Source organism: Apodemus sylvaticus, chromosome X (assembly GCF_947179515.1).
Source record: "Apodemus sylvaticus chromosome X, mApoSyl1.1, whole genome shotgun sequence".
In the NCBI taxonomy this organism is placed as follows: Eukaryota; Metazoa; Chordata; class Mammalia; order Rodentia; family Muridae; genus Apodemus; species Apodemus sylvaticus.
In genome coordinates, this window is record NC_067495.1 from 60,551,880 (window position 1) to 60,696,058 (window position 144,179).

General features: G+C 41.9%; 1 protein-coding gene and 1 pseudogene across 1 annotated transcript; both read left to right on the forward strand.

The window, feature by feature from the left end:
- The first annotated feature begins 56,338 nt into the window (after window positions 1-56,338).
- Window positions 56,339-73,285, forward strand: LOC127674502 (proliferating cell nuclear antigen-like; annotated as a pseudogene).
- Window positions 73,286-95,056: 21,771 nt separating this feature from the next.
- On the forward strand, window positions 95,057-120,148 carry Nalf2 (NALCN channel auxiliary factor 2). The gene is made up of 3 exons (XM_052171028.1): window positions 95,057-96,416; window positions 119,135-119,306; window positions 119,715-120,148. The coding sequence occupies exons 1-3, from the start codon at window positions 95,559-95,561 to the stop codon at window positions 120,098-120,100; spliced, it is 1,416 nt and encodes a 471-aa protein (XP_052026988.1). The 5' UTR covers window positions 95,057-95,558; the 3' UTR covers window positions 120,101-120,148.
- The last annotated feature ends 24,031 nt before the right edge of the window (window positions 120,149-144,179 follow it).

Here is a 144,179-nt window from a genome sequence, read left to right on the forward strand (position 1 = left end):
GAAAATACAACTCATTAATTTGTATTTTCAGTTGATTTAGAGCTTTCTGTAATATGTGGAAAATTACATGAGATAAATTCCAAAGTCTTTAATCAAGGGGAACTTATGAGTGGTGTGAGGGAGTGTGACTGTGGTATTGGTAGACTGTAGCACTGAAAAAATGATGAGGCTGATTAGCCATGGGCATACAAGCCTCACAAGCAAGAGTTTAAAAATGACACCTGCTTTACATTCCTAATGTATATTATGATAGGAAAAAACAATGGTATGCTGGTAAGGGACCACCTGGATTGTAGCTTTAGCAAGAGGTTGTTCACAGTGTGGATTCTAGACTGTTAGTCCAGATCCAAAGAAGAAGAGGAGGAGAAAGAGGAGGAGGAAAAAAAGGAAAGAAGAGGAGGAGGTAGGAGGAGGAAGAGGAGGAGGAAGAGGAAGAGGAGGAGAAGGAGGAGGAAGAGGAGGAGGAGGAGAAGGAGGAGGAGGAGGAGGAGGAGGAGGAGGAGGAAGCAGCTATTGACCTGGTCAACAAAGAGAAAAGTTCAGTTATTGAGCATAAAGATTCTAATATGAGTGGATGCTCTATGGACATTGCCTCTATACCCTGGCTTCATTCCATGCTCTTTCCCTGTTAATTATATGACTCACGCGCCCTTAACAACTGGCTTTGGCTACTAGGAAATAGTAGTTGGAGATGGAGTAGAAAAAGAAGTCAGAACGAGGTATTTCTCCTCTGCCCCCACTTCTCCTTCCAGGAGAATTTCTGGCATCTTCTTCCACAATTTCAGCTTCCAAGTGATGATCATCATAATCCCAGATTGCATCAGCTAGCCTTGGCTTACCTCTTTCCATGAGTTCTCCTAGTGTCAGGAATCATACAGGCTTGCTGCTGACCTAATCTCTGTACTGCTCGGCCATTCCTTGGCTTAGTTTCTCAGCTCTTCTATAATCTATATTAACAAATATTAATACTTTATCTAAAGTGGTTTATTTTTCTTACATTGACACCAGTGCTTGAGACTATGATGTTGTACCTTTCCATGTTAAACTTTAAATACTGAACTTTGGCCAGGGATTCCTCTTATATGGCTTAGTCCTGGCCCCAGTTTCTATTTTGTATGGAATATGTAATTCCAGAACAAGTTAGTATATGTGCCAGCCTTTCAGGTATTACCTTAGAAATTTATTTAGGTCCCAAGATGGTCTCCCAAGCAGGATTTATGGAAAAAAGATCCTGTTCTGAAAGTTTAATAAGGGTGCCATTATGATATTAAAATATGGAAATGTTTTGTTATAAGAAGAACAATTACCTATTTTGAGATTCAGATGATTTTAGAAATATTATATCACCCAATAAATCTAAGTTGTAATATCTGCTTCCATGTTCTACAATAGACACCATACAAAAGAAGACCTTATATTTAGTTTCGAACCAGTTTAAGACAATCTTTTAAAAAAACTTTTTATTGATTCGTTTTGAATTTCACACCATGCAGTCCAATCCCACTCATCTCTCCATACCTCAATACCTGCTTTCTGGCCTTGGAACACCTCCCCAAACAAAACAAAAAAATTCTCAAACAGCAAAAACAAGAAGCATCTCCCATGGATGCTGCAGTACGTCACACAGTATATACTCTTTTATTCACAATCTTTACTTGCAAATGTTCATTGCAATGACTTGTTGGTCTGGCTTCTGCTACACTATCAATCCTGAATCCTCAACAGGATTCCTCTTGGATATCCTGTTGTTACTCTGTGCCGTGAAGATCCTGCAGCTTTGGTTCTGCTAAACCAGCCCCTTCACATGCTCCAGCAGTTCAGAGATGGGTAGGTATTGACTAGGCCAGCTCAAAGCCCTGGTTCTGGGCCTGGGTGGTAGCTGATTTGGTCAGTTTATCTTCTTACCTGCCCTTGAAGCACCAGGGCCAGCTTTCCAGCTTTGCCCAGGAGATAAGTGGGGCCTGCTCTCCTGCCTTTGGAAGTCAGTAAGTGACAGGACTGACTCTCCTGTGTTCACACCCTTAGTGCCAGCTTCCTACACCCACCACACCAGGGCTATCTCTCCAGCACTGCCCAGGTGAGGTACTGGAGCCCTCCTCCCAAGTGTTGCAGTTGGCAAGCAGCAGGAAAGACAATCATTGTAACCAAGGCTGTCCTAGAACTTGTGAGCCTCCTATTTTGGATTCCAATTCATCTAATTTTAAATCATATTCCTCATTGTGTTATGTTATTGTCTTTCAGAATGAAACTGAGCCTCAATCTCTTGCTCAGACCCATGTAGTCTTGGGTAACTTTGAACTCTCAATCATCCTCCAGTCTCAACCTCCTGAGTGGTGTAATTACAGGAGTTAGTCCACCATTCCTGCCTCTATCTTTCCTGATATTTTTTCTATCCCCTTGAGTTTACACCTCACCCTCTACCTCCTTTCAACCTTTATTTTGATTTATCTGGCCTTAATGTTTTCATGTCCTCAGTAATCACCATCTGGCTGTGGTGTCTTGGGATGCTTTGGGTAACTCCTAAGCTTACCATTTTAGTTTTTCCTGTTTTCTCTGCTACTTGGTCACATTATTTCAGTGTCCTATGGGTGGTGCTCTACTTGGTTTTTATCCAAGTTCTAAGTGTGAGATCATTTCTTGTAGGAGGAGGTATCTAAGACATCTGTAGAGAGGAGGAATTCAGCCCCAAAATGGTCATATGCTTTTTATTTCTGACACAGCATCTCTTTAGGGAATAATTCCTCCTAATTTAGTTCATGAGATCCAGATGGGGAAATCATCCCACCTGCCATCTTCACAGCCTTGTAAATGATCTAGCTCTAACTAATCAGACTGCTTAGGTAATTTCTTCAAAGTATCAATGAAGACTTTCATTTGCTAGACTATTGTTAGTTGAACTGGATGAATAACTAATAACTTTGCTGACATTACTGGGAAAGACATAAGTGCAGTTGTCGCTTGTACTCCTGTGTTTTCTTGCTTGTCACACACCACTGTCAGCTCAACTCCTGTCACTGTCAGTCAAAGAGTCTTGGATATAGCACTCACACCCTTACATTTCAGATCTTACCTTAAGGAGATATTGGTGCTAACAGGCCATGGTATTTTACATTTGGTCGTATTAGGTAAAGTCATGGGATCAATAGAGATGAGATTATGGCAAACTATATTTTTTTCGTCCTTCTCTGGCTTCTTTACCTCAATACATACATTTGTAGAAGACCACAAAAAATCACAGAAATTAAATCTGTTTGAGTTATATGGAAGGGATATGGAATACACTACTTTTCTCTGTCTCCTGGGATCCTCTTGAAGTCTGGGCTCCTTAAAAATAGGAGAGAGCTTGGGATCAGAAGTCACATAGGATACTTCACTCAAGAAGTGAGATCATATGGTATATATATCAACTGAGTGGGTAGACAGTGTCTGTACTACTGGGTCAAAGGTAATCTTACCTAGTCTTTTTGACTCTCATTCTTTGGACCTGAGGGGACAGGTGGGATATAAAGATTGTGTGTATATGTGTGCATGCATGTGTGTGACAGAGAGGGGGAAGGAGAGAGAGAGGGAGAGAGAGAGGGAGAGGGAGAGGGAGAGGGAGAGGGAGAGGGAGAGGGAGAGGGAGAGGGAGAGGGAGAGGGAGAGGGAGAGGGAGAGGGAGAGGGAGGGAGAGGGAGAGGGAGAGGGAGAGGGAGGGAGAGGGAGAGGGAGAGGGAGAGGGAGAGGGAGGGAGAGGGAGAGGGAGAGGGAGAGGGAGAGGGAGAGGGGGAGGAAGAGGGGGAGAGGGAGAGGGAGAGGGAGAGGGGGAGGGGGAGGAAGAGGAGGGAGAGAGAGAGTTATTTTCTAACCCTATTTCTGCCACTTCCTAGTTGGGTGATGCTAAAAGAACTACCCTACTGATGTGCATTTATTTCTCCAACTCTAAGATGAAGACAATACCTAGTAAAGCTGCCAGTAACAAGTAAATAAAATATTAATGACTATTGTGAAAGTAACTACAATAGCTATCTGATAAACATCTCTGCTACTCTTGCCCCCTACCACCCACTCACTGTGTAACAATAGGAAAGTACAATGTTAGCTTTATTGAAGTACAATTTATGTGCAGAAAACAAATCTATTCAATAGTAGCACTTGATGTCTGGTGGTATATTTGACAGTACATCTTGATGAGTTTTGACAGACATAGATATTTTAGAAAACATCACTGCCATCATGACAGAACATTTTCATCATCAGCCCACCCCCATTCCTAGTGCTTAGTTACCATCTTAGTTACCTCCTCCCAGTCCACAGCTGCAGTCATTTTTTGTACATACAACTTAGATCTCTTGCATTTCAAGCCCTGTGATGACTTTCCCTCCCCCAGGAAATTAAATCTAAATTCATTACCATGCTCTTTCAATTGCCCTTTGTATTCTTAATCTTCACACCTCACATCACATGGTCCCTTATCACTTACTTCCTTCTAGCCAAGCTGGCCTCCTTTGTGTTCACAACACTTGTCATTTCTCACCTTGAGAACATTGTTGTTTCCTCTGTTTGGAATCTCTGTCCCTCAAATATAATCATCTCGCTTGCCTTATTTTAAGTTTCAACTTAAAAAAAAAAAAAAACTTTCACAGAGAAGTCTTTCTAACACTAATAAGAAAAAAGGGACCCTACTGATTTACCCTTCTTTCTTAAGAGAGTCATCAGAAAAATAGCCTGTTTATTATTATCATCATTATCATCATCATTATTAATTCAAATATATATATATATGTCTGTTTCACTCAGTGGACTGTAGTTGCCAAGGCAGAAAGGTCAAAAATGTTTTCTCCATTGTATCACAGTACCTACCACATAGCAAGCACTCAACCAGTATTTTTGAATGACTTGACAATGCATTAACAACACATATAGAATATCATCTGGGATATAAAAGGTGTACAATAAGGATCACTATCTTCTATCAACTTCTACTTTCCCTTCTTCAAAATGATAGAAGTTATGTATGAAAAACTCACAGCTAACATCATAGTTGAGTGAAGGACTGATTTTTCTTCTAAAATCAGGGACAAGACAATGATGATTGTTTTCACCATTTCTAATTAACATAATATTGCACATTCTAGCCAGATCGTTTGGCAAGAAATACGAATAAAAGACATCCAAATGGCAAGGAAGGAGTAAAAATATCTCTGTTCACAGATGACATGATCTGATATGTAGAAAATACTAGAAATTTCAGAAACAACTGATAATGCTAATAAATATATTCAGCAAAGCTGCAGAATAGAAAATCAACATGTAGAAATGATTTATATTTTATAGTATGGACAATCACAGTAATAAACAACCCAGAAAAGAAATTAAGAAATAGTTCTATTTACAGTAGCATCAAAAGGAATAAATATAACCATGGAAGAAAAAACTTGTATGCTGAAGATTATGAAACACTGCTGAAAGAAATGAAAGAGAACATCAATAAATTGAAGGGCAACTTATGATCAAAAGACTCAATATTAAGATGACAATGATATGCAAAGCTTTTTATAGATCCAATGCATTCCCTGTCAAAAAATGCCTCTTTGCCTTGTTGTTTGTTTTATAGAAAGAGAAAACTCATTCTATGATTCACATGAAATCTTAATGGACCCCAACTATACAAAACATGTCTAAGACAAAAAAAAAATAGATAAATAAAAAGAAGGGTTGAAAGACTAACACTTCTTCATCTGGAAACTCCAAACCTATAGTAATCTAAATAGTTTTTTATTAGTATACCAATAGACATATTGTATGACATAGGTCAATGGAATAGAATAAAGAGCCCAGAAATAAACTCTTGCATATGGGATCAACATTTAATTTTTAAGTAAGATGAAACTCAGACTTTCAGCACTGAATACATTACCTGTCTTATGTGACTGTTATCATGTTAAGCAAATTAAAGCAGGGCTTTGGAGAGGATGCTAGAGCATTTATCTCATGTGTGTTATGTACCAGGCACTTCTAGATATACTAATGTATTATTAAGCAATTCAACAATCATTTCTTGGCTGCTACTGTGTCCTCTAGACACTGAAATATATAAGCAAGCAAAGTATATATTCAATGTGGATAAAACTAGATAGACATAGTCAGAAGGATCTGTATCCAATTTGATTCTAAAAAAATTAAAATGGATCAGAGAACTAACATAAAATCTAAAACTATAAAATTGATACAAAACACAAGAGAAACTCTTCATGGAATGGGATTTGGCAATGACCTACACATGACACCAAATGCCTAGCAACAAAAGAACAAATAGAAAAACTTTCTCAAATTTAAAGCCACTACTTTGAGACTCTTGTTGTATATTCCAGCTTAGCCTGAAACTTGCAATTATCTAGCTCCAGCCTTCTCAGTACTGGTATTGCTGTAGTATGTAACCATTCCCATTGTAAATTAAAAGTAATTAAAAGAATGACAACAACAAAATGAATGAAATATTCCCAAATCATATGAATGAGAGGAGTCAATAGGCATACTATAAAAAGAATTTTTTAAAGAAATTTTAAGACTTAACAAAAGTAATATCCAATTTGAAAATGAACAATGAACTTCAGTACACATTTCTCTGAAGAAAATATACAGATCCCACGGCCTCCACCATCTTTGTTCCCGGACGGACCAGACAGGCAACACCAGGTACACAGAGATATCCCGAGTTTAACATCGCTTGGGACACAGCCCGCCAGGCCAAAGGCCTGGGCAGCTCTGTGGGTCATCTGTGTGCCATCCCTGTCATGGGACGTTTGCCTAGCAGGGTGACCAGCACTTGGAGGGGGTCCCCGCAGCCTCTGCCATCTGGATGGACCAGGAGGGCAGCACCAGGTACACAAAGACAACCCAAGTATAACATTGCTTGGGGCAAGGTGCACCAGGGCTCCAACAGCAGCCAAGAGTAGGGCAGCACATCAACAATGCTTGCCAGGGGGAAACCCAGTCATCCAGTGGTGTTGAACAGGAGGTTCAAGCACCAACCAGTGACAACAGGACCAACTAATGCCAAAGATAACCAGATAGCAAAAGGCAAACGTAGGAACATTACTAACAGAAATCAAGGCAACATGGCAGCATCTGAACCCAATTCTCTGACAACAGCAAGTCCTGGATACCCCAACACACCAGAAAAACATGATTTGGATTTAAAATCACATATCATGATGCTATTAGAGGATAGGATATAAATAAATCTCTTAAAGAAATACAGGAGAGAGGGAGCTGCGGAAGGGGAGAAGCCCCGCGACCATATTTGCTGCCTGCTGGGACAGAAAGGATCACTAGGTACTGTATCACCCTGAGCGTTAGATCTCTGGTGGTGCAAACCACCAGGGGTCTGCCTGCACTCAGGAACTGAGCACATAGGCCGGTTTGTCTGCCAGCCCGCCGGGCTCAGGGCCTGTGTCCTGCCCAGGGAGCTGTGGAAGGAGAGAAGCCTGCGGCCATATTTGCTGCCTGCCGGGACAGAAAAAGATCACTAGGTACTGTATCACCCTGAGCTTTAGATTTCTGGTGGTGCAAACCGCCAGGGGTCTGCCTGCACTCAGGAACTGAGCACATAGGAGGTTCATCTGCAAGCCAGTCCATTGCAGGACCTGAGTCCTATGTGAGAATCAACAGAGGGAGTGACCCCCACCACAACATCTTCGCTCCATAATAGAGCAGAAAGAGAACACCTGGTTGACCTTGACAACCCAAGTATAACATTGCTTAAGGCAAGACTGAGCAGGGCTCCAAAGGCACAAAAGAGGAAGGCAGCATATCAGTAATCTGTGCCAGAAGAAACCCAGCCATCCAGTGTTGCAGAGATAACCTTAAAGATCCACAGTAGGTTGAAGCACCAGCCAGTGACAATAAGACCATCTAACACCTGGGAGAACCAGATGGCTAAAGGCAAACATAGGAACCTTACTAACAGAAACCAAGGCATTATGGCAGAATCTGAACCCAATTCTCCAACATTAGCAAGTCCTGGATACCCCAACACACCAGAAAAACAAGATTTGGATTTAAAATCACTGGTCATGATGCTGGTACAGGAACACATGAAGGAAATACTTAAAGAAATTCAGGAGAAAATGGATCAAAAATTAGAAGCCCTTACAAGGGAAACACAAAAATCATTGAAAGAAATTCAGGAGAATACAAAAGCCAATAAGGAGGAAATGCAAAAATCACTTAAAGAAATACAGGAGAACCTTGATCAACAGGCAGAAGTCATGAAAGAGGAAACACAAAAATCTCTTAAAGAATTAGAGGAAAACACAAACAAGCAAATGACAGAACTGAGCAAAAATTTCCAGGATCTAAAAACAGAAGTAGAAACAACTAAGAAAGCACAAAGGGAGACAACTTTGGAGATAGAAAACCTTGGGAAGAAGTCAGGGACCATAGTCGCAAATATCAACAACAGAATACAAGAGATAGAAGAAAGAATCTCAGATGCCGAAGATACCATAGAAACCACGGACTCAACAGTTAAAGAAAATGCAAAATGCAAAAAGCTTGTAACCCAAAATATCCAGGAAATCCAGGACACAATGAGAAAGCCAAATCTAAGGATTATAGGCATTGATGAGAGTGAAGATTTACAAATTAAAGGGCCAGCAAATATCTTCAACAAAATTATGGAAGAAAACTTCCCTAACCTAAAGAGAGAGATGCCCATGAATATACAAGAAGCCTACAGAACTCCAAACAGACTGGACCACAACAGAAATACCTCCTGTCACATAATAATCAAAACCCCAAATGTACTAAACAAAGAAAGAATACTTAGGGCAGTAAGAGTAACAGGGCAAGTAACATATAAAGGAAGACCTATCAGAATTACACCAGACGTCTCACCAGAGACCATGAAAGCTAGAAGATCCTGGGCGGAGCTCATGCAGACTCTAAGAGAACACAAATGCCAGCCGAGACTACTATACCCAGCGAACCTCTCAATTACTATAGATGGAGAAACCAAGATATTCCATGACAAAACCAAATTTACACAATATCTTTCTACCAGCCCTACAAAGGATAATAGGGGGAAAACACCATTACAACGAGGGAAACTATATACCCTGGAAAGAGCAGGATATTAAGCTTCTTTCATCAAACCCAAAGAAGATAACTACACACGTATAAAATTAAAATAAAAAATGATAGGAAGCAATAACCACTACTCCTTGATATCTCTTAACATCAATGGACTCAATTCCCCAATAAAAAGACATAGACTGACAGACTGGTTACGTAAACAGGACCCTACATTTTGCTGCATACAGGAAACACACCTCAGTGTCAAAGACAAAAACTACCTTAAAGTAAAAGGCTGGAAGACAATTCTACAATCAAATGGTCCCAGGAAACAAGCCGGCGTTGCCATTCTAATTTCAGATAAAATTGACTTTCAACCTAATGTCATCAAAAGAGACATGGAAGGTCACTACTTGCTGGTCAAAGGAAAAATCCAACAAGAAGAACTCTCAATCCTGAACATCTATGCCCCAAATACAAGGGCACCCTCATTCATAAAAGAAACTTTACTAAAGCTCAAAGTACACATTGCACCTAACACAATAATTGTGGGTGACTTCAACACTTCACTCTCACCAATGGACCGATCAGGAAAACAGAAACTAAATAGGGAGACAATGAAACTAATTGAAGCTTTGGACCAATTGGAGTTAACAGATATATACATAGAACTTTTCATCCCAAAGCAAAGGAATATACCTTTTTCTCAGCACCTCATGGTACCTTCTCCAAAGTAGATCACATAGTTGGTCACAAGACAGACCTCAACAAATATAAGAAGATTGAAATAATCCCATGCCTCCTATCAGATCACTATGGAGTAAAAGTGGACTTTAATAACAGTAAAAACAACAGAAATCCCACATACACATGGAAACTGAACAATACTCAATGATACCTTGGTCAAGGAAGAAATAAAGAAAGAAATCAAAGATTTCTTAGAATTTAATGAAAATGAAGGCACGACATACACAAATCTATGGGACACAATGAAAGCAGTGCTAAGAGGAAAACTCATAGCTTTGAGTGCCTCCAAAAAGAAATTCGAGAGAGCATACATTAGAAGATTAACGGAACAACTGAAAGCCCTGGAATAAGAAGAAGCTAATTCACCCAGGAGGAGAAGACAGGAAATCATCAAACTCGGGGCTGAAATCAATCAAGTAGAAACCAAGAGAACCATACAAAGAATCAACAAGACCAAAAGCTGGTTCTTTGAAAAAATCAACAAGATAGATAAACCCTTAGCCAGAATAACCAAAGGGCACAGAGAAAGTGTAGCCGCCCACAGCCACATGCGAAACGGATTACCTGGAAGAGAATTCTGGTGGTAATGGGAAGGGGGCGAAAGAGAAATGAGTCAAGAGGACAGTTACCCATAGAGACTGACTTTACTATTATTTAGCCAATATTTATAGTCTTTGGAAAACCACCCTGCCCCCCCCCCAAATGGCCGCGAATTCGTTGGATCTTCTTCTCGGCGGGTTGCCTGCTTCCAGTCACGCAGTTTTCTGCTGGTCTCCAGGTGAAACTGCCTTGAGGCGGCCTTGGTAGTTAAGGAGAAAGTGGCTGTATTGTTCCCAACTGAACAAGGGCTGGAGATAACACCAGGGGGAGGGTGGAGGCTGTAGGCCAGGAATGTCGCAGCTTGAATAGGCTGGAGATAATGCCAGGGGAAGAGTGGGGGTTGCCAGCCAGGAGGGTCACAGCTAAATGCTGTGAGGGGAAGGGACAAGAAAGTATCCAAATTAACAAAATTAGAAAAGAAAGCGGAGATATTACAACAGAAACCGAGGAAATTCAAAAAATCATCAGATCCTACTACAAAAACCTGTACTCAACACAACTGGAGAATCTGGAGGAAATAGACATTTTCTTTGACAGATACCAATTACCAAAATTAAACCAGGATCAAATAGACCATCTAAACAGACCCATAACCCCTAAAGAAATAGAAGGGGTCATAGATAGGCTTCCGACCAAAAAATGCACAGGACCAGATGGTTTCAGTGCAGAATTCTATCAGACCTTCAAAGAAGACTTAACACCAATACTCTTCAAACTTTTCCACCAAATAGAAACAGAAGGAACACTACCCAACTCCTTCTTCGAAGCCACTATTATGCTGATACCAAAACCACACAAAGATCCAACTAAGAAAGAATTTCAGGCCAATTTCCCTTATGCATATTGATGCAAAAATGCTAAATAAAATTCTTGCCCACCGAATCCAAGAACACATAAAAATGATCATCCACCATGATCAAGTAGGCTTCATCCCAGGGATGCAGGGATGGTTCAATATAAGGAAATCCGTAAATGCTATCCACTACATAAACAAACTCAAACAAACAAACAAAAAAAAAACCACACATGATCATTTCATTGGATGCTGAAAAAGCATTTGACAAAATTCAGCATCCTTTCATACTAAAAGTTTTGGAAAGGACAGGAATTCAAGGCCCATATCTAAACATAGTAAAAGCAATATACAGCAAACCGGTAGCCAACATCAAACTAAATGGAGAGAAACTTGAAGCAATCCCACTAAAATCAGGGACTAGACAAGGCTGCCCCCTCTCTCCATATCTTTTCAATATAGTTCTTGAAGTCCTAGCTAGAGCAATTAGACAACATAAGGAAGTCAAAGGGATACAAATTGGAAAGGAAGAAGTCAAACTATCACTATTTGTAGATGATATGATCGTATACATAAGTGACCCTAAAACCTCTACTAGAGAACTCCTACAGCTGATAAACAACTTCAGCAAAGTAGCTGGCTACAAAATCAACACTAGCAAATCAGTAGCCTTTATATATTCAAAGAATAAGCAGACTGAGAAAGAAATTAGGGAAATGACCCCCTTCACAATAGCTACAAACAGCATAAAGTATCATGGGGTGACTCTAACCAAACAAGTGAAAGACCTATATGACAAGAACTTCAGATCTCTGAAGAAGGAAATCGAAGAAGATCTCAGAAAATGGAAAAATCTTCCATGCTCGTGGATTGGCAGGATTAATATAGTTAAAATGGCCATCTTGCCAAAGGCAATCTACAGATTCAATGCTATCCCCATCAAAATCCCAACCCAGTTCTTCATAGAGCTAGAAAGAGCAATTCTCAAATTTATCTGGAATAACAAAAAACCCAGGATAGCTAAAACTATTCTCAACAGTAAAAGAACTTCAGGGGGATTCAGTATCCCAGACTTTAAACTCTACTACAGAGCAATAGTGATAAAAACTGCATGGTAATGGTACAATATCAGGCAAGCGTATCAATGGAATAGGATTGAAGACCCAGAAATGAACCAACACACCTATGGTCACTTGGTCTTCGACAAAGGGGCTGAAAGCATCCAGTGGAAAAAACATAGTCTTTTCAACAAATGGTGCTGGTTCAATTGGAGGTCAGCATGCAGAAGAATGTGCATCGATCCATTCTTATCTCCTTGTACTAAGATCAACTCCAAATGGATCAAGGACCTCCACATAAAACCTGACACACTGAAACTAATTGAAAAGAAACTGGGGAAGACCCTGGAGGACATGGGCACAGGGGAAAATTTCCTGAATAGAATACCAATAGCTTATGCTCTAAGATCAAGAATTGACAAATGGGACCTCATAAAACTACAAAGTTTCTGTAAGGCTAAGGACACTGTCAAAAGGACAAAACGTCAACCAACAGACTGGGAAAGGATCTTCACCAACCCTAAATCCGACAGAGGGCCAATATCTATTATATACAAAGAACTCAAGAAAGTAGAACCCAGAGAAACAAATAACCCCATTAAAAAGTTGGGTACGGAGCTAAACAAAGAATTTTCACATGAAGAACTTCGGAGAGCTGAGAAACACCTTAAGAAATGTTCAACATCATTAATCATTAGGGAAATGCAAATCAAAACAACCCTGAGATTTCACCTCACACCAGTCAGAATGGCTAAGGTCAAAAACTCAGGAGACAGCAGGTGTTGGATGTGGAGAAATAGGAACACTCCTCCACTGCTGGTGGGATTGCAAGATGGTGCAACCCCTTTGGAAATCAGTCTGGTGGTTCCTCAGAAAACTGGGCATGTCACTTCCTGAGGACACTGTTATACCACTCTTGGGCATATATCCAGAGGATTCTTCAGCATGCAATAAGGACACATGCTCCACTATGTTCATAGCAGCCCTATTTGTAGTAGCCAGAAGCTGGAAATAACCTAGGTGTCCTTCAACGGAGGAATGGATACAAAAAAATGTGGTATATTTACACAATGGAGTACTATTCTGCCATTAGAAACAATGAATTCATGAAATTCTTAGACAAATGGATGGAGCTGGAGAACATCATACTAAGTGAGGTAACCCAGTCTCAAAAGATCAATCATGGCATGCACTCACTGATAAGTGGATATTAGCCTAGAAACTTTGAATACCCAGGACATAACCCACAAATTAAATGATGTACAAAAAGAATGGAGGAGTGGCCCCTGGTTCTGGAAAGACTCAGTGCAAGAGTATAGGGGAATTCCAGAACAGGGAAGTAGGAAGGGGTGGATGGAAGAACAGGGGGACTGAAGAGGGCTTATAGGACTTGCGGGGAGTGGGGACCCAGAAAAGGGGAAATCATTTGAAATGTAAATAAAAATATATCAATAAAAAAAAGAAATACAGGAGAACATGAATAATGTAGAAGCCCTTACAAAGGAAACACGAAAATAGCTTAAAGAAATTCAGGAGAATATGGGTCAACAGGCAGATGTCATGAAAGAGGAAACAAAAAAATCTCTTAGAGAATTATAGGGCCAGGCAGTGGTGGCACACACCTTTAATCCCAACACTTGGGAGGCAAGGCAGATTTCTGAGTTCAAGGCCAGCCTGGTCTACAGAGTGAGTTCCAGGACAGCCAGGGCTACACAGAGAAACCCTGTCTCAGAAAAAACAACAACAGCAACAACAAAAAAGAATTATAGGAAAACACAAACAAGTGAAGGAACTGAGCAAAACCATCCAGGATCTAAAAACAGAAGTAGAAACAAATAAGAAATCACAAAGGGAGACAACTTTGGAGATAGAAAACCTTGGGAAGAAATCAGGGGTCATAGATGCAAATATCAACAACAGAATATAAGAGACAGAAGAAATAATCTTAGATGCCAAAGATACCATAGAAAGCATTGACTCAACAGTCAAAGAAAATGCAAACTGAAAAAAGCTTGTAACTCAAAACATCCAGGAAAATCCAGGACACAATGAGAAGACCAAACCTAAGGATTATAGGCATAGATGAGAGTGAAGATTTACAACTTAAAGGGACAGCAAATATCTTCAACAAAATTATGGAAGAAAACTTCCCTAACCTAACAAGAGAGATGCCCATGAATATACAAGAAGCCTACAGAACTCCAAACAGACTGGACCACAACAGAAATACCTCCTGTCACATAATAATCACAACCTCAAATGTACTAAACAGAGAAAGAATATTAAAAGCAGTAAGAGAAAAGGGACAAGTAACATATAAAGGAAGACCTATCAGAATTACACCAGACTTCTCACCAGAGACCATGAAAGCTAGAAGATCCTGGGAAGATCTCACACAGACTCTAAGAGAACACAAATGCCAGCCAAGACTACTATACCAAGCAAAACACTCAATCACCATAGATGGAGAAACTAAGATATTCCATGATAAAAACTAAATTTACACAGTATCTTTCCACAAACCCAGCCCTACAAAGGATAATAGGTGGAAAACACCAAGACAAGGAGGGAAACTACACCCTGGAAAAAGCAAGATAGTAACCTTCTTTCATCAAACCCAAAAGAAGATAACCACTCAAACATAAAAATAACATTAAAAATAACAGAAAGTAATAATCATTATTCCTTAATATCTCTTAACATCAATGGAATCAATTCCCCAATAAAAAGGCATACACTAAGCCGGGTGGTGGTGGCGCATGCTTGTAATTCCAGCACTTGGGAGGCAGAGGCAGGTGGATTTCTGAGTTCGAGGCCAGCCTGGTCTACAGAGTGAGTTCCAGGACAGCCAGGGCTATACAGAGAAACCCTGTCTCCAAAAAAAAACCAAAAAAAGAAAAAAAAAGGCATACACTAACAGACTGGATACATAAACAGGACCCTACATTTTCCTGCATACAGGAAACACACCTCAGTGTTAAAGACAAACACTACCTCAGAGTAAAAGGCTAGAAGACAATTTTACAAGCCAATGGTCTCAGGAAACAAGCTGGAGTATACATTCTAATATCAGATAAAACTGACTTTTAACCTAAAGTCATCAAAAGAGACACAGAAGGACACTTCTTGCTAGTCAAAGGAAAAATCCACCAAGAAGAACTCTCAATTGTAAACATCTTTGCTCCAAATACAGGGGCACCCACATTCATAAAAGAAACTTTACTAAAGCTCAAAGCACACATTGCACCTAACACAATAATTGTAGGTGACTTCAACACTGCACTCACCTCAATGGATAAGCAGGCTGAGAAAGAAATTAGGAAAATGACACCTTTCACAATAGCCACAAACAGTATAAAGTACCTTGGGGTGACTCTAACCAAACAAGTGAAAGATCTGTATGACAAGAACTTCAAGTCTCTGAAGAAGGAAATTGAAGACGAACTAGAAAATGGAAAGATCTCCCATGCTCATGGATTGGCAGGATTAATATAGTAAAAAAAATGGCCATCTTACCAAAAGCAATCTACAGATTCATTGCAATCCCCATCAGAATCCCAACTCAATTCTTCACAGAGTTAGAAAAAGCAATTCTCAAATTCATCTGGAATAACAAAAAACCCAGGATAGCTAAAACTATTCTCAAGAGTAACAGAACTTCTGGGGGAATCAGTATCCTGGACCTCAAGCAGTACTACAGAGCAATAGTGTTAAAAAAACTGCATGGTATTGGTACAAGGATAGGCAGGAAGATCAATGGAACAGGATTGAAGATCCAGAAATGAACCCACACACCTATGGCCACGTGATCCTCGACAAAGGGGCTGAAAACATCCAGTGGAAAAAAGATAGTCTTTTCAATAAATGGTGCTGGTTCAACTGAAGGTCAGCATACAGAAGAATGCAAATTGATACATTCTTTTCTCCTTGTACTAAGCTCAACTCCAAGTGGATCAAGGACCTCCACATAAAACCAGACACACTGAAACTAATAGAAAAGAAACTGGGGAAGACCCTTGAGGACATCGGTACAGGGGAAAAGTTCCTGAACAGATCACCAATAGCATATGCTCTAAGATGAAGGATTGACAAATGGGACCTCATAAAATTACAAAGTTTCTGTAAGGCAAAGGACACCATCAAGAGGACAAATCGGCAACCAACAAATTGGGAAATGATCTTCACCAATCCTACATCTGACAGAGGGCTAATATCCAATATATACAAAGAACTCATGAAGTTAGACTCCAGAGAGCCAAATAACCCTATTAAGAATCGGGTACAGAGCTAAACAAAGAATTCTCACCTGAAGAACTTCAGATGGCTGAGACGCATCTTAAGAAATGTTCAACATCATTAGTCATTAGGGAAATGCAAATCAAAACAACCCTGAGATTTTACCTCACACCAGTCAGAATGGCTAAGATTAAAAACTCAGGAGACAGCAGGTGTTGGTGAGTATGTGGAGAAAGAGGAACACTCCTCCACTGCTGGTGGGATTGCAAGATGGTACAAGCACTCTGGAAATCAGTCTGGCAGTTCCTCAGAAAACTGAGCACCTCACTTCCAGAGGACCCTGCTATACCACTCCTTGGCATATACCCAGAGGATTCTCCAGCATGCAGTAATGACACATGCTCCACTATGTTCATAGCAGCCTTATTTATAATAGCCAGAAGCTGAAAAGAACCCAGATGTCCCTCAATGGAGGAATGGATACAGAAAATGTATATATTTACACAATGGAATAATACTCAGCAATTAAAAACAACGAATTCATGAAATTTGTAGGCAAATTGTTGGAACTGGAAAATATCATCCTAAGTGAGGTAACCCATTCACAAAAGAACACACATGGAATGCACTCACTGATAAGTGGCTATTAGCCCAGAAGCTCTGAATACCCAAGGCACAATTCACATATCAAATTATTCCCAAGAAGAAGGAAAGACAGGGCCCTGGTCCTGGAAAGGCTTGATGCAGCAATGTAGGGGATTACCAGGAAAGAGAGATGGGAGGGGGTTGATTGGGGAACAGGCAGAGGGAAGAGGGCTTATGGGACTTTTGCGGGGTGTGGGCGTGGGGGACCGGGAAAGGAGAAATCATTTGGAATGTAAACAGAGAATATAGAAAATAAAAGAAAGGAAAAGAAAATATACAAATGTCCGTAAAAACACATGTAACCACTCAAAGAAACAAAATTAACAATCACAATAAGATACTCCTTCATATCCATTTGTTTAACTATTTAAAAGAAAAACTTTCCTCCTGTGTCTACCCTCACCTATTTTTCCTCCCTACTTTGTGACAAAAAATTTCAAAATAACCCATTGAGTCTACTCTGGGATATTTATACATCCCTGAGTGTGGAGCACTGGACAAATTCTACTGGAATTTGTTCAATCAACCAGGGGCCTCTTCCCTTAGAGAAAACTTGAGTCTCCCTCGCTAGGAAACCAGAAGCTAGCTGTCTATAAACCTTCTGCTAGGGGTATGGATTAGTGAGCTCCTCCACTTATGGTGCTAGAATGTTGCCTGGCTTGATTTTATGTAGGCAAGCACAGTTGCTGTGATTTCATAGGGGACACAGTCCTGTCATGGCCAGGAGACATTGTGTCATACTAGCCTTCCCAGATCATTGGCTTTTAAAACCTCTCCATCCCTTTTCCATGATTCTCCCTGAGATTTGAGGGGAGATACAGATGTTCCTTTATGCATTATTCCCCATAGATTTTCCCCCATACATTTCAACTGGTTGTGAATTTTTATGTTAACCACCATCCACTGTTCAAAGAAAGTTTTCTGGTGAGGTCTGAGTGTTGGGTCAATCTATGTGCATAGAGATATGAATTTAGAACACTGATTTATACTGTGTTCATTTAGCAGAATAATAAACCATGGGGTTTTACCCATATTCACAGTATCAGGCATGAATTTCTTCCTGTACAGCAGGTCTTAAAATTAATGAGAAAGTGGTTGGTTATTACCATTACATTCTTGCTACCACTGAATCTATCTCTAGATCTTGCCACACTGGTCATTGTTATAATTTACAACATACACAGCTGGGTAAGGCGATTAATATTCTCCCCAGAATCCTATGGAATACTTTCTATTACTACGAAAACTAGCCAGCAGGAAGGAAGCTTCGTAGTCACTACCAACTTAATTTCTTTCATGGCCTGTGACCAAGGTATGTAGTGTCTTTACCCAAATGGTATTAAATCAAGTTCTAGTATGCAACCAAGAGTAAAAACAAAGTTCTATATTGTCTTTGGGGTCTCCAGAACAACTCTTACCAACAAGACAAAGGCTGGTACTACATGCATATTACTGAGCTTTAGATATGCCAACCTAGGAGAAGCATAGTCTCCTGTGTAAGCATTAAACTCTTGTATATGAACACACACATGTTTATATTTTTAAAAATACATGTATACATTTAAGGAAATGTATATAATAATGGAGTTCCATATGTCTCGTTGAAACATTCTTAGTGTTGGTTATCCATCCTCTCTACCCCTATGCTCTGCCCTACCCTCCCATTCAGATGGACATGAAGTCATAACCCTATTGCCTCCTGAGTAGCTAGAATTATGAACACATACCAGTATGTATATCACGATATAGACAGGTGTCATTTGGCATGCTATTCCTGTCAATTTTAGTGTATTTTTATACTATTTCTAAGCATTTAATTTAAAATGTTTAAGAATTATAATTTTTAAAAATAGATTTATTTTTATCTTGTGTGTATGATGTGTATTTTGCCTGCATGTATGCCTATGTACTACATGTCTGTAGCATCCACTGAGGCTACAGAAGGTTCAGACTCCCTGGAACTGGAGTCAAAGTTATTCACCATCATGTGCTACCAGGAACTGAACCTGGAACCTATGGAAAAACAGCTAGTACTGTTAAATAATGAGCCATCACTCTAGTCTGCCTAGGAATAACTCATTGTTGTTTGCTAATGAGGAAACATTTCCCCAAGAATTTTGACCTTTTCTGTTCATTTAGTTGTTGCTCTTATTTATTCATCATTGAATAACTTTTGGAAATGGACTTTAAGCCAGTGAAAAAGTTGCACATTCTAGTACAAATGTGGAGTACACTTTTACTCTCCAAACCAAATTGCTGACATGTGCCACCACCCCTAATCACTTTAGTGTGTATTGTCTACAAGTCAGAACTTTCTGTGCAGCAGCACAGCATTTCTAATTAGAAAGCAGATGGCAACATTCTTCTATCATTTAACCTTTAGACTCTTTCCAAAGTTTTGTTCCTTGTCTATAATGCCCTTTATAAGAAAACAATTCCATCCACATGCACGGATTGCTTAGGCTCTATTAGTAGTATGTTCTTTAGACTCCATTAGTCTGCAATGTTCTTCAGTCTTTTGTTGATTTCCTGACCTGCAATCTTCGAAGGTAGAATGTCTTAGAGTCAGAATATTCTGATTTATCATTATTATTAGACTCAAAACATTGCTTTTGGCAAGTGTTTCACAGACATAATTATTTTGTTTTTCTCATTGTACCCTATTATATGACTATAATTTTGATACTCTCATTAGTGATGATTTTCAGATTGATCACTAGAAGTGGAATTGCTTAGGCTTTTCTTGCATAATGTTGTTCTTTCACTTTGTATTTAGTGCTTTGTGAAGTAGCTGAGATTGTACTACTTACTAACAATACCTCATTAAATTAAATTTTTCATTTTTTATTTAGAAAAAGAAAAACAACAGGACATAACAAGCATTGGCAAGGATGTGGAAAAAATGGAACCCTTGTGCATTACTAGTGGGAATATAAAATAATATAAATACTGCAGAACACAATTTTATGATTTCTAAACATAGAATTACTACATTAGCTTACTTTTCATTACCAAGTATACTCAAAAGAATTAAAAGAAGAGGCTCAAGATATTTGTATATAAATGTTTATAATAATACTATTTTATGATATTTTTATTGATTATCTGGGAATTTCACATCATGATCTCTAAATGCCCTCAAACTGATTCCTCCCCTCTCAGCACCCCTGCAAGAAGCCATTAATTGTGGCGAGCTACATTTTAGCATTCTTATCACAGTTTTAAAGAGTTCTCTTCTATGGCTTTCTATCTAGGCTGTTACTTTCGGGAGGCAGTGAGGGGTTGCCAAATAGACCTTCTCTATGTCCCTCTTTCTCAACTGTGAGTTTGCAGTCATCAATACCACAGCAAAATTATCTTCCTTGTCCTTTACAGTCATCAGGAGCATGTATCATGGACCTCCGCATGAGTTCCGGCATTACTACGAGCAATCCCTGGACTTCAGCAATCTCTGGTGGCAGTACATGCCACAGATATCACCATGGGCCCTTGTCACAGCATGGGGCATGGACACTATCCTAGCCCTTGGTGGCAGAATAGGCCAAGGACATCAACATGGCCTCAAATGGCAGAACAGACCACTGATATCTGCACGATCTTCAGTGTTAAGATGGCCCACAGATATCCACAGAGACACTTGCTGCAGTAGGACCACAGAGCAGACATGGCTCTCAGCAGCAGCATGGACCATGGGCATCAACATGACCTTGGGTGTTTGAAAAGGCTATTCACTAGCAACACAAGTTTTAAAAGTCCAAATTAGCAAACAACCCAAATGCTTATCAGTATGTGAATGGATAGGTACATTATAATAAATATACATGATCAACATTTTCAGCTGTATAGATTAAGTTTTAATATATGCCAAACATGAATGAACATGGCAGATAGAAAAGCACCAATTGTGTCTCTATGAGACATGTATTATCAGTAAATCCAGAGACACAATGGAGAGTAATAGAAATTGGGAGAGTCGGGAATATTGATCTATTGTCCAGTGGGTACAGAGTCACAAAAAGAGTTTGAAAGTAAATGGTGGTGGTGTGTTCTTAATATTATGAACAAATTTAACACTAATGAACAGTCCATTTTAAAATGGTTTCAAAAGTAAATTTTATATAGCAGACTACATCGAGATTGTCAATAATGTTAATATCAGAGTTTCCAACTTTAAAAAATTGTAAAAATTGAAAGAAAAATATAGCACGCTAACACTAACCAATGAAACTTGGAGTTAATAAATAAATTTGATGAAAAGAACCCTAGAACAAGAAACATATGTGGGATGATAAAGTGCATATGTGTTTATAGAGTGTCACAATAAATTAGGCAAAATTAACTACTGAACTGCAACAAACAAATGCACTATTATAGCTACAGACTTCCACTATTGATAATTGATACATTAAACAGGCAAAACATCAGTAAGGGTATAGTAGAACTGAAGCACATCATCAATCAACTGGGTATAGTTGACATTTACAGAGTACTTCATGTAGTAAGAAAAGAATAATATTCTTTTAAAGCTCATAAGAATCATTCACCAATACAGTACACATTAAGGATCATAACAATTTTAACAGTTTGTAAAACTAGAAATCCTACAAAATATGTTCTCAGTACACAGTGAAATTAGGCCAGAACTATGCAAATGGAAAGATCCTGGACAATCTCAAAACAGATGAGGGCATACATTTCTAAATAACATAGCCAATGAAGTCTCAAGAGAAATTTTAAGAATGCTTTCATGTAAATAAAAATGAAAATTTGAATTGTCACAGTTTTTCTGATGCAGAGAATCTCAAAGGCAAATTTATAGCATAAATTGAATATATTAGAAAAGAAATCTAAAATCAGTAATCAGAACTTGCACTTAGAAAACAAGATAAAATAGAGTAACTTAAGCTTAAATCAAGAAGAAAAACGAAGCATCAACTTAGTACAGAAAATCAGTGACATTGTGAACAGAAAAATAATACGTAAAATTTGTGACACACAAGGATCATTTTTAAAAAAGAAGTATGAGCAATAAAATTGTAGGTAGGCACACCAAGAAGATGTGGATTCCAATATGAGACATGATCTTACTGATCCCTTGGACTATAAAAGGATAATAAAAATAATACAAAGATTGAATCAATAATAACATTCTAAGCTTAGTTTCAGTAGTGAATTCTTCCAAATGCTTAAAGAAGAAAGTAAAATAAAAAGAACATCTAGCTTATATAAGGCTAGCAGAGGCCCATGGGTAATTACAAGAAAAGAGAACAACACAGACCATTATATCTCATGAACATTAATGAGAATCCTCTGTAAAATACTAGAAAATGAGTTCCAAGATGTATGAAAGTAATCATGTCAATAGATACTTTACAAAGCCCTTTTATAAATTCAGCATCACTTTTTGACAAAAAATTCTCTCAACAAATTAAGAACTTAGAAACACTTCTATAATTGGGCAGATCTCCATAAAACCTATAAAGAGTTTGTATCAAACTTAATGGTAAGAAACATGATGCTTTCTTCATGTGATAAGCAATAAAAGTAGGACACATCCTCTAACAACTCCTGTTCATCATCGTATTGAGTCCTGGATAGTATAATAAGAAAAGGAAAGGAAATAAAATATACATATCTAGAAAGGAAAATTATCTTTGTTTATAGATGGCATAACGTACATAGAATATTCTAACATATATTAACATTTTATATGTGAAACATATAAATATATCTTCACATATTTTGCATATATGAAAAATATAAAGGAGAAATTAGAGCCTAAAACTTATAACACAATATAATTACAATAGCACATAAAATGAAAATTTAACACAACATGAACAGGACCAATATACAAAAGTCTATAAAAATCAGATGAAAGAAAGCAAATCTTTGAACAAACAGGAAAATGTTCATTGTTCATGTACAGGAAAACTTGTTAATATATAAATTCTTTCCAACTTGATTTATAGATGCAATCTTGATCAAAATCTGGGTAAACTAATTTATGGACATCAGTAAACAGATTATAAAGTTTATATGAAAATAAAAATAACAGGATAGCTAATACAATATTGAAGGATAAAGTTGGAAGACTGTCACTACTCAACCTCAAGTCTTCCTATGAAGTCACAATAGTTGGGCCAGTGTACATTTACTGAAATATAGAATAAACAACCTATAAAATAGACTCATGCAAACAGAATGTTACTGACTTGTGGGAAAAAAGCAAAGAAGAATAAATGAGAAAAATTTATGTGACTTTGGTTTTGGCAATTCATCTTTTATATACTCATTGAAAGTACAACTCATAAAAGAAAGAAATTGTAAGTTAGATTTCTATTAGAATTCAAAGCTTCTCTGTCAAAGACATCATTTAAAAACCAAAGGTAAGCCACAAATTAAAAAAGATAACATTTGAAATCACACATTTGATAAAGGACTTGCATCCCACATGTATCATAATACTTTAAGGGTTTTTTTTTTTTTTTTTTTTTTTTTTTGAGACAGGTCTCAGTATGTAGCCATGATTGGTCTGGAACTTAACTTGTAAATGAGACTAGCTTTGTACTCACAGAGATCCACTTCGTTCTGTTCTCAAAGTTTTAATGCTAAGATTAAAAGTTTGTGTCTACCACACTGGGCTCACCAATAACATTTTAAATGAAAATGAATAGTACAGTTAAGAAACGTGGAAATACCTGAATAGATATCTCATCTATTAAGATATGCAGATAAGTGAGCTGGGAAGTGGAGGCACACTGGGAGGCAGAGACAGGCAGATTTCTGAGTTTGAGGCCAGCCTGGTCTACAGAGTGAGTTCCAGGACAGCCAAGGCTATACAGAGAAACCCTGTCTCGGAAAAAAAAAAAAAGATATGCAGATAACATTATAAGATAACTAAGCATATGAACATTATGTCACTAAGTGACTGCAAATTCAGATGAAAATGACTTATGATTATATACCTATTAGAATGGTTAAAATATAAAAATGAATATTCAGTATGCTGGAAATGATGTAGAGATATGGGGACTCTCATTGTGAGAAGTGCTACTAATGTGACACTATTAAGTGAATGCAAGAATGCAAGAAAATCATTCCAGCTATACATGTAACAGAGGTTAATATCCAGAATACACAAGGAACTAAAACAAATCAACACAACAAAAAGCCTAATAAAAATAGATTACAGAACCAGAGAAGTCTCGAAGAAATATAAATGACTAGTAAACAGCTTTAAAAGTGTTCAAAAGATAGCTCTGCTCCTGCAGAGGACTAGGGTTTGGTTCCCTGCATCCACACAATGACTCACAACCATCTGTAACTCCAGTTCCAGGGGCTTCAACACCCACGTATGACCTCCTCTGGCACAAAACATGATCATGGTATGTATACATATATTTACGCTAACACTTATACACATAAAATAGAAAAATTCAAATAAAATAAAATGTTTAAACATACCATTAGTCTTCAGGAAAATCCAAATTAAAACCACTTTGATAGAATCAACTAACCTTGGCCGAACTAAAGTGCATGCATGGGGCTGACCTAGGCCTTCTGCACATGTATAACAGTTGTGTAGTTTAGTCTTCATGTGGGACTCCTAGCAGAGGGAGCAGGGTCTGTCTTTGAATCTGTTGCCTGCCTCTGGGACCCTTTCCTCCTATATGGAGTGGCTGACTAGTTTAACCTCAATAGAAGCTGTACCTAGTCTTACTGCAACTTGATATGCCAAGGTGGGTTGATATCCATGGGAGGCCTGACCTTTACTGAGGAAAAAAGGGAGGAGTGGGAGAGGGGGAGGGAAGGTTGGGGAAGGACAGGGAGGAGAGGGGAGAGGAGAAATGGTGGTCAAGATGTTAAGAAAGTAAATAAATAAATAAAGTTAATAACACTTTAATATTCCTTCTCATCCCAGTCAGAGTGATTATAACCAAAAGATCAAAGGATAACAAATACTGTTGAGGATGTAGGAAAATGAAGAGCCTTATTCACTGTTGATGGGAGTGATGTGGTCACTATGGAAATTGATGTTGTAGGTCTCATGAAGCTGAAACTTGAGCTTCCACATGACTCAGCCACACCACTTCTGGGTATATGTGCAAAGGGTGCACAAAAGAGATGCTTGCTTGTCAGTGTTCAATACAGCTATACTCTGGGCTACCTGTCAAGACCCTGTCTTTAAACATGTATGCAGGATGAATAAAATATCACCTCTTACTTAGGATTGTTAACTGCCAATAGAAGGGTAAGTGTTTCATGGGTCCTTCCAGTACAATAAATAGGAAATCAAATCAGTCAAGATATTCATCAATTGATGAGCAGGTAATGAAAATGTAGTAGATATATGAACACAATATTTTACCAAGTTGTGCAGAAAAGTGAAATTTGCAAGAAAATTAATGAAACTGAAGATGATTATACCAAACAAGGTGGCCCAAATCCAGTACATAAATGCTACATGTTCTTTCTCATATATAGACCCTGCCTTCAAATTTTTAGATTTCTGTTCTTAAGAATGAGTGTCTAGAGAGTCCAGGAATTAAGAAAGGAGCCAGAGGATAGGCATATGCATTAGGATGCATAGTGAAACACATACAGCATATTAAAATAGAAGGTTTAAGTAGAATGGGGAGGAGGGAAAGAGAAAGGGGAGATGAGACAACAGGCTTAACACTAAAAGGCCATACAGAAACCTATTTCTTTATAATCTGACCAAAAATATAATTTAAAAACAGAGCTTATATGGGTGGATAATGCGGCTCCCTAAAGGCATAGAATTTTTGTTGCTGTTTATTTTGTCTTAGCTAGCTTTTAATTTTTATGAGAGTATAATTTGATTGCATACCTCCCTTCCTTTTCCCCTCCAAACCCTCTCATATATTCTTCCTTGCTCTCTTTCAAATTCATATTTGTTTTTTGCTTTAATAATTGTTAACGCACGCATCTTAGTGTGAAAATTCTAGAGTCACATGCAGAACATCTTCCTATACGTTCGTGGTCAGAGAGGACCCACAGGCTCCCCCAAATAATATAGTTTATTGTCATTGCTGTTGGCTGCCTGCCAGGATTAGATGGTAAGGCCCTGTTACCAAAACATCATACACTTTGTTCCCCAAACCTGGAGAATTCAAGATGGAACTGAATTGAAAGATTTCTGCTGATTAGTGTTCATAGTGCCAGAAGCTGCTGTGTGGGTTGCTGGAGGAGAAAAGATATTGATGGTCTTTACCTAACTGTGTACCCTCTGTGATGCAAACTAACTTAATAGGCAAGATTTGTCTACTGGGTACTGTACTGATATGATTGTTTGTTAGGTAATCAGTAGCTTTTTGATAGGAATTGAGGCCCACACCATGGGAAGAAATACACTTTCGGTACTGTAAGATAAATCAAAAACCTATGACAGGGAGGAGGGATCACAGGCCCTGGTGGGGAGCCTACCACTTGTTTTGCTAAATGGACACATTATCAAATATTTTCTAAAAATAATTATGTTTGTACTCATAAAGTAGTGCTACCCTCAACCTTGGGCAAGGATGTGAGTTTTGTTTGTTTGTTTATTTATTAGTTTGTTTTTTCAGTGGTTGAAGATTAGTGAACGGACCTATATATCTGGTCAGTGTACTGAGAATAAGTAACTGCTGAATGTTCAGCCATAAATAATACACCTGTATTATCCTTGCTGTGGTACAGAGAATCCTGTAAGAGAAGGGGTGAAAATATTGTAAAAGCCGGAGGAAAGGAGAAGTGCTATGGAACTGCCATCCTCGGGCGGTGGTGGCGCATGCCATCCTGATACAAAATGGCTGCTACAGTCACAGATATATAGTATGTGTCCATTGCTGTGCAAGGCCTACATGGGATTGGGCCCACCAACATTCCATAAACAATGAGGAATTTGCCCATGAGGCACCTGTCCTTTCCTAAAGAACTATTGGTAATGGTTTCACCAGCTGCCTATACTCCAGCAAACTTTCCCCTACCCGTGCTTATGTAACCAACCCCAACTAAAATCAGTACATAGTCATGAGAATAAGAGAAGTCCTTTTTGTGAAGAAAAAGCATTCAAGGGAGGGAGGTGGGGATAAGAAAGCAATATGGGAGAATGAATGTAATCACAATAAATTGTGTATTGCATAAAATTCAAGAGATAAAAAGAAAATGGACCAGAAATATCTTACAAAGCAAAAAATAATCTTGACTGTGTCAGTTGCTCTCTTAAATGTTTACATGGTTGATTGAAAAAGCCATGCTGTTACAAACACCTGCATACTTTTTAAAGGACGTTTTTTTTTTTTTTTTATTCAATATATTTTTATTTACGTTTCAAATGATTTCCCCTTTTCCGGCTCCCCACTCCCTGAAAGTCCCATAAGCCCTCTTCCCTCCCCCTGTTCCTCCATCCACTCCTTCCCACTTCCCTGTTCTGGAATTGCCCTATACTCTTGCACTGAATCTTTCCAGAACCAGGGGACACTCCTCCGTTCTTACTGGACATCATTTGACATGTGGATTATGTCTTGGGTATTCCAATTTTCTAGGCTAATATCCACTTATTAGTGAGTGCATACCATGATTGATCTTTTGAGACTGGGTTACCTCACTTAGTATGATGTTCTCCAGCTCCATCCATTTGTCTAAGAATTTCATGAATACATTGTTTCTAATGGCTGAATAGTACTCCATTGTGTATATATACCACATTTTTTGTATCCATTCCTCCGTTGAGGGATACCTGGGATATTTCCAACTTCTGGCAATTATAAATAGGGCTGCTATGAACATAGTGGAACATGTATCCTTATTACATGGTGGGGAATCTTCTGGGTATATGCCCAGGAGTGGTATAGCAGGGTCCTCTGGAAGTGACATGCCCAGTTTTCTGAGGAACTGCCAGACTGATTTCCAGAATGGTTGTACCAATTTGCAACCCCACTAGCAGTGGAGGAGTGTTCCTCTTTCTCCACATCCTCGCCAACACCTGCTTTCTCCTGAGTTTTTAATCTTAGCCATTCTGACTGGTGTAAGGTGAAATCTCAGGGTTGTTTTGATTTAAAAGGTAGCCTAAGCTGGCTTCAAACTGGTAATCTTCCTGGGTCTGCCTCTTGACTGCCCTACCATGTCTATCTATATATATTCCCATTACAGTATTGTTCATAATCACCCAAGCCAGGGAGCAACCAAGATGTCTCTTATTAGGTGAGTGTATGAACTTTGGTACACCCAAAGAATGGGCAGTATTCACTGCTAAAACAGAAGTGAATATCAATCCATGAAAACACATGGAAGAAAACTTGAATGCAGTAAAATAAGTCAACCGGAGGAGACTACATAATGTACCATTTAAAGGACATTACATTTTACAGAAGAGGCAATTTTAGACACAATGATTAATAGTTCTTAGTGCTTCAGAGGGTGGGAAGATAAAAGATAAAGCAGAAGGGATGTTTTAGGAGACTAAAATAACTGTGTAATCATGCAATGCTAGGTAATACATATTTGCCAACCCCCATAGGATGTTACAGCACAAGGAATAAATCTTAAGTTATAGTTTGCAGTTCTAAGATGTCAGCTAGGTAGTCGAGGGTCCTGTCTTTCACTGAAAGATGTGGGAAGAACAGGTCTGGACCCCCACAGCTTTGAAAACATATGGAATGTGTAGAAGTAACACAAGATCTGTTCATAGTTACTGTAATATAGCAGATAAAACCAGTTCCCCATAGGGTTATATGTTATCAATTATGATGATGCTATGCATATACATTGAAGTGAACAATTAATTACATAGCCTGTGGTGGGAGCTATATTTCCCACTGCTGATGTAGAAATATAGAGATAACCAAGAGGAGAAGACTAAAATAATCCATGTGGTAAGTTAAAGTTGGAAACATTCATACGAACTCAATGTTGATACAGATGGGTAAGTATAGAACCAGTTATAGAAATATGTATATAAATACATTAATATTCATGAATGTATTTCTATGTTCTGTCAGCTGAGAGTGTCTGAAAGTAGTGAACCAAGCACACAGATCTTGGTATCCAATACCATTCTTTAAAAAGAAAATGCATAATAGCTTTTTTGAGAAATGGGTGATTTTAGGACTGTACTGGGGAATACATCAAATGAAAGCCTAGCATTTTATGTCACAAATTAAAGTGCCAAACACATGCATACACTGATGGTATGTCAAAATGGCACTGGCTAAGGCTAGCCGGTTATTTTCTCCATCATTTAACGAATTAAAAGGCTGGATCAGATGGCTCAGCAGTTAAGCTCTTGCTACTTGCCCAAGTTCCGTTCTTAGAAGCCACATTGACTGGCTTACAACCAACTGTAGCTCTGGGTCCAGGGTATCCAATGCCTCTGGCCTCTGTAGGTACATGCACTCATGTATACATACCCACACAATGATATGAATACATATACATAATTAAAAAGAAAAACTATTAAGAAAAGAATTAAAAGATAAGAAAATAGGACAGAGAAAAGCGAAGTGTGAGTCTTTTGGTAAGTGTTACAGACTTACGGGATAAAGAGGGGTTCCACAATTGGTACAACCACTCTGGAAATCAGTCTGGCGGTTCCTCCGAAAACTGGGCACCTCACTTCCAGAAGATCCTGCTATACCACTCCTGAGCATATACCCAAAAGATTCCCCAGCATGTAATAAGGATACATGTTCTACTATGTTCATAGCAGCCCTATTTATAATTGCCAGATGCTGGAAAGAACCCAGGTATCCCTCAACAGAAGAGTGGATGCAAAAAATGTGGTATATCTACACAATGGAGTACTACTATTCAGCCATTAGAAACAATGAATTCATGAAATTCTTAGGCAAATGGATGGAGCTGGAGAACATCATACTAAGTGAGGCGACCCAGACTCAAAAGATGAATCATGGTATGCACTCACTAATAAGTGGATATTAACCTAGAAAACTGGAATACCCAAAACATAATCCACACATCAAATGAGGTACAAGAAGAATGGAGGAGTGGCCCCTGGTTCTGGAAAGACTCAGTGAAGCAGTATAGGGCAAAACCAGAACAGGGAAATGGGAAGGGGTGGGTGGGAGGACAGGGGGAGAGAAGGGGGCTTATGGGACTTTTGGGGGGTGGGGGGCTAGAAAAGGGGAAACCAGTGGAAATGTAAATAAAAAATATATCGAATAAAAAAAAAGAGGGGTTCCACAGCTAGACACCACTGACTCTGAGGGGACCTGGGCTTTTATTAGGTTTAAGCACTCTCTACTTGGTGGCCCTATTGTCTCCTCTATTGGTCCTAAGGTGCCAATGTGTCCCCCTGGCACAGAAATTGGGTTTCCCATCTCTCTCCAAGTGGGTACCTGCCCATAGGTTTACTAGTACTGAAATGAATGTTGGTTGCTTAGGTTTGGGGACTAATTAGGAAGGTCCCTGTTGTAACAACCAGGGAAGAGAAACTTAATGGGGAAGAGAAACTTAAAGCAGAGAAAAGGAACTGGATACTTATCTCTTATCCTTGCCTCTTCTTGTCTGGGGCCCATGGCCTCAAAAATAACACAAGACACAACTAAGAGAATTCCCAATGGCTAAATATAGAATCAAGGTAGCATGAAAAGAAATTAAAAAGCACTAGATTATAACTTAAACCATAAAATGGATATCTGCAAGTATATGTTGACATATATAGCAGGATAAAGTAATAAATAGGGAAGAAACAAATGTTCTTGGTAGATGTAAATACTAAACCCCCAAGTAGGGAAGACATAATGATCAACTCCTTAGGTATGGATTTGGGCTTCCCAATGGAATGACATGGGGTAGTAGCAAATTCTAGCAATACAATCCTGGCAAGCTCAACACCAACAGACAGAAATCATGATCATATATATCTTTACACTATGCCATACAATGGTACTTTAATTCTGTACTCTTCCTCCCAGTAATCCATGGGAATATTTGAAAAATTCCATATTGTAGGTTCTGGAAAATATCTAACTGGTACTTCAAAAAAAATTGCAAAGAAATCTGAGAGATTACTATAGCCAAGAGGAATTTAGGAGAAGATGCTGTCAGCATGTGACTTTGTTAGGGGTTCTATTGCTGCAATAAAACACCACCACCAAAAAGCAAGCTGGGAAGCAAAAGGTTTATTCAGCTTACATTTCTACATTGTTGTTCATCATCAAAGGAAGTCAGAACAGGAACTCAGACAGGCAGGAACCTGGAGGCAGGAGCTGATGCAGAGGCCATGGAGGGGTGCTGCTTACTGAATTGCTCTCCATAGTTTGCTTGGCCTGCAGGACCACCAGCATAGGGATGGCACCACCCACAGTGGGCAGGATCTTCACTCATCAATCACTAATCAAGAAAATCTCTTATAGTTGGATCTTATGGAGGCATTTTTTGGAGAAGGTCTAGCTCTAGTTTGTGTGTCAAGTTGACATAAGACTAGCTAGCACAGCATGCCACCTATTCTTAGTGAGTTGTGGGGACATAAGAATGATGGACATTGGGTTAAAATTAGAGGAATATAAATATTGTTAGGTCTCAAACACAGGATAAATGGCTAAGTGGGGTGCCTATTTACCATATCAAAGCAAACCTAGTTTCAAGGCTCTCCTAGCATTCCTCAGTCCCCACCTGTTAAACAGCATGGCTGCCATTCACTGCCCCCCTACTGTGAACTCTCCAGCCCAGGGGCTGGGTTGACTTTCCCCAAGCAGTTCTTCCCTACATAATCAAGCCATTTTGGCTACACCAGTCCTTTTTACTCTTTACCTTCCTGGCCTCATGGTCTCCTGGTCTCCTGGCTTTCTCCTCTCTAGCTCCTGCCTCTCCCCATATGGCCAGGCTCGGAGTCTTGTTCACACTGGACTCTCCCAGATGTCTTTGTCTTTGGCTCTGCTGTCCCTTTTATCTACAGTAAACCTTCTCCTCACCACTATTGTGATCATAAAAAGAGAAAGAGGCTTGAGAATAAGTTCTACAGCAGTGTGGGGGAAGTGGGTGCCTCAGTGGGCCCATGCTGAGGCATCCCATTCCCCTGAGAGACCAGAAGCATACAGATATAGCATAGAATAGAGTTTATTCAGGGCATAGGGAGGGGAGTTAAGGGGGTAGTAGAGGCAGAGAAAGGCAGAGAGAGGGAGAGTAAAGAAGCAGAGGCCAGCCATGACCATGTGGAGAGGAGGGGGGAGTCCAAGAGGAGGCAGGAGAGAGGCTAGGAGAGTGTGAAAATAACAGATGTAAAAGATGTGAGAGAGGAGGGGCAAGCAGCCCCTTTTATAGTGGGCCAGGGCTACCTGGCTGTTGCCAAATAACTCTGGAGAAGGGCATAGCTGGCTGTTGCCAGGTAGCTGTGGGGTGGAGCTTAGACAGAATCCTACCAACCATACCTAGGAGCAGTTACTTCCTTTCTTTTTATTTATTTTTTTCATTCAAGTATGAACTTTAGGAAGAAAGTTTTTACTAGCTCATTTTAGTGAACATATTATACTCATGTAGCACATTAGTAATAAGGTAAACTGGGTTTGGGGTACCCAGGAACTCTGTGTGGTGCTATAAATATGGTTGGCCCAAGGAGTAACACTATGAAGCGGTGTGGTCTTGTTGGAGGAAGTGTATCATGTGGGGTGGGCTAAGAGAGACCTTCTTCCTAGCTGCCTGAAGGCCAGTCTTCTGTTTGACTTTGGAACAAAATGTAGAACACCTAGCTCCTTCTCCATCACCATGCCTGCCTGGATGCTGCTGTGCTTCCTGCTTTGATAATAATGGACTGAACCTCTGAACCTGTAAGCCAGACCCAAGTAAAAGTTGTCCTTTATAAGAGTTGTCTTGTTCATGGAAACCTTAGCTAAAACACTGTGTAATTTATTTTCTAGAAACATAAAGCTGGTCTAGAAGACAAAGACCATCTTAAAATATTCCATAACTGAAAAGTGATAAAGTTCATCACTATGTTTATTTTCAATTCTCTGCTTAAAAGTGATGTTGAACAGCATTTCAGGGCTTTACAGATCATGCCTGTTTATCTTTAGTGATTTTCCTATTTGTGTCTTTTGTCCATGTTTCGATTGGAATATTTATACATTGTTAATAGTTTGTGAGATAAAAAAAGAAACCTTGTCCATCATACCCACTCTTTCTAAACATTTTGTTTGTCTTTCAATCTGACATGTTCTGCTATATGGAAAAATTTCCATTTTTATGTAGTCAAGTCTGTCAATCTCCTCATTATGGCTTGTGCATTTCATATCACGCCCAAAAAGGCCTCTGGTAGCCTGAGATTATAAAAATGCTCACTTACATTTCATTCTGCTGCTTTTATTGATTTGTTTTTCTCATGTTTTCCATTGTTATAACAAAGTTTTGTGTGGCATAGGAGTAAGGCATTACTGTAGATTTATTTATTTTCTAAATAATTAACTGTATATGTATCAATATTTATTTTCCCTTGTAACTTGCAATGAGTCCTTTTACACCATAAATTTACATTTGAAATTTATTTCTGGATTTCTTATTCTGATTCTAGTGAACTATCTGTATTCTTGGGATAATATTACAATATTTAATAACTGTAGCTTTGAAAAAGATTTCTTAATATACCACATGTGCATATTTAAAATGTGTTTTAATAATAAAAATAAATGTTTTAACCATGAAAATTCTATACACAGAAAACACAATTCTTTAACATATATGTATATATATATATATATATGTGTGTGTGTGAGTCTGTATGTGTATATGTATATATATATATGTGTGTGTGTGTGTACATATATATACACATACAGACTCACACACACACGCACATGCATGCATATATATATATATATATATATATATATATATATATATATACACATATGTAAGTGTATATGTGAATCATGTACCTTGGAGATCAGGAAAAGGGTACCAAATCAAAAGCTGCCCAACATGGCTGCTGGAAATCAAGCTCAGGTCCTCTGCAAGTGCAGTATATGCTCTTAATTGCTAAGCTGACTCTCCACCCTGTTTTTAGCTCTATAATGAATTTTAATGTGTATTGGGTAAGTTCTCTCTGATTTTCTCAAAATATCCTTGCTGATTTTTAATATATATTCCTTCAGACAAGTTCTCTCAAAATACTTAGAATTTTTTAGTATATTGTTAATTTGTAGGCTGATTATAAGAAAATGGACAGTATTCATATTATTAAGTCTTTTTATTTCAGAACAGAGTATATACTTAAAACCTTATTTTACACTTGGTACTGTGGTAGTGGTAGAACATTTACAAAGTCCTAGATTTAGTCTTCAGTTTCAGAAACAAAGAGTTTTGTTTGATCTAACCTGTGGTGCTTTAAATGAACAAAAATTATCCCCCAAAGGCTCATCTACTTGAACACTTGGTCCTTAGTTGGTAGCCATGTTTGGGAGAGATTGTGAAAACTTGAGGAGGTGCAAGCTTGTTAGAGGAAATATGCCAGTGGGAGAGGGGGTCTTTGAAGCCTCACCCTACTTACTGTGCTTGCTCGCTTCCCCCATTCTCTCTCTGCTTCCTGTGTGTGGATAGGGATGTGACAATCCAGCTTCTCACTTCTGCTCTCATGCCATACCTTCTCAGCCATTATAGACTCTCTCTCTAGAACCAAAAGCCAATATAAACTCTTTCTTCAATAAGTTTCTTTTATTCGTGGTATTTTATCACAATAATTTAAAAGTAACTGATATATTTTAGTTGAATTTTATTCTTTTTTTAACTTGAATCTTGCTTGTTTGTTAATGTATGAACCTAAGTATCCTATGATTGGTGTTGCTGCTGGCTACTGAATACATTTTACTATTAAATTTATGTTTAGTGTCTGCATATATGAAACTAGAAGGGCAATTTTACATAAGTATAGTATATATCAACACACATGTTAGTACTTTAAAAGTTGTAGGCTACTTTGTCCCCAGAGGATCCATGCTTCTCTTTGTCTCCTCAGTCTATTTCTCCAGCTGATGACAATTTGCTTAAGTAGAAAAGCAAACAATTAGCAGCCAACAGTGAAGTGGTTACCATAAAAAGACTCCCAGGTAAGAATGCCTAAAATCAAATTCAGGTCCAAATATTTCCCCAATATATGCTAAAGTAACTTGATATCTCTGTTACAGTTTCTCCATAATTAAGGGTAGGGGTCATACAACAATATCAAACAACTTGGAATAAACCTAACCAAGGAACTGAAAATGTTTTGTACTACAAAAACATTAAGACATTGAAAAAAAAGGTGAAGATACCAGAAGATGGAAAGACCTTACATGCTCAGGGATTGTCAGGATTAATATCATAAAAATGTCCATACTACCAAAAGCAGTCTACAGATTCAATGCAGTCCTGATAAAAATCCCAATGCAATTCTTCACAAAAATTGAAAAGAAAAACAACCTTAAGTTTCATATAGAGAAACACACACACACACACACACACACACACACACGAATTGCCCACACCTGCACCAAAATAAACAAAACAAAACCAAAAAACAACCAGGAAAAACTACTAGAGGTATCACTGCCTCATATTTCAAGTTATACCACAGAGATATAGTAATACAAACAGCATGGTACTAGTCTAAAAACAGACTCATTGGCCAGTGGAGTAGAGGACCCATGTACATATAAACCCACACTTGCATACCCAATCTTATTTTTGGCAGAGAAGACAACAATACACATTGGGGAAAAAATACTATCTTCAACAAATGATGGTAAAATTTGTTTATTTGTCTGTTTGTTCTTAAAGAATTAGTTATTTTATGTATATGAGTACACTGTAGCTGTTTTCAGACACACCAGACGAGGGCATCGGATCGCATCACAGATGGTTGTGACATTGTAGTTGCTGGGAATTGAACTCAGGACCTCTGGAAGAGCAATTAGTGTTCTTAATTGCTGAGACATCTCTCCAGCCCTGCAAAATTAGATAGTTATCTGAACAAATGTGAAACATGATCGTTGTCACTTGCTCTACACAAAACCCAAACAAATCAAGGACTTTAACATAAAACTAAATACCCTGAATATGATAGAAGAGAAAGTAAAGATTATGTTTGCATTCAGTGTCACGGGAAAGGACTTTTGGAACAGAATCCTGATAGCATAGGCATTAAGACCAACAATTAATAAATGTAACCTCATGAAACTAAAATATTCCTGTAGAGCTAAAGATACCATCACTCAAGTGAAGAGGAAGCCTAAAGAATGGAAATAATCTTTGCCAGATGTACATTAAACAGAGAATTATCATCTAGAATGTATAAATAGCTCAAAATTAAGCATCAAGGAAAGAAACAAGCCAGTTAAAATGGGGCGTGGAACTAAACATAATTCTCAAAAGATAAAATACAAATAGCTGAGAATTTTTAAAGAAATATTCAACACCCTTGGCCATCAAAGAAATGTAAATTAAAACAAGTTTGAGATTTTATCTTACCCTAATGTCAACGACCAAGATTAATAAAACAAATGACAGCCCAAACTGTGAGGATGCAGGGGAAGGAACGCACATTTCAACTGCTGATGGGACTGAAAACTGCTACAGCCACCAAAGAAATCAGTGTGGAGATTCCTTTAAAAGTTGAAAATAGATGTAGCACATGATCCAGCTATATCACTCATTAGCACCCACCCAAAGGACTTTATATCCTACTACAGAGATACTTGCACATCCATATTCATTGCAGCTCAACTCACAACAGCCAGGAAATGGAGACAGCTTTGATGTCCATCAACTAATGAATGGATAATGAAAATGTGGTGCATTTATGCAATGCAATATTATTCATTTGTTCAGAAAAATCAAATTATAAACATTTATAGGTAAATGGGTATGGCTAGAAACAGTTGTTATTCTGAGTAAGGTAACCCACTTCTTTCCAGATTCATTAAATATTGATTGAGGGAAGAAAGAGAATTTTAAGTTATCTAGATTGATCCCTTGGCTCCCCTGGCTTCTATCAAGCAAGATTAAGTATGTAGCCATTGGGTTAATATCTATGTATAGTTGCTTCCATTAGATGGAATCAAAATAACAAGATGTTCGAACTTTCTGGTCATAGGTAGAACTTACTATTGTCTTGACAAATCTGTCTTCAAAGATGGAGCTTTTCCGCCACTGCCATCCCCCTCTTCTGGTGTGAGAAATTCTATAGTTAGGGATGTCAAATATCTAGCCTGGGTTGAATTTCTACTTTTTCTCCTTAGTTGTTTTACATCACCACAATTTAAAAAACAATGCCAGATGACTCAGCTTATAACGCTGTCGAATGACTTGTCTTGATGGTGTAATTATTAGAATGTATTAACTTCAGTAGTCTTCTTTTGATATTGAATGTTCTAGTAGCTACTTTTTAATTCTTTTTTTCTTCATTTTTAGTCAGTATTGTATTTGTAACAAAATGGTGAAATTATATGCAAAAAATCTAAATTACATGCTCTGGAAACACTTTCAAGATGCATTTGGGCTAAAAGGATAACTGTATGAACATTTTCAGAATACAAAACAGCTAAAAGCAGTACATCCATTTGTCTGCTTCCCTCCTTCTCATCTCCCTTCCTCCTTCATTTCTTCCCTTCCTTCCTAGGCATGTTAAATAGCCAAGAACTGGTCTAAAATTAGAGATTCTGTAACCTCACCCTCCTAAGTGCTGAAATTATAGGCCCACACCATCTCATTCTGGTGTCTTTTTGCATAAGGAGACTAGTGTTAAATGTGCAATATATTCAGATAGAAAAAAGTGACTATTTGTTGTGTAATAAGTGACTTTTGACTGTTCCAATGTACATGAGACATTTATATTCTCCTCTCCACTGCACAGGGAACATTGCAAAAGAGGGAGCAGAGGGAATAAAAGCCAAGAATGGGGAGGAGGGCTGTGGAATGCTGACTTCTGGACATGACATGATCATTGTGCTCATGAACCCACAGCCTCTGTGGTTATCTTCACAAGAGCTACACAAGATTAGGCCTGCCAGCCTTACCTCATGGGTATGGAGGGGCTTATGCTCCCCAACCCTTCTCTGAGGGGCTATTGAGAATTTTTCAACAGTGTACTCACCAGTAAGTTTCTCATACTCTAGTAAATAACATCTCATACCCATTCTCCTGAAAATAAACCCATCATGAAAATAGAAGGAATATTAGTTAGGAAGAAGAAGACTAAGCTGGAGGAGGAAAATGACAAGAGAGGGGAATCATCCAAATGTATGAAACTGTCAAAATGTAAAAGGTGACAGGAAAGTTACAATGCATATTGATTATATACAGAAACCATTTGACACATTAAAGAGAAACAAACAACCTGATGCTGTGTAGTGTGAATGGTGTTGGAAAAAGAAAGGCAATTTTAGTCATAAATGGTTGGTTTTGTTTTTTTTTAAATACAGCCTTGCTATGATCCTCTTGCCTTGGCATTGTGAATGCTGCTGTAACAGGTGTGCGCCACCATGACTGACCCATACACATTGTTTTGAAACTTCTGTTATGTATTCATTCATATTATGTACAATTCTCCAAGATAAATGTCATTATTATCACCCCCATTTTCATTTACTTCCTTGATAGTTCATTGATAGTTTCATTTAGTTTTTTGAAAATTAAAATCATTGTACAAAATTCTATCTTGGGAACGTCTATGACCAGAAAGTGTGGAGGTCTGTCTTGTTATTCTGATTGTCACTAGTAGTAGCAATCTTATGTAGACATCAGGTCAATGGCTATGTACAATTTTGCTTGGTAGAAGCCAAGGGAGCCAAGGAATCAATCTATATGACTTCAAATTCTTTTCTTCTTTCCACCATCAACAAATATTCACTTATAACTTCTATATATGAAGCACTGGAAATTCTACTAAAATCAAGAAAGAAATTGTCTCTATCTTCATGGGGGTTGTTTTTTAACTAGGAGAAAGTAGACAGTAAACACAAGATAACTTCAAATAGTGATAAGTGCTGAAAAGATTACTAAACAAAGAATATGACAGTACCATTGGGGACTTACTTTGTAGAAAGTGGTGGAAGAGCCACCTTATGGAAGGGATATTTAAGTTACAGTACTGTAAATATACAGAAGATCATTGCATTGAGTATAAAGTTAGAAATGAGAAAAGTATGTTGAAAGAAAAGGATGGCAAGTATAGCTGACATTCTTCGAACAATAGCATCTCAGAAATGTGTGATTAGGGAAAATCCCTAATGTAGTATTTTGGGAGTTTAGTGGCTGCATATATAACACTACCATCCTATAGAATGCCTTGATTTAAAAAGCAACCCAGATATCCTGAATGTCTACTATACTTCACCTACAAACTGTTAGCTTCAGTGATGGAAAACAGCATTGCTCAATTCCCTGAACCATCCATCACCACTTGGTCAGTGCTTTGAGAAGTTCTAGCCTGCTTTTCAGGGTGCATGTCTGCTCACAAGCACACAGATCACCAAAGCAGCTGCTGCTGGCCACTGCAGAAATCAAGCCTGCCATTTCGCCAACACCACCTGCTTCAGCCAATCCTCATGTAAAGAAGCAAGGCCATTGATGGCAACTTTCCAAATCTCTGAAATCATTACCCAGTCCCCCAACTGCTTCAGAATCTCTTACAGCAATGTCTAATATGTTCCACGTGGTTCTTTAGGTTTCTCTTGAGCACAGTGCTCCCTGCTGGACTTTATTACTACAAATTGCTTTTATTACAGCCTTTGCTTGTTTGTTTTCTGTGGTCTCTCACTAGAATGTAAATTCAGTGAAAGGAGAGACTACACTCTTTAAAAAATATTAATTATTTTAGTTATTTACATCCCAATTGCTGCCCCCTCTCGTTTCCCCTTGCAGAGTTCTTCCCTCCACCCCCTCCCCTTAGTATCTTAGAGGATGTCCTCCCTCCATCCTGGGGCATCAAGTCTCTACAGGATTAGACACATCCTCACCCACTGAGGTCAGACAAGGCAGTCCTCTGCTACGTATGTTCCAAGGGCCGCAGACCAGCCCGTGTATGTTCTTTGGTTGGTGGTTCATTCTCTTGGAGCACCCAGGGGTCCAGGTTAATTGACACTGTTGTTCTGGTCTTTCTGTGGCATTGCCATCCCTTTTAGTTCCTTCAATCCTTCCCCTAGCTCTTCCATAGGAGTCCCTGACCTCTGTCCAACGTGTGGCTGTGGGCATCTGCATCTGTATCAGTCATCTGCTGGGTAAGCCTCTCGCAGGACAGCCATGATAGGCTTCTGTCTGCAAGTACAACATAGCAACAGTAATAGTGTCAGAGATAGGTGCCCACCCATGGGATGCATCCCATCCCTCTAGTCTCTGCTACATTTTTGTCCCTACATATTTTTTTAGACAGGAGCAATTTGGGGTTGTATGTGGGTTTGTGCCCCATCCTTCTACATGGGGTCCTGTCTAACTACTAGAGGTAATCTCCATACCTGCACAGTTGGGCATTTCTGCAAGGTCATCTGCATTGAGTCCTGAGAGCCTCGCCACAACCCAGGTCCTGGGACTTCCTAGAGACTGCCCCACTGCAACCCCTCACCCTGACAGCTGCATATTTTCATTCTTCTCCTGGCCCTCTGGGCTTCTCTCCTGCCTCCCACCCCCATACTTGATCCTGCCTTCTTTTCTTCTCCCCATCCCGTCTCCCACCCAGGTCTCTTCCTCCCTTTGGCTCCCATGACTATTCTGGTGGTTTCTTAGAAAACTGGAAAGAGCTCTACCTGAAAACCCTGCTATACCACTCCTGAGCATATACCCAAAAGATTCTCCACTATATATCACAAGGATATGGGCTCCAGTATGTTCATGGAAGCCTTATTCATAATAGCCAGAAACTAGAAACAACCCAGATGACCTTGAACTGAAGAATAGATACAGTAAATGTGGTTCATTTACACAGTGGAATACCACTCAGTTATTAAAAACAATGACTTCATGAATTTTTGCAAGTAAATGGATGGAACTAGAAAATATCATCCTGAATGAAGTAGCCCAGTCCCCAAAGGACATGTATGCTTTGTGCTCACTGGTAAGTGGACATTAGCCAAAAAGTACAGAATACCCATGACATACCCCACAGACCCAAAGAAGGCAAACAGGAAGGCAGGAAACACTCTTATATGTTGCTGTATTTTGTGGACCTACCACATAGTGTGTGCTTCATAAACATTTATTGAATGAATTTTAATTATAGCTTCCTTGTTAGGATTGTCTCTTGTGTCTATTTCTGTGTTCTGCATTCTGCTGCATTGTCCCATCTATCTAGTTGTGCATCAAAACTACCTTTTCTATTTACTGTAACTCTGTAATACATACTGATATCAGGAAAGATAAGTGTTATGTTGCTCATTGTTTTTCAAATCATCTATTCTGTAATTTGAATGTGGACTCTAGAGCCAAATTTCCTGGACTTGAGTTCTACTTCTACTGTTTATTGGTTACATGACCTGGGACAAATGAATTGGCCTTTCTGTGCCTCAGTTTTTTTTTATATATAAAAAAATTGACTCAACATAGTGCTAACTATTCAGGATTATCGTGAGTATTAAACAAGTAAATACATGTAATCATTTATTTTTTATTCTAGACCATATTTTTAATATAAGTATATGATTTTTGGAACAGAAATGCCAAGTTTTATTAATATGTACAAAGATATTTACATGTTAACCATCAACTACTAGTGATAGACTCAAATAGATTTTATTATTAAAAGGAATATTAGGCATAGACTACTCAGAGCCATTTCACTGTGTAGCAGAAATGACAAGAAGTAGTTATGTTACTCTAACAAGGAAGTCTCTGCAGATGCACATTCCATGTGTGGATGACAAGTAGTGACTATCTTCTAAACATGTCAGGTGATTTGCACAGTGATTTCTGTTTGTAGTGAAATGGAATATTGTAAGATTATCTATGGGATCAACTCTTTATTATAACTTTTGCTATATTCATGCTAGGACACTAAATTTTGAAAACTGTTGTCATTTTTACAGGTGTTACAAAATACATTTATTACTAAATAATTTTGCTAGTGCAGAATTTAAATACCCATGTGTAATCTTTAATTTTCTCAACCCTACTTTAAATGATGGTTCTTAAATGCTTTAACCTCCCTTCTAGCCTACTACCCACCAGTGGTAGTGGAAAAGATAGGTCATTAAGATCCATGAGAAGTGGATCCGTTTAGAAATTGTTCTTTGGAGCAGATCTCACATGCATTGTTAGGAAATCAGCAGTTCAGTCCACAGGAATCAGCAGCAGCTAGATCCACTTGTAAACACTTCACAAATACACCAGCATTCTTGCTAGTGCTAGGATAGTTGAGAGAGCTAAGCCTTGGCCTAATCAGCATGAGTCAGCAGGAGGAACCAGGAACACCAAGGATGCCAGGAGACGTTCTTTGCCATGCTTCTCTCAATGAAGTGAAGATCAGCAATGCTAAGTGAACAAGAAGTGTTGCAAAACTAGCTATGTAAGCAAGCCAAGCCCCTCTCACAGTCCCTTGAGTCCTATTTATGCTCCCTCCAAACATCATGTTTCCTCTGGAGATCTTGCCTTAACATGTGTCTTACTTCAGCACATGATAGCAAAACTTCATATGAGCCTGTATCAGCTGACATTACTCTGCCAATCTGCCCAAGTCCACAGAAGTTGCCGGTACACCAGTACATCACCCACCACCAGAAGTTCTTTTAGTGTGTTCCTCTCTGTGGAGTCCCAACAAATGATGACCAATAAACAATAGTAAGGTGTACAAATACCATCCAGCATCATCCTTTCATTAGTCTGCTTTAGAGAAACATCCTCTGACCTCTGTTCACTCCTTCACGTATCTGTCCCACCAAAACACATGTAAGCATTTAATACGGTATTAGAAAACTGCCCTTTGTACTTTGATAGGACTTGTAAAATCTGCTTTTTATGTACCCTCCAAAAGGCTGTGTTGGAATTCTGGGTTTAACTGTAATGAATTACAGATCATCCATATATTGATAACAATGTCTTTTATTTCAGGAAAGTAGATGCCTTTAATGTCTCTCCACAAAGTTTTAGCATTTCTCAGTAAAGACCCTAGTCTTTTGCAAAACCTTTTATTTAATTATTTATTCTATTAAAAAATTATTTTCACAGTCCCTCCCCACATCTCTCCCATCCTCTCCTGCCCTGAGAGTGTGGAGGCCTCCCCTGAGTATCCCCACACCCTAACACATTAAATCTCTGCATGCCTGGGCTTACCCTCTCCCACTGAGGGCAGACAAAACAGCCCAGTTAGAGGGATAGCTTCCACAGACAGACGATAGTGGGGGACAGATCCCGCTCCAGTTTCTGGGGAGCCATATGAACACCCAGCTGCACATTTGCTACATATGTGGAGGGGGCCCCTAGGCCCAGCCCTTGTGTTTTCTTCAATTGGTGGCTCCGTGTCTGAGAGCCCCAAGGGTCCAGGTTAGAAGACTCTTCCTTTGGATTTCCTATCCCCTTTGGGCACACCCGCCCCACAATCCTTCCCACTATTCTTCAATTAGAGTCCCCAAGCTCAGTACAGTGTTTGGCTGTGGTCTTCTACATCTGTTTCAGTCAGCAGCTCAGTGAAGCATCTCAGAGGACAGTTATGCTAGGCTCCTATCTACAAGCATAAGAGTATCATTAATAGGGTTAGGATTGGTGCTTGTCTGTAATATGGGTCTCAAGTTGGGTCAGTTATTGGTTGGCCTTTCCCCCAGTCTCTGCTCTATCTTTGTCCCTGCATTTCTTATTGACAGGACAAATTCTGGGTTGAAAATTTTGTGGGTGGGTTGGTGTCCCTATCACTCCACCAGGGTTCCTGCTTGGTTCTATAACCCCAATGCTGAATCATAGCTAAACCTACCCCCATTGATTCTTGGGAGCCTTCCTTATCCCAAGTCTCTGTCATGCCTTGGAGATGCCTCTACCTCCCCACCCCTGTCAGTTACAGATTTACATTCATTCTCATGGCCATCTGTCCACTTCTCCTGTCCCTCCCCACACCTGTTGCTGAAGCACCCCCATTCCTCTTCCTATACCCTATCCCATACAGTTCAGTACCTCCATCTGCCACTTATGACTATTTTATTCCCCTTCCAAGTAGATTTAGGCAACCTTACTTGTGCCTTCCTTCTTATTTAGTTTCTGTAGAATATTGCATGGGTATCCTGTATTTTATGGCTAACAGTCATTTTTAAGTGAGTGTCCTTTAGGGATTGGGTTTCCTCATTCCGGATGGTATTTTCAAGTACCACCCATTTGCCTGCAAAAATTCATGATGTCTTTGTTTTATATGGCTGAGTACTATTCTATTGTGTAGATGTGCCACACTATCCATTCTTTAGTTGAAGGAAATCTAGGTTGTTTCCAGTTTATAGCTATTACAAATAAAGCTGCTATGAACATAATTGAGCATGTGTCTTTATAAAATGTTGAAGCATCTTTTGGGCATATGCCCAGAAGTGGTATAGCTGGGTCTTGAGGTAGAACTATTCCCAGTTTTCTAAGAAACCACCAAATTGATTTCCAAAGTGGTTGTACAAGTTTGCACTCACACCAGCAGTAGAGGAGTATTCTCCTTGCTCCACATCCTCACCAGCATGTGTTATGTCTTAAGTTTTGATATTAGCCTTTCTGATGGCTGTAAGATGGAAGCTCAGAGTTGTTTTCATTTGCATTTCCCTGATGACGAAGGATTTTCAACATTTCTTTAAGTGCTTTTGGTCATTCAAGATTCCTCTGTTGAGAATTCTGTTTAGCTCTGTACCATATTTTTAAATTGGATTATTTGGTTTGTTGGTGTCTAACTTCTTGAAGTATTTTTATATATTTCGGGTATTAGCCCTCTGTTGTGGTGAAGATATTTTCCCAATTTGTAGGCCTTTTCTGTTATTGACAGTGTCCTTTGCCTTACAGAAGTGTTTTAGTTTCATGAGGTCCCATTTAACAATTGTTGACCTTATAGCATGATCCATTGGTGTTCTGTTCAGGAGACTATCTCCTGTATCAATGTGTCCAAGGCTATTCTCCATATTAACTTCTATTAGGTTTAGTGTATACAGTTTTATGGTGATGTCTTTGATCCATTTTGTCTTGAGTTTCGTGCAGGGTGAATATTGATCAATTTGCAGTCTTCTACATGCAGACATCCAGTTAGACAAGCACCATTTGTTGAAGATGCTTTCTTTTTCTCCCACTGTATGGTTTTGTCTTCTTTATAAAAAATCAAGTGTCCATGGTATGGGGTTTATTTCTGGGTCTTCAATTTGATTCCATAGATCAACCTATGTTTCTATACCAATACCATGCAGTCTTTATTATTATTGCTCTGTAGTACAGCTTGAGATCAGAGTCGGTGATATCTCCAGAAGTTATTTTAGTGTACATGATTGTTTTCACTATCCTGGTTCTTTTTGTGGGCATTGTTTCCTCTGTTATATGGCAATTCTATTTTTTAAATTTTTTTTATTTATTGAAAAGGGAAGTAAAAACACTTTATGATAAAATTAAAGATTTACATGGAAAATATTTCAGATAAACACGTTAAAATTAACAATTTTCATGGAAAATTAAGGAGTAAAGTGGTAGACATTTAAAACATTGCTAACTTAATTGAAATATGGGATAGAAACATTTTATGATAGAATTGAAGATTTACCTGGAAAATATTTCTGATAAAATTGTAGAAAAATGTAGAAAAACATGTTAGAATCGAAGATTATCATGGAAAAATTTATATAGATATAATAATTGTGGGCATAAAAGTATTCCTTAGTTGATTAAAAGTGGAATTATAAACATTTTCTGATAAACTTGAAGATTTACATGGAAAATATTTCTGATAAAATTGTAGAAATATATAGAAAAACATGTTAAAAATTAAAGATTATCATGGAAAGTATATAGATAAAATGATAGGCATAAAGATAATTCTTAGTTGATTGAAGGTGGAATTATAAACATTTTCAGATAACATTGAAAATTTACATGGAAAATATTTCTGGTAAAATTCAAGAAATAGACAAACACATTAAAATTGACTATTTCATGGAAAATTTTACATAAAAATAGTTGATGTAAAAACTCTAAATTAATTGAAGGTGGAATTAGAAACATTTGTGATAAAATCAAAGAGTTACATTGGAAACATTTCTGATAAAATGGAGGAAGTATATAGAAAGACATATTAAAATTGAAGATTATCATGAAAAATAATGAAGATAAAATGGTAGACATAAAAGAAATTATTAAATTAATTAAAAGGGGAATTACAAACATTTTCTGATAAAATTGAAGATTTACATGAGAAATATTTTGTTAGTCTGTCTTTTTATTGGGTAGTTGAGTCGATTGTTGTTAAGAGGTATTAAGGAATAGTGATTGTCATTTCTTGTTATTTTTGATGTTTTTATGTCTGTGTGGGTATCTTCTTTTGGGTTTGTTGGAAGATTACTTTCTTGCTTTTTCTAGGGTGTAGTTTCCCTCCCTTGTGTTGGCATTTTCCATCAATTATCCTTTGTAGGGCTGGATTTGTGGACAGATATTGTGCAAATTTGGTTTTAACATGGAATATCTTGGCTTCTCCATCTATGATGATTGAGAGTTGTGCTGTTGATTGAGAGATAGTAGCCTGGGCTGGCATTTGTGTTCTCTTAGGGTCTCTATAAGGTCTGCCCAGGATCTTCTAGCTTTCATAGTCTCTGGTGAGAAGTGTGGTGTGATTCTGATAGGTCTGCCTTTATAAGTTACTTGCCCCTTATCCCTTACTGCTTTTAATATTCTTTCTTTGTTTAATGAATTTGGTTCTTTGTTTTGATTATTATGTGCCAGGAGGACTTTCTGTTCTGGTCCAGTCTGTTTGGAGTTCTGAAGACTTCTTGTATGTTCATGGGCATCTCTCTCTCTAGATTAGAGAAGTTTTCTTCTACAATTTTGCTGAAGATATTTACTGGGCCTTTAAGATGCAAATCCTTGCTCTCCTTTATACCTATAATCCTTAGGTTTGGTCTTCTCATTGTGTCCTGGAGGTTCTGGATGTTTTGAGTTACCAACTTTATGCATTTTGCATTTTTTGACTGTTGAGTCAATATTTTCTATGGTATCTTGAGCATCCTGAGATTCTTTTTTCTATCTGTTGTATTCTGTTCTTTATGCTTGCATCTATGACTGCTGGATTCTTTCCAAGGTCTTCTATCTCAAGAGATGTCTCAAGTTGTGATTTCTTTATTGTTTCTACTTCCACTTTTAGATCCTGGATGGTTTTGTTCAGTTCTTTCACTTGATTGTTTGTGTTTTCCTGTAAATTTTTAAGGGATTTTTGTGTTTCTTTTTTAAGGGCTTCTGCCTTTGACCCATGATCTCCTGTATTTCTTTAAGGGATTTTTGTGTTTCCCCTTTAAGGGCTTTTACCTGTTGACCAATGTTCTGTATTTCTTTAAGGGAGTTATTTAAGTCTTTCTTGAAGCCCTCTATCAGCATAATGAGATACAATTTTAAATCCAACTCTTACTTTTCTGGTGTGTTGGGGTATCCAGGACTTGCTGTGGGGGGAGAACTGGATTCTGATGTTGCCTGAGGCCTTGGTTTCTGTTGGTAGGGTTCTTGAGCTTGCCTTTCACCATCTGGTTATCTCTGGTGCTAGTTGGTATTGCTGTCTCTGGCTGGAGTTTGTTCCTCCTGTGGGCCTGTAAGCCTGTGTCTTTATGCCTCTGAGATGAAAAGTGAAAACACCGCTAGGAGATCTCTCTCTCTCTCTCTCTCTCTCTCTCCTGGCAGGCTATGCACAGAAGACTGTGGAGTTTCCTGGCTCCCCAGTGCAAATGGATGTGTGCAGGAAGACTTCTGTCCCAGCTGCTCCACTGATCTTAGGCCCTGTGTGGTCCTAGCTGGGTCCCCTCCAGAGAGAAGGTGGAGAACTCACCTCTGTGCTCAAAAGTGAAAGCCTGCTGGGAGATCACTCCCTCCTGGCTGGCTATGCACAGAAGGCTATTGAATCTTCTGGCTCCCTGGTGCAAATGGTGGCGGGAAGACTTCCATCCCAGGTGCTCCACTGATCACAGAAGGCTGTGGAGTCTCCTGGCTCCCTGATCCCCCAAGGCAACTCTTTTAAGGACAACATTTAATTGGGGCTGGCTTAAAGGTTCACAGGTTCAGTCCATTATCAAGGCAGGAACATAGCAGCATCCATGCAGGCATGGTGCAACATGAGCTGAGAGTTCAACATCATTTGAACACAGCTAGCAGAATACATCAGTAATTCTATTTAAATTCCTTATTCTATGTATATAATATAGGAATCTTCTATAGAAGAAGGTTTCCATGTGGCTTCTCAAAAGACCATTTATGTTAGTTGTTCCTCCCCAAATTCCCTCCTAACTGTGCTGCCACATCCTCTCCTCATGTAATCTTCCTATACTAGTTGTTTCCTATACTAGTTGTTTCTGTTGCTATTGAAAACCACTCTTACTTCATAGTGATCTGATAGATGGCATGGGGTTAGTTCGATCTTTTTATATTTGTTGAGGTCTGTCTTGTGACCAATTATATGGTCGATTTTGGAGAACGTACCATGAGGTGCTGAGAAAAAGGTATATTCTTTTGCTTTAGGGTGAAATGTTCTATAAATATCAGTCAAATCCATTTGGTCCAAAGCTTCAAATGGTTTTACTGTGTCCCTGTTTAGTTTCTGTTTTCCTGATCCGGTCCATTGAGGAGAGTGGAGTGTTGGAGTCTCCCACAATTATTGTGTTAGGTGCAATGTGTGCTTTGAGCTTTAGTAAAGTTTCGTTTATGAATGAAGGTGCCCTTGCATTTGATGCATAGATGTTCAGAATTGAAAGTTCTTGGTGGATTTTTCCTTTGACCAGCAAGAAGTGTCCTTCTGTGTCTCTTTTGATGACTTTAGGTTGAAAGTCAATTTTATCTGATATTAGAATGGCTACTCCGGCTCGTTTCCCGAGACCATTGGCTTGTAAAATTGTCTTCCAGCCTTTTACTCTAAGGTAGTTTTTGTCTTTGACACTGAGGTGTGTCTCCTGTATGCAGCAAAATGTAGGGTCCTGTTTCCTTATCCAGTCTGTTAGTCTATGTCTTTTTATTGGGGAATTGAGTCCATTGATGTTAGGAGATATTAAGGAATAGTGATTATTACTTCCTGTCATTTTTTATGTTATTTTTATATTTGAGTGGTTATCTTCTTTTGGGTTTGATGAAAGAAGGTAACTATCTTGCTTTTTCCAAGGTGTAGTTTCCCTCCTTGTATTGGAGTTTTCCTCCTATCATTCTTTGTAGACCTGGGTTTGTATAAAGATATTGTGTAAATTTGGTTTTGTCATGGAATATCTTGGTTTCTCCATCTATGGTGATTGAGAATTTTGCTTGGTATAGTAGTCTTGGCTGACATTTGTGTTCTCTTAGAGTGTGCATGAGATCGGCCCAGGATCATCTACCTTTCATGGTCTCTGGTGAGAAGTCTGGTGTGATTCTGATAGGTCTTCCTTTATATGTTACTTGGCCTTTTTCTCTTGCTACCTTTAATATTCTTTCTTTGTTTAGTACATTTGGGGTTTTGATTATTATGTGACAGGTGGTATTTCTGCTCAGGTCCAGTCTGTTTGGAGTTCTGTAGGCTTCTGTATATTCATGGGCATCTCTCTCTTTACATTGGGAAAGTTTTCTTCCATAATTTTGTTGAAGATATTTGCTGGCCCTTTCAGTTGTAAATCTTCACTCTCATCTATACCTATAATCCTTAGGTTTGGTCTTCTCATTGTGTCCTGGATTTCCTGGATGTTCTGGGATACAGGATTTTTGCATTTTGCATTTTCTTTGACTGTTGAGTCAATGGTTTCTATGGTATCTTCGGCATCTGAGATTCTTTCTTCCATCTCTTGTATTCTGTTGTTGATATTTGCATCTATGGCCCCTGATTTCTTCTCAAGGTTTTTTTTTTTTTTTTTAGTGTTTTCAAGATTTATTTTTTTTCACTTTTTTTTATTCGATATAATTTATTTACATTTCAAATGATTTCCCCTTTTCTAGCCCCCCCACTCTCCGAAAGTCCCGTAAGCCCCCTTCTCTTCCCCTGTCCTCCCACCCACCCCTTCCCACTTCCTCGTTCTGGTTTTGCTGAGTACTGTTTCACTGAGTCTTTCCAGAACCAGGGGTCACTCCTCCTTTCTTCTTGTACCTCATTTGATGTGTGGATTATGTTTTGGGTATTCCAGTTTTCTAGGTTAATATCCACTTAATAGTGAATGCATACCATGATTCACCTTTTGAGTCTGGGTTACCTCACTTAGTATGATATTCTCCAGCTCCATCCATTTGCCTAAGAATTTCATGAATTCATTGTTTCTAATGGCTGAATAGTACTCCATTGTGTAGATATACCACATTTTTTGCATCCACTCTTCTGTTGAGGGATACCTGGGTTCTTTCCAGCATCTGGCAATTATAAATAGGGCTGCTATGAACATAGTAGAACATGTATCCTTATTACATGGTGGGGAGTCTTCTGGGTATATGCCCAGGAGTGGTATAGCAGGATCTTCTGGAAGTGAGGTGCCCAGTTTTCAGAGGAACCGCCAGACTGATTTCCAGAGTGGTTGTACCAATTTGCAACCCCACCAGCAGTGGAGGAGTGTTCCTCTTTCTCCACACCCTCTCCAACACCTGCTGTCTCCTGAATTTTTAATCTTAGCCATTCTGACTGGTGTAAGATGAAATCTTAGGGTTGTTTTGATTTGCATTTCCCTAATGACTAATGAAGTTGAGCATTTTTTAAGATGCTTCTCCGCCATCCGAAGTTCTTCAGGTGAGAATTCTTTGTTTAACTCTGTACCCCATTTTTTAATAGGGTTGTTTGGTTTTCTGGAGTCTAACTTCTTGAGTTCTTTATATATATTGGATATTAGCCCTCTATCTGATGTAGGATTGGTGAAGATCTTTTCCCAATTTGTTGGTTGCCGATTTGTCCTCTTGATGGTGTCCTTTGCCTTACAGAAACTTTGTAATTTTATGAGGTCCCATTTGTCAATTCTTGCTCTTAGAGCATACGCTATTGGTGTTCTGTTCAGAAACTTTCTCCCTGTACCGATGTCCTCAAGGGTCTTCCCCAGTTTCTTTTCTATTAGCTTCAGAGTGTCTGGCTTTATGTGGAGGTCCTTGATCCATTTGGATTTGAGCTTAGTACAAGGAGACAAGGATGGATCAATTCGCATTCTTCTGCATGCTGACCTCCAGTTGAACCAGCACCATTTGTTGAAAAGGCTATCTTTTTTCCATTGGATGTTTTCAGCCTCTTTGTCGAGGATCAAGTGGCCATAGGTGTGTGGGTTCATTTCTGGATCTTCAATCCTGTTCCATTGATCCTCCTGCCTGTCACTGTACCAATACCATGCAGTTTTTAACACTATTGCTCTGTAGTATTGCTTGAGGTCAGGGATACTGATTCCCCCAGATTTTCTTTTGTTGCTGAGAATAGTTTTAGCTATCCTGGGTTTTTTGTTGTTCCAGATGAATTTGATAATTGCTCTTTCTAACTCTGTGAAGAATTGAGTTGGGATTTTGATGGGTATTGCATTGAATCTGTATAGTGCTTTAGGCAAAATGGCCATTTTAACTATATTGATTCTACCGATCCATGAGCATGGGAGGTTTTCCCATTTTTTGAGGTCTTCTTCCATTTCCTTCTTCAGAGTCTTGAAGTTCTTGTCATAGAGATCTTTCACATGTTTGGTAAGAGTCACCCCAAGATACTTTATACTGTTTGTGGCTATTGTGAAGGGGGTCATTTCCCTAATTTCTTTCTCAGCCTGCTTATCCTTTGAGTATAGGAAGGCCACTGATTTGCTTGAGTTGATTTTATAACCTGCCACTTTGCTGAAGTTGTTTATCAGCTGTAGGAGCTCTCTAGTGGAGTTCTTTGGGTCACTTAGGTAGACGATCATGTCGTCTGCAAATAATGATAGTTTGACTTCTTCCTTTCCAATTTGTATCCCTTTGACCTCCTTATGTTGTCGAATTGCCCGAGCTAGTACCTCAAGTACAATATTGAAAAGATAAGGAGAAAGGGGGCAGCCTTGTCTGGTCCCTGATTTCAGTGGGATTGCTTCAAGTTTCTCTCCATTTAGTTTGATGCTGGCTACCGGTTTGCTGTATATTGCTTTTACTATGTTTAGGTATGGGCCTTGAATTCCTGTTCTCTCCAAGACTTTAAGCATGAAGGGATGCTGAATTTTGTCAAATGCTTTTTCAGCATCCAATGAAATGACCATGTGGTTTTGTTCTTTGAGTTTGTTTATGTAGTGGATTGTATTGATGGATTTCCGTATATTGAACCAACCCTGCATTCCCGGGATAAAGCCTACTTGATCATGGTGGATGATCGTTTTGATGTGTTCTTGGATTCGGTTGGCAAGAATTTTATTGAGTATTTTTGCATCGATGTTCATAAGGGAAATTGGTCTGAAGTTCTCTTTCTTTGTTGGATCTTTGTGTAAAAGACTACATTTTCAACAAATGGTGCTGGTTCAACTGGAGGTCAGCATGCAGAAGAATGCAAATTGATCCATTCTTTTCTCCTTGTACTAAACTCAAGTCCAAGTGGATCAAGGACCTCCACATAAAACCAGATACACTGTAACTAATGGGAAATTAACTGGGGAAGAGCCTTGAGCACTTGTCCACAGGAAAATTTCCTGATCAGAACACCAATATCTTATGCTTTAGGATTGAGAATTGACAAATAGTACCTCAAAAAATTACAAAGTTTCTGTAAGGCATATGACACTGTCAGTAGGATAAAATGCAACCAAAAAAAATTGGGAAAAGATCTTTACCAACCCTACATCCAACAGAATGCTAATATCCAATATATACAAAGAACTCAAGAAGTTAGACTCCAGAGAGCCAAATAATCCTATTAAAAAATGGAGTACAGAGCTAAACAAAGAATTTTCACCTGAGGAAACTTGAATGGCTGAGAAGCACCTTAAGAAATGTACAACATCCTTAGTCATCAGGGAAATGCAAATCAAAAAAAAAAAAAAACTCTGTGATTCCACCTCATACCAGTCATAATGGCCAAGATCAAAAACTTACAGGACAGCAATGCTGGAGTGGATGTGGAAAACAAGGTTCTCAACCTACGGTACTGGGTCAACTGGAAGACAACAAGTAGAAGGATACAAATTGATCCATTCTTATTCCCCAAGAAATAAGAAAATTTCCTGAATAGAATACCAATAGCTTATGCTCTAAGATCAAGAATTGACGAATGGGACCTCGTAAAATTGCAAAGCTTCTGTAAGGCAAAGGACACTGTAAATAGGACAAATCAGCAACCAACAGATTGGGAAAAGCTCTATTATCCTATCTACCAATCCTACATCCAATAGAGACTCAAAGAATACAAAGAAAGCCAGAAGTTAGATTCCAGAGAAACAAATAACCCTATTGAAAATGGGGTACAGAGCTGGAGAGATGGCTCAGTGCTTAGGAGCATTGACTGCTCTTCCAAACGTCCTGAGTTCAAATCCCAGAAACCAGATGGTGGCTCACAACCATCCATAATGAGATCTGACATTCTCTTCTGGGTTGTCTGGAGACAGCTACAGTGTACTTACATATAATAATAAATAAATCTTAATTTAGAAAATGGGGTACGGAGCTAAACAACAAATTCTCAACTGAGGAATATCAGATGGCTGAGAAACACCTAAAAATGTTCAACATCCTTAATCATCAGAGAAATGCAAATCAAAACAACCTTCAGATTACACCTCACACCAGTCAGAATGGCTAAGATAAAAAAAAAAAAAAACTCAGGGGACAGCAAATGCTGGAGAGGATGTGGGGAAAGAGGAACACTCTTCGATTGCTGGTGGAATTGAAAGCTGGTAAAACCACTCTCAAAATCATTTTGGAGGTTCCTCAGAGAATTGGACATAGTACTACCTGAGGACCCAGCTATACCACTCCTGAGCATATACCCAGAAGATGCTCCAACATGTAAGAAGGGCACATGCTCCACTATGTTCATATCAGCCTTATTTATAATAACCAGAAGCTGGAAAGAACCTAGATGTCCCTCAACAGAGGAATGGATACAAAAAATGTGGTGCATTTACACAATGGAGTACTATTCAGCTATTAAAAACAATGAATTCATGAAATTATTAGGCAAATGGATGGAACTAGAAAATATCATCCTCAGTGAGGTAACCCAATCACAAAAGAACACACATGGTATGCACTCGCTGATAAGTGGATACTAGCCCAAAAGCTTGGAACACCCAAGGTACAACTCACAGACCACATGAAACTCAAGAAGGAAGACCAAAGTGTCAATACTTTGATCCTTATTGGAAAGTAGATCAAAATACCCATGACTCACAGCCAACCAATGAAAAGAGCATAGGGAGAATGGAGAAGCTAGAGAAAGGACCCAAGGAGCCGAAGAAGTTTGTACACCTGCAGGAGGAACAATAATATGCACCAACCATTACACCCAGAGCTCCCAGGAACTAAACCACCAACCAAAGGGTACACACACAGGGACCCATGGCTCCAGCTACATAAGTAGCAGAGGATGACCATTTCAGAAATCAATGAGAGGAGAGACCATGTGTGCTATGAAGGCTCAATTCCCCAGAATAGGGGAATGCAAGTCAGGAAATTGGGGTGGGAGTTGAGCAGGGGGAGGGGTGATGGGATAGGGGATTTTCAGAGGGGTAATGTAGAATGAGGATACCATTTAAAATGTAAATAAAGCACATATCTAACAAAAAAAGAAAAGAAAGTCCCAGAGACATTGAGAGGTACCCAGGACTCACTTTGGGTGACCTTAGCCAAAATGCCCAACAGTGAGGAGATGTAACCTGAAGAGCCCATCTTCAGCAGTTAGACAGGGCTCGCAGTGGAGGGATGAGGACACCACCCTACCTTCAAAATTTTGACCTAGAATTGTTCCTCTCTAAAAGGAAGTCAGGGACAAAATGGAGCAGAGACTGAAGGAATTGTGGACCAGTAACTGGCCCAACATAGGACCCATCTCACTCATGGGGACGCAACAAAGCCAAACACTATTACTGCCACTATGTTGTGTTTACAGACAGGAGCCTAGCATGGCTGTCCTCTGAGAGGCTCTACCAGGAGCTGACTGAGACAGATGCAGATACATATAGCCAGCCATCGATTAGACTGAAGTCAGGGAGTCCTATGGAAAAGTCAGGGGAAACAGCTGAAGGGGATGGCAACCCCATAGGAAGACCAACAGTCTCAACTAACCCGGACCCCCGGGAGCTCCCAGAGGCTAAGACACCAACCAAAGAGCATACACCGGCTGGCCCAAGGCCCCTGACACATATGTAGCAGAGGACTGAATGCCTTGTCTGGCCTCAGTGGGAGAGGATATACCTAATCCTGTAAAGACTTGATGCCCAAGAGAAGAAGGGTGGCTAAGGGGACACTCTCTCAGAGGAGAAGGGGAAGGGGAATTGGGTCAGGAACTCTGGGACACAGGGATTGTGAAGGGGACAACATTCGGGATGTAAATAAAATAATTAAAAAAAAAAACTAGCCACCACAACATGTAACCAAAAATGTGAGTTTTGAATGCTAAATTCAAGAGGTAGGAAGATATTCATTTGTGAATATATTCTTTTTTTTCATTTATGGAGTGATTCACATATACACTGATACGTCAATCATTTTGGAAGAATTCTGAATTAAAGTTAGAAGGTATAATATGCTAAAAGTCTAGTTAACTGTTAATAACTAAGGAGGAGACATGACAGAATGAACCATTGAAATGTGGGAGGGGGGTCCAGAAGAGTTCATGGGGGCAAACCCTCTGCCACATGTTCTATCACAACTGAAGATGGGAATATAAAAAAGGTTGGCATAAGCCTCTTGGAGATGTTCTAAAAACCTCCAGTCTGTATCTAGACACTATTTCCTTCCTAGCATCTCCCCCAACCAGAGTGATCACCACCCCAGTGCCTGCTCCCACCAGGCAGCAAGGTGCTTTGTGATGTCAAAGCATCTCCTCAGCCACTCTTAGCTCAGAAGGATCTTACTGACCAATCAGGGCTCAGGGGTGTGGCCTCCCATTGTTCAGGGTGGGTTCATAAGAGCGTGCCTCTGAGCACTCTGGACCAGACCTCAGGCAGACAGCAAGATGGCTAAAGCTACTAAGAAGTCTAAAGAGCATCCCACACCAGATGATGAGCCAACGACCTCAAATTCAAAACCCAAAAGAATGAAGACATGCCATCATCTCCCAACGACAACTGAGGACAAGAAGAATCGTCGGTCCAATTCCAAATCTAGCAAGAAGGTAAGAAGGCCCAAGTGACGACCATAGTCCTTTCTCTGGAGATTTCCCCTCCCCCAGCACTGCTAACCCTTTCTTAGCCTGGTGTTCACCCCCTTCTCAAACCATAGCCCTTCTCCTACAGTCCCCTTCACGTATTCCAGACTCATGCCTTTGTCACCTTACTCTGTTGAACTTCCAGGTGCAAATGTCTTCCAAAAAGAGCAAGAAAACCCTGCCGAGGATCGCGAAAGGGAAGATGCCTGAACAAACCACACCGCCTACAAAAATGTCAAAGAAGGGGAAGGGGCAAGAACTGTTCGGTCATTACCACCAATTAATGGAAGAGCTGTCAACTGAAACTGGGAGGGAACCAGAACACAGTAGCACTGAGAGCTCCAGCCCTTCATCAAGTGATCAAGAGAGCCCGTAGCCTCACTATGCCACTGAAAGATCTGTTCACAGGTCTGCAGCTGAGCATTGTCGAACTGTTTATTCTTACCACGCAGTGCACTGACACTGACGAAAATAAAATCAAACTGATTTGAAAACTGTGTGTCCCTGAGAATCTCTGACGGAACAAGGAAGGAAGGAATGGGAGGGAAAGGGGCCTGGGGAAGGAGGAGGGGGTGGGAGGGAAGAAGGAAGAAACACGGGTATACCAGAAGTGGGAAGTATTGGGTCCTACAGGGGTGGGAGCCAGACATGAAAATCTAGCGTCCAGCAAACAATAAAGGATTATGACTGAGCTAGCCTGGAGTACTGAAGAGGGTCTTTCTCCTGATGCTTTCTCTCACGGGCCAAGGATGAAGAGGGTTGGGTATTTCTAGGGTGGGGAGGTTGCACATATGTGAATATGGAGGCGCATGTGCCCGTGTCCATTCATGAATAGGTCAGAGCCAATTCAGAGAGGCAATCTCTGGGACTTTCCTCTCCCCACTCCACAATGCTAGGTTACTGACATGGTGCCTGTGGGTGCTGGGGATTTGAATTCAGCTCCTTATGTATGAAGAGCAAATGCTTTAGCTGCCGAGCCATTTTCCCAGCCCTCAGGGTTGAGTGTTTCTATGTGTGTTCTGGTAGGGTGCAGGAACACTGCTTCAGGAAATGGACTATAGAACCTACAGAATGAAAGATATGGGGCCATCAGTATCATCCCGACAGATAGCACATCACATATACGACACATACCTCCTAGTGGTGTTTCTTATACCTTACCCTACATTAAGCAATTAAAAGACCTTCCCAATGGCCAAGCACCCTATAAAACATATCAGTAGAAGCTGGGGAATGTAGCTTGCCTAGCATGCATGAGACCCTAGATTAGAACCCCAGCACCGCATAAACTGGTTGCATGTCTAGAATCTCAGAAATAGGCTTGGAAAGTAGAAACAGTGGGACCAAAGCAAGTTCTAGGCCAGCCTGGATACATAAGAACCTGTCCAAATAAATAAAGTACTTAATAGCAACAACCCCAAGGCAAATAATAGTGTTTTGATGCTGAAAAAAAAAACACAAAAAAAACGTGGCACTGATAGACCAAACCCTTCAAAACTTTGTATATTGGAGGTAGAGTTAGGGTATGGATTGGTCTGCCTCCAATGCTTCCAATAAAGCAAGGAGCATGAGGTACACTCTATAGGGAACTTTAAAATATTGACCTGCCCTTTCAAATATCTTTACCCTTTATTCATTTTTTATTTTTTTCATCCCTGGAGGTGATGTTATCTTAGAAAAAGAAAACAACAAAATGTGCAGGCTTACAAAATATGTAGTGTTTGATGCATTTCGTCACGTGTAGATACTGAGAAAAAATATACCAAAAGAATAAGAGTGAACATCTTCTTTCAAAAAAATAAGAGTTTAATTTTGGCAAATTACTTAAATAAATCATGGAACTTCTCAAATATTTATGTATTCTATCCACACTTAACTGATTTAGGCCGAAGTATAAATTAGTTTTGTATAAAGTTACAAAATGAAAGCATGTAAAGAAACTAAAATTGCTCACATTTTAACATAACATCAGAGTCCCTCTTGCTATCCATTGCAAGCACAGTTACCTCCCTTCTCCACTCCTAGGATTTAGGAAGCTCTCTTGTTACTGTAACTGTGGTGTTCCTAAAGGGTTACACAGGGGAACACTTGACTTTGAAACCCAACATCAGTCTTTTCATCCAGTACAAGTCCTCTGAGGCTCACTTAAGTCACAGTTGTAGCAAGAGGATGTGTATTTTATTTTGGAGTAGTAGTACAATGTATCGATGTATCACAGCTTAATCACTTGTTTATTTATTTGAGAAAAGACAGAGTCATGTTATATAGCCCAGGACATCCACAACTCACAATCCTCCTGCCTCAGTCTCCCCATACTGGAAATATAAGCATTGATTATCACACCCAAGTGCATTGCTCCTTTAAGGACACTACATTATGGTTCTCTGGTGGTGGGGGGAGATAAGACTTATAAGAGCAATTCACTCATTCTATTTGAGTAACTAAGATAACTTGCAACATCGATTATTTTGTTTTATTTAAATTAGAATGCACAGCATTAGATTTGCATTTGATTATGATATTTTCAAACAAAAATTGGTTTTGTTGCTTTTCCTTCCTCATCTTCTCTCCTGACTTAGAGTTTCTCTTGCTGTGCTAGAGCACCATGACTAAAAGTAACTTGGGGAGGAAAGGGTTGGTTTCAGCTTATAGCTTAAACTTCCTCATGAAGGGGAATCAGGACAGGAGCTCAAGCAGACCAGAAGACTGGCAGCCAGAAATGAAGCAGAGGCTGTTGAAGAATGCTGCTTAATGGCTTGTTCCTCGTGTCTCTTGTGGCCTGTTTTCTTATACCATCCAGGACCACCAGCCCAAGGTGGTACTAACCATGATGAGCTAGCCCAACCCCACAATCATAGTAATCATCAATCAAGAAAATACACCAACCACAGGCTTCCCTACAGGTAAATTTGGTGGGTCCATTTTCCCAACTGACATTTCTACTGCATCAGTTCCTGCCTTCAGTTTCCTGCCTTGAAATTCTGCCCTGACTTCCTATGATGATGGATTATGATGTAGGAATGCAAGGGAAGTAAACCCTTCCCTCTCCAAGTTGCTTCTGATCATGGTGTTTTATCACAGCATCCACTAGAGCTGTCGATAACATAACAAAATATCAACTTACAGTATTCATTATTTAGTTATATATTTGTGTTTACTGTCACACAAATTATAAGTTAAATATTAATTAGTAAATATTTCTTTCCTCCTCTTAATTTTGTATACAACAACTTTATTCTCTTTATTACTGTGCTTGTGACCACCAGAATCATGTTGGGATCCTCACAAAGTGAGATTTGCAAACTATGTTCAAGAGCATAAAATTCCAAGAAAAGTTATATATATATATATGCAGAACAAGGTAAGGACCTTCCAAGTAGCACATGGAGGCAAATAAAAAGAAATTTCTAAATGATTTTTGTTGTTGTTGCTGTTTCATTCTTTTGCTTTTGGTATTGTTTTGTTTTGATCAGTGAAATAGAATTGAAGACCCAGAAATGAATCCACATATCTCTGCACACTTAATCTTTGACGAAGTTGCGAAAGCCAGTGAAAAAAAAGAGAGCCTCATCAACAAATGGTGCTGGTCTACCTGGCAGTCTGCATGTAGAATGCAATTTAATCCATATTTTTCACCTTCTACAAAGTTTAAGTCCAGGTGGTTCAGGGACCTCACATAAACCAGATACACTGAATCTAATTGAGGAGAAAGTAGGAAATAGCCTCAAACTCATTAGCACAGGGGAAATTTTCCTGAACAGAATACCAATGGCTCAGGCTCTAAGATCAACAATTAATAAATGGGACATCATGAAACTGAAACACTTCTGTAAGGCAAATGACACTGTCAATAGCACAAAATGGCAACCTACAGATTGGGAAAAGATCTTTTCCAACCCTACACCTGATAGAGGGCTAGTATCCAAAATATATAAAGAACTTAAGACATTAGACTCCAAGAAACAAATAGGACAATTTAAAAATGGGGTCCAGAGCAAAACAAAGAATTCTCAACAGAGAAATCTCTAATGGTTGAGAAGCACTTAAAGAAATACATTCTTTTCTAATATTAACCTTTCCAAAGCACGGTCGGCCACAATAAAGGAACAGGTTCCCATGTCTACTTGCCCTTTCACAATTTGGCCTTCTGAAATTTACTGGGAGAAGTTTTCCCCAATGTAAAAAGTACAGGATACCAAAAAGGGAAATTTTCAAATACAGTGCACACTGGCATTAGTGAATGGAAAATAACAGATCTTCAAGGCACAGCAATACATTGCTTTTCAAGTAAAGTTACTTCAAGTCTTTGCTTTGAGAAAAATTAAATGAGGATCAGAAATGGAGTTGTCAGCTCGTAGATATTTCTTAGTTTCTTTCTTTCTTTCTTTCTTTCTTTCTTTCTTTCTTTCTTTCTTTCTTTCTTTCTTTCTTTCTTTCTTTCTTTTGTTTGCAGTACTGGGTATTGATTATCCTTGTGGAAGACACCAAGCATTTTATCACTTAACCGTTTTTCACTGTTTTAAAAGACAGGGTCCCATCGGCTCTGTAGGGAGTCATGCATTTAGAGGGAGTCCCACAATTTGAGGTAAGGCTGCCATCTTTGCTCCTATGACTGAGCAGATGAGAGCAGCCAGGAACGCAGGGAACACCTAAGTGTAAGATCACTTGGGACTCGATCCACCAGGGCCCCTCTTGCACCCAGGAGCTGGTCAGGGCTACAGCCATCTGTGCCATGGGAAAGCTGGTCACCCAGGGACGCTGAAACAGGCTTGCAGGCACACAGGAGGGACACGCACCAGCCAGAGACAGCAGGACCAACTAACACCATAAATAACCAGATGGCAAAAGGCAAATGTAGGAACGTTACTAACAGAAATCAAGGCAACATAGCAGCACCATCTGAACCCAATTCTCCCACAACACCAAGTCCTGGATACCCACCATACCAGAAAAGCAAGATTTGGATTTAAAATCATAGCTCATGATGCTGATAGAGGGCTTCAAGAAGGACATAAATAACTCCCTTAAAAAAATACAGGACAACACAGGTAAACAGGTAGAAGCCCTTAAAGAATTACAGGAACGTGAAGAAGGGGAGAACACAACAGAAACCCTTAAGAGTTCAGTGTCAGGCTTGGGTCCATCCTCTGGCACAGCGTGCCATACCCAAGTGGCACAGGGAGACAGCTTAACCACCCAGGAGTGCAGAGAGACCGGCCTCCACAGGTACAACCACCCTGGAGCCCTCTGGTGGAAGCCCTCCTGTTTCTGTCTCCAGCTTGGGTCCATCCTCTGGCACAGCGTGCCATACCCAAGTGGCGCAGGGAGGCAGCTAAATCATCCAGGAGTGTGGAGGAGCATGCCTGCACAGGCAGGAACACCCCTACCACTCAGAGGATCACACACACGGAACCCTCTCATGGAAGCCCTCTGGTTTCTGTCTCCGGCTTGGGACCAACCTCTGCCACCACACACCATATCCAAGTGACTCAAGTAGGTAGTTAACCACCTAGGAGCGCAGAGAGGCCAGACAGCACAGGTAGGATCACCCCTGCTGCTCAGAGGAAACAGCTGGAAAACCCTGAGGACAAAAGAGCCTAGGAGAATCCTGAGACAGGAGTCTTCTGATTTCTGCCTGCACCCAGTGTTGATCAGGGCCACAGAGCTACATACCCAAATACAACCACAAGAGAGCAGGTTTCACAGGAGTACATATATACCTGTGTATACAGAGAGAACAGGTCTCCCAGGAGCACTGATACAGAGGCTTGAATGACAGATAAGGCACAGTCAGAGACAGCAACATCAGCTAACACCAGAGATAACCAGATGGAAAAATGCAAACACACAAACATTACCAACAGAAACCAAGGCAACATGGTACCATCTGAACCAAGTTCTCTGACAACAGCAAGTCCTGGATACCTCAACACACCAGAAAAGCAAGACATGGATTTAAAATCATATCTCATAATGTTGATAGAGGGCTTTAAGAAGGACATAAATAATTCCTTTAAAGAAGTACAGGAGAACATGAGTCAACAGGTGGAAGTCCTTAAAGAGGAAACACAAAAATACCTTAAAGAAATACAGGAGAACATGGGTCAACAGGCAGAAGCCCTTAAAGAGGAAACACAAAAACCCCTTAAAGAATTACAGGAAAACACAATCAAGTGAAGGAACTGAACAAAACCATCCAGGATCTAAAAATGGAAGTAGAAACAACTAAGAAGTCACAAAAAGAGACAACTCTGGAGATAGAAAACATTGGAAAGAAATCAGGATTCATACATGCAAACATCAACAACAGACTACAAGAAATAGAAGAAAGAATCTCAGAAGCTGAAGCTACCAAAGCATTGACTTAACAGTCAAAGAAAAATGCAAAATTCAAAAAGCTTGTAACCCAAAACATCCAGGAAATCCAGGACACAATGAGAAGACCAAACCTAAGGATTATAGGTATAGATGAGAGAAAAGATTTACAACTTAAAGGGCCAATAAAAAATCTTTAACAAAATTACAGAAGAAAACTTCCCTAACCTAAAGAGAGAGATGCCCATGAATATACAAGAAGCCTACAGAACTCCAAACAGACTAGACCAGAACAGAAATACCTCCTGTCATATAATAATCAAAACTCCAAATGTACTAAACAAAGAAAGAATATTAAAAGCAATAAGAGAAAAAGTCATGTAATATATAAAGGCAGACCTATCAGAATCACACCAGACTTCTTACCAGAGACCATGAAAGCAAGAAGATCCTGGGAAGATCTCCAAACAGACTCTAAGAGAACACAAATGCCAGCCAAGACTACTATACCAAGCAAAACTCTCAATCACCATAGATGGAAAAACCAAGATATCCCATGGAAAAAACAAATTTACACAATATCTTTCCACACATCCAGCCCTACAAAAGATAACAGATGGAAATCACCAATATGAGGAGGGCAACTACACCCTAGAAAAAGCACCTGAGGAATATCAAATGGCTGAGCACCTAAAGAAATGTTTAACATTCTTAGTCATCAGGGAAATGCAAATCAAACAACCCTGAGATTTCACCTCACACCAGTCAGAATGGCTAAGATCAAAAACCCAGGAGAAAACAGGTGCTGGGGAGGATGTGGAGAAAGAGGAACACTCCTCCACTACTGGTGGGGTTGTAAGATGGTACAACCACTCTGGAAATCAGTCTGGTGGTTCAGAAAACTGGGCATGAAACCCAGTATTTGGGAGGTAGAGGCAGGTGGATTTCTGAGTTTGAGGCCAGCCTGGCATACAGAGTGAGTTCCAGGACAGCCAGGGCTAGACAGAGAAACCCTGTCTCGAAAAAACCAAAAAGAAAGAAAGAAAGAAAGAAAGAAAGAAAGAAAGAAAGAAAGAAAGAAAGAAAGAAAGAAAGAAAGAAAGAAAGAGAGAGAGGGGGAGGGAGGGAGACAGGGAGGGAGGGAGGAAGAAAGAAAGAAAGAAAGAAAGAAAGAAAGAAAGAAAGAAAGAAAGAAAGAAAAAGAAAAAGAAAAAGAAAAAGAAAAAGAAAACTGGGCATGATACTACTAGAGGACCCTGTTATACCACTCCTGGGCATATATCCAGAGGATTCCCCCAGCATGCAATAAGGACACATGCTCCACTATGTTCAGCAGCCTTATTTATAATAGCCAGAAGCTGGAAAGAACTCAGATGTCCCTCAAAGGAGGAATGGATACAGAAAATGTGGTATATTTACACAATGGAATACTACTCAGCTATTAAAAACAATGAATTCATGAAATTCTTAGGCAAATGGTTGGAACTGGAAAATATCATCCTGAGTGAGGTAACCCAATCACAAAAGAACACACATGGTATGCACTCACTGATAAGTGGATATTAGCCCAGAAACTTGGAATACTCAAGACACAATTCACATATCAAATGATGCCCAAGAAGAAGGAAGAACAAAGTATGGATCCTTGGGTCCTTTTAGAAAGGGGAAAAATACCCACAGAAGGAGATACAGAGACAAAAGGTTGAGCAGACTCTGAGGGAAAGACCATCCAGAGACTGCCCCATGTAGGGATCCATCCCATATGTAGTTACAAAACTCAGACACTATTGTGGGTGCCCACAAGTACTTGCTGACCGGAGCAGGATATAGCTGTCACCTGGGAGGCTCTGCTAGTGCATGACAAATACAGAGAGGGACACTCTCAGCCAGCCATTGAACTAAGCACAGAGTCCCCAAGAGACCTAAAGAAAGGACTCTAGGAGCTGAAGGGGTTTGCAGTGCTGCAGGAGGAACAACAATATGAACCACCCAGTACTCCCAGAGCTCCCAGGGACAAAACCATCAACCAGATAGTACACATGGTGTTACCCATGGCTCCAGATGCATAGGCAGCAGAGGATAGCCTTGTTAGACATCAAAGAAAGGAGAGGCCTCTGGCCTTGGAAAGGCTCAATGCAGCAATGTAAGGAAATACCAGGACAGGGAAGCAGGAGGGGGTTGATTGGGGAATTGGGGAGGGGAGATGGCTTATGGGACTTTCAGGGGGGCAGGAAAGGGGAATTCATTTGAAATGTAAATAAAGAATATATCTAATTTTAGAAAAGGAAAAAAGATAACAGATGCATTAAGGCATATCCATATAATGAAATAATATTCAACAATAGGATTGGATACCTCATTTTTCAAAGTGCTTACTATACAATAAAACACTTTTCAGTAATAATAGTGAAAATAAAGTTTAAAACAGCTGGGGGATGCACTTCACACTAAGTAGGATGTCAATAATCAAAAAGTCAAATGATAATATTTGTGACCATAGAAGAAATAAAAACTTTTAATACTGCTGGAAAGAATGCAATATGATGCAGCCATTTGAAAAATATGATTTGTAGTTCCTGTAAAATTTAAGCACAGAGTTGCATAGGATATAGTACTTACAGGCATATATATGTACTTTAGAGAAATGGATAATGTAAATATTTTATCTATATAAGGTAAAATATTTACAGCAGCATTATTAATATTACCCAAAAGATGGAAACAACCTAGTGTTCACCAAGTGATGAACAGCTGCATATCCATGTGATAACATATTATTAAGCCATAAAAATGAACAAAATACTGCCACATGCTACAAAATAAATACCCTAGTTAGGTTTCTATTGCTGTGATAAACACCATGACCAAAAGTGACTTGGGGAGAAAAGTGTTTACAGCTGTGGTTCATCATAAAGAAAAGCCAGGGAGGGAACTCAATCCAGGAACCTGGATGGAGGCAGCAACAGACTCAGAGACCATCGAGGAGTGATGCTTACCGGTTTGCTCAGCCTTCATTCCTGTATCACTGAGAATCAACCAAAGGTAGCACCAACAATAATAGACTAGTTCCTCCAACATTAGTCATAAATCAAGAAAAAGTTGTGCAAACTTGCCCACAGTCTCCATCCATTTTCTCCACTGAGGCTCCTTTTCTCAGAAAACTCTTAACTATTATCAAATTGAAAAAAAAAGACATCAAAAACAAAACAACAACAATAAAAACCCACCTAACCAGAATAATTGAGTCTGCCAATTTGGCACACAAACACATCACTATTAAACCATAAGTAGTTCTATGTTTGTCCTCAAGATGTCATGGTAATGTTGACATATCCATATAAAACATAGTATAACTTTAAAAGTCCCACAATCTCTTTTCTTTTATTGAGCATAGCTTCTCACATACAATACATTCCACTCAGTTTCCCCTACCTCTACTCCTAGTTCCCTATATCTCCCCATCTCCCCCAGATCTACTCACTCTCTGTTTTCCTTCAAAAAAAAGCAAGCTTTAAAAAAAACAATCAAACACAACCACAAAAGATACAATAAGACATGGCAAGCCCTCATATTGAGGCTGACAAGGTGACTCAATAGAAGGAATAGTCCCAAGAGCAGGCAAAAGAGTCAGAGACACACCCATTTCCACTGTTAGGAGTCCCACAAAACCACCAAGTTAACACATATAAGATATATGCAGAGGACCTGGTGCAGACACATGCAGGCCTTGTGCTCCACCACTGCCTGGCTGCCCTGACTTTTATAATCTTTCCTCCCCATCTTCCATAGAGTTCTCAGTGCTCCAAGGGAAGGGACCCAATGGAGACCTATAATTTAGACTCTCTTTACACATAACATCTGGCAATGGGTCTCTGCACTGACTTCCATCTGCTGCTGGACAAAGCCTCTCTGATGATGACTCTGAGATTCATTAGGAATCATTTCACTGGTTTTTTTCTCCAGTCTTATTTGGTTCTACTCTAGGTCTCTAGGCTATCCAGTCTTCAGTTCCTGGCTATCTGGACAGTGCCAGGGGTGGGATCCCTCTCATAGAGTAGGGCTCAAGTTAAACCAAACATCGGTTGGCCACTGACACAAGTTCTGCACCATTATTGCCCCAGGACATCTTGCAGGAGGACAGATTGTACTTGAGGGTTTTGTGGCTGGGTTGGTGCCCAATTACTTTCTGTAACCTGCCAAGTATCTTCTGGCACCAAAGAGACTATAATATGGGGTGAAGGCTCCATGCAGAAACCAGCTCAACCTCTCTACATCCAATGAGCTGTGTGGATGTTGTCCTCAGCAATCTGGCCCACCCAGCTGTCAATTTGTGGAGAGTGCCCCCTGTCCTAGCATCAGCCTGGGTTATTGAGGGATCTCCATGGGACCCCTTAGCCAACAACTCAACCAAATGCAACCTAGGCCCACCACTGGAAGCCTTGCCTGGCCACAAAATATGGCCAGTTCAGACTCATATCCTCCATCACAAGGAACCCTCAATAGGGTCACCCTTATAGATTACAGGAAGTTTCCACTGCACTAGGTTTCCACACTGCCCTCCCTGCAATTGCCCTTTAATTCCAGTTGTCTCCTACTGCTCTCTCTCTCTCTCTCTCTCTCTCTCTCTCTCTCTCTCTCTCTCTCTCTCTCTCTCTGTGTGTGTGTGTGTGTGTGTGTGTCTCCATCCCTCCCCCTCTGTCTGCACCCTCCTGCTCCCATCCCCACCCACAAATTCTATTTCCCCTTCCCAGGGAGATCCATGTGTCTCCTCTAGAGCCCTCTTCTTTGCCTTACCTCTTTGGGTCTGTGGATTATAGCATGCTTATCATTTATTTTGCAGCTAATGTCCACTTCTAAGTGAGTACATACCATATTTATCTTTCTGGGTCTAGGTTACCTCACTGAGGATGATTTTTTCTAGTTCTATCCATATTTCTGCAAATTTCATGATGTTATTTTTTAAGAGCTGAGTAATACTCCATTGTGTAAATTATAACATTTTTTAAAAATCTGATTGAAGGCTATTTAGGATGTTTTCAGTTTCTGGTTACTATGAATAAAGCCACAATGAATATATTTGAGCAAGTGTCCTTGTGGTAGAATAGAGCATCCCTTTGATATACACCCAAGAGTGTCTTGAGGTAGAACAATTCTCAATTTTCTGAGGTTGTACAAGTATACACACTTATTAACAATAGAAGAATGTTTCCCTGGTGGAACTTTTACGGTCTCTTATGAATACTATCACATCATTTACAAATAATGATACTTTGACGTCTTCCTTTTCACTGCATATCCCATTGATCTCCTTTGGTTGTCTTATTGCTTTGGCTAGAACTTCAAGTTTTGTGTTGAATATATGTGAACAGAGTGGACAGCTTTGTCTTGTTCCTGGTTTTAGTGAAATTGCTTTGAATTTCTCTCCCTTTAAGTTGATGTTGGCTATAGGTTTTCTTTAATTGCCTTTATTATGTTTAGGTATGTCACTTGTATCCCTAATATCTCCAGGACTTTTATCATGAAAAGGTATTGCATTTTGTCAAAAGATTTTTTTAGCATTTAATGAAGTGATCATGCATTTTTCCCTTTTCAGTTCATTTGTATGGTGAATTACATTTATTGATTTTTGTATCTCGAACCATTCCTTCTTCTCTAGGATGAAGACCACTTGATCACAGTAGATGATCATTTTGATGTGTTCTTAGATTGACTCTGTAAGTATTTTGCTGAGTATTTCAGCATCTATGTTCATAAGGGAAACTGGTCTGTAATTCTCATTATTTGTTGATTCCTTATGTGATTTGTGTATCAGGACCTTGTAAAATGAATTTGGCAATGTTCTTTTGTTTCTATTTGATGAAATAATTTGAAAAGTATTGGTGTTAACTCAGCTTTGAAAGTCTGATAGAATTCTGCACTAAAACTTTCTGGCCCTGGGATTTTATTTTATTTTTTTTAGAGGTTGGGAAACTTTTAATGACAACTTCTATTTCACTGAGAATTATAAGTCTATTTAAATTGTTTATCTGATCTTGAGTTAACTTTGGTAAATGGTACCTGTTGAAAAAAATGACCCAGTTCTTTTAGATTTCCAATTTGTAGTGGCACAGGTTTTTAAATTATGTCTTTATGATTATCTGGATTTCCTCAGTGTCTATGTTTCTTTTACATGTCTGATTTTAATTTGGATATTCTCTCTCCATCTTTTAGTTAGTTTGGACATGGGCTTGTTTTTCTTGTTAATAGTCTCAAACAATAAACTCTTTGTTTCATTATTTGTGTTGTTCTGCTTGTTTCTATTTTACTGACTTCAGTCCTGAGTTTGATCATTTACTGCCATCCATTCCCTTGGGTGTGCTTACTTCTTTTTGTTCTAGAGCTTTCAGATATGCTATTATGTTGCTAATATGAAATCTCTCCAATTTATTCATGTAGGTATTTAGTAGTATGAACTTTCCTCTTAGCATGGCTTTCATTGTGTCCCATAAGTTTGGGTATGCTGCATATTCATTTTCATTCAATTTTAGTAAGACTTTAATTTCATTCTTATTTTTGTCTTGATCTATTTTATTCATTTAGTAGAGGACTATTCAGTTTTCGTGAATTTGCAGGCTTTCTATTGTTTCTGTTATTGATATCCAGCTTTTATCCATTGTGGCTTGATAAGACACGGGGAGTTATTTCAGTTTTCTTTTATCTATTGAGACTTGCTTTGTGACAGAATATGATGTGGTCAATTTTGGAGACTGTTCCGTGGGTAATGAGAAGAAGATATATTTTTGTGTTTGGGTGGAATGTTCTGTAAATATGCTAGGTTCATTTGGTTTGTAACATCAGTTAGCTCTAGAATTTCTCTGTTTAGTGTTTGTCTAAATGACCTGTCCATTGGTGAGAGTGAGGTATTGCAATATCCCACTATTGGTGTATGAGGTCCAATGTGTGATTTAAGCTCTAGTAATATTTCTTTTATAAAACGTGCAGGTGTTCTTGTGTTTGGGGCATATATGTTAAGGGGTGAAATGTTTGAAATGCCATTCAAAGAACAATATTTACTAGCTGGACCACCCAGAGCTCCCAGAGACTAAACGACCAACCAAGGAGTAGACATGGATGGGTCCCTGGCTCCAGATACATATGTAGCAGAGGATGGCCTTATGTGACATCAATGGGAGGGGAGGCGCTTGGTCCTGTGGAGGTTTGATGCCTCAGTGTAGGGGGGATGCTAGAGCTGTGAGGCAGGAGTGGATGAGTGGGTGGAGGAGCATCCTCATAGAGGCAAAGGAGCAGGGAGAGATGAGAGATGGGATTGGGGCCTGTGGAGGAGTAACCAGGAAGGGGGGATATCATTTTGAAATGTGAATAAATAAAATGATTTTAAAGAAGGAAAAAGAGCTCCAAGGGGAAGAGGGGGGTTGAAATGTCATTTTGGTGGATGTTTTTCCCCTTGGATAACTATGGAGTGTCCTTCCCTATCTCTTTTGATTAATTTTGGTTTGAAGACTACTTTGTTAGTTCAGCTTGCTTCTTGTATGTATTTGCTTGGAATATCTTTTCCCAACTCTTTACCCTGAAGCAATGTCTATTCCTGATGCTGAAGCATGTTCTTGTATGTAGCAGGAGGATAGATCCTGTTTTCACATTCATTCTGTTAATCTGTTTTTATTGAGGGAATTGAGATCATTGATATTAAGAGATATCTGCAACTTTAATTTTTTAAATCTTATTTTTAATGATGGTTTTTAAATGCTTAACTTCTTTTTCAATCCACTACCCAGAAAGGATAGGGTGGACGGGGTGGGGGAGTGGACCTGTTTAGAAAGGAGAGGGTTTTTTTGTTTTTTGTTTTTTGTTTTTTGTTTTTTGTTTTTTTTTTTTTTTTTTTTTTTGAGCAATTCTCATCTGTGTTGTCTGGAAATTGGCACTTTAGTTTACAGGTTAGCAGTGGCAGCTCAATCCACTAGCAAACACTTCATAGATATACCAGTAGTCTAGTTCAGTAGAGTCAGAATAGCAAATACATATCAGTACTGGTGGCATGACCTAGCAGAGATAGCCAGGCCTCAGCCTCAGCACAAGTCAGCAGAAGAGACCAGGGAAGATTGCCAGGAGAAGTGTTCAACTGTGTCTCTCAGAGAAGTGAAGACCTGTGAAGATAAGAGACCCACAAGCATTGTACAGCTAGCTCTATAAGTATGCCAAGGTCGCCTCTGTCTCCAGGGTCTTGCCACAGCATGTGTTTTGTCTTAGCATTTGTCTTGCCTCAGCACTGGTCTGTCTCAACTGACATCACTTTGCCAACCAGCCTGAGCCCACAGAAGCAGCAAGATACTGTAGCATACCACGAGAAGTTTTTTTTGGTGAGTTTCTTTCTATGAAGTCCCAACAAATGGAGCTCAACTATGCAATGTAAGGCATTGTTAGTGAAGAATCTTTTATCACGTGTCCTTTGATGTGCTTGCTTTAGTAGAACATCTTTTCTCTTGTGTCTGTTTTATTGAAAAGTTTCTTTATGAGTCTGCCTTTGTCTTTCATGTCTGTCCACTTCAGGAAAGCACTTCTTCATGTGTTTACCCCAGCAAAACACCATCCAACACAACTGACTTTCCAAAGAACCCTGGCCTTATGTGCCAGTGTGTTCACAGGAGTTCCTGCTGGTATCAGAGGCTGAGCAAAGGAAGGCCAGTGGGAGACAGTCTGTTGCAGCACTAGGAGTGACCCCTAGAATTGGGTCTGGGGAAACAGAATTGGGGGTTGGGACACTGAGATGAGTCAGGAAGGGGGGGCTGAAAGGGGATGGTCTGTAGGATCCACAGGATGCATGGAGTGGGGAGGAGAGGCAGCATCTGATGTTCTGTTACAGTGCTAGGGATAACTCTGAGAATTGAGTCTGGGAGAACAGATATATTGGAGTACATTCATAGGCAGCCTACATGGTCTTCTCATCCCACAATCTCTTTTAAGAATTGTCTTACTTTTAATTATGTGTATGCCTACGTGAGGGTTAGTGCGCATGTGTTTAAGTGTTCAAGGCATCAAACATAGGAACTGGAATCAAACTCAGGTCTTCTGTAAGAGCAGTACATGTTCTTAACCACTAAGTCATCTCTCTAGCCCCTAAAAGTTCCAAAGTCTTTTAAAATGTCAACATTTGAATAGTCCAAGTTGGTCATACAGTCTGGCTTTCCACTGTCACTTTTACAGCATGACCCAGGGGATCTTAGCAGCCAGCCCTTGTTCCTTAGCAGCCAGCCTCTAACTTCTAGTTGTTTCAACTGCACCAACTGTTTGAGGCATGCCTGGTCTAGGGCTCCATCCTGAAGAAGATGCTGGAGGTGTGCAAAGACTTCATTAACAAGACCTGATGGATCAATAGCTTGAGCAGTATAAATCCACTGAGAATAGATCCACTGCAAGTCCCCTTGGTGTAGCCCACCCTGAGCTCTGAAGTCTTCAGTACATTCTACTTCAGCCACAACCAGGCTATGGCTGAGAACATCACCAGTGTTCACCAAAATATTAAAATGTGCTGGTAATGGAGACATCATTATGTTAAGGGTTGAAAATAAAGCTGATATGTTAGCACTAGAACTGAAGTGCCAGATCAGGAGAATTTGAGACTATGAAATGAAATTAGTGTACTTAGATATTGAGCAACTTGGAATTCCAGAACATGAGTACAGCTGTGCAGTAAAGTGAATTTGTGCCTTATATGCAGAGACCTTAGCCATATTGGAGATACTGTTGTAATATCCTATGCAAAGGACTGGGTAAAGTTTTCCACAAATGGAGAGCTTGGAAATGGAAACATTAAATTGTCACAAACAAATAATTGTGAGAACAGACACTGCCCTTTATTATACAAGCATCTATCTATCTATATCTATCTATTTAGATATAGATAGATATAGATATAACATCTTAACAAATTAGGGTATGATCATGTATTTGAATGCACATGAGTGTGCAGCCTGCTTTGTTTAGCTGAATCTGACTCACATGTTCATAAGTCTGTAGAGGAGGGGCCGATCCCCTGGGGAAATTTCCATGAAAACAGGGGAAGCAGCCACTGCCCTGGCCTTGGGTCCTTTGTGTTGTCTCATTGGTGCGCCTGGGAGTTAGGGGAGCCATGTCAGATTGTAGGGTAGATCAGGACTCCTCAAGGAGTGGCTGGTGCTTATAGGGCCTCACTCTCTGTCCTGCTTCTTCCTCCAGCAGGTTTAGCTCCACATCCCCCACAAGTACTGTTGATAGAGGAAACTGTAACTATAGGCATGAATGAGCCAGTTTAGCTAACTTTTGCACTGAGGCATCTGAACGTTTTCACAAAAGCCACTCCATTGTACTATATCTGCAGGTGTACCCCTTTTGTAGATTACAAAACTGCTGACACAGGACACAAAGAATTATTTGACTCCCAAGATTGAAGATGAAAGCTCTTAGGCATTGCTAGAATCTGAGAAAACTAAGCCTCTGAGACCTGTTCCTGAGATGTCAGTATGTTCTGAAGCCTTTCTGTCTGCAAGTTTGTACCTGAGTACATATGTAGACATCTTCTATAAATAGCCTATTTTTTCTCCACAATTTCTTTAAAGAATAAACTCCAAAGTAAAACCTTGTTTTGTTAATGTAAATATTTCTGCCTTAAAAATACTGGTGATTTTGATGACAAAAGGATCCTTGGTGTTAAAAGCATTGTTAAGAATTGTTTTTTCTTACTTTAGATAAAGTTAACTGAATTTCAAAAATAAAATGGCAAGTCATCTGTAAAAACACAGTATCTCTCAAAATGTCCAAAGTCTTTCAACTGTGGGCTCTAATAAAATAAAAACTAAGTTATATGCTTTCTTACATCAAAAGTAAAGAACCATTGACTTGTTATAATCGTATCAAAGCAAAAAATTACAATTCAACAGTGTAGATTGAATCCTGAAGTTTAATATTCAGCATCTGAGAGTCACTTGTGGTCTTCTGGGCACCTAAGGTTTGGGAAGCTCCACCTCTCATACTTTGCCATTCATAGCACATACAACTTGTCTTCTAGGTTCAGGCTAGCTCCACTCCATACTTGCTGCTTTCCTTGGCAGTCATCCCATAGCCCTGGCACCTCCAACACACTGGGGTCTCCACTGCATCTGAGACTGCACCTTCCCCAAGCACCCTCCGTGGTTCTCTTCAGGGATTGTGTCCTGCTTCCTGGTACAAAGCCTTAGCTTCTCTCCATGGTCTCTGCTTCACTTCCTGCCTCAAGTTCCTGCCTTGAGTTCCTGCCTTGAGTTCACATCCTATCTTCCCTTCATGATGGACAGTAAGCTGTAAGAGGAAATTAACTGAAATTGATTTTAGTCATGGTATTTATCACAAGATTAAAAAACAAACTAATATAGAAATTGGTACCAGAATTTGGGGTATTTCTATGACTGACCTAACCATCTTATTTTGGGAGGATTATGGAAGAAAACTGGAACTTTTGGCTGGAAAAAATCATAAGGTGTATAGACCTTAATAGGCCATTGTGGGAGTTTGGAATTCTGAGATATAGATGCTAGAGACCTGGTTTGTGAAGTTTCAGAAAGGAGAGGCCATTTATGTGGTATCATGAAGATGAATATATGATTTTTAGTCAGCTGAAGATAAAGAATCAGCTGTGACCTACAAGAGACCAAAATAACTAAAGTGAAACTTTTGCATTACTGGAACACTGGCTAGCTGAGGCTGAGAGATCAGCAGTGTTTAAGAGATCAGAATTATTAAGTTAATATCTACTGGGGGTGTCTCCTCTGGGCCAGCACACAGAAGCTGTGGTTCAGGGGTGGGGTTAGAGTAGGGCAAAAGCTGCATTGTATGCTGGCAGCTGAAATTGATAATGTTCAAGAATCTCCTGGGTGGTACTGGTTTTGAAGGCATGACGGGGTAATGTAGAGCAGTTGAGGATTGACATCATGGGAGGCTAAGAGAGGCCAGTGGTGAAGGTGCAGCCTCAGTTGCAGTGAAAATCTCAGGATTGAAGCAGACATGGAGAGAAGCTAAGGCTTTGTACCAGGAAGCAGGACACAATCCCTGAAGAGAACCACGGAGGGTGCTTGGGGAAGGTGCAGTCTCAGATGCAGTGGAGACCCCAGTGTGTTGGAGGTGCCAGGGCTATGGGATGACTGCCAAGGAAAGCAGCAAGTATGGAGTGGAGCTAGCCTGAACCTAGAAGACAAGTTGTATGTGCTATGAATGGCAAAGTATGAGAGGTGGAGCTTCCCAAACTTTAGGTGCCCAGAAGACCACAAGTGATTTTCAGATGCTGAATATTAAACATATTATGACAAAAGGATCCTAGGTGTTAAAAGCATTGTTAAGAATTGTTTTTCTCACTTTAGATAAAGTTAACTGAATTTCAAAAATAAAATGGCAAGTCATCTGTAAAAACACAATATCTCTCAAAATGTCCAAAGTCTTTCAACTGTGGGCTCTAATAAAATAAAAACTAAGTTATATGCTCCTCATTTTTCACCCTACTTTCTATACCAGCTTGCAATATATGCCACTAGGTGGTACCACTTTTATTGGTCTGGGATCTACAACATATATCATTAATCAAGAAGATGTCCTCCGAGACTGGGAGCGCACAGTTTGCTCCTGCAGCACGGAGCTTAGGTTCCAGTCCTGAGGCGGGAGCCTTCAGATCCCCGCTTCAGGATCCAGAACAACCTGGGCTGCAGCACCACATCTCCAGGTCCTGCAAGAGGCAAGAGGGGCATCTGGGAGGCCGGCTAGGAGGAGTCAGTGTGCTCTGGTGAGTCCAGCAGGACCCTGCAGGAGCCTTCAGGTGTCTGCTTCGGGATCTGAACAGCCTGGGCCACAGCACTCGGTCTCCAGGAAGTGCAAGAGACCTGGTGTGCACCCGGAAGCAGACGGAGTGCACAGCTTGCTCTTGGAGGCACGGAGCTTAGGTTCCAGTCCTGAGGCCTCTGGCAGGAGTCCTCAGATCTCTGCTTCCTGATCCAGAACAGCCTGGGCTACAACACCACATCTCCAGGTCCTGCAAGAGGCCAGAGGGGCACCCGGGAGGCCAACTGGGAGGAGTCAGTGTGCTCTGGTGAGTCCAGCAGGCCCCTGTGGGAGCCATCAGGTGTCTGCTTCGGGATCTGAACAGCCTGGGCCACAGCACTCAGTCTCCAGGAAGTGCAAGAGGCCTGGTGTGTACCTGGAAGCAGACTGGGAGCGCACAGCTTGCTCCAGCATGGAGCTTAGGTTCCAGTCCTGAGGCCTCTGGCAGGAGCCTTCAGATCTCCACTTCGAGATCCAGAACAGCCTGGGCTGCAAGGCCACATCTCCACGTCCTGCAAGAGGCAAGAGGGGCATCCGCGAGGCTGGCTGGGAGGAGTCAGTGTGCTCTGGAGAGTCCAGTAGGACCCTGCGGGAGCCTTCAGGTGTCTGCTTCAGGATCTGAACAGCCTGGGCCACAGCACCCTGTCTCCAGGCAGTGCAGGAGGTCAGCTGTGCACCAGAGGCCACCTGGGAAGAGACAGCTTGTACTGGTGAGTCCAGCATTGACAAGACCAACTAACACCAGTGAGAACTAGATGGCAAAAGGCAAACGCAGGAACTTCACTAACAGAAATCAAGGCAATATGGCAGCATCTGAACCCAATTCTCCTTTAACAGCATGTCCTGGATACCCCATCACACCAGTAAAACAAGATTTGGATTTAAAATCACTGGTCATGATGCTGGTACAGGAACACATGAAGGGAATACTTAAAGAAATTCAGGAGAAAATGGATCAAAAGTTAGAAGCCCTTACAAGGGAAACACAAAAATCCTTGAAAGAAATTCAGGAGAATACAAAAGCCAATAAGGAGGAAACACAAAAATCACTTAAAGAAATACAGGAGAACTTTGGTCAACAGGCTGAGGTCATGAAAGAGGAAACACAAAAATCTCTTAAAGAATTACAGGAAAGCACAAACAAGCAAGTGAAGGAGCTAAGCAAAACCATCCAGGATCTAAAATCAGAAGTAGAAACAACTAAGAAAATGCAAAGGGAGACAACTTTGGAGATAGAAAACCTTGGGAAGAAATCAGGGGACATAGATGCAAATATCAACAACAGAATACAAGAGATAGAAGAAAGAATCTCAGATGCTGAAGATACCATAGAAACCATGGACTCAACAGTTAAAGAAAATGCAAAATGCAAAAAGCTTGTAACCCAAAATATCCAGGAAATCCAGGACACAATGAGAAGACCAAACCTAAGGATTATAGGCATAGATGAGAGTGAAGATTTATAACTTAAAGGGCCAGCAAATATCTTCAATAAAATTATGGAAAAAAACTTCCCTAACCTAAAGAGAGAGATGCCCATGAATATACAAGAAGCCTACAGAACTCCAAACAGACTGGACCAGAACTGAAATACTTCCTGTCACATAATAATCAAAACCCCAAATGTACTAAACAAAGAAAGAATATTAAAGGCAGTAAGAGAAAAAGGCCAAGTAACATATAAAGGAAGACCTATCAGAATTACACCAGACTTCTCACCTGAGACTATGAAAGCTAGAAGATCCTGGGCAGATCTCATGCAGACTCTAAGAGAACACAAATGCCAGCCAAAACTACTATACCCAGCAAAACTCTCAATCACCATAGATGGAGAAACAAAGATATTCCATGACAAAACTAAGTTTACCCAATATCTATGCACAAACCCAGCCATACAAAGGATAATAGGAGGAAAACACCAATACAAGGAGGGAAACTTCACCCTGGAAAAAGCAAGATAGTAACCTTCTCTCATCAAACCCAAAAGAAGTTAACCAATCAAATTTTAAAAATAACATAAAAAATGACAGGAAGTAACAATCACTATTCCTTAAAATCTCTTAACATCAATGGACTCAATGCCTCAATTAAAAGACATAGACTACGGGACTTCCGGGGAGTGGGGGGCTAGAAAAGGGGAAATCATTTGAAATGTAAATAAATTATATCGAATAAAAAAATTTAAAAAAAAAGACATAGACTAACCAATTGGATACGTAAACAGGCCCCTACATTTTGCTGCATACAGGAAACACACCTCAGGGTCAAAGACAAACATTACCTTAGAGTAAAAGTCTGGAAGACAATTTTACAAGCAAATGGTCTCAGGAAACAAGCTGGAGTAGCCATTCTAATATCAGATAAAACTGACTTTCAACCCAAAGTCATCAAAAGAGACTCTGAGGGACACTTCTTGCTGGTCAAAGGAAAAATACAACAAGAAGAACCCTCAATCCTGAACATCTATGTTCCAAATGCAAGGGCACCCTCATCCATAAAAGAAACTTTATTAAAGCTCAAAGCACACATTGCACCTAACACAATAATTGTGGGTGACTTCAACACTGCACTTTCCTCAATGGACCGATCAGGAAAACAGAAACACAATGAACAGGGACACAATGAAACTAATTGAAGCTTTGGACCAATTAGATTTAACTGATATATATAGAACATTCTATCCTAAAACAAAAGAATATACCTTTTTCTCAGCACCTCATGGTACCTTCTCCAAAATCGACCATTTAATTTGTCACAAGACAGACCTCAACAAATATAAGAAGATCGAACTAATCCCATGCCTCCTATCAGATCACTATGGAGTAAAAGTGGTCTTCAATAGCAACAAAAACAACAGGGTGGGGGGGCAGGTGGGTGGGTGGGTGGGGGATAGGGGGTTGGGGGGGGGGAGTTCCTGAACAGATCGCCACCAATAGTTTATGCTCTAAGATCAAGAATTGACAAATGGGACCTCATAAAATTACAAAGTTTCTGTAAGGCAAAGGACACTGTTAAAAGGACAAAACAGCAACCATCAAATTGGGAAAGGATATTCACCAACCCTCCATCTGATAGAGGGCTAATATCCAATATATACAAAGAACTCAAGAAGTTAGACCCCAGGGAACCAAATAACCCTATTACAAATGGGGTACAGATCTAAACAAAGAATTTTCACCTGATGAAATTCGGATGGCCGAGAGGCACCTTAAGAAGTGCTCAACATCATTAGTCATTAGGGAAATACAAATCAAAACAACCCTGGGATTTCACCTTACACCAGTCAGAATGGCTAAGGTCAAAAACTCAGGAGACAACAGGTCTTGGTGAGGATGTCGAGAAAGAGGAACACTCCTCCACTGCTGGTGGGGCTGTAAGATGGTTCAACCACTTTGGAAATCAGTTTGGCGGTTCCTCAGAAAACTGGACATGACACTTCCAGAGGACCCTGCTATACATTTCCAGGGCATATACCCAAAGGATTCCCGGCATGCAATAAAGACATATGCTCCATTATGTTCATAGCAGCCTTATTTATAATAGCCAGAAGCTGGAAAGAACCCAGATGCCCCTCAAAGGTGGAATGGATACAGAAAATGTGGTATATTTACACAATGGAATACTACTCAGCAATTAGAAACAATGAATTCACAAAATTTTTAGGGAAATGATTTGATCTGGAAAATATCATCCTAAGTGAGGTAACCCAGTCACAAAAGAATACACATGGAATGCAATCTCTGATAAGTGGATATTAATTAGCCCAGAAGCCCTGAATACCCAAGGCACAAATCGCATAACAAATGACTCCCATGAAGAAGTATGAAGAAGGTCCTGATCCTGGAAAGGATTGATCTAGTATTGGAAGGGAATATAAGGACAGAGAAAAAGGAGGGAGGTGATTGGAGAATGGGTGGAGAGAAGAAGGTTTATGGGGACATATAGGGAGGGGGGATCCAGGAAAGGGGAAATCATTTGGAATGTAAACAAAGAATATAGAAAATAAAAATACTAAAAAAAAAAAAAAAAAAAAAAAAAAAAAAAAAAAAAAGATGTCCTCCATGGACTGGAGAGCTGACTCAGCTGTTTCAAGCACTTGTTGCTATTACAGAAGACTTGGGTTCACTTTCCAGAACTCACATGATAATTCACCCTTTATACACACTACAACCATTCAATTGTACACTTAGGTGGCTAAAACATACAGTATATGAATTATATATCCATGCAACTGCTACAAAAAGAGAATGAAGTATATGATAAATAAATCTGTAAAATATTTTTCTCTCATCTCCTTTCTGTGGCTGTAAGAAAACATTCTGACCAAAGCAACATACAGGAGGAAAGTGTTTATTTTATCTTATACTTCTAGTCAATGGAGGAAGTCAGGGCAGGAAATCAAGGCCAGAACCTGAAGGCAGAAACCATAGAAGAAGACTGCTTGCTGCTTGCTCAGGTTTCTATTCAGATATCTTCCTTACACTAACCAAGATCATCTGTCCAGGAAATTATATTGTCCACATTGGACTGGGCCCTCCTATATCAATTTACAAGCAAGATAATCATCCACAGACAATAGTCACAGGTAATTTATAGAACTCTGGTTCCAGACTTGCCCTTTGCTTCTTGGCCTGTCATGATATGAACAGCTTCTGCCATCCACTCCTGTCACTGTGAAGTGAACTGTTCTACCATCCATCATCTCCATGATGGCCAGAAAAGCCTTTGAAGCCATGACTTACTTTTATATGTCATGACCAAGGAAACATATAGAAGAAAGAGACTGTTGGTGGCTTACATTTTCACAAAGTATCTCCATGACCATCGGGGGGGGGGGGGGGGTGGAGCATGGCAGAAGGCAAGCAGACATGGTGTTGGAGCAGTAGCTAAGAGCTTACATCTTTCCCATTAAAGGGAAGCAGAAAAGCTAACTGGAAATGATATGGGTTTTTGAAATCTCAAAGTCCACCTCCAGTGGCACACCTCCTCTAACAAGGCCACACCTTCTAATCTTTGCCAAATATTTCACCAACTGCGGACCAAATGTTCTAATATATAATCATACAGGGGTCATTCTCATTCAAACCACCATAGTGCCCAAAGATATACTAGGGCCAGACAGTGGAATGTGTGCCAACTTGAGTTCTGGGATACCTCTGACCTATTAGAGCTACCAGGCAAAGAGTAGATTCCAAAATATTGTCTCCTAAGTTAAATTGTGGAAAGTTGTGCTCCCTTTATGTTGGGTGCTTGGGATTCTTGAGTGCTTCATGCTGAAGATTTGGAGCATGGGAACAATCTAGACAAGTACTTCCATTTCTTTTCCTTTTTGCCTCTATTAAAATTTTATTTATTCACTTTATATCCTGCTTACTGCCCTTCCTCCTGGTCACTCCCTCCCATAATCCTTCCCCCCCCAACCCCTCTCCAATTCTATTCTGAGGTGGTGGAGGCCCTCTCTGGATATCCCCCCACCCTGGCACATCAAGTCTATGTGGGGTTCAGTGCATTCTCTCCTACTGAGACCAGAGATTTGTGGATCTGTGGGGTATAGCATGGGTATGCTGTATTTTATGGCTAATGTCCACTTATAAGAGTACACACCATGCATGTCCTTTGGAACTTAGTCACCTCACTCAGAATGATATTTTCAAAATCATGCATTTGCTTGCAAAATTCATGATGTCTTTGCTTTTAACAGCTGTGTAGTATTCCATTGTGTAGATATCCCATATTTTATATCCATCCTTCAATTGAGGGACATCTAGGTTGTTTCTAGTTACTGGCTATCATGAATAAAGCTGCTATGAACTTAGTTGAGCAAGTGTTGTTGTAGTATGGTGGAGCATCTTTTGGGTACATGCCCAGGAGTGGTATACCTGGGTCTTGAGGTAGAATTATTCAAAATTTAAACACTACCTACCCACAAATCCAGTCCTACAGAAAATACTAGAAGGAAAATCTTCAACCAAAAGAAGACAACTACATTCAAGAAAACACAGGAAATAAGAGACCCCCATAACACCAAAACCAGGGGAAACACACACACACACACACACACACACACACACACACACACACACACTATTACAACTAACATCAAAATAAGAGGAATTAAATAACAGGAATTAACAATCACTGGTCATTAATATCTCTCAACATCAATGAGCACAATTCTCCAATAAAAAGTCACAGTATCACTCCATTTGTAGTGTTCCAAAATTTCCTCCTTTCTCTGCACATCTCCCATATCCCCAGAACAATGCAGAGATGGGAGTCTAGTTGCAAGCCGGCAGGGACAGCAGCACCTCTGCTACAGCCAAAATCTCACCAGTTTCAGCACTTAGTAGTTTTGTCTGCCCTTGTCCCAGGCAGGAGTCTTGTTCCTAAAGGTATTGTACTGAGGGAGGAGTAAAGACCTGGGAAAAGTGACTAGAAATGTGGGAGTCTGCCTGCCTTTCTTCAAAAGTCACCCCAGGTGAGAGAAAGTAATCTCAGTTACCATGGGGGGGCAGCAGAGGCCAATTTACAGAACCTTAGACCTAGACTAAGAACTCCTGGCTGATGCTGTTTGGATGCTCCAGTTCGTGTCTAGTCTCGTCCCACACTGCCATCACCTTCCTGCAGGCCTGGCTCAATGCACAGGGGACAGATTCAAAGATTAGTCAGAGAAGTCCAAGAAAAGGAAGATTCCAGGACAGTAGGACACTCTTGGGGACCAACAATGTTACAATAGAAAAATGCCTCGTAAGAAAGGAAACCATGATTTACAGACAATTCAGTTCCACCCTCTCTGTATCTGTGCACAGGAATTCCTCCTTCCCAACAGACTTATCCCTACATGTTATTTCCCTCCTTTTGATATTCTAAACTAAACTCTACTAGCCTAAAACTGTTCAGAAGAGCTGCTTGACCTTCTGCCCCAAACCACAGCAGCAACATTTTTTCATGTCCACCATGCTGAACTATTCTGCCATGGAAGCACTACCTGCTTAATTTTATGGCCTGTGAGTTTAAGGTATTCATGTATTATAAGGTGCAATTTGCTACTATTGGGAAGAATTTTATCCTCTTCTGATACACCTGAAGGGCGAGTAATTTTGGGGGGAAGAAGATGAGGGCAATTACCTGTGCTAGCTTGTTTAGCTATAAAATCAAAAGACTTGGCTGTTTAAACTCTACAAATGAATTAAAGTCCAAAAGCACGTTTGAACTGGGAAAGTTCAAAGGAGAACCAAGTCTTCAGAACAGGAAGAAGAGAGCTGCTAACTGAGATACCTGTGCCTCAGACACCATCTCCAGAAGCCACATAGCCAAGGCAATAAACTTGTCCACATAGGAGTTTAGATCAACAAAGGAGGGTTTCAAGTATCAGAGATATGGCCTGTACAAGACTCACATATGTTTCCTCCTTAAGTTTCCTAACCATGTGCCAGGTTCAAACCAATTCCAAGAGGCTTTCATACAGTGGGCCCAGGTATCAGTCCTTTGCTTTTCTCCTTAAAGCTGCTGCTAACAACCCAACCCTTTGATTAGAGTAAGATAAAGTCAGCATAACATACTCCCCATTGACAAATCTAAAGACAGTCTTCATGTAAAGGACTCTACTGACCACCAGGAAGGCAAAGAACAGAAGTCACAAAATAAAAATATTGCATTTACTAGGTTTCATGGATTGTTATACTGGAATTAACATAAAATGGCAAAGGTCCATTTTCCAAAGTCTTCATAGAGCTGGCATTTGAAACCAATCTCCTAGATGGACACTGGAAGCTCATTTAGAGTTTTTTTTTTCCTTCACTATCCTTATCCTAAAGATGGAGGTAATTTTTCCCTAATATACAATATACAATTCACTCCGCTCACTCCAATATACATATAAAATCCTCCCAAACCAGACCCAAAGCAAAGATGTGCTGGCCTCCATTCTGTGCATAGGAAATCGAGATCTCTGAGGATATTTGCACTGGGTGCTGAAAAGAAGCACTCAGCCCACAAGCTCCAGCTATACATAGAAATTGTCCCCTCTAGGGAGTTTCCTCCCAGCAGAGAATCAGACTTAATAACCTGCCTGTGAATGTGTCTCAAGCAGCAGAACAGCACAGAAAGACACCAGGAGAGAAAGAAAATGGAGTGCTTATCCCGTTCTACAAAGACTAGTTTAAGGTGGACTGATGTGTACCAAAGGCTATGTATAATATACTCTAGAGCCATTATGATGTTTAGGATGCATGCCAACCTTATAAAGCAAATATTTCCTCATTTTACTGAAGAGGAAATGGGTTATGATGGAAGTACTGGGCCAGAGTGTTAAACCAGGTCTGCCTGACTTCAAAATGAATACTGTATCCACTACCCATAATGGGTGCCTTTCTGAAGATGCTGAGAGTTCTGGAACTCCAAGAATCATAAACTAAGACTGACAAAACTAGATCAAAAAGACAAGTTCAAGACAATAGAAACCCTAACTAAAACAACTATGTATAGGTAATTCTTGGTGTTTGTACCTTTTGCCTCAAACCCCAGGAGCATGAGTTTGACTGTGGAAATTCCTCCACAGCCACTATTATAAAACCAGAGACACCTAAACACCACAACTCTAATAAAGGAAAACATTTAATTGGGGCTTGCTTACGATTTAGTCCATTATTATCATAGTGGGAAGCATGGCAGCATGCTGGCAGACATGGTGCTAGAGAGGCAGGTAGCTGAGCGTTCTACATCTAGACCTGCAGGCATCAGGAAGAGACGGTGAAAGCATAGACCTAGCTTGGGCTCTTGGAACCTCAAAGACCATCTCCAATGATATATGTCCTCCACCAAAGCCACACTCTCTCTAGAAAGGCCACACTAAGGCACTTCTAATAGTACTATTTCCTGGTACCCAAACACTCAAATCTAGGAGTCTATGGGGACCATTCTTATTCAAACCACAACAATAGTACAACAAGGAACTGATTCTGTCATAGAAATCACCTCATTTTTTTCTGCTGTGAAATGTAGGAGCTTATACTCTGCTGTAACTGTGGGTTAGTTTAGAGGTAAACCTCTGTCTGGTTATGTGCAAGGGTATCTAATCCTCTTTGTACAAGCTTCTGTTTCCATGCATTCAGTAACTCTGGAGGCAGCCATAGGCTATGATTATATTTCTACAAGTTGTGGCTCATGCTTACTATTAAAACAGTCATGTTAGCAGGCGCATTAGAGTAAAGCCCTTCCACATGATGGAGTGTGGATTGTTTAACTTGATGCATCTATTCACTAACTCATTTATTCTTTCAATAAATTGGAGCAATATATGCCAGACAGTGTCCTTTGCAATAGTAAAACAAGGAAAAGCAAAATGAGACATGATTCCTACTCTTACAGAGTTTGCAATATAGTGGGAGAGATAGTATTTATTCAAGAAATTATACAAATAAGGATGAAAATATGAATAAATGCTATGAAAAACCATTTACCATGAGGGAAAGTGTAATATGTGGGAAAGTGGTCAAGACCTTACATGGCCTTGTAGGGTACATTAATAACCTCCTCCTTTTGAGAGTAACTAGATATTATTGGAGTTTTTGTCCAATATGATAATGTTATCAGATTTAACTTTAGGCAGATTGGATCCCAGCACTGAGAGGGGAACATGGACACAAGGTCCCACCCCAGTCAAGAAGCTAGCTGCAAATGATAGTGCTGGGAAAGGGAAATGATAGAGAAGCCAGCCCTACTTCTCTAGAGCTGATAATGGGAGATGATAATGGGTCTGGCCCTGAATTGTTCTTTAGCCATACTTCAAACATCTCAGTAAAGATGTGGGATGCAAACCATGAGCACGCGTCTTGAATTAGGGTTTTACTGCTGTGAAGAGACACCATGAACAAGGTAACTCTTAATAAGGACAACATTTAATTTGGACTGACTTACAGGTTCAGAAGTTCAGACAATTATCATCAAGGCAGGAACACAGCAGCATCCAGGCAGACTCGGGGAACTGATTGTTCTACATCTTCATCCATGGCAGACAGAAGGCTGGCTTCCCGGCAGCTAGGATGAGGGTCTTAAAGCCCACGCCCATAGTGACACACCTACTCCAACAAGGTCACACATCCGAATAGTGACACTCATAATTCAAACATAATTCAAGCCATCACAGCATGGATACATGACAGTTCCCAAGGAAATAGTAGAGAATAAGACAGACTCTAGGAACTCTCACAATTGGTTCCAGTGACTCGGGAGGCAAAAAACTGAAATTCAAGGTCAGCCTGGGCTGCGGACTAAGTTCAAGGTCAACTTTTTCAACTTAGTGAGACCTCTGTTTCACAATAAAGTTAGAAAAGAGGCTGGGGATATAGATCAGTGGTAAAGAGAGAAATAAACCCCAAAGGACTCCTTAAGACCTTATCAATGAGATAAGGGAAAAACAGAAAAAAAGAAGTTAATGGCAGAAAATTTCAACAAAGTGGCTAGTCATTTCAAAGACTACTGATGATTCAGGGGAAACAAGAATTGGAAACACCCTATGGGCTTACTAACATACAGGTCCATGGTGACTTTGGAGAAAGAAGATTCAGGCTGTTTACAGGAGGTTGGAGTGGGCTGAGACAACTTTTCTTGGAAATGTCTTTAGAATCAAAGAGTGATAACTATAGGAGGGCAGACTGGGGCAGGGGGTATTACTTTAAGGTAGGAAGGACTATTTCACCTGCTACTAAGATGCACCCACTTGAAGGAAAGTGCCTTACCATATTGGAGAGAAAGAGGGTGATTGACAATAGGAGCTGGTAGAGAAGGGTGTACTCTGATGCAGCCATGGAAACTATAGTCCCCCAAAAGAAAGGATGCCTCCTCCACCATTTCAGACAAGAGTACCTACAGAGGAGACAGAGGCCCTGGATGATACTTGCATTTTCTTGGTGAAATAGATGACGAGGTTATCTGCTCTGAGTAAGAAGGTGGACATGGGGGCTGAAGGTTGGGGACAAGAATGAAGATGATTTTAAATCATCCTGGAGAATGCGAGGTAGTTAAGACATTTAGTACAGAGAAGAACTCCAAACCATTGATGAGGGCTTTATTTAGGTACAGTTGGTGACAATGAGTGGACGTAACTGAGCTATAGAGGAATAGATGATGAAATTTAAGAATCTAGAGGTGAAGGTTGGATAATCAACTTATACATTGATATCTGTTGTAAAAATTATTTAATCCCAACTCAGGTTTTCCACCCCACCTTGATCAATTAGTTCCCACATAAAAGACACACATAACCTTTATATTTACAATAAGCCTTAAACAGCACAAGAGCTGGGCAGATATCTATGCTCTGTGCTATTAGAATCTACTTTCCTATCGATAACCCCGAGTTATGACTGTGTTTCATCTGGGCTCTAATTGGCCACGATTTCATGACTCTCCTAACCCAGGCCGGCTTGTCCTTCCTCTTTCACCTTCTTCTCCCCTCATGGTTCTCCTCCAATCCCCAAGCCTGGGAATCCTAAGACCCATCTATGTCTCTCTGCCCAGCTATTGGCTGTCAGCATCTTTATTTGCCAATCAGAAATAACTTGGGGGCAAGGTCACAGTGTCACTTGTGTCTACATGCAAATCCTCTCCTTTCTGGGACAACCAGTTGGGGGGCTCAGTGTTAGCATTAGAATTTAAGCAACATCAGGCCAAACCACTATAGATATCACCTCAGATGCTGGCAATCCTTGTGATGGTAGATGAGGAAGTCAGGTAGACCGAAATCAGAGTCGTCACTGAGAAAGTATGTGTATTGTTTTTCTAGGGCTAACCTAACAGATCGCCACAAACTGGGTGTCTTGAAACAACAGTTTCATCATTAGAGAGGCCAGAAATTCAAAGTCTGAGCAGCAAATGCTTGGTTGTTTCTAAAGAATTCCAAAGGAAAAAAATCTTTTCATGACTTTCTTCTAGCTCCTGGTGGCCACTGGCAATCCTTTGTGTGTAGCTACATTACTCCAATGTCTGCTTCTCTTATCACATGTCTGTAAATTATCTCTGTGTACAATTGTGTACAAATGTCATTATTCCTTAAGAACATTAATGCATCTCTTTAGAAGGTACATTTCAACTCAGTACAGAAGATATGATCAGGAGACTGGTGCATGACAGCAATGGGGAGTGCCTAACACACTAAAAGTGATATAAGACTCGAAAACTGGCAGTTTATACAAGAAAAAGCGAATGCTCTGAAAGTGGTAGTTAGAAACAAGCAAGACTCTTAACCAAATGCCGGACCACACAGTACTGGAAAAGGCAACCAGTGGATTGCACAGAGGAAGGCTGCAGGGGAAGCAGAGTCCTCCAGCTAGAGTTAGGTTTCAGGTAGGCCAAAGGGCTTGATAATGCCAATTGAGGAGAGCTGGAAAGCTTACAGAGTGGCAGCTTTGGGAAGCAGAGGCAAAAAATGAGCCCAGATTGACTGAGGATAAAAGCAGAGGAACCTGTGAGTCAGGATGAGGGTAGACATTGAGCTTACATGTTGGGAGCTGACTGAAGCTTTCAGGACATGTGGAGCAGGAGGAAGTTATTCACAAGAGCATTGAGGAGATGGACTCTAGACTTGAGCCTAGTGGCTAGAGAAGTATCACCCTCTGCCAGAGCTGGTGATAGCTGTGGTATCTTCAGACTGTACACTTCAGGCTCCAGAGTACTAGTGATGCTAGGGGCAGCCATCTCTGCTCCTTATGTCCTAAAATGGATATTAGGATGAAGCCATTCCATCATCAGTTAGTTACCTAGAGATGCTGCTACCTTCCTTATATTAAAAATGGGAAGTGAAGCCAGGTGGTGGTGTCACAGCACTCAGGAGGCAGACCCAGGCAGATGTATGTGAGTTCAAGGACAGCCTGCTCTACAGAGTGAGTCCAGGACAGCCAGGGCTACACAGAAAAATAACATGTCTTGAAAGCAAAAAAGGAGGACATGAGAAGGAGAACACACTGAGAATTAAAGTGTGGAGGTTTATTGCTCTGGTTTTTTGGCTATGATATAATATCAAAATATGTATATGGAATCTAAGCTGTAGAACTTAAAATGGCACCCTCCACTCCTAAATCCTGCATGCACCAGAGTACCTATAATTATCAAGTAAGCCAGAAATGAAAAGTGTTAGTTCACATGTCAGTTTAGAAAGTTACTTCACTATCCACTTTTCTAAAATGAGGTAAGGTAGGCATGAACTTGTGCTCAAATTCTGCTTTGGGCAACTGTTTGCTGTATGACCTTTGAGAAATAACTTATCTGTGCTTCAATTTCTTCATCTGGAAAATGGAGAGAATAATGATCCCTACTTCACAGAATTATTGCCATAGAAAACTAAGTAGTGTCATCCATATTTGGCACTATTTACAACAGCTAAGCTTTGGAATGTGCTTAGGTACCCATTGATGAATCACTATCAATAAAGAAAAACAACAATAACAACAACAACAACAACACACACACATACACACACCACTGGACTTTCAATTGGTCAGAAAGGATGATATTATGTCATTTTTAGGAAAATGGATGGAGATGAAGATAATCCTATTAAGCAAAATAAGCCAGATTCATTAAAAATACTAAGTTATCTTATATACAAAAGTCTACATTGTAGGAATATATTAAAGAAGTTAAATTGTTTGTGGGAAAGGAAGGTGACCAGAGGGAGAGTGGGGAGGCCATATTAAAGGGCAATGTTGGGTGAATACGATCACAGTATATTTATTTGTATGTAAATAGCATAATGAATAAATAAAATCTATTATTTTATATAATTATTATATACTGATAAAATGTTTCTATTTGGAAAGGAAAGCTAAGTGACAATATATACAAATGCATAAACTAGTATCAGGTGCATGTTGTGTTCTATGTAAGTGTTTATTTTGATTATTGTTTATTTTCTCTCCTGCCTTCCGATTTCATCATTTGATACTATTCTGCTTGCTGTCATTTCCATGGCTTTGCACCCTAACCTTCTGTTCTCTGTGCTCTTCTCTGAGTCTTTTTACCTCTAGACTGAAGAAGCCCAGAGCTTTCAACTGTTTTCCATATGGTGTTGCTGCTGTTACTCCAGCCTGGTAACTCACTTTTAGACATCCTGCACTTTGTCATTGTATTGCAGTTTAAATGGGTTGTCTAGAATGTATCCCAGTGCTCCAGGTAGGATGTGACAAGTGTAGGAAAGAGCAGAACCATAGCCTCTCTTGTTCTGGTTCTATACTTCTATTAATGCAGCCTAAAAATCTAATTAGCTTTTTTGGCAGCATCATCACTCTGTTGGCGCACATTGACTTTACAATCAAATCAAGGTCTTTTTCACATATGCTATTGTTAAACCAGGCAGGTGTCTTCTATCCTGTGCTAGAGGAACAAACAAGCTATAATCACTAGGAGAAAGTCCCATGCAGCAATAAAAGCCAAGTAATGGAAGAATTTAGTTATAAGGAAAAAAAAAACAGTCCAGGCAAGCTGTGGATAGTTGGGAGTCATGAAGGATGCTACTGGTTTTCAGCCCAATAATGATTTTTTTCTTCTTCCTTCCTTACAAATTCCCACCATTGTTCAGAGAAGCAATGTGTTAAGCAAAAGAAGACTGGACTTCCCAGCTTCCTTTTCAGCTTAGAATGTCCATGTAACATAGTCAGAGAGGAGTAGGTACATATTACTGGATACAGAATATCATTGTGACTAAAAAAGCAAAGGCTTTGTAAACTGACCTTTGCCTTTAGTCTTCTTCCCATCCAATGTGTTCCTATCCTCCTGTCTAGAATACAGGCAAGACGCCCAGAACTCAAGTAGCTATCTCATGATCCTAAAGCACAATGCAAATGAATGAAAGCCCACAAGAAGAATAGTAGAGATGAACAGCCAGGATCTTTCTGTTGGGGCAGACATTTACAAGCACATTACATTGTTCAGGCTAGCTTCAACTGCATCATCCTCTGGGCTTAGCCACTCAACTTAGTGGAGCTTTAAGAATGCAGCAGGGTATTAACGATGCCATTGAACTGCCATAGTGACCCTAGATCAAGGAAATTTTGTTAAATGAAGCAAACAAATCTTTATCTGTTTAAGCTCCAACTGTAGATCCGTTTATTATGTGTGGCCAAAGAAATATCTAACTGGAACAGAGTAATAACAGAAAAGCTAAAGATCCTAATGAAGGATAAACAACACTCTAGCTATCAAAAGAAGGGACTAAGAAATACACATATGCAATTGGGTCTGCCAGGAGCCTTCTGCAGTGGGGTTAAGGTTCAGAGTCAGTAGTTTCTGTAAATGGCAGGCTTGGGTCTTGCGATGAAGCTTGGACTTGGGTATAGGATGTGAGTCAGAAGAAGTGGAGAATGAAGCAGAGGGTCAGGAAACTTGAGAACAAACTTAGGCCAGTAGCAAAACCAGATGCTGTATTCTAAGTAGGGAGTTGGAGTAAGCTGGGTTTACTTTAAGCCTTTTCATCTTAGTGTAGGTGTGGGCTAGAGACAGAAGCAAACTTCCTCAGACCATGCAGTAGACAGTGCCCCCAAGGGAATAAAGTCCGAGCCTGACAACCTTTACCTCAAGCTGCGCTTAAGCCATCTTGACACTCACTTAGAGTCACCCTTCCTTGCATATTCTACCTTCCTGCTTTTGCGGGTGACTTTTAAAAAACCTGACTTTAACAGAAGGCCTCCTGTGTAGCCACACTGATCTCTTTAAACAGTTCCCTCTTTGCCTTCTTCCTATCGTCAGTATTTCACCATGGAAATCTTTCTTTCCCTTCTCCCTCTATTCCGAGTTGTCTTCTCTCTGGTCCAGTTTGAGGGTGTGCTTCCTGGGAAATGTGTGTCCCCTCAGACAAGACTGGCCTTTAGCCTCTGGTCTCTGCTTGGGATGCAGATGGGAAAGCAAGAGCTAGCAAGAAGCCTGGTTGGAGCCTACCAGTGGCAGGAAGCAGTGTGCCACTTCAGCCCCCCTTTGCACCTTGGCTTCTTTGTCCTAGCAGAGGCCAATGCTTTCCCCGCCCCCATTTCACTTTCCAGTGTCATCTAGAGTGAGAACGAGATTCCCCTGGGGCTGCTAGTGTGCTACCACTTCTCCTTTGTGGGTGCCAGGTGCTGTGTGGGCAAGTCATTGTGATATTGTACTCCTGTGATAAATGGACCTCTGTGAGACACATTTTGCCTTAGAGAGGGAGTCTTGCCTGAATGACTTCTCACAAAATGCTCCAGAGGTGCTCGGAGATGATAGCCTAGACCAGGCAGGCTGCTCTTTTCCAATGGAGAGAAAGGATATCAATCATCACAGACCAGCCAATCAGCTTTAAACCAGGCACACTAGCCTTCTTTGTTAAACACAACACTGAAATCTTCCAAAGACTAAACAAAGAAGGGCTCTCCAAAGACTCCCCAGGTGGCCAGGAGGAGGCCTGCTAGTGTCACTAATGGAGCTCTCTAGCGTCACCTTCCTTCCTCACAGAATTGTCTCCATTCCTCACACCTACGTCAGCCCTAGATCTTCTCAATTATACCTCTTTCATTTTCCTCCCATATACATTTCTTCTCCCACCTCAGCGGATGCTACCTTTGTCCAGTCCTCAATGCTTCTCACTTGGACTCCTAAACAGTCTCCCAACCCGTCTCCCTGCCTCCAGTCTGCCCCCTCCAATGCAGTTTTCATGCCTTCGCCAAATCAATCCCTTGAAAAGACAAACCTGGGCATGTTATCTCTTCTCACGAATCTTCCAGTCTCTTCTATGGATTCAGGGACCCATGGTTGGGATAAAGTCCAGGGCCCTCATGATTAGGTTCCTGCCAAATGCCCAGCTTCCATTTTGGCACCATTCCCAGTTTACACCTAGCCACAGCAAACTACTTCATAGGTTTCTAAACATGCTTTTCCTGTCTTTGCTTCTACACCCTTACACACGACTTCTCTTCTCCTGAGATACCCTTCATACATCACTTCCTCTACTTTCTGTTCAGCCAAGACCCGCTTATCCCATACCACTTCAACTAACCTCTTTCTGTCCCAAGACACACGTTGTACCCATGTCTCTATCACTGGTATCCAGTATAGCAATGGAATTTGGTGTATTTTCAAGCTGATATTTACCAACTGACTTGGCTATGGACAAAATAGTCTCTGAGGAGTCTCATAGTTGAGCTGTCCATCTCTCTAGGGAAGGAAGACCTCTCATTGATTGATACCATTGTTTCGTATTGGGCTACAATCCCTTCCTTTGACATACTTCCCCAATTCAACTCTAAGCATTTCCATAGCAAGGCTATGTTTGGATAATTGCAGCACCCAATGCAGGTCCAGGGAATGCTTACATATAATGAATAAGTAGGCCTCCTGAATGTCTGACAGTTTTTTCCTTTGGCCATGGCTTGCTTTTCCTTGCCTCTGAAGTCTAAACTATTATACTTACAAACATATATGTCTGCTTTCTACCCCTGGAAAATTTCTCTCCTGTTTCTTTTATCTGGAATGTCCTCACTCACCCACCCAATTCTGCTAGTTCTTTAGTAACCAGCTACAACCCCCACCCCCGCTCAGATTTCCAAGCATCCTTTGCAATTTAGCATTGAGTGGTGGTAACAGTTCCCGCCTATCTCATTTAGCCCTTGGTATTCCCTCATGTTGTCAAGATGGAAAAATAGAACGGATTCTTTCAGGGCACAAAGCATGGTCAGTTTTAGAAGTGTTACTTGAACCCACCACTTCTATCCATGAATTCCACTAGCCAGTCCATATTTCCTTATTCGGAGAACTGTCGTTTCTTTTAAGATAGGTCTGGTTTTCTACTCCTTCATCTTTCTAAGGCTTTCCTGGCGCTGTAGAGAGGTCTCGGGTCAGACTCCCTGGGTTTCTGTCAGGATACACTGGTTATCTGAGGTAGTTTAAGGACACTAAATTTCAGCTTCCTTGCATGCAAATGAAGACAACGCTAACTTCTATCTCATAAGGTTGCTGAGATCAGAAGACTAAAGCAAATTAAAGTGCCAAGTGCAGTATCGGGCAAGTTCTGTGTGTGCTCAATAAAGGTTCTGTTTCCATTGTTATGATTAGTAACAAATCCCTGCAGCAGTATTCTGTTCAAAACTACTACAGAAAAGTTGCAGAGGAAAGAGGGAAAGCAAAAAGGAGGTATACCACAGTAGCAATCTGAGATGTTAGTGAAGTCCAAACAAGGTTAGTAGCGCGGCAGGACATTTGTATGTCCGAGTTCCTAGAGCCATGTGACTCTAAGAGCCCCGAGCGCGCATGGTTCCACCCGGCACAGCTTCCCTAACTCTGGCGCTCAGCTATTCTCAGCAGCCTGTAGGGGGAGCCAGGAAGCTAGGACGGGTTTTGGGGGGAGGCTGCTGGAAATCTTCCTAAGGGCAAAAAACGACACCCCACCACTACTACCAGTCTCAGTGCACACTGCCTTGCCTCCTTCAGGACGCACTCCTAGCTCAGTCCTCTTTTGCAGCTAAACTGGGAGCTGTCCTTCAGCACCAGGGGCAGCCTTGGCCTCAGGCAGGACAGTGAGAGCGTTAGCAGAGTTAGGGACTCCAGACCGGTCCTATCCGCAACCGGCTTTAGTGTCCCTTAGTCCTGAGGACGAGGGCAAGGCTACCAAGAGAGGTAGCAAGAGCCTAAGGAGATGCCCCCTGCTTCTTAGAATCACCCTCAGAAGTCCCTTAGCCCTCGGGGGGAAGCGAGGGGCGGTCCTGGGGAGGGAGGCGGGTGGCCGCCTGGTGGGGGAGGGGGAGGGCCAGGCCTGGGACTCTGCGTGTGGCAGGCGTGTGCACACGGGAGCGGTCGGATGAACGGAGGCGCCGAAGTGAATGGAGTTGGGGGTGGACTGGAAACATCCCCAAACAGCACAGGCTGCGGCCGGCGGGGGCTGGGGTTGGGGAGGGGGGAGTCCTGAGGCGCAGGCGCAGTCGGGGCCCCAGTCCCGCTCCCTCCTCCTCCCGGTGCCTCTTTCTCCGCCCTGCTCCCCCCCAAACACACTCGCACACGGGCTCTCAAGGTGTTCTCCGCACAGCGGAAGATGGCGACAGACTGAGGGGGCATGGCCAGCGGGAGCCACGGGGCCATGCCTTTGGGCGGCCGCCACAGCGGTGCGAAGCAGAGGCGGAAGCGAGAGGCGCACTAAGTAAAGCCGGGCGTCCGCGTCCGGCGTCTGTGGCGCTGCGGGGAGCCAGGTGGCCCGCCCGAGCCGGAACTCCGGGAGCCGCGGGTGCGGAGCCAGAGCGGAGCCGGCCCGGGACCAGCCCCGGCGGACCGCCAGAGCGCGAGGGAAGCCCGAAGGGCCGGCGGCGGACCGGCCGGCCGGCCTAGGAGGGCACGAGCGAGGCGGGGAGCTGCACGGAGCGGGCAGCGGGCAGCGGGCAGACGGGCGGGAGAGGAGCGGCGCGGGCGAGGGGAGCGGAGCGGAGCGCGGCGGGGCCCGCACGGCGGCGCTGAGGGGCGCAGAGCCGCGCAGAGCCGAGACGGACGGCCAGAGCAGAGTGCGAGCCGGGGGACCGGGGGCGCCGAGTGAAGTGGCGCGGAGCCCAGGGCAGCTGAGGGGCCCGACACTATGAGGAGTGCGGCACCGTCGCCGCAGCCGCCACCGCCCCAGTGCCCCGCACCGCCCCCCGCCGGGACGCCGGGCTGCGCCTAGCGGGCCGGGCGGCGGCGCCCCGGCTGCCAGCAGGGGAGCGCGGGAGGGGCGCGGGGACGGCCCCGAGAGCGCCCCGCCACTCCGGCCTGAGCGGGGCCCCGGGCCGGCTGGCCTGTCTAGCCATGCTGCCCCCGAGGTAGAGCCTGGACGGCGCTAAGGAGCGCGGTGCGGTGCGCAGCCCGCCCTCCCGAGACCGCTGTCCGCCTCGCGCCTGCCTACTCCCTCCAGCCCGGACCCCCCTGAAATATGTTCAGGGGCGCTTGGATGTGGCCCGGGAAAGACGCCGCCGCGCTGACTATCTGCTGCTGCTGCTGCTGCTGGGCTCCCAGGCAGAGCGACAAACCTTGCGCCGATTCGGAGCGGGCGCAGCGATGGCGACTGTCCCTGGCGTCCCTGCTCTTCTTCACCGTGCTGCTCGCTGACCATCTGTGGCTGTGCGCGGGGGCCCGGCCCCGGGCCAGGGAGCTGAGCAGCGCCATGCGGCCGCCCTGGGGGGCCGGCCGCGAGCGGCAGCCGGTGCCTCCTCGCGCGGTGCAGCCGCTGCCGCCGCCGTCGCCCGGCGAGCCCAGCGCGTCCTCGGGCACCTGCAGCCCGCGATACAGCAACCTGACCAAAGCCGCCCCTGCAGCCGGCTCCGGACCGGTCTGCGAAGGCGTCCCAGAGCCCACCGGGCTGGACGCAGCTTGCACCAAATTGGAATCTTTGCAGAGACTTTTCGAACCGACCACCCCGGCTCCCCCTCTGCGGCCCCCTGACTCCCCTTCCCGTGCCCCGGAGTTCCCCTCTGAAAAAAAAAACTTGCTCAAAGGCCACTTTCGGAACTTCACTCTCTCCTTTTGTGACACCTACACAGTCTGGGACTTGCTGCTTGGCATGGACCGCCCCGACAGCCTGGACTGCAGTCTGGACACCCTGCTGGGGGATCTACTGGCCGTAGTGGCCAGCCCGGGCTCCGGGACCTGGGAGGCATGTAGCAACTGCATAGAGGCGTACCAGCGACTGGATCGACATGCTCAGGAAAAATATGATGAGTTCGACCTCGTGCTGCATAAATACTTGCAGGCAGAAGAGTACTCTATCCGGTCCTGCACGAAAGGCTGCAAGGTAGGGATTGGTGACCCACGCCACAATAGCTGCCTGACCAGAGGTAGTTTCTGTGTCAGTGGGACCAGGAAAAAAATAAAGGTCTCCCTCTCCATTCCCTGTACGACTCCCACCATTCCCAGTGTAGTACTGTGTCACCCTGAACCCCTCCCTAGAGAGGGAGCTACAGACATAGATTCAGGTCAACTTCTATGAGTTTAAGGTTCGAACATTTGAAGGCTGGAGCCTCCTGGTGCACTGCTTCCCATACGAGGGGGAAGTGGGGCCCTGGGCTGGCAAAGTGGTAGCGGGAGCGTCTGTGTTTCCCAGTCTCCTGGTTGGCTCCGAACCCCTAGTCCGAGAATTGGCTATGGAAGGATTGGTTGTGTTCCAAAGGCAGGAGGAACAATAGTTGACTACCTAATCCTCATCCTTTGGTTCCTGTCAATTGATGAAAGGCCAGGCCACGCCTGGTGACAGGGTACACCGACCACACTGCTGACCTTATATGACCTGAGATAGCTGGCCAGATCCTAAGCATGGGAGCCCAGGGATGCCTGTCTTCTCTTAAGGAGGGAACCTGTAGGCTTCTGTCTTCTGAGGAAAGAAGGCTGGGGAAACAGGGCTTGTCAGCTCCAGGAAGGGCCATGGAAGGTTGATGCATTACAAAACTCACAGTGCTCTGGGGTGGTGACAGGAAAACCTGGCTTTCTGGCTGCTAGGGATGGGCATCTAGAGAATATTAGAGAGTAGGCGACTGTAAAAGGGACCTTGCTAGGAAAGAATTGAGTGTTGAGAAATTTCTTGACCCTCAGTAGGGTTGCTCTGTATAATAATAGGTAGGTGGGGCTATACACATTTGGGGCCTGAATCTACTTCCCTGTTTTTCCTGCCTGGCCAAGTGGCCTGCTTTGGGGGTGGGGGGAAGAAAAAACAGCAAGGTCAAAAGGTCAAGTGACAATGAGACCAGGTAGGTCTCCCACATTCTGAAACTGGGAGCCATGGCCGAAGAGGGAGACAGTTACCTCCTAGTGTAGAACATCTCCTTTCATGGCTTTGAGAAAGGGTAGCAAGTGCCTCTTTCCAGCAAGCATTGCTCCTGTGGACTTCTGCAAGGTTCTGCTGTTTTCTGTGCGCCCCTTGGGAATTTGGGATGGAGGACCGGGGAGGAAAGGAGTAGCTAGTCCATCCTGACTTCACTTTCTCCTTCTCCCTTTTCCTATTCTCGTAACCTAGCAGTCTCCTCCCGCCTCACTCAGCCTCAGCTGACTCACTGCTTCACTCACACTACCAAATGAGATATTCCACTTCTTAAAGGTGTACAGACAGAGAGACAAACATATCCAGCCATGCACTGCTAGCGAGACTCTGGACAAAGTCATACAGAGGAACTGAGAGCTTGTCACTTTCATAAACAGTGCTGTGGAAGCAGGCGCCATGTCACATGCATCTCCCTGTGGTGTCAGAGACATGCAATCACATGAAGAAAGGCACATTTTGTCATACAGAGATAGAGATACATACTCTAATTGCCCGCCAGGATGCATATCCCCAGTCTCCTAGCAGACACAATAAAGGATATCTATATTTTGTGGTCCCCTCTCCAAGCCCATGGCCACAACTGTTCTTTTGTCAGTCTCTAGACTGGCACGACTTTTCTATGGGGGTTTTCTCCATGTTGTAGTCGGATCCATGCTCCTTCTGACCCTCTCATTGATTGCTGATAGAAAGCAGTTTGATGTCTGGGAAGGCAGAGGTTCTCTCTGATTCTGGAGGCCTTATCTCATCTGTTGAAGGCTTGTTAGCAGTTTGCTCTGCCTCCTCTAAGCTTTCATTTCCTCATTTGTAAAACAGGAAAAAAAAATCCTTTCCCTGCCCAAGTCCTGAGTGTCTTGTGGGATGTAAGTGGAATGCATGACTAGAAGCATTTTGTGGTAAGAATTTAACACCTGGCATAAATTAATATTTAGGGGTTTCGGTCATTCATGTATGTTATGAGAACACAACTGTCTAGATTACCTCCATTTTACAAAGGAACAGAGATACACCTGGGTAATACAGTTTGCTCTCAGCAAATGAGCAGGAATTCCAGTACTCCAGTTCAGTCTCCTCATGTTAAACCTTTGCTTTTGCTGTGGCCTCCTATCAAGTTCCCCAGGTCTTTTCTCCTTCTTGTCTCTCTCCAGCAGCAAGTAGGCTCTCCTACTCTTACTGTCTAATGCCTGCAGAAGAGCTGTCCCCCAGCTCCTTGTTCTCCTCCTGGGTTTTCTACCTCTTCCAAAGCTTTCTCTTTCAACCGAGGCCCAAAGCTCAGTTTGCCCTAAGTCTAATCCAGTTTTCTGATGCCACAAAAGAGACAGGCAGTCCTGAGCCCCTTCTTCCTGACACCCTGTCTCCTCAATCACTTACCCCACCTTGTCACAGGCCATCTTTACCCAGTCTAAGCCCTCCTCCCCCTGAGCTCAGAGCTCCCCTGTCTGGCCCGTACTCCAAGTAGGATCCTGTGGAGATAATATCCCACACCCAGAATCCTCTTAAGTGAGACCCTTAAGTCCTATGCCAAGATGAGGAGGTTTTCTCTATCTATAAACCAACTCCAGAGCTGGGTTCTGGAGCCAGGTGACCCCCCCCCCATCCCCAAGGTCTTTGTTCTGAGTGCCTCAATCAGATCCTTCTGGTGTGGCCTTAGAAACCCTGTTCTCTGCCTCTGAAATGTCTGCCCCTGTTTTGGGCCACACAGGGCCCCAGGAATCATACCTGTCCTCACTGCTGCCTGTGACACCTCCCAATTTAGTACCAGCTGCAACATTTTCTTAATGTGCGACTGACTTCCTCTCGCATAGCAGGGAGATGTAGCTAACTCGGGCCAATGCCCATCCCCATACTGGCCTCTCCTAGGTCTGAGAGCCACGCCCCATCCTTTCCTTAATTCCCTATGACCCCCCCCCAAACACACACACACACACACACACACACACACACACACACACTATCTTTCCCTTACCTGTGCCCAGAGTTACCAGACAAATAAATCCCCTCCCAGATTTCCTCCTCCTAATCTCGCCATGCCCCTGTCTGCTGCTAGCTGCCTCTCCCACCTTTGCCTCTTTCTTCTTCTCAATTCAGAACACTCAGGGTGAGGAGAACGAGGGCACAGGAGCAAACTCTAGCTTCTTTTCTCAGTGCTATTCCTCTAAAGCCGAGAGGCCCAAGAGGAGGACGTTGTCAGCTCTTGCAGTAGCCATTAGCTACACTAATCAGCTAGTTCAAAGAAGGATGGGATAGTGCTGATGCACTCCAGACTGTCTGGCACCCACCTGGCAGCCTGCAGGTTTGATGCTGGGACGAATCAACTGATGAGGTGGAGGAGGCTGGAACCTAAATTCCCTGGAGAGAGTTAAAGGAGTTTAACTTGGAGAAGAGGAGACTCAGGAAAATATGGCCTCAGATTTCACACTGCAAATGGGTTGTCCTTGTATAAAACATGTATGTCTTGATTGGCTCCAAGGGACTTCACAGGAAGTCTTGCATTCTAACCTAAAATTTTTACTTCATACCAGTGTGACCTTGACGCTATGAACTCCAAGCCTCCGAGCCTCACTTTTTTAATCTGTCAAATGGGGTTCATTCATCAAAAAAAGCCCTGTGAATTCAGTACTAATGAGAAGTCTGTGCAGCATCAAGGCTTAGCAAAATCAGAGGCTCTCCCTCCAGCTTTTCTTTGCAAAGAAGGAACAGCCTGCCTCTGAACTCCTGTCCCCAGGCAGTATCTGGCCTAACACAGTGGGCTGCTGGGTGAAAATGCCATGCAGATGACTCTAGGACTGTATTTGCATGGAAGAACTGGAGCAGGTGACCTCAGGGGTCTGCTTGAGTTCCTCAGCAGCAGCACTGCATGCGGCTTGGCCTCAACACCCTCACGCAGGGAGGAGGTGGGGGCTGCCAGAGACAGTACCTCGCCTTCTGGCCATACCTACTGGGCCCCTGCTCTTCCTCCACTCCGGCTGGCAGCTGTTTCTGCCTCATTGCCTTCTCTCCTCCCACCTGCCACAGCTTTCCTGCCAAACATGACTCTCAGGCTAACAATGGAGATGACGGGTACTAAGAGCCAGGAGCTTGAGGAGTCCCAAGTCGAATAGTAGTTCTTGTTGTCACTGGTGCAGAACTCCTTAAAGCTAGGAAGGGTGCCCTGGTCCCTGTTTGGGGGCAGAAGAAGACGAAAGCCGGCAATCAGCAGCCTCCTGGGAATCAGCGAAGCTGGCCCTGGGGGCGGGGCCTCCAGCCCCATAGCACTTCATCTCCTTATCACTAAGGACTGTATGCATGTTGTTCTAGGAAAGGTTGGTGCCCCAGAATCCAAGAGTAGGCATAGAGAGGAGGCAGTGTTTACAGCTAGGACAAGGACACATGAATTAAAGCTGGAAGCGACAACACAGTCAGTTGCTGAAATATACCTCTCCAGATCCTTGGCCTACATCCTTACCCACTCCCACTCCTCCAGCTCCCATGTTCTTTCTACGTTGTAGCTCATGCCCACATCCCCATCCTTATTTCAATGAGCACCAACTAGACGGTGTTTTATCACCCTAGACACTTCCCAAAGCACATCCCACACCTCACTCTCCAGCCCTCACTTTTGTATTTACACACTTCTGCTCCACCCAAAACTTACTTCTAATCTTCCTGGCCCACTTTGTTCCTCTCCAATAGTTGAATGTTCCCATGCCGCTTTCCCATCTCCTTCCAACTTGCCAACCCTCCTGACCTTATTGCAGATCTCACCCCTTCTCTGCTTTGCCTGCCTCACCTCCTTGGTACCTTACTCCTTGCCCTTGACACCTCCATGCCCCCTCACAGGATACTCACACTTTGCCTCAGACACACCAGAAGAGGGTATCAGACCCCATTACAGGCAGTTATGAGTCACCATGTGGTTGCTGGGATTTGAACTCAGGACCTCTGGAAGAGCAGTCTCTTAACCGCTGCACCATCTCTCCAGCCCCTTCTTTCATGTTTTGATCTTCTCTTCTTTTGCCCCTTTCCCCCTCCTACTTTCTTTCTATGATCTTTCTTCCCCCCTTTCTACCTTTTTTCCAGTCCACTCAGGGCAGATATATGCATGCGTACATGCACACATACACACTCATATACACAGGCATACATCTCCCAGTCTTCTGGGCTACTTCCCATCTTTCCCACAAGCCAGTGGCCTGACTACTATAGTCTCCATAGCAACAGGAACTTCCAAGGAGGATGTATTGGTATCTCCTGAAGATGGGATTGAGGGAGTGAAGAGGGAGGAAAGGAACCCAGCAATCTCCCACCCAATATTGTTCTGGCTGGAAGTGTCTGCTGAACATGGTAGAGGTGGTGGTGAGAGAAGATAAGTGTGTGGGACCAAGATCAAAAGAGAGCCAAGGATCTCTGGGTACATCAAAAGGTTGGGAGGGTACTCCCAAGCTATGCGAGAGTGTGCTGGTGCCTTCTGCAGACATTAGTACCTCAGGGAAAGAGTACAAACACCCACTCTTCTCTGTGTAGTTGGGGATGTAGGCCAACACCTAAGACTCAGGGATCAGGGCTTTTCTTCGTAAAACTTTTCTCAGAGCAGATCTTTTATGATCCCTATGCTCCAAGACTGTTTACCTGTGGTGAGTGTCTGCAGATTAGAGCTAACCTGACCCTCCGCTCCTCTCAGTCATGTGACATTCCAGCTGCAGGTATGTGTTGAGTGCTAGGAGCCACCTCTCTTTCTGGGGACTATGTATACAATCTAGGGGCCCACAAACACAGGTCTCCAACAATGGTCAGGTAGGACTTTGGAAAATGGCTATGTCTGAATCCCTGTGGTTATAGGCATACAGCTCAAAATCTATGTGAGGAATGATAAACCAGTCTTTTGTCCATGGCCATATGAGAGAGCGCTCAGAGTAGCCTGAATTTATGAGACCCTGAATCAGGTAGGATTTTAGAGGGAAGAGCAAGGGCACCAAGTGGGTTAAACTTAGGGGAGGGTGAAGATGAGTTACTACAGAAGGAGAAGGGTTGACACAGCCAAAGCTCTTGCTCAAATGGATTCTGGAAATGGGATCTGGAATCTAAGCCACAAGTTTCTGGGCCAAATGATGAGTCCAGCTGGCTCCAAAGAAGAAAGGGATAAGAAAGGGAAGGCAAAAATTAAAATAAAGTACAAGCTTTTGAGTATCAGGAGGTGTGTGTGTGTGTGTGTGTGTGTGTGTGTGTGTATTTGGGGGTATATACATCCATAAACTCAATCTTGTCAATGATCCTAGCAGGAAAGTACCATTATTAGCCCCACTTTACAAATGAAACAGTTGAGGTCCAGCAAGAGGAAATGACTTCCCTAAGTTACATAGGGCAGGGAGCTGGGATGTAAACCTGCCTTTGTTCTTTCCCCAGTGCACAGATGTATAGAAGATGTTAATATTCTCTGCCAGATGCTGGAGACAATGCCCTGGTGGCTATGAATAGACTGGTGAGAAGTTAGGCTGGCTGGAGGCAAGGCTCAGTAGAGCCTATTGAAAACTTAGGGAAACATCTGGAGTAGCTCAGATTTAGGGAGGACTCACCAGCATCCTCTTCGTTCAAGATACATGTTTCTTGTCCTTGAGATCCAGTGATAGATTTCCCTCTTCCTTGGCAGCCACTAACTGCTTATGGTTCTTTGTGATCGGTTATCCAATCCCAAGTGCTCAGCCTTAAACACATAAACATATCAACAACATTAAATGAACTTAGCAGATTTCTTTGTGTGTATGTATGTGTGTGACAATGATAATTAAAGATGTCATGAATTTGAGCAGGAGTAGAGGGTGACATGGGAAGAGCTATAGGGGAAAGGGAGGAGTAGTAGTGATGTAAATATAGAATGTAGCAAATTCTCAAAAATATTAAATTAAAATTTGATTTTAAAAAAGATTCAGTGACAATCACTGAGGTATCCTCTTGGGACAGAGACAGTAAGATGGAAATAAAAGGTTTGCTCCTTCCTTTTCTGTAGGCTTAAAAAAGAAGAGAAGAGTTAAGTTCCACTTGTCTTGAGAAATGGTATTTCTGTTATCTTCTCAACTCCAATATACTGAAAGTATTGGCCAGGGAAGAAAAAGAGAAGGTGCCCTATACAGGCCTAATGCCCGCCTGAGCCCCAACCCACCCAAAGCACACACTGGTAGCTGGTAGAACCAAAAGGAAAAATATATGCAGTGAGATCTTTTCCTGTAAAAGCCAGATAAGGCCTGGCATAGAATTTGGATGTCCAGTTCCCATTCTACGATTTTGTTGAGTCCCCAGTCTTAGATGCCTGGTCTTCTCCTTAGAAACACAAAGGAAGAGGCAGCCTATAACATTCTGTCTGAGAGAAGGGCATGTTGGAGGTGTGAATGTTACCTGTGTTTTCCAATCTTACTGGATTTGAAGCAGATAGCATGTCTACCCAGCTTATTTGTGAAAGATGAAGTTTGTTCAGTCAGTGCTCAAGTTAATTCTTCAAAATTGCTATAGACTCACAATCTTTTTAAAAATATTTTCCTTAATTATTGAAAAATGTGGCCTTTGAGAATTTTTGGAAACTAGAAATGTTTAGAGAAAAGGGGACTAGAAGCATTTGGGTACTTTTCATTGTCTTGAGACATTGGGTACTGTACTGGCTGATTTTATGTGTCAACTTGACACAGGCTGGAGCCGTCACAGAAAAAGGAGCTTCAGTTGGGGAAGTGCCTCCATGAGATCCAGCTGTGGGGCATTTTCTCAATCAGTGATCAAGGCGGGGAGGGCCCATTGTGGGGTGCCATCCCTGGGCTGGTAGTCCTGGGTTCTATAAGAAAGCAGGCTGAGCAAGCCAGGGGAAGCAAGCCAGTAAGTAACATCCCTTCATTGCCTCTGTATCAGCTCCTGCTTCCCGCCCTGCTTGAGTTCCAGTCCTGACTTCCTTTGGTGATCAACAGCAATGAGGAAGTGTAAGCTGAGTAGGCCCTTTCCTCCCCAACTTGCTTCTTGGTTATGATGTTTTGTGCAGGAATAGACACCCTGTCTAAGACAGATACATTTCCATTTCATTACTATTTCTAAAACATTTTCATCCTTCCAAACAGAAATTTTCTACCTGTTAAACAATAATTCCCCATTTCCTCTTCACTCTTTCCCCTGGCAACTAGCAATCTACTTTCTATCTCTTTTAACTTGATTGTTTTAGATAACACAAGAAAGTGGAGGCAGATATTATTTGTCATTTTGTGTGGCTTATTATATTTTATATACTATATATGCTTTATATATTACATATAAATTATATATATGATATGTAAACATATATATTATATGATGCTTTTAAGGTTCATCCAAGTTTTAACATTTTTTTCAGTATTTCATTTCTTCTTGTGGCTGAAAAATATTCCATTGTGTGCATATGCACATTTTGTTTATCCATTAATTTCTTAGTAGATATTTGAACTATTCTACCTTTTGGCTATTGTGATCAATGTTGCTATGAACCCTGTTCTACCAATTTGTTTACTTGTTTTCACTTGTTTTGAGTATATTTGGGAAAGGAATCACTTGGTTATATGATAATTCCATGCTGAAGTGTTATTAGCTCGTTTGTTTTAGACAGGGTCTTGCTATGTAACCTAGACTATCATTGAACTCAAGCTCCACCTACCTCAGCCTCAAGTGCTGCTGTAGCAGGTGTGCACCATTGTGTCCAGCGTGTGTTTAACTTTTTGAGTAATTGCCTCTCAATTCTCTATAGCAGCTGTGCCATTTTACATTCCATTCTTTTTTTCTTTCTTTTTTTAATATTTTTATTTTCTATATTCTTCGTTTACATTCCAAATGATTTCCCCTTTCCCGGATCCCCCCTCCCCATATGTCCCATAAACCTTCTTTTCTCCATCCCTTCTCCAATCACCTCCCTTCTTTTTCTCTGTCCTTATATTCCCTTCCAATGCTAGATCAATCCTTTCCAGGATCAGGACCCTCTCCATACTTCTTCATGGGAGTTATTTGTTATGCAATTTGTGCCTTGGGTATTCAGGGCTTCTGGGCTAATTAATATCCACTTATCAGAGATTGCATTCCATTCTTTAATTTTGCATTCCGAACCGTTTTCCATACCTACCAGTAGTGACCTGAGCAAGGGTCCAAATCGCCACATCTTTGTTAACACTTGTTATTTTCTGGGTTCTTGTGATGATAATACCCGTGTTGATGCGACCACATGGCTCTCTAATGACTTATTATAGGCCTTTTTAACTTGCTTGTACTCTGGGTACCTTTCCATGTACTTAAAAATTCATAAGCTCCATCCTTGATGAGTGTATGATATTCTGTCACAAGTTACATAATTGATTTAACAGGCCATGTACTGTTAGATATTTAGATGACTGCCAATTTTTTACTATTATAAATAATCCCATGGTGACTATCTCTGTTCACCAATTTATATCAGATCTATGATTTTTACTCATTTTTACTCATTCCTTATTCCTGTACTTTGCTGAGTTTTTTGAATCACAAATGATACATGCTTATTTTGTCAAATCTAACAATATAAAGATTTATAAAGAGAATGCTAATAGTCCTGTTCAGTCTTTCCTAGTTCCACTGCCCTAAGGTCCTGGACGTTAACAATTTTGTGCGTATTCTCTTCTCTGTAAGCTTACATAAACATCTACACAAAATGACTCTTTCTTTGTTTTGCATACAAATGGAAGCGTAAACATCCATTCTGTAGAATGAAGTTTGGAACTAGACTAACAGAATCACAGTATTAACCTTTTTAATGCTACTGGCTTACATTACTAAATCTCTTTCAAATTACTAGATTATTCTAGTTTATCCCCACAACAAAAAATGTGAGGTTAATTTACTTGAAAAATGATCTAGCCTTAGCTTCTCATTGACATTCCTTTGGTCAGACATTTGTTTTTATTGTTTATAAGCCATTTGCAGGGCTTGTTGGTAAATTGTTAGTTCATGTTTTCTGTTTTTATTAATGCTTTGTTTGTCCCCCTTTATATGGATTAATGATGTTAGCCTTTTCTGATCACATTTGTGGCAGACTTGCAAAGCTTGCTGCTTGGATCTTAGAGCTGAAAGGAGAGGATGAGAAGGAAAGGTATGATCCTAGTTGTGTTGTATCCTTTACCTTAATTCTTACACCTGCCTTGTGACGTGTATACATAATTGTCCCCATTTTGCAGTGGACAAGACCATCTCAGAGGAGTCAAATGGAGTCATCAGCCTATAGAGTTGAAGCTGGAAATTATGTACTGGCAGACAGCACTAAGGTGCTAGTGTGCATATGGATAAAGCTTTCTCCTTTTGTTTTAGAGGCATCATTTACAGAGAGGTGAGGATAGTTTCCTTTTTAAGGGACAGAACTTGTCTATCAGTAAAGGATTGTCAGGGAGGTCAACAATCTTGCCTGTGCTTTTATTACCAGCACAGGCACACCTTGGATTTTGACCACAGGTCAGTTTGAGTTTAAGATGTTTGACCCCATCTTCCTACCATCCATGCTACTTACTTAAACACCCATCTTCTCAGCTCCGGGAAGAAAACTGCTTGGCTCATAGTAATGTAGCAAAACAGTGGACACAACTCCTTTCTAGTGATATGTCTAAGTTTACACAGCTACTTATTGGCAGAGGCAGCTTTGACTACCTATATATCTGTTGGAGCAAAGGCTACTTGATAAAGAATATTTGTGGGGAATGCTGTGTGGAAGGGGAAATTATGTGGGGTATATAACATGCCACATTTTTTCCTGGTCTCTGATATTGGAATCTTCCAGTACAAGGCTACTCCAGAATTCCAGAAGCTCCCAAATGATGGGACTTGGGACAGAACTTATGCCCTAGGGGCATTAAAACATTTCTACTAGAATTAGCTTCCAGCCCTGATCTAATTGTGCATGTGTGGGGGTGGGGAGTAGAGAGGGAAAGGGAATTGTTGGTTTTTTTTTTTTCTTTTTGTTCATTTGTTTATTGGTCTGCAGTGCTGGAGCATGAACTGTGGGTCTTGCATTGACAGGCAAGTGCTCTACCATTGAACTACATCTCCAGTCTGAACAGAGTGCTTTGATAAGGGATTGGAAATGATCATTTTTGTGTCTAGTATCCAAGTGTTCTTTCCCTTGCACCTACTTACAAGGCAAACTCTACTTTTTTGTGAAGTGAGATGAATAAATTGATTTTGGAAAAATCATTCTTCTCTATTCAAGCCTAGAAATCTCTCCTCAACTTGGCCTGAAATTACACCAAAAGGAAATTTGTTTGAGTAACATGGTTTGATAGTTGTGGTGAACTGAAAGGACTGCCCCCAGGGCAGTATGGTTGGGTATATAAGAACTTGGGTACTAAAGCTCAAGGTTTATATATTATATATTACATACATATTATATATGACACACACACACACACACACACACACACACACACACACACACATATATATATATATATATATATATATATATATATATATATATATATATATATATTACAAACAGGTAATACTGACTTTGGATGCTACTTTGAAATCTGTCTACTCTGTAGAATAGTTGTGACATTCATTGCATTACATTTTTACATTTTAAAATAATATGTATTCCTGTCTATGGGAGTTGCACATGCAACAGTACATAGGGGCAACATCTGGGAGTCAGTTCTCTTCCACAAAGTATGGATCATGGAGACTGAACTCATCTCATGAGACTTGGAAGCAAGCATCTTTACTGCTGAACCATCTTGTAGCCTTCAATATATTTTTTAATTTCACTTGGAACCCCACGTTTTTCACTTTCAAAACTAAGAAATAGGGTCATTGTGAGGCTTGAAGGACATAAATCATCCTAATTTCTTATAAGGTCTTTGTATTTGAATGTGCTCAAGAAATGCTAACTGCCATTATGATTATCATGAACTGTAAGTCTTGGATAAGTTATTTAAACTCTTTGGTCTTCTCTGTCCTTATCTATAAAGATTTGTATCTCCCTCAGGGGGTGATTATGGAGAATCAATGAGTTAATAAATGTCAGGATTAAATGCTTAGAATAGACCTGGCATATAGTAAGCACTTAATAAATGGTAGCTATTTTCTCATCTTAATTAGATGTATTTAGTCCAAATGATTGCTTAATACCCGATTGAAATTCTCAACACTGAGGTAGGTTGCTGAGGAGAAAGAAAAGGTAGTGTTTTGAAGAAGGGGTAAAGTGTCTAGGGTGGGGTGGGGTTTGGAAGTTAGATGGCAACTGGACAGATTTTAGTAAGGTGCATAAAGACCTGTTTAGATGGGTGAGGTAGGAGGTAGTGAATGAGAGGACTCCCAAGTCCTTGATTTACATCATAACCAAAGAATAGCTGTAGTCACCTTTGATCAGGTCCTTGTTCATCCCAGCCTGTCATCTACCTAGAGAAAGGAGAGGCAGCACAAGGGAGTTGGTTTTATTTTTCAGTGATCTAAGTGATTACTGACAATGGCTTTCTGTAAAACAAAACAAAACAAAACAAACAACAACAACAAGTGTGCCATGGAACTCCAAAGACGCCATAGTTGCCTGTGTTTTTCCTGTGATGACCAGCACAACCATTGTGCAGAAAAGATCTAGAAGCTTCCCTCCTCCCATCCTACCTTCTCTCTTTGTCTATAAGGCTGACTCCGGGTTTGCTCTTTTGGTTTGTGAGGTGCACCTGGATGAAGCCTATAGCCCAGACACTGGTGATGGATTAGTTGACCCAGGGCCTCTGGGGCAAGGCCACATGGACTGAACCTGGCAACCTTGGTCATATCAAGTTTTAGATGTTTTGTTTTGTTGTTTATTAGGTTCCTGACTGCAGATGAGTTTCTTTCTATTTATTTTTCATTTTATCAAAGTAATGTATACTTATAATGCATATTCATAATTTTCAGTTTAATTCATATTACACATATGCACATGCATATATGTCTTTTTTTCCTGGTTGATTCTGATTTTGCCACTACATTATTAAATGTTATATCAATATTACTAATTCCTGACTTTTCTAAGTGCATGTACACATATAAAAGGACAAAAGTCCACCATGCACATATATATATAAATATAAATAAATTGTCATTGAGACAGTAGCTCTGTGTCTCACCCTTGACCTCACTCTTGAGTGTTAAATACATCTGATTCTTCTGACTGTTTTGGGGTTTGTTTGTTTTTGTTTTTTGCTAATACTTACCTTCACATTTCTAAATGGCACATCAATATGCTATTGCTTAGGTTTTTTTTTCTCCTTTAAACATTTATTGAATTTTTTAAAAAAATCTGGTTAGAGGAAGATTTAGCTTTCTTACTATCAGTAGCACCATGTACACACGTCCCCTCCCTTCATATACCCAATATTGGCGTATCTAAATTTCTGGTTCTAACAGTTTAACTTATTTATATTGTTAATTTTATAACTATTGTTTACATCTAGCAATGTAAGACTATGTGATTAACATTTTATTCTTTGGTCAACTTGCTTTCTGGGAGTTAACAATGGCCTCTCATTTCCCCTTTGCTTGGTTTTCTTTGAAATGTTGCTAACATCTCACCAATTTCTTCATTCACTGTAGAAGTCCATAAAGTTATACTTATAACCCATTATTTTCATTTTTTTTCTTTTCTTGGGAAAGTGCTTCACATTGTTCAGTCTGGGCTAGCTGCTGAGAACCTGGTTTTCAAGTAATTGGCAAACACCTTCTCGTGCATACCTCTTCCAATCTGTGTCAAGGGACCCTGTATGTGAGCCCTGAAAAGAATGCACATCTAAATAAGATATGATGCTCTCTGTCCTCAAAGAGCCTAACGTCATAGGGATATTGAGTTTGTACAGAGGTCTTTGGAAAGCTTGAACTCAGTCCTGGGACTTTGAATCAGGCCACCTCTTCGGTCCTACACTTGAGGCAAGCTTTCTTTCTGCAATGGGTTATCAGAAGAATAAGATACAGTCCCCTAGAGAGCAAGTGGTATCTCAGGCTACATTAACAAAGACAGTTTCTAGGACAGGAAGGATGAAGGTTCTACTTCACTTTGTGTCAATAAACCCGTATTTGGGGACTATGTTCAGTTGAGTAAAATAAAACAAAACAGAGGCTTTTGTGACTGTGAACAACAGGGAACTAAAAACTACATCCATTGAAATAGGTAGAAAACCTAGGGATGTTTGACTTCTTAGAAGCTCTGTGTACACATACTTACCTCTACTCCTCTTGGCTTGCATTCCATTTTCAAATTACTACAATCTTGTTTCTTTCCCTGCTGCTCCACTGAAACCGCTCTCACCGTGAGGAGGCTGTATCTTAATTACCCAAACCAAAGTGTTCTCAACTACATAAATCCTTATCTGCTGACCACATCCCTCCCCCTAGTCTTTGACATTCTCTCCCTCTCTTAATTTACAGACTGCCGTTCTCTTCCTTCTTCTCCTCTAATTGCTCTAGAGGTTTGTCAAAAGGCCTGATGCATGCTGGGCAAACGTTCTACTTCTGAGCTACACTCCTAGCTCTTCTCCCATTTCTTAAACCACTCATCCATCCATCTTCATCTCACTGTTTTCCTCCACCTGCACTTCAATTCAATCAGTGTTTTCTTGGGAATCTACTGTCGAGTCCTTTGTCTCCTCCCCTGGCTTTGCTATTGCTTTCTCACCTAGAGTGAGCTAGGTTACACTGTCATAACAAGCACCACAAAATATCAGAGGCTGAACACAACAGATGAGTATTTCTTCCATGATTCATATCCAAGACAGGTCCACAGGGATAAGACGTCTCTTCAGAATGATCACTATATAGAGAAGAGGGATCATCTATCTCAACTTTGCTTCCACAGTTAGAAGCAGAAGAAAGAATATGGCAAAAGATATGTCAGCCTTTAAAGCTTCTCAGAAGTATACTGTATTACTTCAAGTCATATCAATGACCATGCCTAACTTCAAAGAGGAAAAGATAGTCCTACTCTTATTCCTAATGACTAGCCCTTAGATCCCCATGACTTGGAGACCTTTATCTTTTTATCATGTTTTTAGTTGATTTTTTAGACAGAGTCTTATATAGCCTAGATTTAAAAAAAAAAAAAATTGTCACGTAGACAAGGATAGCTTGAACTTGCAGCAATTCCCCCTTGTTCTACCTCCTGAGTGCTAGGATCATTGGCATGTCCTACCATATCAGGTTCAGATCCTTCTTTAGAACTGAGGCCATTAGTCCATCAGCATCCTTGACATTTCCACCTGGCAGATCCACATATACCTCAAAGTCAACATGACCCCTGTTGAATTTGTCTTCATCCTCAGACACACCCTTCCCCATATTTCTTTCCTTAATAAATGACATTAGCTAGGGGTAGTAGCATACACCTTGGATCCTAGAAGTCAGGCAGTAGAGGGAAGAGGACCAGAGAATGTCAAGGCCAACCTTGGCTATATAATGAGTTTAAGGGCAGCCTGGTCTACATGAGACCCTGTCTCAAAACAACAACACATTAAAAAATAATATGAAATTGGTATTCATTTTACCACCCAAGCTGGAAGTCTAGTAGCTATCCTAGACCCCTCTGTTCTGTTTTCCACCTCTCTATGTAATCCTGTTGGCTTCACCTCATTAACATCTCTTCTCACAACCACTCCATCCTCTCATTTTGCCCTTCTCAGGCATAAACACACACACACACACACACACACACACACGAAACTTACTATTGTTTCTTAATATTCATTCATTTAGTGTGTATTAGTCAAGTGGATACTATTGCTAACCTTAGTGTTAAGAGAGGTTGCTACTCTCATAAAATACATTTATCCATCATTACCTTCATATTATGTCAATACTCATATTCTTTTTTTACTCTCAAATTTTAAATTCTGCCACTACTGCCTTAGTTGAGGCCCTCATACTGTCTTCTTCAGACTGTTGCAATAATAGCTCATCTCCCTGTCTCCAGTCTTAGTACTAAAGCTCCATCCTCCATACTTGCAGACAAAAGCCTGAAAAAACTAGTCACGAAAGTGATAAGCATTCCCTCCCCCCACCCCCTAAGACAGAGTCACATTAAATTGCCCAGACTGGCTCAAATTTGTAATACTCTTGCCTCAACCTACCAAGCAGCAGGTATTACAGACCTGCACCAGCAGGCTAGCCATAAACATCTCTAAATAAGCAGTTATGTCGAGCTCATTAAAAACTCTCTTTTGCAATGGAGATGATACTCCTAGCCCAGCAGAGATTTGAAGTGTGTGTGGGAATACCCAAGGGGGCCTCCACCCTCTCAGAATAGAAGGGGAAGGGGGATGGGGAAGGATTGTGGGAGGGGGTGATCAGGAGTGGGACAGTGAGTGGGATGTAATGTGAATAAAAAAAATAATAATAAATTTAAAAAGAACAATTCTCCATTGCCTATAAGAAGAATCCTAGTTCCTCCCCATATCTAAAGCATGATGATATGGTCATGTACTTCCTGCACAGCACATGTTCCTTCATAACCTCCTGTTCACACCCTCTAATTACACTGAACTACCTACATTGTCTGAGTCCATCATTATTTCCTACTTCCAGGTTATTATGCCTGCTGATTCCTTTGCCTGAAGAGTACTTTATTCTCTATTTCACCCACTGAGCTTCTACCTCCCCTCCCCTTTCTCAAGCCCTAACTTAAAATTTCCCCACATGGAAATGTTTTCTGTCCTTCAGCCTTGAAAACACAGTCAATTTTTCTTCCTTTTATCCTACCATGGTGCCAAGTACATGTGATTTCACACCAAAGTTCATACTAATTGATTCACATGGTTGTTTCCCTTTCTCAAGACATGAGTCTTGTCTTATTCGTCCTCATAGAGCCAGGCACTCAGGTATTTAGAGTGTGTCCTTTGGATTAAAAAAAAATGAATGAGGAGACTAGATTCAGAGAGTTCTACAATTTGTACCAGTTGGCTGGGGAACAGGATTGTGAATGTTATATATGGCCCAGAAGAGCTAGCAAGATACATGGGTAAAGTCACAGAACAGCATTTATTTCAGCTCCAAAGAGGAAAGAACTTCATTAATCACTAGAGTTGTCTGAAGCTATGGGCTCCCCTATGAGAGGATGAGCTTTCTGTAACAGTATTTACAATTAAAAGCTGGATGGTGCTTTTCTGTGATGTTGGGCGGATAATGTGGTGGAGTGATGGCTCTCCCAGTCCTTTCCATTCTGGAATAGTTATGAATTTACATCCTCTGCTCATTTAATTTGGCATCATCTAGGCTCCTTCAGAACTGTCCCTGAATTATGGATACTACGTCTCTATTAGTCTACCCTTAGCCAGACTGGGCACATCTAGCCTTTGCGCAGATGGTCTAGGAGGCTTGGACATATGAGGGCCCTCTGGAATGGACTAGCTTTAGGTTTGCACTCGCATCTCTAGCCATCTCCTGCATCCTTCCTTCAGGCCAGACCAGACCACTTTGACTCATAACTGCTCATACTAAGAAGTAAGACCCTCAAGTAGAACCCTGTCATTTGTCCTGTAATGCCTCTAATCTGATTCTGACTTTACCAATGCCAGCAGACTATTGCTCTCTGCAGAATTACATTCATGTTCTGATGCTGACCTTACGCTGTTCTCATCCAACTGTTGGAGACCAGGGTAGAAAAAGAGCACTTTCTCCTGCCCAGCAGAGTACCTCACATAATTTGAGGATTGCTGATAGATGCTGGGCAAGAAGGCATTAAGTTTAGTTGCCAAGGTGCCTCTCGCATCTTCAACTCAGTCAGTGCATCCCTTTCTATGGACCTCAGTTTTCCTATGGGTAAAAACTGGGGTTAGGTTGGTAACTTATATACTGTGGCTTTTGCAGACAGTGGATTTTGTCCGAAGCTCACCCCCACCCCTTTGCTTCCACAAGCATGAGGCTGTGGCTCCTGGCCAGGGGTCCCATGGGTACATTAAGAAGATAAGCAGCCATGAAGAAAGGGTCTGTAGGGAAGATTTGGATGGGGAAACAGACCCCAGGGAGAGAAGTGAGTTAGAAATCAGGAAGGAAACTGCTTGCTTCCTGGCTGTAAAAGAACTAAAGCTTTCCCCCTGGAGGGTTTTCCAGCCCCAAACCTAGGAGCCATTGGCCCTCTCTCTAACCCTTCTGACCCCAAGTCCTAACTTTGGGGTGTGACTATGCATTTACACAGCCCTTTATGAAGTCACACATTTCTTTCTAGAGGAATGTAGGACTTAAATGCCCTGGCTAGGGCTACAGTCAATAAGCTAAGGATGAGACTGGCTGGGTCTTTCCTAGTCCTCCCTAAACTGACACTTGCAGAGCCCAAGAAGGGAGGGGATCCCCTTTGTCTCACCCTCCTATTTGAGGGGTGTTTCTGTTGTTCAGCTGGGAGGAGGGGTGAGACAGCCTTTCTAGCTTCCTTTTTGGGTTAATTGGTGTTCCCTCTAGTTATTCCCTGTTTCCTTCCCCTCCCAGTTCCCATAGCAACTGGGCTGTAGCAGCCAGAACTTGATTGAGACCTGTGGTGGCCCTACTGAGGTGGGGAAAGGAGGGCACTGGTAGTTCAAGGTTTCCCCCACCACCTCCTAGTCGCCATTCCTGCTCCCTCAGGGATCTCGGATGGTTCCACTCAGAGGCCAGGGAATAATGGAAAGGGCTGTACTGACAGGGCTTCAGTACAAAGATTCTGAAACTGTTAAATAGGCTGTGTTCTTCTCAGCGCTCTTCTCTTATCCAGGCCCCTGGTGTCTGGCCCCTAGTTTTAGGATGTGTTTTCTAGCAGGGTTTTTCAATAGGAAAGCACTCCGAGCTGGAATTACAAAACCAGGTTTCCAGTTCCTTTCTTTGCCAATATTTTATGAAGTTATACTCAAATTCTTCTCCCCCTTTTAAGTCTCAGTTTCTCCATCTATATAATGGTAAAAATTGACATTCTCAACCCTGGCTGCATGCTGAAAATTGCCTGAGGACATTTTCCAATTGCAGATGTGTGGGATTCTGCCTGCAGAGAGTCTGACTTTTCTGTCTGAGTGCCATGTGAACCAGACAGGTTTAATTTAAAAAACAAAAAACAAACAAACAAACAAACAAACAAACAAAAAACTCCCTAGTGGTTCTGGTATACAGCCAGTGCTAAAAATCTGAGAGCAAAAGATCTCCACAGGTCTTCAAACCTCCCTTTCCTGGTTCTAAGACATTTCCTCCCCCTCCTCCAATGCTCACTTCCAGCAAGCCCTCCTAGCCCCTTCTTTTTCTTCAGAAGAGTGCCCAGGCCTCCTGCCACAGCTACCACACTGGTGAGGGAGGACAAAGTAAACAGGGCTTCAGAGTCTAAGGTGGGCTTCTTGCCAGGTGGTAGCACTGTGATCCATACTATCACTTGAAACAGGCCCCAGGCCACCTTAAAGCTTATGGGCCAGCAGTGGCTCAGCTGGCCAGCTGTGGGGCTTAGGAATTAGATTACCTCTGAGCTCACTGGGGCTCTTCTGCTTCTATTCCCCTCATTAGCTTCTTGCCTGTTCCTGCCTCACCACCCACAGGCCTGGTGTCCTCCCCAGGCAATCTGCTCACCCACTTGTTGCCATGGTGACTCCAACTGGGGGTGTGGGGACTGAAGGGGGGTCGGCTAATTAAGGAGAAAGGCCATACTCCTACTGTCAGGCCACCCCTTCTCCCTCCCCCACCTCTCAGATGAAGGGAGTGCCCAGACTCTACACTTTGTTACTGTGCTAATTGCAAATGCCTGTGAAGAGAGCAGGAATGTCACTGGGGACTCCTTCTCTAGAAGCAGGAGCACAGAGCTAGGAGAATCTCTCAGGGCCCTGGGAGCCCCAGCTCCACTGATGACCACAGAGTAGGGGGCTGATTACACAGTTTAGAGGGAGAGCAACATGGGTCCAGGCTGCAAAAAATGGGATTTGTGGCTATGGACAGAGACACATCTTGGCACGTAAGGGCCCAGAGTATGGAGGGGCTCTCAGGTGCTAGGGCCCTTTGCTCTTGAAATTTTACTCTTGTCTGCCTCACTCTCCTTCTCCTCCCCTCTGTCTAATCTTTGATCCTCCTATCAACGTGCATCTTTCTAGTTTATTCTTGTCCCTGTTTATCCGTTTTCATGTTCTCTTGTTCCCACCTTGTCTTACTCCCTTCCTTAACTATCCTATATACCCCTGTTTCATCACCTCCTTCCTTACACAGCTTCTCTTTTACTACCTATACCACTGCAGTTTGCTCGTACCCCTTTACTTACCTCTCTCACCACCCTTTTACCCCTCCAGCTTTCTTTTCCTGCCTCTTCCCTTAGCTTGTTCTTTTCCACTCTTCTTTGACCCCATTATCCTTCCTTTGTAGATACATTTGATCTTAGTCATTTCACCTTTGGGAATTTGTATAAATAAAACTGAAGATGTGTGCATTACCCATGTGTGCAAAGATATTCAGTGGAGCACTGTTATCATGCTCACAATGTAGAATGCACTCAAATGTCATGAACAAGAGTTTAGTTTCCTTCCCATGCCATCACATGAAGCCATTCTTTTCTTTTAATCTATTTGTACTTTCTTGCTCATCTCTAGATTTTTGCTTAAACTGTTGTCTCATTCGTGCATCCTATCCATAAAAATCCTTCCTTATGCCCATCATTGATGGGGTTGTTTGTTTGTTTGGGATAGGAACTCATGTATCTTTGGCTGGCCTCAAACTCACTATGTAGACAAAGATAATTTTGAACTCTTGACCCTTCTGCCTCCACCTCCCAAATGTGAGGATTACAAGCATACCCAGTTTTACAGTGCTAGGGACTGAATACAGGATACAATTTTAAGTGTGTACCCCACACCTAGCTCACAGCATGCTAGGTATTGAACATACAGCTTCATGAATGCTATGCAAGAACTTTACTAATTGAATCACATTCATAGCATCCAAACTCAACTGCTATCTCATCATGGAATTTTTTCTCAGTTTACTATTAACCCTAATGAACCACAATTCAGCCCTTCCTACAGAATAAATGTTATAGGTTCAAGTTAAGTATGTCTACTCATGAAACTGGAATTTTCATGTGAGAAAGGGACCTGTCTTGATATGCGTCCAGTCATAAGATTTTTTAAAAGATGTATATTGTACTGAACACACAGTGGTTAGGAGAGAAGCCCATGAGACTATATGCAGTTGTTCACAGTTTAGTGGAGCTGGCAGAAACTAAAGCAAGGATGCGACAGAGTAGTGTCTGTGGTGAAGAAACAGTTAAGGATAATTGGGGGTTATGTCCTCTGATGAGAGTAGTGAAAGAGACACTCTCAGCAGAAGTGATATTTAATCTCAGCCCTGAAAGATGTAAAGGGCCCATTTATAACAAAGGTGGGGTGAAGAACATTCCAGGCCAGGTGGTCACATGTGCCAAGGCCCGGAGGTAGAAAGAAGTAGGGCACATTCAAGAAAAAGAAAGAAAACCTCTGTTTCGTGCAGCATGATGAGCTTGAAGAGAGACAGAAAATGAGGTTGGACAAAGATTGGCAGAGTTGTGCAGGGCTTTGAAGTCTGTGCTTAAACATTAGGCTTTGAGTCAAAATGCATCTAAGAGTGTGAAGCAAGGGAGTAATATAATTTGATAACAGTTTGAGTCCACACTTACTCTCATGCAATAGATTAGAAAGAGCAAAAGTAGAGGTGAGAAGCATCTGCCATCCAGGTGAGGGATTATGGTAGCCTTTACAAAGGTGTGACTTTGGCTTCTCCTAGGGGGCATTTGACTAATGCTGGGGGACATTCTTTTCATGTCATAATGTGGAAGAGGAGACATTGTTATTGGTATCTAATGAATGGAAGCCAGGGATACTTTTCAGTATTCTTCAATGCACAGCACAACCCCTAGGACAAAGAATTATCTGTCCCTAAGTGACTTAAGTTTTTCTGAGAAACCATAGACTCAAGGAGAGACAAGGTATGGAGTAAGGGAGCTTTGTCACTAGACCCAGTGCTGGAGTGGGGGTGGGCTAGATGAAGGAAAGAAAGGATACTGGTGAAGTGAAGCCACCAAGGAAGATCCCAAAAGCAGTGCAGCAGCAGTGTCTGAGATGTGTGCTCCGTAGCAGGGCTGAAGCCAACAAGACAGAGCCTGGATTAAGAAGAGCTCAGAGACACATGTGCTGCCTGGAAAGGCAGATTCCAGTCTTTATTAAAGATAAACCCTTACATTTGTATTGCCCTTTAGAGTTCACAAAACATTGTCATATGTGCCATGCTATTTAATCCATAATAGTCCAATGAGTTAGAGCATAAATTATTCTCATCTCCTTCTTGAGGTAGCGCATGAATTATTCTCATTGTCTTGAACTTAGAAGCTCTGCACCATCAACAAAGGCAATGTTTATCAAGCTGAATGGAACTGAGATTTGCCTCATTCTGTATTGGTAACCTCTGAGGTGTCAAACACCTCTTGGAGCCATGTGTAAAATGATAGAGTTGGATAAAATGATTGGTAAAGTCCCTTCCATTCTGACACAGGATTAATTTTGTGATTTTGACCAACAATTCTAAATCTCAGATGATGATAGATTAGAGAACTCAGGAGTCCTGGCTTTGAGATGGGAGATCTTTGGGTAATATGTACACGCCTCCAACAAGGCCTCCTCCAAATGCTGGGGTTCAGTTGACTTGGTTCCATAGAGAGATGCAGGAAACCCTGTCACACAGGGCACACAGCTGACGCTGTTTCCTTGTCTCCACAGGCTGTCTACAAGGCCTGGCTGTGCTCAGAATATTTCAGTGTGACCCAGCACGAATGCCAGCACTGGGTGCCCTGCAAGCAATACTGCCTGGAGGTGCAGACCCGGTGCCCCTTCATGCTTCCTGACAATGAAGAAATGGTGTATGGAGGCCTCCCTGGTTTTATCTGCACAGGTAAAGTCAAGACACCAGGGAAGAGCGGCGGGGGAGATGAAAGAGGTTAGGGGGATTGGGGACAGGAAAGACATCAAGGGAAGACAGGCTAGGTCAGGAGGTGAGTGGCAAAGGAGCTGGCAATCAGGTCCCCAGTTTGGGTGGGATAGGGCTAAATGGAACAGAACAAAAAGACCAGAGTGGCCATATCTACTCAGACTATGCTGAGCCACGAGTTACTCTGGAGAAACGGGTGACATCGCTGGAAGAAGGGAACTAGAGCAGAAGATGTGAGGGCTGGTGGGGAGAGATTCTTGAGTAGGGCTACCTGAGCCTCAGCTTTGCACACCCCTTTCACAGGTAAGGTAGAGCCATCAGCCCCCCCCCCCCCAGTACCTTCCCCAACACACCTTCCTTATCCCTTGGCAGGGTTGATGGATACTTCACCAAAGCGGCCAGAAACCAAGTGCTGTGACGTGCAGTGGGTCTCCTGTGAGTCGGAGAAGAAGAAGTTCAAGGACTCTGAGCTCCCTAAAACCCACCACCAGCAATTCCACCACTCCTATTTTCACCACTACCACCAACAGTACCACCACTACCATCCCCGCCATGAACCCCCAAGCCGCGTCAGCAACAAGCCCTCCCTGCTGCCGGTTTCTGGGGGCTCCCGCCTCAGTCCCAGCAGGATCCGGCTCTGTGTCCTTGTTCTTATACTCCTCCATACCGTAGTGTCCTTCTCCAGCAGCCAGGGTGGTGGGGGACTGGGGCTGGAGACACTGCCTGCCCTAGAGGAGGGGCTGACACAGGAAGAGTGACCCCAGGGAGGGAGGACAAACCTCCACCACACACCGACATCAGCTCCAGCCCAGCCCCAGGCTGGGGGAAAGAAGCACCTCCCACGGGGGGGTGTAGGATCAGGTGGGGGTGGGGGAGAAATCAGGGACCAGATATTGTCCCCAATCTACCCCTGCCCTAAAAGCAGCTCCAACAAAATGGCCAGAGGGCCCCCAAGGAGCTGTAAAACTCACCCAGGAGAAAAAGGTAGGAGCAGCAGGTGTCCCCTCCCAAGCCCCACCTATGGGGTTTACTTATAAAAGGGGGGAGGGGCTGGAGTTGCCCACTCCTGCTAAGAGCCCTGACCCCAGGGAAGGAGGCTGCTTATCCAGCCTCAGCCCTGCAGGGAATGTTGGGGGGCACAGAGGGGAGTAATTCTCCCCCCTCCACATTCCTTCCTTTGCCAAGATCCTTAATTCCCTCCTGCCCATATCCCTACAGGTGACGGCAGACAGTGCGGATGCCCTCCTGCCGCTTCAGCACCCTGAGTGTGGGGCCTGCCCAGGATGAGGCACACAGTGTGACAGCTGGGAAAGTGCCCCAGTTAGGCCAGCCCCACCACCCTAGGCAATGAGGGATTGGAACTGGATATGGAATGAGTGGTAAAAGAGAAGAAAGATAGGGAAGGGAAGAAGAAAGGGGAGAGGTGGACAGAAAGCCTAAAGAGATGGCTACACTAATTATACCTGGCTTTTGGGAGGTGGGTGATTAGTGTTGAGGCAGGTTTGCGAGTGACTCCCCCAAATCTTCCTGTGGAGATCCCTGGGAAAGAGCCCAGAAGCCAAAACCCAGAAGGTTGAGGGCACATGGTTGGACTGCCGCTGTCTGGAGGGCCATATCTTACAGAAGGTGCACACACTCCCTAGGGCTGCTCTGCCCTGGAAATCTTGGCCTTGTGGCCACAGACCTTTCATTTCCAATCTCCACAGGGAGGAGGGACTTGAGCCCAAGTGCGACAGGCCTGGCCTGGGTCCCTACACTCCCCATCTTGTCCTAGCCCAGGCCGCCATGAAGGAGAACTGGTGGTGTTGCCCCAGAGCTCTCCAGAGATGAGCCTCCCCTAACCCATCCTGTGTCCATCCCCAGCCTACCAAAGAGTATTCATCCCTTCCTGTCCCTGACCTTGTGGCCTATTGTCCTACTGAGGGACAGCTAGATTCCTCCTCACCCTTTAGCAGGTCCCTTTCTCTAGCCACCCCTTGCCCTTGCTGGACAAAGTTCAGAGACTGGCAAGAGGACTCTGACTGGAGATAAAGTGCTGCTGCTAACCCTTGCCTGAGGAACTCATTTAGTCAGGCTAGAGGGATGAGTGAGATGAGGCTTGGGAGCCTTTGGCCTTGCTTGCACTGACCTGCTGGAAGAAAGGTAAGGCCACATTGCCTTGGCATCTAAAAGCCAATGAAAGCTGACGAGAACAGGATCCAGATTCTTTGTGGGACAGGCCAAGGGCTTTCAGAGACCAAAAGAATGCATACAGGAGGACAGTCCTGGAGCAGCATTATAGAGAAACAGGAGGGGAGGGGAAGGGGCTGCACCTTGCCAGCTTTGTGATGGATGGAAGCCCTCCCTAGCAGACAAGGGTTCCCTCATACAAGGGCCACTGTTGGATCCCAAATCAGCTTCTTGAGCCTATGGAGCCCTTTTCTCTGCCGGTTTACTCATATCTCACAGCCTGTCCTCTGCCTGGACCCTGTGTCCTCCATCTTTTGGCCCTCAGCACTTCGGGCCTGGCCACATACCCCATCCCTAGAGTGCTCTTTTCAGCTGGGGAGGGTAAGAGGTGCTGGGTCCTTCCCAGACGTGCTTACTGCTTACTTGGAAGAGAAAGGCAGGGGCTTGGGCTCCACAGGGATCCCAGGACTGCCTTCTGACTCCTGCATCCTCAGGAGGGGATAAGGACTGGGAAGCAAAGGGGGACAATATGGTCCCAGGGAATGGACCCTTGGAGACTCCCATCCTCTCTTCCCCCTCACCAAGTGCCCAGGAGACCCCTGGCTCAGACCAGCCCAAGGCCTTGCCCAGTGGCAGGGGAAAGGGGCACCACACTCCACCTCACAGTCATTTGACTGTCCCCGTCGACCCAACCCCCTAATCCTCCACCTCCCCAGCTGCCCCTGCCCTTCGTCACAGGCAGCAGAGCTGGGCAGCTTTCTTATGCCATTTTCTACACTGTGCTTCATGAGTAGGACTTTCTTGCACTAGTTCCTATGACTGAGTCTCCAAGCTGGTCCCCTAGTCTCCCATCCCTCCTCCTTCCCCAGGCTATGGTTCAGTTGTCTCTGCCTTCCTCTTTATCTGCCTCTGTGTTTCAGTGAGAGTGTCTGTATGTGTACTGCTTTCTGTTTTGTTGCGCTGTGGGGCAGAGACCTCTCTGCTCTTGTTTAACCCCTTAAAGAAATAAATGGTAAGACTTGATAACCCTCACTTCGCATGGATTTACTCTGTAGAATTCTGCTTGCTGCTCTAGGAAAAACTCTAAGGTCTGAGGAGGACGATGGGCCAGAATATGCCACCTGACTCAGTTTAAATCTCAGGGGAAAAACATAAATTTTGTAGTACACCATTCACCAAGGAAATCACAACCCATCCACTGGCAGTGGTCAAGATGGTAACTAACATAAAGAGAAAAGCTGTGAGAAAATGCAGGCTCAACCTGGAGTGGTCAGAAGTCCAGGACAGATGGAAAGGCCAAAGCTCAAGTCCAAGGTTTGACTGTGGGAATGTGAGGCATGTGGCCAGTCCTTATTTTGAATGAGAGAAGCCAGAACTCAAGATTTTGTCATGATGCCTCATAATGACTAAAAGTTAATCAACCACCCTAACTCATTCCATATGGGCCACTCTACCAGACTCATCTTCCCACTGCAGGAGCAAGGAACACAACAGTAGTTGCTGCTGAAGGAGCCTGTGCCACCAAGCCTCTTTTCTAAGAATGGAGGAAAGGAGAGCATGATTAGACTGAGCTTCCAGATTGCTTTTCGAGGAAACACGCTCCACTCCCAATTTCCTCCAAATGCAATGGAACATGGCACTTAGCACATGGCCTTTGAGACCAGGCTGGATCTAAAAAGTCAAGTCAAGTTATTGTGAGAATAAGGTATACACATAATCCCTTGATACAATAGCTGGCAATCATTGATCATTTCATTTTCTTTTTCTCCCTTTTTACTCCCATCTCAAATTCTGTCATTCTCTGTATTGTGTACCAAGCCCTTCTTTCTACCCTGTATCCCAGTAAGCTACTCCAGGACTTCAGGACCTCAGGACCTCTGCTTAGACTATGATAATAGCCTAACTATTGTCCAGCTAATCTCCTGTTCAATTGCTCTGGCCCCAGTCAATCTTCCACCTAGCACTAGATACTATGGAGGGACCCAATACAACGGCCATGGTTGTGGCTGGAGGGATGCCTCAGCGGTTAAGAGCACTGGCCAAGAGAGGACCCTGGTTCAGTTCCCAACATCTACACAGTGACCTATAACCATCTATAGCTCTACTTCCAGGATATCTGGCATCCTTTTGTAGACTCTGCTGGCAACAGGCACATGCAGGTGGTGCATACATATACATGCAAGCAACCACCATACAGGCTGCTCCATAAGTGAACCCTGCCCTCTCCTCTTCTGCTCTTTGCTCTCAATAGTTTCTTTTTTCCTGGAATGTCTTCTCCCCATCTCTGCCCATCACTACCTTCCCTAGATTTCAAAATCCAGCTTAAATATTCTCTCTCCTATGATAGCTTTCACATCCTCTCTTTTCTCCAGCAGGAAATAATCTTTCCTTGTACTTTGGTAATGCTTTGTACTTTAATCATGGTACATAACACATTCTGTGTTCAACTTATTCATTCATTCAAAATATACCTGCAGAGCAATTACAACATGTCAAGCACTGTGTTGGATGCTGGCAGTACAGCAGGATGGATGTGTTCTAGACATACAACATGACTTTTTAAACTTTACCATAACATTTACAATTAGCATTTTGGCCTCCCACATGTCCATGCAGAGCAAGGCAGCCTCTCTTGGCCTTGAGTATAGGACAGTGAGATGGATTCTCTGTAAGCTTCTATACAGGAAAAGTGCAGGGGTCAGGAATAAGCATCCGGGGAGTACAGGGCATAATGGTTTTGCCAAGCAAGCAGCTCTACAAGCTTTATGCCACACTTTGAATCTTGAAGTAGGCTAGCATCACCCTGCAACTACCTATGAGTGTACCAGCCTATCTAAAGCCAGACTCTGACACTTTCCCTCTGGTCAGTGCAGACTACACCCAGCCTCCATCTCTGCACAGCATGAAGTCGGGAGGACTTTAGTGGCTTGAAGCCCTGGTCTTGCATCACAATCACCTGGAGAGTATTAGAAAAGGCCCCTGCCAGCAAAATGTCTAATCTAATTAGTGAGGGGTGAGGAGAGTTTCAGCTTTGTTTAACAAACTCCACAAGTGGTCCTAATGTGCAGCCAGGCCTGGCAATCACCAGTGAAGAGAAGACTGCAATGACTTGAAGTCCTTGTTATTCCAGGATAAGTGGTGCTAGAAAAGGACTTCACTGTATGATAGAGTTAGAGAAAAGGGAAAGTCTCGATTTGGTTTAACCTGGGAAATGAAGTTGAACATGTTGGAAATATCTTAATTTCTATTTAAAATGTGTAAATAGTTGGAAATATGCAGTAATTCTTAGACTGAACAACAGCAACAAAAAATGACTCAAACAATGCAAGATAATGTAATTTTCCAGACTAAAGTGCATGAGAACACAACGTTGGCTTCTGCAGCACAGTCATAGGCAAGGTTCTGTTTGTATAAAACTCAAGAGCTTCCTCAATTATCCGAAGGACCTCTTCTAATTCTCTGAGAGTTGAGTTGTTCACTTTGAAATCTTGATCCTGTCATTACCCAGGTCAATTTGCCAGTTGTAACCGGTCTATCTCTGCCAAATCCCCATTTAGCAAGGGTTCTGTCCAACATTAGAGATGGTTTCCAATATCACTTCCATTGACTTCGTGAAATCTTGAATCTTTTTTAAGACTTGCAATTTCACCCCAAGAATCACTTGCCTTGTGCGGTAATACCATAAATTTAATGAGAGGCTAAAAAGGATTGTAGAAGAATGGATGCGGAAGTAGGAAGAAGAGATTATTTGAGATTCAAAATAGTGAACATTTTATGCTATGATGACTTTGACTATCTACCCAGCATCATAGAGTCCTTTTCTCCTTTTGGGGTTGATCTCTTAAACAAAGGGATAGGATTAGATGCTAAATAGTTAAAGAACAACTCAAAATAACGTAAGTGAAGGCCTTGGGTCCAGTTGCTAGCTCTGAAGACACAAGAATAAGGAAAGAAAATGGCAGAAGTCCATTACAGCAACAGACTCAGAGTTCTGCCCTACTGCCATTATGTCCTGTCACATGCACTGTGGTGGCCACACAGAAATCTATTCACTTAGTACTGAATGCTCATGTCAACAGGTTACTCAAACACGGTATCTGCTCTCAAGAGCTCCTGCCTTGAATAGAGAGAAAACCCTAAATAGAGATCTCTCAAAATGCATGGAGATTCTGAGAATGTCTTCTATGCCCATTGGTGTCACCTAGTTCAGGCCACTAGTGATTGTGAGACTAGAGGCAAAGATCTCACACAGATGACGCATTCAAAAAATGGACCTGGTTTCTGAAAAGAGAAGTCCCAACACACACACACACACACACACACACACACACACACACACACACGCTAAGAAATATCTCAAAAATGTTCATCCTTCCCAGCAAATAGGGAAATACAAATAAAAACAACTTTGAGATTAATCTTACCCTCCCTCCAGTCAGAATGACAAAGCCCAACAATATAACAGACAAGAAATGCTGGAAGGGGTGTGGAGAAATAGTCTTTCGGACTCAGAGATTGTATCCTTCCTATGGAACTCTTCTAAAGATGAAAACCATCCCATATTCTCCTGCTAACAACTTCCCATCGTTTCAAGTCACACATAGAATCCAAGGGGAACTCTCTCTGGCTCACCAAGCTTTCGATAACCAGAAGCAACTTGCCTTCCCTTCCTTTCCCACCTCCCTCCCTTGCAGCCACTTACACTGAGCTTATGTTTGCAGTTCCCCAGCCTTCGATGTCAGATGTCCTTCCTCAGATTTTTGCAAGGCTGACTCTTTATTATCAGGTTCCAGCTGACAAATCAATCTCTCAGAGGGCTTCTCTTGACTCCTCATTGTATAACAGTGCCCCTCTTGCCCCAATACTTTAACACGTCACCCTGCTTTTTATACCATCTAGACTGCATAGAACTATTTGAAATGATAAGTGGACATGGGACAAAGGGTTTCACATTTGCTTTCTTGTTTGTTGCCTCTGCATTTGAATGGAAGCTCTAAGGCAGACCTTTTTATCATGTTTTTTCCTTTGTCATTTCTCTAGTGCTTTAGTCAACATCCACAGAGTGAATGAATGTGGAGGTGGTAAGTAGTTCATTTGGGTTTAAGAAAGAGTGGTTTAGGATGTACAGAGTAGGTGGCTGGGGATGAGCGTAAAAGATTGCCTAAGGTAAAAACATGAAAGGCCTTGAAGGTCAGTCAGAACAGGAAATCTAGGTTGGCTTCACAGCGAGGTCCCTTGGGAGCCATGGAAGATGTTGAATTTCAGAAGACTATTATCAACTGACCTGAGGTAAGGTTCAAGTAAAGCCACATTCTGGATGGATGGGTAGATAAGGTGAAAGGAGGGTCTGGTGTTTGAAAGCCAATCAACCACAAATTGCCTTACCTTTGCACAGGCTATCCTCCAGGTGCTCCCCTCAGGCTCTGCACCACCCAGCTTCCAGCTCTTCCAGGGTAACAGAAAAGCCCTAACTGCCTTTCCCTGACACCGGCCGCTGGGTGGCGCTGTGGCTCCTCCTACCCGGGCGGGAGGCGCCAGGGAGGCGGAGGCGCAGCCGCTGAACAAGGCCCAGGCGCGGGGGTCGCTGCAGTCCGCCCTGCCGGCCTTCCCTCCCTGGCCTCTTTCTCCTTCTTCGTGCTTTCCTCGCGTCTGGGCTGTTTCCCGCCTTCATCCGCACCCAGGCCCTCAGTTGCCTGCTCCCCTCCGCCTCTGGCGGCCTTGGCTTTCCCACTACCCTGTCAAGCCAAAGGCAGGCTGAGGCTGGGGCATGGGCGGGGCGCAGGAGGCTGGGCTGGAGAGCCGGCCTCGAGGCCCCTGAAGGCCGGGGCCTCCCGGAACCATGCCATGAAATGCAGCTCAGTGCTCCAGAGCCTCAGCCACAGCTTGGGAACTGGGCGCCCCGTCTAGCCAGGCTGGAATGAGAAGATGTACAGGGTTGCATGGGCAGCCTTTTGGTACAGAAAGAAGAAAGCCACTAAGGGGCCAGTTCATGGTTTGTGCTAATGGCCTGCCGTTCCTCCTGGCAAATAGAGCAAGAAGCCAGCCAGTTATCATCTGGGACTCCTTTGGCGCCTTCCACTCCACCACCACAAAGACCCAGATGGTGTCTGGGTGTCTGTCTCTGTCTCAGTTTCTCTCTCTGTCTTTTCCTCTTTTCCCCTCTCTATTCCTCCCTCCCCCTTCCTCCTCTTCCCTCCCTCTCTCCATTTACCCTGCCTCCTTCCTCTCATCCCCCTCCCTCCCTCCACTCTACTACTGATCCATCATCATGCCTGCTATTTTATCCCCAGATTTTCATTCTTTCCACACCTGCCTCCAGCCTCCTGTCCTTGCAGAAGAGACGCCCTGGCATGGGGCCAGGTGGCTTCTCGAGCTTTGGTCTGACTTCCTGTTCCTGTAATGGTTCCCACTGGCTGGAAAAAGCAAAAGCTGATATTCAAAGCCCTCCACACTCTGACCACACCATTTTGGCCAGTCGCCTTCAACTCTTATACTGAAAGGCTTACTTACTACTTTGATGGGTTGCCGTGACTAGGTCTAGAACAGCGGGAGACTCAATGGGACTCTGTGAAGGGTTTCAGAGGCATCTGTTTGAGCAGTCTTCACTCACGAGTACATTGTGACAAGACTGGAGAGTATATGCAAAGCACATGTGCCTGTCTTCACAGCCCCAGAGTCCATCTGCATCCTCTGTGCTGTCCTCTCCTTGTTGTTAGGATTCTGTCTAAGCTCCACCCCACCGTTACCTGGCAACAGCCAGGTATGCCCTGCCCCATCATTACCTGGCAACAGCCAGGTAGGCCTGGCCTATCATAAAGGGGGCTGCTCACCCCCTCCTCCTCGCTCTCTTACCTCTTACTCCTCTCACCTCTCTCACTCTCAGCCTCTCCCTTGCCCTCTCTTGGGCTCTCCTCCCCTCCCTCCCTCCTCTCTCCACATGGTCATGGCCAGCCTCTGCTTCTCTATTCTCTCTGCCTCCACTACCCTCTTAACTCCCATCCCATGCCCTGAATAAACTCTATTCTATACTATGCCAGTGTGTGTCTGGTCTCTTGAGGGAAGGGATGCTTCAGCATGGGCCCACTGAGGCACCCCCTTCCCCCCACACCACCACAGAACATATTCTCTAGACTCTTTGTCTTTTTATGATCACAACAGCCGTCACCAGCTTCTGAAGTGCTCCACTGTGTTACCTTTACCCTCCAATATCTTCCCATCATGACCTTCCCACCGCTAACTGGAGGTTGATTCTCAGCAAGCATACGTTGATCTTATCACAAAATGGCTGGTGACATGCATGACCAAGTTTTCTCCACAAACCTTCAGCAAGTACCTTTTCTGTTTTTGTTATTCTTATGGAGCCTAATCTCTACAGATTTTAAGCCAACAGATAGTTCTTCATGAGGAAAAGATAATCTCTCTCTCTCTCTCTCTCTCTCTCTCTTTCTCTCTCTCTCTCTCTCTCTCTTTCTCTCTCTCTCTCTTTCTCTCTCTCTTTCTCTCTCTGTATGTGTGTGTATGTATGTGTGTGTGTTTAGCCTTGTTGAACTCACCACATAAACCTGTAAATTAATAAGAAAAATATAAATGTAGAGTCCTTGAGATAACTCAGAAGGTAAAGGCACTTGCCACAAATCCTGGAGACCAGAGTTTGGTCAGGACCCACATAGTTGAAGGTAAAGCCTTCCATACACTCATTGTGGAATGTTTGTGTTCATACAAGCACATATACAAGTAAATAAATATATTAAAAAAATTTTTAAACTGAAAGTAAAAAAATGGCAAAGGGAGATCTTTGGCAAAGAAACACTTGGCAAAGAAATTTCAACATGCCCAAGCCCTTGCACTCCAGACATCAGTGACCATAGTCAGATAGAGCCATCGATGTGGCCTGGTGGATGCAAACGCTTAGAATCAAAGCTAGAGCTCCAAGAAAGACAAGAATGGCAAAAGAAGAAAGCTCATCATCTCCGCTTCCATTTCTGGGTAGCTTTCCTTGAGAAATGGCATCTTCTCATCTATAAACCAGCCCTACTGCTAAGAATATCCTATTTGTACTGTTCCTCTCCACACAGTGTCCTGCTGATCCTCACAATAACCCTATGTAGGAGAGATTACTAGTTGGGGTTTACAGGTGAGAAAACTGAGACTGACAGACACCAAAAGATCCACCCACTCCAAACAAACAAGCCAACAAAGCAGAGTCAGAAGCAGCCAGGCATGGTGGTACATGCCTGCAATCCCAGCACTTAGGAGGCAAGAAGATCACTGCAAATTCAAGGTCAGCCTGGGTTACCTAGTGAGGCTCATGCTAGACTGGACTACCAGGCAAAATCCTCTCCCCAAAACCCAAAGGCTAAAGATATAATGGGGAGTATACTTCCCAAGTCCCGTGTTCCATTCCCATTACAACCCAGGAGAAGGAGGAAGAGGAAGAGAGGGAAGAAGCCAAGAATTAGAAAGTGATCCAAGCGTAGGCATCTTTCTACCTCTAATATTGAGGACTCTTGAGGTCCCAAAGCCAGGCCAGCTGACCCAGCTCTATGCCTTCACCTTGTTCTCCAAAGCAATTGAAACAGAAGGCAGTATGACTAAAAGGCAGGTTAAAACGGCTTGCTCCTCAGCCAGACCTTGTCGAGGCAGGAGTGCTAGCAAGTGAAGTCAACTAGAGTTGAGGTTTTGAGGACCATCTATGACAACAGTCTCATAGCAAGGCTCTCTCCAGAAGGCTTCCAGCATTTAATCTGGCTTGGTACTCTTGATTTCTTCAGTATTCACCTTTCAGTTTGGGGAACCCAGTAAGTGGCTATATTTTATAATTGTTAAGAACATAGCTTACAATTGTATTCTGAGTCTACTGCTTAATTACCTGAGCCTTTCCTAGCTCATCTGTAATATGGAGATAAACAATAGCACTCTTATCTCCCTGGGTTAAAATCAATGTTATTATAAATTTTGATCATGTGTTTTGCCCATTTCTCCACTCCTCCTGACCATCCAACTTTATCTTCTCTCTCTCCTCACAACATTAAAAATAAAATCAAATTTAAAAAATCCAGAAAGACAAAAATAAAAGCCAAAAGGAAACAAAATTCTCATGAGGAAAAACATCAACAACATGGAGTCCACTTTGTACTGACCAATCACTCACTCCTGGGCACAGAGCCTACCCTGGAGTGGGGTTGAAATACCCAGTGAAAACTGATTTCCCCTTTCCCAGCAGGTATCAATTCCAAAGAGCTTCTTGGTTAGTGGTGGAGCCTTTGTCCAAGCTCTTAGAAAACTGCCTGACACATAGTAAGTACTCAGAGCTTATGCACTTTCTATTATTTTTCTGTACATGCTGGGCTTCATTTAAAGCCAAATTCCTGGCTTATCCATTAATAGGCGGCAGGGCTGGCAGCTAGAATTGAGTCAGCTCTAGAAGTCAGCCCCACTGTCACACCTTCCCCTTTGGTCCCTCGCTGAAACTAGGTGTCAGTTGCCATCTGTCATCCTACATGAAGCTGGCTTCCTGGATTTTCATTATCTGCCTGGCTTCTAAAAGTAGTCTGCTATCTCTGGCCACTGCTTCAAGTGGTTCAAGTAACAACAATAACCAAAAAAAAAAAAAGTTTTGAGGAATTGTTAGTTGGTGGATATATCTCAAGAGACTCCCTACCAGGCCATCTGAGCTTTCGGCTCCATTTTCCATCATGTCCCAGGGAGCCATTTAGATTCAGTGGACCAAAGTTCTGGAAAAGCACCCAAACTGGTAAAGGGTAGCAAAATGAGGCCATAGCATTCCAGAGCACTCTGCCCTGCCACCTCATAGTTAACTTTCAAAAGTAGCACAAGCACTTCATAATAAGATATGCATACATGCTTACACCTCTGTTGGATGATGTGTACATAATAATAGCTGTTGTAGGATCATGAATCATATATGTTACTGGAGCTTAGATTCCATCAAAAGAAGATAGGTTCAATGAATTTTGATGCATATATACAATGGCTTATTACACAGCCACTTTAAAGAATATGAATGACAGTATGTCAAGACACTTTTGAATTTCTAAAGGAAAGGAATAAAAATATAAGCATATGCCATGTGTTCTTTTAAAACTACATCCCTTCGTATTCCTGTTGGATTTTGCACCATTAACCTAACAACAACAACAAAAAAAAAAAAAAAAAAAAAAAGATCCTCATTTTTCAAATTCTATTAAGTCCTCTTTAATATTCTTCCAAGAAGACCTGGAATTATCTTCCATTCAAGGAAGTTTCTGCAAGAAACACCCAAGAACCTGTACTAGCCATAACTTTGCTTGGTAATGCCATTTACACAGTCATTACCCTATGGCTAAGTGTGATGTTTAAACCAGGCCCATTCTTGAACTTCTTGTCCAGGTAACTTCTTCTTTTCAGTTAGGATGCTTTTACTCAACCTCTAAAACTTTGTAGTGTGGGGCATCCCTTGGCACCCAATTGTGAAACTTCTGGAAACTGTAGCCAAAGAGAAAAGGAGTATGTGCTGTGTACCAAGAGATCAGGCTACTGTGAGTTCTTCCCTACAAAAAAACAAAAGCATCTAGAGCCATCTGGGTGGGCACACTGAAACAGCCAAATGGCATGCCTCTGGCGATTGTCTTTTGCCAGTTCAGAGGCCCACAATTCAATTGGATACAGTTGAGCCATGCCCCAAGACAGGCATAAAAGATCCCAAGGTACTGTGAACACAAGGGGAAAGAAACAGTATCCACCCTTTCAGGACTCACGGTATACATTCTGAAAACCATCAGAGTTGGGAATATTCTAGAGAAATAACCTTGTACATGGTTTTCCCTACAAGTTCTGAGGTGCCCTTGGATTTTAAGGGTAGATTTTAGGTAGCAAGTGAGAGCTGGAACATTTGATTTCAAGCTACTGAGTTGATATAAATGGCCCCATAGTTCTGTTGACATAAATCTGAACTCAATGGGCACCCTTCTAGTAAGCAAGTATAATTTTTCTGTCTTTTACAGAATAGGATTCTATGTAAGAGTTCATTTAAAAAGAGTTCAATTCTTCAAAAGGTCTCCCTTTTTGACAGAGGAGCAATCTTACTCATAGGAAAGGAAAAGAAGAAAAGAAAAGGAAAGGAAAGGAAAGGAAAGGAAAGGAAAGGAAAGGAAGGGAAAGGAAAGGAAAGACTTTCCCCCCAAATCACACAGTCTGGCAAAGGTATAGTCAAGACTGAAACAGGCCTCCTCCCCCTCCTTCTCCTCCTCCCAATATTACAGAACTCCTTAACCATCATTTTACTACATCATGCAGCCTTCTTATGGAGTCTGAGCTTTGACTAGGCCCCAATCTAGGTTTTCTTCTGTCAAGGCACCATCCTGCTGCCAGCTCCACTCTCCAGGGCTTCCTGGGATTCCCTCAAGCCAGGACTTGGGCCAGGAAAGCCAAAATTTACTACTTGCTCAACATGCCTTGGCTCCTAGCACCTGGATCTGCGCTCCAAGCCTCTTGGCCACACTTCCTGGGGGCTCACATCCCTCGCCTTGTTCCTGCTCGTCCACCCTCCTCGCTCCCAGGTGTTGGCCCTGTTAACACTCTCTAGCTGGCAAACATCCTTGGAGGCCCTCCCCCTTTACCCGCTCTCCTGAAACCACTGGGTCTGCCTGAGACCTCCTGCCTTTTATCTTGCCCCAGAAGCCGAGCCCTCCGGTCCCTTAATTGTTCAGGTTGCTCTTTTCTGAACTCACTCCAATTGAGCTCCATAATTGTACATAATTGGACTGTCTCACTCAGATTACTGCCCCTGGGGCAGTGTCTTCTTGGTCTGGTACAGCCCTGCCCACAAAGGGAGGAGGCAAGGGAGGGACTCAGGAGAAGGCCATCCCAGCAGACCCCCTCCCCCCAAACCCTCCCCCCAGAAAGAAGGCAGGGTCACAAGCCCTGATTTCTCAACACCAACCTTAGTGGCTTGGATCCCTGCTGCTTGCCTTATCCTTATTGGTCAGGGGCTGTGTGAAGGGCCAGCCCTTCTCCACTGACCATGTTGGCCACACCAGGCTACAACATAGAGTGGTTTTTCAAACACTGTCAAAGGGTTTTTGAATGAAAGAACCTCCTTTGGGGACATCAGAGTAAGTTACTAGCAAATAGCTAGGGGTTGGTGGGAGAAAATTCCAAATACAAAGAATCCTGAGACATTTCCACATATTATCCTTTTCTCAAAACAAAAACAAAATGACAGCAAAAAATGGCACTCCCTATCTTGAGCATAGTCAGGAAGGTTGACCTGATTGAGTCCTAGGCATCCAAGGAGATGCAAATGGTTGTTGCACCAAGAAACGGTTAGAGCAAGGAGTAAGGGGCTGAAACAGTAACTCTACAGACTCAGGACACCCCATCTGCCCACCACTTGAAGGTTCCACACTACTTTGGTAGTCTCATGAGCAGAGCGCTCCCTAGAGCAACATTCTCCTGCAATATGGGAGGCATTTCACCCCACCGCCATCCAGGTTATGCTGATACAGACTTACATATACCCTTATACCCTTATACTTCCCACTGTGTCAAACATTTCCTGACACTGTCCATCAAGCCTACTAAAGGCAATGAGCCCACCATCATACCTCAAGGGGCAGAACAGATCCTAGAGCTAAGTAATTGAATGAATTATTAAATGCAATTATTGTTTGAATTCTCACACATTCTCAAGTGACAGAGAATTTAACTCTTTCTTTCCATTATGTGTCTAAGACTGTGGAATTAGCTCATGGGAAATAGATTGGAGGTCCTGTTGTGTATCTCTCACCCCTGGTTGGTCTGTTTACAAATGATCTCAATGAGGTTTCTAAGATTTCCATACAATGAGGCTGAAAGAAAAGCAGCTGAGGTCAAGTTAAAGGAGTGTGCCATCTTGAATCAAAGACCCAGCCTGAGAGCTTTTCTTATCTAAGATTCTAATGTCAGGGATAGGCACCGGAACAGCAACAGGATTGGAATGACTTCCAGAGAGAATTTGGACATTCATTCATCCATTAGGACTTCACTGAATACTAGATTGCAAGTGCCACTTGAGAGACCTTCATCACTCTGTCTGCTTGGTAGAAATATCGTGGTGGAACCAAATGGCAAATATAGAGACAAGTGTGTAGGTGGTGTCACTATCATCACACTCACTGAAGGCAATGGAGAGAAGTAGATACATTAGAGACAGCCTAAGAAGTAAAGGAAATAAAAAAAAAAAAAAACAAGAGAAAAACTTGACTAATTGTAAGTGGAGAGTAAAGAAGAGAGACCATTCTGAGATAGCTGAAGTTCAGTTTCTGTTCTTAATGATGGTGTCATCTGCAAAGATAAGGAACATAGGACTCTGATTCTGTGGTTTTATGGTAGAAGACTGTAGAAGATAAAAAATAAAACCTTGGTTGGGAGCACATAAAAGTTGAGGAAGTGGGAGAGAAAAGATAGAAGATGCCCAAGCGTAAAATTCAGCCTAGAGGCTCTGGTTGTCTTTGGAGAAAATATATGCAAAACAACCCCTACATGACAACTAAGGAAAGAACTCTTAAATTTCCCAATCTTTAAAATGCATAAAGAACTGTTCATTGTATGGCAATGAAGGCTTGGAAGAAAGAGGTAAGGAGATGGAAATGAGCCATGGTACAGGAGAATCACAGATACTAATGGAGGATTTTAAAAGGCTGAAGTGGTTAGCAGAGATGGTGTACATGAAACAAAAAAGAAAGGTCTGGATGTCTGAATGGGTTCTGCCCTAACCACTGCCTTTGCAGTTCTTGGACTATCGAGGACCTCACAGCAGTCGGTTGAAATATAACTGAGAAGAGAAGAAGAAATGGAGACAATGAGTTAGACTAATTGAGCTCCAATGAGTAAAGATGGTAGCTGAAGGGAAATATAAGCTCAAGAGACAGTATTTTAGGAGATGGGAGAAATGTGTGTGTGTGCGTGTGTGTGTGTGTGTGTGTGTGTGTGTGTGTGTGTGCTCATTCTCAGTTATCAGAAGATGAAGCTGACAGAGGTTGAAGATTCAACAAAGGAAAATACATGATGATATATGCCACAACATGGGAAGAATAATTAGCCTTGTACAGGAAAGGGGAAAAGGAAAGGACAGTGGGAGAAGGAAATAAGCTTGCAGTTATGGAAAGGCAGTTCTTATACTCTGGCTGCTACCTCCAAAAGTGCAAAGGTTGAGAGAGAGAGAGAGAGAGAGAGAGAGAGAGAGAGAGAGAGAGAGAGAGAGAGAGAGACTCAGAGACAGAGAGACAGAGACAGCAGGGGAATAAAATTTACAGGGTAAACTATGTTTAAAAAAATAAAATTTTTTTATTTGTGATATTTTTAGTCACACTCATATAAATGGTACCCAGCTTTCTTCAGACATTCTGGTCAAAGAACAAGAAGGTTGGCTGCCATCTTGATTCAAGGTTTGGAATTTTAAAGGTTACAAACAAACAGATAGGCAAGAAGGCTTTGGTGATAAGGTTAGTGATGAGAATAATCAACCCTGGGAGTCAGGATAGGTTGGGGATGGAGCAAGGACCTAGGTACAGGCAAAACTCTGAAATTTTACTGAGATAGACTAGAGAAGTAATAAATCCCAAAGACTGACCTATTAGTCTTGGGATATCAAAACTTTGATGCAGTAAACTTCTAGGTTTCTGATGTATGATAACAGGCAGTAAATTGTCTTCCTAAAGTGCAGAGGAGATGAGACTCTTTAGATCAAGCTGAAACCACTATGGACCAAGGTGGAAGTAGCAATGGAAAACTTAAAATCCATCCTTATAACCCTGGCACACTAGAATCCTTTTAGAATTTAGAAAGTCATGGACAAATTGTAACCCTGAAGAAGCAGATTCAATTGCCTTGAGCTAGCTCTAAGCACTCATACTTACTAGAAGTTTTCCAAGTAATTTCAGGTTAGAAATGACTGAGCTAGAAATAGGAGTAGTACAAACCATCTACAGCAAGAAAAAGCAGCCAAGGCTTCAACAAGAATTGGAATGGAGAGGGATATAACCCAGCCCTGACAATTTGTTGATAAGCTACACTGATCTATGAGTAGAGAGACAAGAATTTAGAGGATAATTTGATATTATATGAATGTATCAAACTAACAGCAGTAGTTTCACTCTCTGAGGCCTGAGCTCCCCAACTACAGGTTGCTGGCCAGATCTGAAGTATGATTTACAGCATGTATTTCTTCCTGTGCAGTGGGCCTTAAATCCAATCAGAACGTGGTTGGTTGCCACTATCACATGTATTGCACCCATGGGGCTATCTTGCCATGTCTGTCATCATTGCATCTCATAGGGTTCACAGCTGAGTAAGACAGTTGAAGACTATGTACCACCCCCTCCCCAGCGACCTTCATACTAGTACTATGGAAATTAGCTGACAAGAAGGAAGCTTCAGAGTCAGTACCAGCTTGATTTCACCACGTTTTGGGACTAAGGTATATGGTATACTGAGGGTCTTTTGAGATCTCAATTGAGGATTAATATTAATAAAGACACAGAAACATCTCTATAGTTTACAGCTATTGACCTATTTGCTGGGGCAGTCTCTCAGTCAGCCCATCTAATTTAACCTGACTTCTCTGCCATTGAGTCCCTCCATGTGGCTCTCACTGTCCCACCTCCCTGCTCTGTCTTGTCCTGTCCTGTCCTGTCCTGTCCTGTCCTGTCTGCTTTTCTCTTCCTCACTGTCTGCCAGGTCAGTTGTTCTGTCTCAGCCTCAGCCACCAGCTCTTTATTTTAAAAAGCCACATCCCTTATTCATCCAGTCTGAACCAAACAGCAACAGCACAATGGCCATCCCATCTCTGTTGCCTTTTGGCATGGTCCGGCTTCATGTCCTTCATCAGGACAGCATGCTTTAGAGTATGGTTAGTCTCAGAGAAGCAGCTTTGGGGCAAGTAAAGAAGGACAAGCATTGACATAAAGAAAGCGGGTAATGAGCCATGGAAATGACAATACTAACTATCCTGCCAGCACTTGGCTCTGCACCAGGCACCGCAATTAACAATTGAAAAATACAGATGCACACCTACATAGCAATTCGATACATGTGCGTTGGGGGTAGGTTATCCCAACAGTGGCATCTTCAACAGGTTCTGGTGGGCAATCAAGAGTGATGGCAAAATCCTATATTGTTTTGGAGGTTTTCAGTACACCTTTCACCAACAAGGGCAGGAGGGGATGCCCCACACCTAGCAGAGGGCTATGATTTCTGAGAGAGACATAATCCCCTATGTAGGGTACTTCTAATTAGATTACTTTATAGAATCGAGCATATGTGTTAGTTTTGCCTCCTTTCATCTCTCTGCCCTGCACCCCCATCCCCCTCTCCATTTAAACCCCATTATTGTCGCTTGCCCCTTCGTATAATCTATGTCCTACTCTCTCCCCTGGATTAATGCAGAAGCTCACATCTGCTGAAAGTACAGAGAGTGTATTTTGAGTGCTTGACCATAAATAGGATATCTATAGCACACTCCCTGCACACAAAACTCAGGCTTCATCTCTCAGAGGAAGGCCCTGGAAGATTTTAAGGACCCTGAGTCTGGGAAGACTAGAACAAAGCCTTTTTGCCAGGATATTCTAGGACTGCAGCTCATGGAATTCATAGGAACAGTGGTTGTCTGCACAGGACCTGCTTAAAAACCACATAGTCAATGTTCCAAAGCAGAATAGGAGGGGGCTCATGACCCCCTCCCCTCTTCTAAGGAGCTATTGATAGTTAGTGGCTGTTGGGAGAGAGAAAGTCGGTTTTCTTCAAGGATATGGTCCCTGGTAGGTCTACCATGCTACAGTGGGTGGCCTCACACCCATGAATATGTGGACATAAGAAATTGAATTTGGTAAATTAAAACAATTTTGAAAGAAGACATGAAATTGCAAAGAGGTGGGAGAGGGGAGAGGAATATGGAAGGGGTAAAGGGAGGAGTAGGAGGTGAATATGAGCGAAATGCATTGTATAAAGGTATGAAATTCTCAAAAATTAATAAACATATGATATTAAAATTTTTCTGACAATGGAGAAAATATAAACGAGACTGTGGGCAGAAGGAGCTGTAGGAAGGATGAGAGCCTCAGATGAAATGCATATGAAAATCAGAAGTACCAGATAGACCTGATTCCAACAGTTAGCATGGAAGGTAGATCATAAACACTTAAGAGGTTTTGAGGGCAGGAAAATTTGCTGACCTTTAAATTCCATTTCCATATCATATACTGGAATCAGGACTGGCACACTGCTGTGCCTAGAGGTTCCATTTGCATTGGTAATGACAGAACTTGAGGAAGGCATCACAGAGAAGGCTGGAGGTGAGAGAATAGAATGTTTGTGATGCTATGAGACTCCTGTGCTTCTCTGTTCTTTTTCCCACATCACAGAGGGCTGACAAACAGATCTGGGGTCCCATTCATTTCAAGCATGTTTCTTCCAGCTGCTTTCCCCTTACACTCTTGCATTTCCCAATCAAATTCTTCACTTGGATTTTTCTTTGTTTCCTCAGCCATTTTATTCTTTACAACCTTCTGGCAGCCTCAGCTTGAAAGGACTTGATTTCACCATGCTACCTTCTATTCAAGAGCCAGAAAATTTGGGCTGAGGATGACACAGGAAACCTTAGGTTCCATTCCTAGTACAAAGAATCAGGAAGTAACTGCTCCAGGGGCTCTGCGGTTGTGACTGGCCTGCTGAGACCCACTTGATCTTTGGATACAAAGTTTGGATTGGCATTTGCTTCCACAATCTTGATTCTTTTGGCAGAAGAGACATTATGGGAGTCTCAAAGAAGATAGAAAAGATTCCATAGTTAAAAAAAAAAATCCATGAGTTATCTAATCTAAGGGTCCTTTTTCTCCATCCCTCCCCTTTCCTTTCTCCCTTCTCCCTCTCCCCTCCCCACCCTCTCTCTCTTTATTGAGGAAGAATATGTAACCCAAGCTGACTTCAAACAAACTAACAATCCATCTGTCTCAGCCTACCAAGTGCTAGTATTACAAGTGTGCAACAACACTGAACTCCCAACCCTATATTCAAAGAAAAGCCTCCTATAGTGGCAGTGGTATTCGGCTCTCACCCACCCCTACCTGTGCTTCCCTACTGTCATCATCAGACCTGCTTGATACAAATAGTGCCCCATCCTAGCTTTGCTAGAAACAGCCAATTATTTTCCTAGAAGCAGAGGAAGTATCAGTAGAAGGTTCACAGCCTGTTACCTGCAGACTTTCAGGATGGCTTTCCTCCTTAACATTATAATTTGCATCATCTCCTCCCCCTCAAGCCAAGGTGAGACCCATAAATATAATGGACAGTAATACAGATTATTACATTGTTATATGACAAAAGAGATGTTTCATGTGTAATTTAAGGTCTATAGTCAGTTGACTTTGAGCTTAAAATAAATGGCGATTATTCAGAGTAGATCTAATTTAATCATGTGAATTCTTAAAATCAAGAAATAGTGTTGCTGCATTTAGATAGCCATAGGCAAAGGATAAAACTGTTCATGAAGTTAACACCTTACATAAAAACTAATTGAAAGGTGGGGGATATGCTGGGGTATAGCTCAGTGTTAAAGTATATTCGGTGTTTTTGTTCAAGTCTTATACAGCTCAGAGCGGCCTTGAACTTGTCATGTCACCAGAGATAACCTTGAATGTCCTGCATCCATCTCCCAGTTGCTGGAATTACAGACCTGCAACATCATAGCTAGTTTTCAGTCGCAGAACACTGTTAGTATGCACAAAACACTGGATCCAATCCCTAAGACCAAACCAACCCAAAAAGAAACAAGAACAAACCCTCAACTCAAAAGGGAGTATAGATTTAAATATGAAGTGTAAAACCATAAAGCACAGCAAACATAGGAAATCCTTGAAATATAAGAACTGATGAAGCATTCTTAGGCTTGATATGAGAACTATAACCCATAAGAGAAATAAGTAATAAAGTTGACTTCATTAAAATCACAAATTTTATGGGCCGCAAGATGGTTCAGCAGGTAAGAGCGCCAGTCATGCAGGCCTAACTCCATGGTTTCAATCCCTGGGACGCACAGGGAAAGAGAGAACTGTCTCTGAAAAGTTGTTTTCTGACTTCAACATGTACTACTGCACAGTTGTACCCATGGTCACATGCATAGTATACACACATGCACATACCAATGTTAAATAAAAATTTGAAAATTTAAATACAATTTTTATTTGGTACACACCTTTAAGAGGAAGAGAAAAAGCTATCTAGAGAGAAAATATTTGTAAAACATGTGTGTGATAACAGTCATTAGCTAGACTACATAAAGTAGTCTCAAAATATAACAGTAAACAGATAAACAACCCAATTAGACAATAAGGAAAAGGCATGAAGGAACATGTCACAGAAGAGCATCTGCAGATGGGAACTATGTAAGTGCAAAGATGCTCACCACTGCTATCCTTTAGGGAACTGCTAATTAAAGCCATCTAGCCAAAAGGCTGAAGGAAATAGCTGCAACATCAAATGCTGGTGAGGATGTGAGAAACAGCATCACACTTTCCTTGCTGGCAGGAATATAAATGTATAATCTGGGGAGGACTGGACCTGTTTGTTTAAAACTATACATCTACTTAGCACATAATCCAAAATTACATTTTAAAGGAAAAATAATAGGCTTAGGACCTCCAAGACCAAGTCCTCAGACCGAGTTCTCAACACAAAGGAGATTTGTTTGCCCCAGAGAGATAGAGGGCAGGGATAAGGGACAAAGACAAGAAACAGAGGAAGAGGAAGAAGAGAGAGGTCTCAAAGGAGAGGGGAGAAAGAGGGCAAGGGAAAGGCAGCAGGGATATTTGTCCCAAAGTAGGACAAAGAACTGCCTCTGGAAAGAGAAGGGACAGAGGTGGCACATAGGACAATGACAGTTTATAAAGGTACAAGGGGAAACCCCCATGATAGAATGACATGTTAGAGCCATGTTATAAGCCACGTTAATAACCCCCATGATAGAATGACATGTTAGAGCCATGTTATAAACCCGGTTAATAGCCCCCATGATAGAATGACATGTTAGAGCCATGTTATAAGCCATGCTAATAACCCCCATGACAGAATTTTAATTGGGCATATTCATTAGGTGAGCCAAAGAGGGCTTTTGATTTCTGGACTTCAATACTTTGATAGCTGGACCTTGGTAGTCAGCCTCAGGAGGAGGAAGTGACTAAATAAGGGATAGACATGTGTGTCTAGCTTTAGTATTGTAATCTAATGGATTTTAGCAAGGCAGAGGGAATGGGAGAGAGGGGAAAGGCCTGCCAGAGCCATGGTCTCCGTGCTAACCATGCTTTAGTCCCTTCTACACTCGTGGACATTTATTACAGACCAACAAATAACTATGTTCACACAAAAATCCTCACACATTTGCTTATAGTGTCTTCATTTGCAATGGACAGAAAGAATTAAAACCACTAAAATGTCCCTTACTAGGTTATTGACTAAAAACTTATACATTCATAATGTGGGATACTACCCAACAATAAAAATAAAAGAAATGAACTACTGGTACAAACACACAGATGATAATGAAAGGCATTATGCTGAGTGGACAAAAAGTCATTCACAAAAATGCCACATATTGTATGGTATATAAACTTCTCAAAATAAAACGATTAGAGCGTTTGTTGGTACGAGGTAACCTTTAACGACAGGATCAATTCTGAATCTTGAGTGCATTGATTGGTCATTTCAGGAATCTACATATGATAAAATGACATAAAATGTAGCAGTGCCAGCCTCCAGGGTAGTATAATTTTATAAGATGTGACTATTGGTGGGGCCATGGAGAAGGCTCAGTAGGCAAAGGCACTTGACATGAAAGTCTGATTACTTCAATTGGATTCCTGAGAAAGGTAAAAGGAGCAAACCTTCACATGTGTGCCATGGCATACACACAATCGTTGTGCTGGCTAGTCTTAGGCCAAATTGATATAAGCTAGAGTCATCAGAGGCAAGGAAGCCTCAGTTGAGAAGATGACTGCACAAGATCCAGGTATAGGCAAGCCTATAGAGCATTTTCTCAATTAGTGACTGATGAGGGAGAGCTAAGCCCATTGTGGGTGCTTCTATAAGAAAGCAGGCTGAATAAGCCACAGGGAGCAAGCCAGCAAGCAGTACTCTTCCAGGGCCTCTGCATCAGCTCCTGTCTCCAGGTTCCTGTCTGTTTGAGTTCCTGTCCTGACTTCCTTCAGTGATAGACTACAATGTGGAAGTGTAAGCCAAATAAACTCTTTCCTCCCCATCTTGATTTTGGTCATAGTGTTTCATCAGAGCAATAGTAACCCTGAGACACCCATACCCACACATAACACAGAGGGTGGATCAAAGGGGAAGGAGGGAGAGAGTAATGGGTTTTAACACCGAAGAAGCAATCATATTGAGAATTACTTATGACAAGAGCTTCACGGCAAGGAGCTCAGGTTAGACCCCTAGTGACCAGAGTAATCCTTGACCAACAGCTGGCAAGAAAATGGGGGCTTAAGTCCTACAATCACAAGAAAGTAAACATTGCCAGCAACCAGATGAATAGCAGCCCTGCAGACACCTTGACTTTAACTTAGGGAGACCTGAGCAGAGAACCAGCTAAGCTGTGCCCGGATTTCTAATGCATGAAAACCATGAGCCAAAAAATCCTGCTGTTTTAAGTCATTAAATGTATGGTGATTTGTTACACAATGGTGGATAACTAATGCACAGCCCCAAGGCCGAGATGCCATTAAACAACTGAGAGCTTTGCTCCCAAAGGGCACACAGCCTAGACCTACATAGTCTGACAAAAAGAAAGCAGCAACATCAGGAGAGAGGAGCCAGTCTCAGAGTTGAAACAGATGCTCATGGTCTTTCCCCAAAAAATGACTTTTCAGTTCAGAGTCTTGAACTGCTTCCAAACCACCCCAGCTCTGCTGGCTGCTTGACCCTGCACTCTGCTGTCACATCCCAAATATGCTGTTCACAATCACAAATGAATTGCACATTGATGGCACTATGCACTTGCCCTTCTTGCTGCAGATGTTCAGCTGTGGCTAATTCTCTTTGCAACTTTCTTGGCCTCACTTCGGGTGGTGGCCTTGCACCCGGAGTGCCAGCTGCTCTCACAACTCTGCCCTGTCCACAGACAGCTGCACCAAGCCAGCCAGAGCCTTAGACACTAGCCATTCTCCCCATTCCTTCCAGACCATAGAATCCAACAATTCAGGACACCCAGACTGGCCCCCAGTGAATGCCAGAAAGGTCAAATACACAGTGCAAAGATTGCACAGTGGGCTGGGAACTTCCTTTCAGTCTTGGTTTCTGCTGCTGTGTATCATGGTCACTGAAGGAGTTAACTTGGGTTGCCATAACAAAATATGCCAAACTACATAGCTGAAACAACAGAATATTAGTTTCTTACTCTTCTGAGGACTATAAGGTTCACACTTAAGGTACTGGGCAGTTGGGTTCTTTTGGGAAGAATTTTTCAGGCTTCTCATCAAATTTTCATGTGTTAAAAAGGCTTATCTGCTGTCCCTTCCTCTTCTACAAGGGCACTAGCCATCCCAGGTCATGGTCTAGTCTTTATAACCTCATTTAACCTTCATGGTCATATCCTGGGCTCTATCTCCAAATAGCCAGTCACACTGCAGG

Bases quoted from the DNA above. Each gene is read 5' to 3' on its own strand.
- Nalf2 (XM_052171028.1), top strand. From the start codon at position 95,559: ATGTTCAGGGGCGCTTGGATGTGGCCCGGGAAAGACGCCGCCGCGCTG. The intron at 96,417-119,134 runs GTAGGGATTGGT...TTGTCTCCACAG, and splicing joins CCTGCACGAAAGGCTGCAAG to GCTGTCTACAAGGCCTGGCT. The intron at 119,307-119,714 runs GTAAAGTCAAGA...ATCCCTTGGCAG, and splicing joins CCCTGGTTTTATCTGCACAG to GGTTGATGGATACTTCACCA.